Below are 144,179 nucleotides of genomic sequence, written 5' to 3' on the forward strand. Positions count from 1 at the left end.
TGGCCGATGGCCGGTGGCCGAATTCAATGGCGAGTGGCCGAATTCAAAAGCGGACTTGTCTTCTCAAGGGCGGCCACACATGGGCGGATTGGAGGGTCCGATTTGGACTTATTCGCACAAGGGCAGCTACACATGGCTGTCTCTCATAAGAGAGGGCAACCCTTTTGGCCTATAAAAGGAGGTCATTTCTACACACATTTCATAGTGTGAAGTTGATGCAACAAAGTGAGTGTGAGGTGGTGAGAGTGAAGCAAGGCGGGAGCTCCATTAAGGGTATAATCCCTTTGTAAACTACTTCTTGTTTTGAAGTACTAAAGCCATTGAGTGGCTGCTTTCCCGTGGACGTAGCCCACATTGGGTGAACCACGTATATCGTGTATACTCTCTCTCTCTCTCTACTCTATAATCTCGTGCATATAAATCTGTCTCTCTCCATTAAGTAATCTACTCAATTATCTATTTAGCTACGTCTTATTTCCTAACAACTAGTATCAGAGCAAGGTTTGCTCGTAGCTAAATTATCTCAAAGAAAGGATTCCTTGAATTGAGTGGGAGTTATGGCGGAGGAAGGGAAGCTCAAGATTGAGAAGTTCAACGGCAAAAAATACCAACATTGGAAGATGCAGATTGAAGACTATCTTTACCAGAAGGACCTCTATTTGTCACTAGGCGGTCTTGCGAAGAAGCCTGCAACAATGGCAGATGAAGCATGGATTGTCCTTGATCGAAAGGCACTGGGAACAATCCGGTTAAGCTTGGCGTCAACGGTGGCCTTCAATGTTTCGGAGATGAAGACCACGGAGGACTTGATGAAGTCACTTGACGACTTCTACGAGAAACCATCGGCATCCAATAAGGTATTTCTTATGAAGCGCTTGTTCAATCTAAAGATGGCAGAGAATGGTTCAGTTGCAGAACACCTAAATGACTTTAACACAAACATAAGTCAACTTCGATCAGTGAAAATCAATTTCGATGACGAAGTGCGAGCTCTCCTTATACTATCATCTCTACCGGATAGTTGGGACGGCCTTGTGATGGCTGTAAGTAATTCTATCTCTGGCACAAATACTCTTAAGTTTGATGATGTTGTGGGTGTTCTCCTAAGCGAGGAAATGGAAGGAGAAGCACAGGAGAATCATCAAGTGCTACACTATCAGTGGAAACAAGAGGAAGGCTTAAGGAGAGGTTCAAAAACCAAAAGGGTCGTGATCGCTCAAGGCGGAGCAAGTCACGCACAAAGTCAGTTCTTGAATGTTGGAACTGCGGCAAGAAGGGCCACGCCAAGAAGGATTGCTGTTCCAAGAAGAAGAAGGAGACAGAGTCTCAAGACAACAAGCCAACATCGGAGGCCAATGTGGCATGTAAAGTAGAGCAAGATGCTCTAATTCTCTCATTAGACAATGTGTCTAATTCCTGGATAGTAGATTCCGGGGCTTCATTCCATGCGACACCACACAAGCAACGTTTCCAAGACTACACCAAAGGTAATTTTGGGTATGTATACTTAGGAGATGATGAAGCTTGTGAGATTGTCGGCAAAGGTACAGTTTCTGTCAAAACTGCTAACGAAAATGAATGGAAGCTTAAAGATGTTAGGCATGTTCCTTCTCTTCGCAAAAATTTGATCTCTACAGGACAATTGGACGATGAAGGTCACAACATTGCATTCAGAAACAAACGGTGGAAGATCTCAAAGGGATCTTTGGTGGTTGCCAAGGGTGAAAAAGTCGGTACACTTTACTTGTGTACTGTTAGCACGCAACCTTCAGCTTGTGCAGCAACTACAAAAGTTGACAGTGCGGTGTGGCACTACCGACTTGGGCATATGAGTGCCAAAGGAATGCAAATCCTTCAAACAAAGAAGCTTCTACCAGGTTTGAAAGAAGTGGACTTAGAGTTCTGTGAAGATTGTGTTTATGGTAAACAAAAGAGGGTAAAATTTCAAAAATCAGGAAATGAAAGAAAAAAAAAAACTTGAGTTGGTTCATTCTGATGTTTGGGGTCCTGCAAGTACACCATCACTTGGTGGCTCATTGTACTATGTAACATTCATAGACGATGCGACTAGAAAAACATGGGTTTATTTCATGAAGAATAAATCCGATGTATTTTCCATATTTCAAAGGTGGAAAGCCTTTGTGGAGAATGAAACAGGTACCAAGGTTAAATGCCTCAGATCCGACAATGCAGGCGAATATTGCAGCCAAGCTTTTGAAAGATTTTGTGCTAGCAATGGCATTCGGAGGAAAAGGACAACCCCAAGGACACCTCAACAAAATGAGATTTCGGAAAGGATGAATAGGACAATCATGGAACGGGCACGAAGCATGCGGCTACATGCAGGCCTACCGCTTGAGCTTTGGACGGAAGCTGTAAGTACGTCTGTGTACTTAATCAATCGGTCACCCTCAACGGCATTGGATGGGGGAGTTCAAGAAGAGGCATGGACAGGTAAACCGGTGAATTATGCATTTCTCAAAGTGTTTGGGTGTGAGGCTTTCATGCACATAGATAGAAGCCTAAGATCAAAGTTAGATGCAAAGTCCAAAAAGTGTTTCTTCATTGGCTATGGAGAAGGAGACTTTGGGTATCGCCTATGGAATCCTGGAGATGGTAAAATCTTAAGGAGTAGGGATGTAATTTTTAACGAACAAAATATGTACAAAGATTACTTGGAAAGAAAACAAACAAAAGAAACAGGTGATGAGTACATGGAGCTTGAGGACGGTGAAGACTCAACGACTGCAAACGGTGACAATGTGCAACAACGTCAACCAAATGAGGAGCCTCAACCTATTCCCTGAAGATCTACAAGAGCAAGTAGACCTCCAGAAAGGTTTGTTCCTTCCTTCAACTATCTCTTGATCTCAGATTCTGGAGAGCCGGAATCATATGAAGAAGCTATGCAACATGAATCCAAAGAAGAATGGACGAAGAGCATGCAAGTGGAGATGGACTCACTACATCGCAACCAAACATGGGAGTTGGTTGAGTTGCCTAAAGGTAAGCGGGCACTTCAAAACAAATGGGTGTACAAGCTAAAGGAAGAAGAAGGTGGGAAGAAAAGGTACAAGTCTAGGCTTGTGGTAAAAGGTTTTTCTCAAAAGAAAGGTATCGACTTCAATGAAATATTTTCTCCCGTTGTAAAAATGAACTCAATTAGGCTTGTCTTAAGCCTTGTGGCTGCTCATGATCTAAATCTCGAGCAAATGGATGTAAATACGGCATTCCCTCACGGTGACTTAGAGGAGGAAATCTACATGCTTCAACCAAAGGGGTATGAAGTAAAAGGTAAGGAGAAAATGGTTTGCAGATTAAAGAAGAGCTTGTATGGTTTAAAGCAAGCATCAAGACAATGGTACTTGAAGTTTGATCGATGGATGTTGGATCATGGATTCACAAGATGCAACTCGGATCACTGCGTCTACACGAAGAATTTGGGAGATGGGAAATTCATCATCCTAATGTTGTATGTTGATGACATGTTGATTGCAAGTGCTAACATGCAGGACATCAAAGACCTAAAAGAGGAGCTGTCCAAATCTTTTTCAATGAAAGATTTAGGTGCTGCAAAGAGGATACTTGGTATGAAAATATCAAGGGACAGGACGAAGAAGACAATAAAGCTATCTCAAGAAGATTACATCAAGAAGGTACTAGAAAGGTTTGCAATGCAAAATGCAAAACCAGTTTCTACACCTTTGGCTGGTCATTTTAAACTAACGAAGGATATGTGTCCAAAGACACAAGAGGAGATAGCCTATATGTCTAAAGTTCCATATGCTGTAGCGGTAGGTTCTCTAATGTATGCTATGGTCTGGACAAGGCCAGACATTGCACATGTAGTGGGAATTGTGAGTAGGTTCATGGACAACCCAGGTAAAGAGCATTGGCAAGCTGTGAAGTGGATACTTAGGTATCTAAAAGGGACAACAACAAATGCTTTGTATTTTGGAGGAACTGATATTTTTCTAGAAGGGTATGCTGATGCAGATATGGCAGGTGACAAAGATACTCGAAGGAGCACTACTGGCTATGTGTTCACGGTTGGAGGCACAACAGTAAGTTGGGCTTCAAAGCTGCAGAAAGTGGTTTCACTTTCTACCACGAAAGCAGAGTATGTAGCAATGACGGAGGCAAGCAAAGAAATTCTGTGGCTTCACAGATTCTTAGAAGAGCTTGGATTCAAACAAAACAATTGTGTCTTGTACAGTGATAGCCAAAGCGCTATCCATCTTGCGAAGAACTCAGCCTTTCATTCAAGGACAAAGCACATTGAGGTGAGATATCACTTCATACGCACTCTTTTGGAAGAGGGACAACTAAAGCTAGGAAAGGTGCATATAAGTGAAAATCCTGCAGACATGTTTACAAAGGTGGTCAAACAAGGAGAAGTTGAGCTTTTGCTCATCTTCAATCGGCATTCAAGGATAAGAAGCCAGAATGGAAAGCAGTCACAGGTTTGGTTTGGAGATCAGTCTCCAAGTGGGAAATTGTTAAGTATGGAGCCTGATTTACCCTTGTAATTTTCTGCGATAAAAGCGCACATTTGTAAAGCCCCCATTATGAAGAGAAGCCATCGTGCGTAAAGGAAAATCACTCACCGGAAACCAAAATTTTCACGGACAAGAATCAGGAGCAACTTTAGAGGCTAGCCCCCGAGACTTTTTTCGCCGGAATATTCTTTTTCGCCGGAATATTATGGCCGACCGGCGGCCGGAAAGTGGTCGGAAAACAACTGGTCGGTTGGCCGGTGGTCAATGGTCGATGGCCGGTGGTCGGAAGTTAATGGCCAGTGGCCGGTGGTCGGAAGTCAATGGCCGGTGGCCGGTGGCCGAATTCAAAAGCGGACTTGTCTTCTCAAGGGCGGCCACACATGGGCGGATTGGAGGGTCCGATTTGGACTTATTCGCACAAGGGCGGCTACACATGACTGTCCCTCATAAGAGAGGACAGCCCTTTTGGCCTATAAAAGGAGGCCATTTCTACACTCATTTCATAGTGTGAAGTTGATGCAACAAGGTGAGTGTGAGGTGGTGAGAGTGAAGCAAGGTGGGAGCTCCATTAAGGGTATAATCCATTTGTAAACTACTTCTTGTTTTGAAGTACTAAAGCCATTGAGTGGCTGCTTTCCCGTGGACGTAGCCCACATTGGGTGAACCACGTATATCGTGTATACTCTCTCTCTCTCTCTACTCTATAATCTCGTGTATATAAATCTATCTCTCTCCATTAAGTAATCTACTCAATTATCTATTTAGCTACGTCTTATTTTCTAACAGTCACAAAAAAACTTGAAACCATATGTGAATCACACCATAAATTTCCTAAAACCCATAAATGCACTTATTCACCTACTAAATAAAAAGGATAAAGAGGAAACCCCATAAAGCATTCAAATTGAGGGTCCCCCTACTAGTGATTTGAAAAGATATCCCTAAACTATACGCAACACAACCAAACAAATGTGTTAGAAGTAGGTTAGTAAGTATTTTTCTAGCAAAAGAACTTGAAGCCATAAGTGATGACACATGTGTATATTATGAGAGGAAACACCAAAGAAACTCCTTTTGTTTAAACCAAAGGATAATCATAAACAACTACAAATTTTCATCACTCATATGCACTTATTCACCTCCTAAAACTATAGGATGAAAAGGAGACCCTATTAAGTAGCCAAACTAAGGATCCAACACAAAGCACTCCTACTCCTACTAGCAATGGAGAAATATTATTTGAAATGAAGCATTTTGGGAGGTTTCTTCAATATAAGGTTTTTAACTGGTGAGATGGCAAGAAATCTCTTAATTATATCTCACACAAGCATTCACAATGACAAGTTTTTTGACATTACCTCATTGTCGTATTTTGTCACAAAAAAAACACCTTGAAGCCATAAGTAAATCACATAAGTATGTTATAAAAAGTAACAACAAAGCGCCTCCCCCCCTTTTTTACCAATGATAAACATAAAGTACTACAAAGTTATTGAACTAAAAAAAAGATGTAATATGCACTATAAAATTGTCAAAATCGTGAGCCGAATTAGTTTTTGGAACCTTTACATAAAACCACAAAGTGATCATCCACCCTCCTCACACTCATCATCTATAAAATCACATTTCCTTCATTTTTTTCTTGGGGCAACCTCAAAATCATTATTGCATGACTCATTTTCCGCCATTGCCCGATCCTCCAATTCTGCATTAGAAGGAAGCATGCTATAAGTGTGTGCCCAAAAAAGAGCAAGTTATTGAAATCTTGGTGATGGCCACAATAGTTCTTTGGAAAGAGTGATAACAAATAATAAAAAATAGACATCATAACCATTTGAAATGAGAAAAAAGACATCATTGTCAATCAAAAAATAGGAGAGCACAAAAAGGGTACATTAAAGAGCTATCACATGCAAGTCATCCTTCATAAAGATATTATTGCAAGCTACTAACACCCAATGAAACAAACTTACAATGATTTCTAAGTGGCTTGACTACAAACTCCACTATACCTCCTCTTTGCTACGTCAGGTTTGACCCATTTTGCCTCTTCTCTCTAGATAGTATGGCAGGCTCCATCGCATCTTTAATGATGGTTGACGCATTGTCAAAGACTATAGACTAAAATCATTTGCTGCAATAGTGGGGCCGTGCCAGACCCATCTCAATTCCCAATCCACCTGGAGCACAACAAGTGCAAAGTACACACTCCATGAAGCCAATGATCTTTTGAACGGTACCATGAACCAAACAAGAAGAGTGTGGGTGTTGGGTCTTCTTATTCTCTGGCTTATAATGAGCCTATAAATCTTCTTCATTTCTCAATGAGTGAGCTTTGATTAGACCTTTGCTATTATCGACAAAGAAAGATGGAGAGTAGCCTATTCTATGAGAAAATTAGAGTATGCTACAACGCACCTACAATAGAAATTGTGGTGATGAGAGTCACAATGGAGAGCCCATGTTGTGGCTGGGAGAGGAAAATATGCAGCTCTAAGTCATGGCTGAAAATGTGAGGGAAGCAAGTTCGGATGTGACCAAAAGCTAAGCACTCTACTAGTATGTGGTACTCAAACTCTCGAACTTGCATTGAGCATAATGTGGACAATTGATTTGACTCTTCTCCATTGCACCAACACCCTGTCTTGCAGTGAAGGGAGTGGAAGCTAAGCCAAATGGCTTCAATAGTGCGTATTGCTGACAAGGGGATAGGCTCAAGCATATATGGGTGAGTACGGTTTCCTCTTTTAGCAAAGAACATGGTTTTGTAGTTGGGGGCGATATGGGTGGTGTAATGTATGAAGCGTAACCTATCAAATTTCTCCCAAGCCGTAATACATTGGCATTGTAGAAAAGCTTCATTGTCTTGGGTGTCTATTGATGCATCATGTAGCAAGTGTAATGCATCCCATCTCCCAAACCACTTATTTATGGCATACATCCATCCCGTGCTAAAGATCTTGCTTTTATGCATCATTTGAACTTTTTTGCTTGCTTCCCATGCAATTGTAGAAAGTTGATGTGATGGGTTTTGACGCATCTTTATCAAGTACTCCACAACCCTTTCCATGTCCATAACCTCAATTGGAAGAGATTTGGACTCAAGAAGTAGGAGCCTATATGGTGTTTGTGTCTTAACTTGTAGAAAGTTTGTAAGAAAACGCTTTTGAACATTCTCAAACTCTTTCCAAGTAGACTTTAAGATGATGCCGCCCCACACTTCAACTCCATAACACTAATTTGGTACCACAACCGGACATTTCAATGTCCTTTTTGAATCATTCCGTAGAAAATACCGAGGCAAAATCATAATGAATTTCTACCAACTTACATAGTGTGTGACTTGCCCCATGGGTATACTACACAAGAAAAGTACTACAAAGCTGTTTTGAGAATCATTATTTGACCCAAATAAAGGTTCTTTAATACCATCTCTACAAAAGTGTGTGTGGATTCTAGTACGTGGTGCATAAATTATATTAAAAAATAATATGCTGGCTGTGAATTACATGAATATGTGATGTTTGTAAGTATATAGAGTGGCACATAAAGTATTGTGACAAACAAAATTCATTTGTCCTAGGAAAAAAATCATTCAATATGAGTGGGTAGGAGAAAAATAGGCAAAAAACAAGGGACATTGATGTGTCCATTTAAATTGTAAGAACTTTTGTTCCAATTGATTGATACATAGACCAACGAGAGTTGGTGACAATGGACATCCTTGTTTAACCCCAATAATGCTTGCAGTTTTTTTTAAATTCCTCTTCACATGCACAACTGACACATCACCTTCTCATAGATTCAAGAAACCGCAAGCATAAACTCACTTGGTACTTAGAGTGCTTCATCCTTCTCCACAAATTGTTACGTGGAATTATATCAAAGTCTTTCTTGAAGTTCACAAAGTAACAATACAATCGCTTACCTTTCAACCGACTTTTCTCCATGGGAACACGAAGAGTGACAAGATGATCAATGGTGCTATGGCTTTTATGAAACCTGCTCGTCCTTTTGCACGCTTGACATTCTCTTCAGTCCAATTAATCAATTTTATCTCCATTATGCACCAAAACAATTTTTCCATAAGAGACTCGATCATTATAGTCGAGTAGATGTTTATATTCTTTACATCCCCTCCCCTTTGTGCAAAGGCTTGACCCAATTAGTGCTCTAATCACAAGGCATATCATGTTGAAGTGCAAGGTTGAACATATCACACATCCACTTATGTGTAAAATCTTTCAACCATTTAATCATTTCTAGCTTGATACCTTGAAGGTCTCTTGGACTTTTTGAGCCCACCGCACACATCCTCAATCATGAAAAAATAGGGCATACATGTGAGTGAACCATAAAATGGTAACTTTTCAGATTTTGTTGCTCATACAGTTTCCTACAATGTGTGTACATATCCATAAGATTCAAGTTACTAAAACTCTCAACCTGCTTGCCCTTCAAGTTTCTCCAAAATCTACATGCACATGCCTTTTCTTGGACTTGAAAAAAATGTTGCTTGACTTCCTATGTTCTTCTCTTCTTTTGAATGAATGCCTTGTATGTATGCAAATGACGTTGATAATTGTGTTTGTCTATAGTTGTATCTAGCTTTATCAAGGACTTTTGAGCATCTTGAGATCTACCTTTGTTGATACCATGGACATGCTTTATGGCGAAGCATTCTTCGACACAAGAACAAATAACTTTCTTGAATGTTTCCCATCTAGTTTTCAACGGTGTGTCATATTGAAGGTTTGTCATCCATAACTTTTACTCAACCATTTCAATATACATTGGTGCCCGTTTGAAATCCATACAAAGAGATAAACTTCTCTTCCGTTTGACTGAGGTTATCATGCGTAGTTGTTTCTCCACATGTATGGTCAATAAATAAGGTTCGATGGTCTGATTCTAGGGTCAATTGGCCAATCATAAAAGTCTTTGTGTGATACATGATGGCTTTGAAGAGTAGCATATAGTTAATCACACTATCCCCACTGTGTTTTTTACATGTAAATCCATTGTCCCACTCCACAAAGATACACCATTGGCAATCAGCATACTCGTGCTATTGCACATGTGTAAAAGTAACTTTCCATAGTGATCCAACTCTTTCTCATCAATTGAAGTACAATCATACAATCTCCTCCAACTCCCTTGGAATGTATGGCATATCAAATTGTTATCATGTTGCAATGTTTTTGTGTGAGCATTCACATGTCCAAAGACAATAACATCACCTTTGTCTTTACAATAAGAAATCTCCTTCTCTAAATAAAAAATGAATGATCTCTATCCATACAAGCATAAAACGGGGAATCATGATCAGGAATATAGCAACCGACTACAAAAATGGGTACTCCCTTTGGTGTCATAATTTTTAGCCATACATAATATTTATGCTTGTCATCTTTCACAATCGATACAAAATCTTTCAATCCTTATTAATCATACATGCTAACTCTCCTTTCCCTCTTCATTCCTTGAGATTCTTTGACCAGTGCAATTTTAACCACCGAGATCAAGGGTGTACTTTCCATCATGCTCATCACGAGAGTAGGCTGGTATCCAAGAAAAAGTTGAGCTACATCAATAATGTACATTGTAATCCTCCAACCCGTTAATTATTTGTATATCATGCTCCCAAGTTTCAACAAGAAGTACAAGATCGGATTTGCTTGTTAGTTCATCCTTGCCAGCTCCCACATTCCATGGGTATCCATTGCAATTCCAAAAGCATACTTTCAATTGTAAGTTGGCGTCATAGATTGCGCATTCCTATTTGCTCGAGGGACTTAGTTCCTCCTTTGGCACATCTTCTTCATGAGAGATCTCCTTGTTTTTCTTATTCCTCTCCTCATATGCCTTGCGACGCATATTTTGTTGCTTGATAGTGTAATCTTCACATACAAAAAAATTTGTATCCCTCAAATAGATTGAATTATTATCAAAGATAATATTTCATTTGGTATCATCTGGCATGGTGCATACAATTGGCCATCTCCCAAACAAGGAGCTCCTTGCTTACCCACTCTATGTGCTCCATAAACCGTAACTCCTGACATGCCAAAGTAAATTTTGAGGAAATCTTTGATAACAACGGCAAGACAAGAAGGTGTCTTTAACTTCTCTTTGAGAATTCCATGAATAATAATATTCTTGGAACGTCACTTCCATTCCTTTAACGCCTCTACATCCACATTCTCAACACTCTTAGTTTGGGCTATAATTTGCATGAGAGAGGAATTAGGAACGACATTGTTACCACATACATCATCTCAAAGACTTGCTTGTGCATATATTTTTCATGTCATATACATCCCGACTCATGGTGTCAAATTTCTTCTCTTTCAATTCATGGTCATACTAGCTTTGCTCATGTGCTCCTTCAAAGCATTCAACTCCATAAGAGAGTGTTTACATTCCTTGACTTCATCTTCAAGTTGCATTAAATGTGTTAATTGCATCTCAAGTGTGCTCTTTAGATTCTCATTCTCAATAATAAGAACACTTAGAGTGCCATTCTCCACTGCAAGTGCCCATAAGTCTTTGCCTTGCTTGCTTACGATCTCTTGCAACGATACCAAGCCTTTCCATAATCATGATTTTTTATGTCGTTGGTTGAGTGGTTGTGTTGTTATCTCTACACTTAGGAGATTTTGGATCATTTTCTACAATGGTTGTGCACCTTGTTGAAGAATAAGAACCCTTGCGAGTGCCGGATGACATTCTGTGTAAAATAAGAGATGAGAGTCAACTTTCCCAAACTTGTTTATTTCAGAAATGCTACTGCAAAAAAGCTTTTCATAACTCTTTTTTTTTTGTTTTTACGTGAGTGCGTAGAGGGCAACATTCTCTTCCATTGAGGCTATAGATCACCCAAATTGGAGTTCGAATAAAGAAGTTATGATCAAGAAAGTGAATTGCTATCTACTAGGTAAAAAACAACTGCACTAGAGAGAGAGAGAGAGAGAGAGAGAGAGAGAGAGAGAGAGAGGGGGGGGGGGGGGGGGGGGGGGGCAAACACAAGCCAAACACTCTATCTCTAAAAATCGCACATGGACAGAAAATGAGATTCTCGAAGAGAAACTAAGATAGGAGGAGAGGAGATTCTCCTCTTGTACTTGCAAGGAACTAAAGCAATCATTACCTATAATATACATATTAGATATATAATCCCATTCTAGAGTTTTGGGTAGGGACGACAATGCATACCAAGCTCGAGGTGGTACCCTTTGGAGGGCTCTCGTTGTACATCAGCTCGAGGTAATAGGTGTGCAACTTGCACCGCCATCCTCATCAAAGTGGATGCCATTAACAACATGGCAATGCCCTTTGGCCCCTTCCTCCCTCCCTCCCATATGAAGTTGATAGGAGAGCGAGCATGAAGAATCATGGAAGAAAGTGGGGCGGGGTTTAAGTACCCCCCTTCGTTCTGTAGTTTCAAAATACAGGCCGCGACTCATGAGGTGGAAGTATGTGCCCACAACCCATAGTTCCATGATGGCTATAGCAGCTCAAGGGTGGAGTTAGTGCACTGCTGCCGACTGCAATCTGCAATGGCTCATGTAGTTCAAGGGCGCGGCCACAACCCAAGACGGTTCCCGTAGTTGAAGAATGTAGCTCCCATTGGTCACCATCCATCCTACATGGCAACTCGAGGGGCTGTCTAGAGACTGTAAGCTTGGGCTCCATGGTGGTTGCAAGCATTTGCAGCCACGCGCAGTATAAGTGCTGCCTTTTTAATATATATATATATATATATATATATATATAGATGTTGGGGTTGGGGTTGTTTGGATGTTTTTCCCAATGTTGTTATTGTGTATCTTTGAGCGTTTTTCCCATAATTCTTGTATTCTCCCTGTGATCGAATTTCATGTAATGCAAACGGTAAAAGCCCCACTTTTGCTCAAGGAGGTAGAGGGAGAGATATATATTAATATGACAAAGGTTTAAGGGAGATCATTGGTCCGTTTTACTCAAAAAATTTACATGGCCTAATGGGGGCAAGTACATCCAATTAATTGGCCACTATCCTTTTTTTAGAATACATAAGTAGTCCTTAGTAAAGGGTTAGATTTTAGGTGCATCTTTGGACCATTGGATAAAGCTTGCGGATTAGTGCCACATAGCAAGCTAACGATAATATTTTTTTATATTATAATTTCTTTTAGGCCCTTGTGAGAGGGTGTTGACATTTTTGTACCTCTCTCTTCAAGAGGGGCATTGAGTATTTTGTCAAACGTGATTCTTTATGCTTTTGGGATATATTGTAATCTAAATAGTTCATTGCTACACTTTAAAAAAGAAACATAATATTTTATTGTGATACCACATGTTTTAAAATACTAGTGTCACTTTCTATTTCTCTCTCTCTCACAAAGAAACCTCTTATTATGAAATTCTTCTCAATAGCTTTATGTAGGCCATAATGAATTTTCACCTTGTTTTTTTTGTGTATGCAAAACTCCCAATTGTGAGTGGATTATATTAACACAACCAAAAAGATACAAATTTTGACCATGCTCGTGATGAACCATGACAACTACAATGGTACATAACTACATCAGTTGATAGGGGAGCCATCCCATGAAAGGAGTGAGTCCCTCTTCACCCAAGCAAGTTAGTCATAGCGGTGCTGAAGGCACTGTTCCACTCCTCAGATTTTGTTTGTTTCTCAATGGTGATGATCGCCCCCTTGCTTTCTTGGATGATCTCTAAGAATTTAGCTGTTATGATGGTGTTTTCAAAGATGCGGTGGTAGTTCCTTGCCTTCCATACATGTTTGAACTAGCAAAATCTCACTACTTGCGATAAGTAGCACTTGACTCTTATATACTTTCCCTCCCAAGAAAGATCGTTCTTGTATTCCAGGTTTTTTGAACCCATTTGCAAATTTTTCGTGCAAGGCCACAAATCGTTGGGCACTCCTTGAAAAGATGAGGGAGGTCTTCACTAGTGATCTGCATTGTGTACAACGATCTGGACCTACTCCCCTAGTGAGAACCATTAGCCCAGTCGACAAGGCTCCCATAACACCTTCCATACGAAGATCTTCATCCTATGCGGCCAATGCAGGTGCCATATGCTCTTCAAAACTATTTCCCATCTTGACTCTGGCCATTGCTTGCCCCATAATTTGTTGAGTGGAGAGAACCAGTCCTTTGAATACAGAGGTAAAAAGTACACTCCCTCGGTTTGTGTTTTAATAAAGTGGGTGTTCTTTGGCCACTACCACACTTTTTCCACTCGAATCTGGAATCATAGTTTGGCAAACACCACATGTTCAGTTGTTCAAAGGGCTCTGCTGATTAGCAAGCTTTGAGCCCATTGAGGTTAAACTGGCTGGCTAGTTGGTCCGTTCCTTTCTAGCTATCACTGTTGAAGTCCTAAAGTTGGCCAAGATGTTTGATACCTTTGTTATTAATTTGTCTAGCAACTTTTATCTAGAAAGGGGTAATAGAGATGCTTCCAACCTTAGATGGCCAAGGGGACCCGTGAGTCATGGAGTTGTGGAAATACCTTGTTTGCTCTTGCCACTCTAACGACTCCGTTGCCTTGTTACATTTTCGAATGAGCTCGCCTGTCGAGCCCCCAAGTTTAGGGACGGTCCAATGAGGGGCAACAAGCTTGTCGTGCACTTCCAGTCCTTTCAACAGGCCACCTTTCAAGCATAATTTAGAGTTGTCCAACATAGCCTTGACCATAATAGCACATGCCATAATAGCCCATGCCTGGTCTTGCTTAGTTGTTGTAACCACAAACTTAGCACATTGGGACTCCGCATGGATGCTAGGGTTAAGAATCCCTAGACCACCTTGCTCCACTGGTCTCGCAACTGTCTCCCATCCAGCTCATTGCCAGTGCATAGAGTCTTTAGTGTTGTTTTTCCATAGGAATTTGTTCACAAGTTTCAAGAACTCTTTCCACTTGCATTTGGCGAGCTTAAGAAACGGACCGTTGAAAGCTATATACGAGAGCATAAAGGAGTTGATGACCTTAACTCTACTCGGGAAGAGGAGAAGCACATACTCCCACCTTTGCATCTTGGTCCTTACTTTCTCCATAACCCAAACGAATTTTTACTCGTGGGTTACATCCACCCCTAGAGGGTCTCTAAAATGTCGGAAGATCTTCCCTTTTGACACAATCTGCCCTATCCACATAGACGGATCAAATGCGTAGTTTTGAGAGAGAGAGAGAGAGAGAGAGAGAGAGAGAGAGAGAGAGAGAGAGAGAGAGAGAGATCAGTCTTGACTTTTCAATGTTACACTTGGATCCTGAAGCTAAGGCGTATGTTTGCACAATTTCTAGAGCCTTCTTGATGACTTGAGGACACGCTTTGAGGAAAAGGAAGGAGTCATCCACAAAAAGCTTAGTGAGCAGATGGTCATTGTTAGGTAGAGTTAGTCCTTGAATCTCCCCTTTAGCAGCACTGTCTTCGAGTAATGTTACTAGAGGGTGGGATCCAATGACAAATAACAGAGGGGCAAGAGGGCAGTCGTGCTTCATGGATCTTTTAACCTCGAAGGCACCCATAATCCTTTCATTGAAAAGGAGCTTCAAATGGCTACTAGCACACAGGGTGCAGACGAGTTGGCACATGCGAGGCCCAAAGCCAAGTGCCTTCATGTCGTCCTCAATGAATAACCATGTGATCCATAGGCTTTATCTAGATCTAACTACAGCATGATACACTCTTGCTCAGTGAAAGCAACATATTCAATACAGACCATTGCTTCCAAAATGTTACGATGGACCTTCTCTTGATAAAACCATGCTGGTGAGGTGTGAAGACTTTGTCTAGGAGGCGGGAAAGCCTGACACCGATGGAATATGTTTATTAAGAATTTGACTTAATTGTTTTGTCTACACAAGGGATAAAATCAAAATTTCGAATTCAAAGATGGTTTGAAGTCTCTCTCTCTCTCTCTCTCTCTCTAAGAACGTTTTCTGCGCCTAACGAGCTGAGATTACGAGTTTGTTGTGCGTGGGCGAGGCGTTTTCTCAACATGAAGCTTTGCGGAATGGTAGCTCCGGCAGCCCCTTGAAGCAGGGACCATGGATCCCGAGCAGACATTCTTGAGAGTGCATGCCCGATTATCGGGCATGCTAGCGCAGCTTCTGAGCCCTAGACTACGAGGCTTCCTTGAACACCTCTGCCTGGTTGTCGCCATTCTTCTTCTCGCCCTGTTGGCGGTGATGCATGTCAACTTTGTCTCTCAGGTAAACGCATACTCTCTCTCTCTCTCTCTCTCTCTCTCTCTCTCTCTCTCTCTCATCACGTGTGCTTGCAGCGCGCGCACACACACACACACACACACACACACACACACACACACACACACACACAAAAGCAAACCCGCCATCATTAGCATCTCTTCAGTCGAGAGCAAAACGAACCTTTTCTGAGTAATCTTTCACTATTTTATGATTGCTGCTTTGCTGCTTTTTGGGTTACTCCGAACCCTGAATCCTTTGGGATAGTGATCTTTGTTTTACCAAGGGAGATGGTTGATGCTGTCAAAGAAGCTAATGACCAAGCATTTACTTGAACTTCAAAATACTGCTCATGGCATGTGTATGCTAAATTTTTGTTTGTTCCCTGCTTATTTATGTCATTATAGCAATTGGGAATGACTCTTCTCATAATTTTTCCTGCCCTTTTCCGTTAACATTTTGCATGTCAAATATTTGCTTTTGTAACCGACCCATTCTTTGATGCGTATAAACAACTTGACTTTGGAGATTCTTGGGTTGCAAAATTTCCTCTGAGCGCCGTGCGGACATGCTACTAAATCCTAGTGCCTTCCTCAAGTAAGATTACATGATCTTATTATTTGAGTCTATAAGTACGAATTGCATGTCCAGACAGGTTCATTAGATTAATTATGCATAACCCTCTTGTCATAGATGATTAGAAAAGGTGAAATAGGCTGTCATTAACCTTTTGTGGGCATCCAGTAGTGTCAGTATGTAGACTAGGATAAGTAGCAAATGTGTCACGGTCTTGTGCAGATTGGATGCATTTGTTGTGAGATGTGCACCAAGGTGTACCCTCAAAATCAGCTTATTTGGTAGGTACGTATTATGATGACTTGGTGATGTGATAGTACATAATAATAGCCCTTATAACGTAAAAGAAGACCCTTGGACAGCCTCATACCTACGTATGGAAAAGGAAATAATAAGAAGAAAGGACCAATCTTAGCTGTGTTAGGTGCTCTAAGCAAGCAGCCGATCCTCACTAACCGTCGCCCAATTTCCCTCAGCGGTATCTGTGTTTTTGCAGTCATAAAAGAGATCTCTTTTCCGTTGCAGCAGGCACCATCTTTAGCAGCCATTCTCTTCTTCTTGTTGGCAATTTCAGCAGCAAAGAAGCTCTTTCCTTGCAGCCCATTTGCAGCAGCTTTGGCCATCAAGAACCAGCCCAATACTGACCACAATAGGTGCCACGAAGAGTTTCACCTCGTCTCTGGTGGTGGCTCTGGTATCTTCCAGGAGCATATTAGGGAGTGAGCACTGTTTTGAGGCTGTGCCTGCTAGGCTGGCTAGAGTTAGGACCCTTATTCAAAGGCCATCAGGGGGTCAGACCTTGTTTCTGCAATTTCTTCCCGTATGACACCTTTATTGCTGATATGGCATATCAATGATGACGTGGCACAATTATGCCATGTGGCATATTCTTGCCATGCCATGTGCCGCTCTATACGAGGTTGTGGGTGAGACAGCCATAGAGAGGCCCATATAGGGACCCCTACCCCTCCCTTTGTTCTATGACCGCCGTTTTGGGCTCACCCTCTCATCGTCTTTTTAACTCCAAGGTGCGAAGGTCGGCATCTTACTTGAAAAGAAACGCACAAACATGGTGGTCTACTCTATTTTTGCGCAGATAAGCACCTAAGAAGTGGGTAAAATTCAAGAGAATTTTCACTTCTGCCTAGAAAATGGAAGAATATGAAGAAGATGTCATTATGGCTTGGCATCATCTACGGATGACTAAGAAAGACACATTGGATGACTATTGCGAGAGGTTTTGGGATATCTATTTGCCAGTGTCCTCGTTTTGGAAGGTCACTTTGAAGAACCAGATTGAGCGGTTTTGTTGTGGTTTGCCAAAAGAGATTAGACGGTATTGTTCGCAACAGAAGTTTGACTCCATTTAGAGACTTATGGGACATGCCAAGCAAGGTTTTGGTATGCATGCCTGCTCATAAACCTATCCTACCGATAAGCGAGTGTCCACCTCAACGGGGAAAGAGTCTTTCAATGAAGAGAAAGAACCAAGGGAACCGGATGAAAGTTTATTAGAAGATTCTAAAGACGTGGGAATAAGCTAACAGTGTATCCGAGGGTTCCAACGAAGCAGGAAATCAGCTGATGGTTCATCAGAGAATTTCGACGGTTCAGATTGAGGTGCCAGTGGAAGGAGAGGCCAGCGGGGCTACCGACAGGTGCGAGGGCACAAGAAATGAACAAAAAGGTAAGCTAGGTCCATCGGATAATTTGGTCACTTTTTGGCTCTCGATGCAAAGATCGGGGAGGAGAACAATCGCAAATTTACTTCAGTTTGAGCTTACCTTCAAGCTTTTGGATTATTAGCAGTGTCTATGCCAAAAGTTATCGATAAATCAACAGGTTGAATCTGGTGCAATGCGGGCTGCACATGAGGGGAGCCACTCCACTTTTTACAGATTGCCTAGATTGCTAGATTGAATAAAGTCACTAATTTCTCTTTGAGATTTTAGGGATACTGACAGTATTTTGCGGAATGACTTTATGAAAATATGTACATTGAATTGGAAATTTCCTTGATCGAAGTGAAGACATGTGCTCTTTCATGTGTGTATTGTTAGAGACATGTAGAGAAAGATGAAATGTCTGCATCATTGTGTCTGATGAATGATTTGAACTTAGACTATCTAGACATCTGCTTAGAGATCAATGAGATATAAATGTGACGTGTCACAAAGTGATGACGTGGCATGACCTAAAGGATACACTTTGGACAAAGAGGGGTCAAACCCCTTCTGAAAGGTGAAGAAGAAGTTGTACCAACTTGCAGAATCAAGCCGAGAAGCCAAAAACTGACGACGATGACGAGGAGATATTGATGGGTTCTGAGAGTCCTTATGTTGAGCTATGCAGGAGCTAAGCCAAAACACAAGGGGTACTAGGTGTTGGGGTACTGTGTCGGTGTCGACGATGACGACGCTATGGCTAAGTGCTGGAAACTGCTAGCGATGTCAATGTGTAGGGTCTGCAACCATGTTGAGGCTAGGTGTTGAAATCGGTGGCGATCATGGCCTGAAAATGCTGGCCGTTCTCTCTGAAAACGTTGATGATCAAGGGCTGAAAATGCTGATCGCAAACATTGGTTCATGATGAGAAATGGCTGGGAACTGCTGGGGCATGCGGGTATTGCCTCGTGCTATTGCAATCCTTTGGTCTTTTGGTGATTCTAGTGCTTAAATGGCTCCTCAAGGCTCATATAGGTGCTGAAACCTGGGCCGAGCAAGCTCCAAATCAGCCCCCATGACCAGGAATATGAAGAGTCATTTAATAAATTAAATGCAAGCTAGAGGTGGTTCCCATGCAGTAAAATGCCTACATGCTAAAATGCAGTATTGTGCAAGAGAGAGTATGCAAGTATGACCAGCCTGGACATGCACGTCTTGCTAGAGGCTCACAAAGTGCAAGGCTAGGTCCTAAGCTAAGACTCATGCTAGATTGTAGCAGAAGCATGTCCACGTAGCGCAAGTGAAGTGCGCACGTGACATTTGGGAAGGCCCATGGCCTATAAATAAATTGCCAGAGCCTCTAAATAAATTGCCAGAGTCTCAGTTTTAGGCAGATTGGCTTGTGAGCATTGTCGAGACGAGAACCCTTGGACATTGTACTTTGTGAACGATTAATAATAAAGAAATACCTAAAGGGGCGCCAGTCTTTGGGACCAATCTCTCTTGGCAGGGAACCTCTCCGTGTCGGGACATGTCGTCTCTCTCTCAGTGTTGTTCAGTTCTTTTAGTTCTCTCGCGTGTGTTGATGTAGATTCTTAACTTGGAGTGTCCAAGTCTGTGACCATGGTATCAGAGCGCAATCAATTTTACTTCTACGAAGGATCCGATCCCTATATTCACAACACTCATGGATTTTAGTCGACAAATCTTGCCAGGAGGGAACTGTGACGCCCGATGAACCTTGTGCGCGGGAGAACAATGAAGACTCTAATGGACATCGTCCATCTTGAGAAGATTTAAAGTAATACGGGCTATCTCCTCCTACTGAGTACGAAAGGATGGAGATGCAATGGATATCTCCTCCTGAGTACGGAGGGATGGAGATGCAGCAATAGCAACAGGTTGACGCTTGTGCCTAGCAGATGCTTCGGTACTCCAAAGATCCCGAGTATGTGAAATTTTTGGCCAAGTACTCGCTTGACGAGATGCATTCCAGATGGTATTTCGTCATCAGATCACGTCTGAAGTCGGCAATGAAGAAGTCAACTACACTAGGTCTTCTGTCTAAAAGGTGTATTTTGAGGATGAGTTTGAAGAAGCAGTAGAACAACGAGTTAGCAGACTCATGAAGACCAAGAAGTGGCCCGGAAAGCAGAGTCGTGCAGCCGACCATCCAGGCTACTTGGGTCGGAAATCTACTTTTGAAAACGCCAAGAAGGTTACGAAACGCGTTAGATTTGAGGATGATTCTAGTTTGTCCTCATCTTCTTCTGACAACTCTGACAGCTCTTCGACCTCTGAGTCTAGTGACGAGGGAAGAAAGAGATGGAAGAGGAGAAAGATTCAGAGGTGTAGCAGAGGCAAGAAGAAGGCAAAGGAGAGTCGATCCCATAGAAGATTCAATAAGCGCTTTGACGGTTTAGACGAGGATTCCTCTTCCGTGGATAGTTCAGAGTCTGATGAGCCGATGTTTACAAAGAGGAAGCAATTTTATAGAGCCAACCAAACTTATTTTCTTGAAGATAGAAAGAAGAAACCCAAGGATTTTAAAGAGGGTGGGCAAGCAATAAAGTTTGATACTTTTTCTAGCTTCAAGGATACCCAGAGAGCCTTGATATTGCATACTCCGGAGGCACTATTCTGAGCACTGCAAAGTTCACAAGGCGGCGTCTACCTCAAAGGGAACGCCCAAACTTGGTGGTCTACCCTCCTTCTACAGAGGGAAGCACCCACAAAGTGGCTTCAATTTAAAAGAGTGTTTACTTCCTCATGGCTCACTTAGAAATACGAACAGGATGTGATCACTGTTTGGAATCATTTGAGGATGACCAAGGATGATACCTTGGATACTTTGTCAGAGATTTTGGGACACTTTCTTATTGGCCTCTTCTTTCAAGAAAATTATGTTCAAGCAACAGATAGAGTGATTTTGCTGTGGTATACCCAAAGAGATATGAGATTATTGTCTGCGGTAGAAGTTCGAGTCTATGCGACAATTGATGGGACATGCAAAGCAAGGGTTTGCGATGCATGGGGGACACTCTTACGTATCCCACAGATAGATTAGTGACATCTTGGACCGAACAAGATATGAACAACGCTACAAAAGGAAGGGAAAAAAACAAAAGAAGAGACCCGTAGGTCCTCGATTGTCTGCAGAGCAACCAACGAATACTTTAAGGAGGGTAAATGTGATGGTTGTGGAGAGCATGGGCACGTTTTAGCCAGATGCCCTACCAAGGTACCAAAAGAACAGCCAGAGGACAAGCTTGAGAGTTCGAGAGTAGCAGAGGAGCGAGCAAAGAAGGGAAAGACAAAAGCTGGACTGGTAGCAGATTTTGTGGGGTCCGAACCTGAGCAAATGGATGGAAGTATGGAGCTCTGCAAAGCGTGTGGCAAAGTACAAGATCAAGAAGCCCTTATCTTCTTCGACGGAGGAGCCAAGGCCAACTTCATTTCGATTGAATTGTCCGCTCGACTTGGAATTATGCCAGAGGAAATGGGGCAATCGGCTAAGGCAGTTCTAGTGGCACCTGGACGAGATTTTGCCATTACACCTGTCATACGCAAACTTTGGTTGCCTTGTCAAGGGTATTTGGGGCAGGTGGACTTCTATATCATTACTTGGAAGGGTGTGACGTCTTGTTAGGAATCCCTTGGTTCCACAAGAACAATGTGGTGGTCACAAGAGCAACTCTGAAGAATGAAAAGGGTAGAGAAATAGTACTTGATGTAGAACTAAAGGGAGAGTCTGTCCCACTTGTATTGGCTTCGGCCATTTCTAGATTAATGAAATCAAGTCTGTTGGTTTACTCAATCTTCTTAAATGAAATAGATGACAAGAAAATGTCAAATTTGTCCGACCTTGAGAAGGAACGACTCAAGCTGACTGCTTCTTAGAAGGCTTACTAGGGGAGTTACCTCGTCAACGTCCTAAAGATCACAAGAGTGATTTGATTTTAGGCAGTACGCCACGGAACCGGCCACCTTACAGAGTAAGTAGAGCCCAAAATGGAGAGATTATGAACCAAGTTGTTGGAAAAAGAACCTAGTACTTCACCGTTTTGTTTGCCGGTGCTTTTAGTTCTAAAGATTGAGACCATCAAAGATTTGCCAGAATTGAAGAATGTGTATGAGGTTTGCAGTTTTCTAAGCTTGTGTTCTTACTATCGGCGTTTCATTCAAAAGTTTGCGGAGATTGCATACATTGACACAAAAAGGGGTTACTTTCACTTGGGGACCATTTGACATTGCAACCTTTAAGACTCTCAAGGAGAAGTTGACGATTGGCTCAGTATTGGTTTTGCCAGACTTGCAAAATCCATTTAAGGTATACTGTGACGCATGTGGCCGCAGTCTGGGAGCGGTCTTGATGCAGGAGGGGCATGTTGCAGCCTAACAAGCACTGAGAAACAAGGTTTTGATAGAGTGCCACTGTCCACCTTTTCGGGCCATCGTTGCATAGAGACCACCTTGAAAGGTGTGGAACGGTTTTTCTATTGGCCGAGGCTCAAAAAGGATGTGGATGAGTTTGTTTGTAGTTGTTTGATATGCCACAAGGTCAAGTTTGACAGGCATAAGGCCCCTTGTCTTTTGCAAGCTTTACCTATACCTAGTTGACCTTGGGAAAGTATAGCAATGGATTTTATTTTTGATCTTTCCACGACTCAGATTGGGCACGATGGCATATGGACAGTCATTGACAAATTTAGCAAGCAGGCTCACTGTATTCCAGTCAAGAAAATGATTAAGCGAGATCATTTGGCTAAACCATTTATCTTGCAGATATTTCGACTTCATGGCATGCCTCAATCTATAGTTTTAGATAGAGATTCCCGTTTTACTAGTTTGTTTTGGAGGGAGAATATTGGTACTTGGTTACAGTTCTCGTCCTCTTTCCACCCGCAAACAGACGGGCAATCGGAGATTGTGAATTTAGTAGTTCTGGACTTGTTGAAGTCTTACATCTTTGATCAGAAAGCTCATTGGGAGAAGTTTTTGCCCTTGGTGGAGTTTGCCTACAACAACACAATACATATGTTTACGGGGAAGGCCCATTTGAGATCATTGAGGGTGCTAAGAAGGTTCCTCCTATTCTAAGCACAAAGGCTAAGATTTCTGAAGCAGACCAGTATGTTTAGGATCTGGAGACTGCTTTTGCAAAGTGCACGAGGCGCTCTTGAAAAGTCTGAAGCAAGGCATAAGAAGGCAGAGGACATCGTCGAGGTGACTTGCAATTGAAGAAAGATGATTGGGTGCTTCTACGGTTTGACAAGGCACGCCTATGGAAACGAAAGGGTAAGGAGCGACCTTTTCCAAAGTTGAGTATGAGATACTATGGCCCTTTCCAAATTCGGGAAAAGATAAATGATGTATCCTTTAGATTGAAGCTACCTAAAACCTTTCAAAGGTGAGGTGCCAGTGGACAGGGAGCCTTAGGAGCAACATGAAGTGGAAACGACCGAGGAGATTCTTGTTCCAAAACAAATACTGGCTCACAAGCAAAGGAAAGTGAAAGGTAACGTGATACGCCGGTATCTAGTTAAGTTTAAGAAATATCCGACATTGGATGCGAAATGGATGGAGAACATAGCAAATACTCCTTAGACTTTGGAACTTTACCTTGAGGCTTTTGGTTTAGCTTCGACTATTCCAAGAGTTATCGATGATCAACGAGTTGAATTTGGTACAGTGCTGACTGCACAAGAGGGGAGTTACTCTGCTCCTTTGTCACAAACTACCTAGATGGATTAAAGTCATTGATTTCTTTACAGATTTTAGCGGTACTGATGGGTTGACGGTATTCTGCTATATGACTTTAAGAAACGAAATACTTTGTAGTGGGAATTCCTTAAAAAGTTAAATGATCTTGATATATGTGCTCTCTTATATGTGTGATATTTGAGTGCATGATTAAAAGACGAAATGACTGCAGCATTTCGGTCTTGATTCACCTGGGGCTTGATGTGGATATGATAGAAAAGGTTTAGTCAATCCCGACATCCCCTAAAGATCGGGGAGATCTGGATCTGATTGGTAAAGACATTACGATGACCATGATTCTCATCAAAAATCTTGACAGGGATAGTGATGTGAGTGTCATGTGAATGTTTAGTGACTGTCGTCTTCGTGCAAGTATTGGATATGTGTTGTCTAGTGCGTTGGTCAGTGTCCATTGAACTAGTTGTTGGCTTATGTTGGTTTTGCAGGCGTAATCGAGGGCGATTACATTTCTTTCAAGAGGGGGGTATGTCACAAAGTGATGACGTGGCATGACCTAGAGGATAGACTCTGGACAGAAAGAGGTTAAAGCCCCGTTGAAAGATGGAGAAGAAGTTGCGAAACCAATCTGAGCGGCCAAATGTGAAAGGACACCCCATTTCATAAGTTGTACCAACTTATGGGGTACTATCTTGATGGGCCCCAGAAGGGACAAAGACTAAAAAAATTGGCGCAAAGGACTGATGACGTGGCACTTGGACGGATCTCATGTGGTTGTTGCACGGATTTTCGCGAATCGCATTGCTGACGTGGCACTTGTACGGAATTACCGCGATTTGCGGTGGCCAACTTTTGGGACCCAGATGCTTTTAGACTAGAAGCTTTTCATGTACATTGCTTTGGGGAAGGCCCATGGCCTATAAATAAATTGCTAGGGCCTTAGTCTTAGGCAGATTGGCTTGGGAGCACTGGTGAGACGAGGATCCTCGGAATTGTGCTTTGTGAAGCATTAATAATAAAGAAATACCGAAAGGGATGCTAGTCTTTGGGGCCAGTCTCTCTAGGCGCGAAACTATGCCGTGCTATGTTGTCTCTCTCAATTCTAATAAGTTCTTTCAGTTGGCTCTCGTGTGTTGTGGTTGTAGAAGACGTGTAAGGTGCAACGCAAGTGAATGTTGAACTTTGCTCAAGATGAGCGCTCCGAACTATGCTCAAGGGTTCGTTTTACTTATGGAAGGGAGAGCCTTCCGTTCCTTTAGTAAGAGAGTGCAAATGATCACAAACAAAGTGGATAAACACTGTGAATGAAGGTGCTGAGAGTGAGAGAGAGAGAAGAATACGACACCAGAATGTTGTCAAACCCTCCTCCAAGTGCCCCACTCTCTATGGTGAGAGAGGTCTATGCTATTGATTGCACAAATTTGGTACAATGGTCTAAATGCAATGGACTTGCCGACGATGTCGACGATGATGAGGATGACGACGACGATGACAAGACGGGCTGAAATCTGAAAACGCCAAGGGCTGAAATCTGCAAATCTTCTATTTGCTGAATTCTGACTCTATGTCGGTGATGCCGGCGATGGCGACGACGCGAGACGATGTGCTGAAAATGTAGATGCTGAAATCTGCGAATAGCGGACTGAATCTGCAAACATTGGCTAATCTGACCGTGCGGTGAGAATCTGTTGCGGGAAGGTGAGATCTGCGAGGTTCGGGACTTGTTCTGCGGTGTCTAAATGCTAAAAACTGAAAACGTTACTGCAATGGAGGTTCTTATCGCCGGGAATATGCAAAACGCTAGCATGAACTGCAACTTGCAAAAATGCTAGGCTTGATCTGCTGCTTGCAAAAACGCCAGGGCTGATCTGCTGTCTGCAAAACACCAGGGCTGATCTGCATCTGCTGAAAACGCTAGGCTCAATCTGATGCCAAAATGCTGGTCTTGTTGAGAAGGTGACTGTGAGCGGGTGGACTCCTGTTGCCTCTTCTGCCAGAAAGTGTTAGCGCTAGCTTTTCTTATATATTGTCTTAGCCAAATTGCCCTACCCAGTTTCCCAACAAAGTCACTTATTAATAATAAGTGAAAAATGGCTAAAATAGGGAAAATAGGTTCTGTGCACTGTAAAATGCTCCTGATGGCTAGTAGCTACTGATTGTAATGCTGATGATCATGCTCTGTGCAACCAGAGGATATGCAACTACTCTAAGTGCCTGGACATGCATGGCATGCACACAGGCTCACAAAGGTGCCATAACACTTCCTAAGCTGACCTGAACCCTAGACATGAAGTAGCTTGTCCACCTGCACATAGGGTTAGATGTGCACGTGACATCCCCTCCTTTTTAAAGTGAGGTATTGGTACCGAACTGTATGGCGTCGAGGAAGATCGCCAACAATGTCTGGAATTTTGGAAGGACTCTTTGCCGGCCCACTCTGATGCGTGGGTCGTGCGATACTTGAACCTCATAAAGGTCTGCAACGCTTGCTTCTTTGGGAAGTGACACAAAGTAATCTGTGACTGCTTCAAAGTACCAATTTCGTCTATGGACATTGGTCCACCTTCTTTAAGAATCTCCGAGAACAAAAACATAAACATACCCATTCCATGTAGAGTGATTGGAAAAATACGATGCTTCAAAAATGTATGTGCATGCAATGTAGATGAACAAAGTGACGGAGTGCCAAACCATTCACCAAACACACGCAAACAATGGGGTCAAATCTTGACTTTCTGATCTAAATCTATCAACTGTGGCAAATCACAATGGAAATGCGATGCTTGATGGAATTTTCTTGTGCTCTTTCTGAGACTCTATTATGCAAACTTTTGTTCTTTTCGATAGAAATCCGCATACATCCGTGCTTATCCATGAGTGAATCATGTGCATCATACAATACGCCATGCCTATGAAAAGGGAACACGTAAAGACGATGACAAAAATACAAGAAACCATCACGAATGAAACACTCGATGTCACGTGACACATCCCAACCCTATGTGTCCGTGGGACAAGCTACACCACAGCAGGGTTCAGTCAGTCCAGTCAGTTTAGATTTAGCAGTGATCTGACACTTTTGTGAGTCTATTCGTAGACCGTGCATGCCCAATCACTTAGCATAGATGCAGATCCTCCCGTCGCACACATCATGATCATCAGTATTCCCTTCAGAATCCAACAGATTCAGTCAAGGGAATTTTCCAGTGCATTTAGTCTATTTTTCCTATTTTTGGTTATTTTCACTTATTATTTTTAAGTGACTTTCCAACAAAAGTAGGTAGGGCAATTTTGCTAAGTTAATATATAAGCAAACCCAAGTTAGCACTTTCTGGCAGAAGAGGCAGCAGGAGCTTTCCTCTCAACAGGCAACTTCTCAGCAGTACCCCTCCCTCAGCATTTAGCCTCGCCATCATCACCCCACTCCTGGCGTTTTCCTTCCACAATAGAGCCTCGCCATCAAGCACTCTTGCTTGGCGTTTTTCCCACGACAAACACAACCAGCCTTGGCGTTTTTACTAACGCTAGACAGCCAGCAGATTTCAGCGTTTTGTAGCGTTTTTCTCCGCATGGTTACTTCAGCCATTGGCGTTTTTGGACCTCCAACAAGCTAGCGTTTTTGGCAAGGGACAGATTCAGCCAGCGTCTTTGATTCTCAGCCTTTACCGCATCAGACCACAACGTTTCAGCCTATGACACAGAAGCAGATCAGCCCCAAGTTGGTTGCAGATGTTCCCCCATTTTCAGCCTAAAACGCAGCCTGACAAATACAAGACTTAAACGTTTTTACCATCAGCATGACCCCTGCCAGATCCATCATTTTCAGCCCATAAGGACAGCAGTAAACAGTCATTTTCAGCCACCAAAACAGCCATGAAATTCAGCGATTAGAAGGTCCCAGATTTCAGCCATCCAGTTGTCGTCGTCATCACCTTTGTCGTCATCGGCATAGTCCCATTGCATCAGTCCATTGCATACGCATTGTACACCTTTGTGCAATCAAAGTAGACCACTCTCGCCGACGAGAGTGGGGCCTTCGGAGGAGGGTTTTTCAACCTCTCGGGTGTCGTATCTCTTCTCTCTCCTTCTCTCAATCTCATTCACTTGCACGCACAATATCCACTCACTTTGTTCGTGATCATAGCACTCTCCATAAAGACGGAAGGCTCTCTCCTTCCCTAAGAACTAAAAGGAACCTTGAGCAATAAAGATCACTAATCTTGAGAAAATACAACATTCATTCCGCTGCACCTTACACTCGAACAATGCCTGCTGACTAATCATGCGAGCACATAATACTTCCTGAGAGGGTTCTTTGGACCTTGATGCGAGAGCCAAGATCGGTTCTGCATGATTGATTGAATCTTCAATGAGGTTAGCTTCACTAGAAAAAGCATCAACTAAACTATCATCCTCGTGAACAATCACATCTTTATCATGCAAATCATCATGCTTGTGAATAATCACATCTTGATCATGCAAATCATCATGCTTGTGAATAATCACATCTATATCATGCAAATCATGTGTGTCGTGCTTTAGAGAAGACAAGACTGAGAGAGTCTTCTTCTCGTGATTGTTTTCAAGCTTCACCTGCACGTTAGAAATGAGAGATGAAGAGTGAATAACTTCCTTCCCACGAATGACAATGGGAGAGTCACTTTTGGCATTGAAAGTGAAAGTATTGGCTGCCCAATCAATGAGAGGGTTATGCTCACGAAACCATCGAATGCTTAAAAGCATATCACATCTTGAAAGAGGAGATACTACAAATTTCCTGCGGAAGGACACTTATTGAATCGTGAATAATACATCAAGGCACTCTCGTGTAATGAGAGAGTCAATACCGGGAGCGAAGCCCGACATTTCGAAAGGAGATGTCTTGCTAACCTCCAAGCAGGCTCTTTCGACAAGAGTCACTAATCACATCATGCATACTGCCTGGATCAAACAATATGACAAAACGCTGACCCTTCACATGACCATAACACTTAATGAGAGACTCATCAATGGGAGGATCATGAGAAACTTGGGACACACTAGTGTGCTCATTTATGGCATTGACAGAGGATGTGGGTTCTGTGGGTTCTTTAGATTCGTTAGATTTAATCTTAGGACATGTTTTCTTTATATGACCCTTGATGTGACAATGATAATATCGACCTTCCTTAGAATACATGACTTGTTCTTCTCATGTGATGTATCCTCCTAAAATTCCTTGTGCAGCTTTTTCTTATGGAGTGAGCTTAGGTTTAGCAATTGTGTTAGCTTTACCGTTAGATTCATTGTGTGAGTTCTTTTTTGAGAGACTAGATGAAGATTGGTTAGAAGAGTTACCATTCTTACCAGTCTTACCGTTCTGAGGGTTCTGAGAAGTCTGAGAGGTACTTTGAGAAGGCTTGTTCTCCTTAGGCTTTTCCTTTTGTGCTTCATCTCTTGTGCGAGAGCAATCGCTACCGCCTTGTTGAGATTGATTGGATCGAGTACCTTGACATCATACTTGATATACTCGTCCAATCCATAAAGGAATGCCTCCTTGCGCTCATCATCCGATTTGCGTAATTGGGTGCCGAGTTGCAAAACATGATTAGAGAAAGAGATAACTAGCAAACCATTTTGCTTGAGACTACGCCAATCGTCTTTCAACCGTGCTAGGTACTGTGGTGGCATAAACTGCGGCTTGAGCTTGTCTTGGAAGTCGGCCCAATTGAAGGAAAGAGGCACGCCTTCGTCGGTTTTCTCTAGGTGCGCGGCGAACTGTGTGCCATGCGTGGTACCAATTGATGGCATCTCTGGCAAGGTACATGGCTGCCGTCAAAGCCTTGCTATTCCCCGTCTTCTTAGTTGTCGCAAATTAAGCATTAAATTGATGCAACCAAGAATGAATAACACTAGCATCCATCTTACTGTCATACTTACTGAACGTGATCTTCTCTGTGACGGGGTTGCTGGAGTTCGAGTCTCTGCTACTTGATGAACTACCAACATCTTTGACCGGCTCGGATTTTGAGGTGAGTACCTGTAGGACCAACTCTTGCATGCGTTGGTCTCTCTGGGCCTCATGCTCTAACTCCAGGCCGCTCGTCTGTCTTCGGCCGTCAAGCGCTTACGCTCCAAGGCTAACCGTCCTTCTTTGCGCTCGCGATCCAATTCTGCCTTTGGTTCTTCGATCGCCAAGCGCACTTGCATGCGCTCACGCTCTAAGGCTGCCGTTCTTTCTTCGCGCTCGCGATCCAAGGTGGCTCGTTGCGCTTCTTGTCGTATCATCATGTCCATCATCGTCTTGACCAAAGCCTCCATAGGATTTGGTGCAATCCTTGGTGTAGATGGGGAAGGGGGAGGGTCTGAAAAACCTCCTGGTAGGGAAAATTCTTCTCCGCCACCTCCATGCTCATCACCTCCACACGAAGTATCCATTCTGCTTCGGGTGATTAACATACACTGAAGTCTTGAGTTCTTAAGTTTACGAGGAACTTGGGTTCTTGTGGTTCTTGGGTTCTTCTTTAGCTTGCAATCTGTGTTAGAGAAGGATCTTCTCTTACCCGAGCTCTACTCTTCCCTGCGGCTCACACCAAGGTTGCTTTTTTTCACCTCACGTCGATTGGCCGGCCGCTAAGTGCACGGTCCACTCTCAATGAGTGAAAAGAGGAACAAGGGGAGGCTGGACAAGCCCTTCTTCCCTAGGTCTCTTGTCACTCTTCAAAAACACGATTAGGAATCGACACGCCCAAGTGGACTTGGGTTACGTACGACCGCAACAAGCAAAAAAAATTTCTTGTGGTTCTTTCCTTCAGTGATACAGAACACTGCCAAAGCTTTGATACCAATGTAAGGTGCAGCGGAAGTGAATGTTGAACTTTGCTCAAGATGTGTGCTCTGAATTGTGCTCAAGGGTTCATTTTACTTATGGAAGGGAGAGCCTTCTGTTCCTTTAGTAAGAGAGTGCAAATGATCACAAACAAAGTGGATAAACACTGTGAATGAAGGTGCTGAGAGAGAGAGAGAGAGAGAGAGAGAGAGAGAGAGAGAGAGAGAGAGAGAGAGAGAGAGAGAGAGAGAGAGAGAGAGAGAGAGAGAGAAATGTTATATTAACGTCTTCAAAAGGCCAGAGTGACCTATGAGACCAAACTGATACAAAAGTGGTGAATCTATTACAATGTCTGAAAAGTGTGAAAGTGTGAAAATAAATGCGAAAAACTAAATGCAAAGTATTAGATAAACTTCTTAGGAGCATTCTGGGTGTCTGGCTAGAATGCTTCTAATCCTTTGTTGTAGTCTCCTCCAGTGAAGTGTGCTTCTGCATCCTGGTCGTGGTCGTCTCGATTTCCTAAGCTCAATCGCCCTGTCAATGAGGGTGCCTTTGGTCTGAATGTGGGTACTCCTTTGTGCTCGCTGCTGGCCTCTTGCTTCTCCTTCCATTCCTGCTTCTCTCGATCCGAAGAAATCTGTGATCTGCCTCTGAGGCTGTAGTGCTCTTTGTCTTCTTATCAGATTATCCCTGTGCTGATGTAGTTCCAGTAGGTACAGGCCTAAGCACCTTTGATCCTGGTATTGCATGACTCTATCTAGAGGTCCAAAGCCTTCTTTAAATAGGCAATGGAAACGCCCGCGTATCTCATAGTAAACGGTGCAATGACATATGTAGTGTAATTCCGTCTCTGGCTCCATTCCGCATAACTTGCAAATTCTGCTCTCATGTGGGATTCCCCTAAATCTGCCAAATTCAATTTCCAGCTGGTGTGAGGATGTACGAATCTGACCAATAGCACATCTCAAACCATGAGACAGGTGGGTATCCATAGCTCGGGCGAATCACAAAACCATCTTCAGATATCTGTAGGAAGTTTTCTTTGTAGTCGGCCATCTTCGTGCCCAATTCTTGTGTAGGGTCTACCCATGTCCTCTTAGTGTCCAACTGTATAAGATCCTGGCGGATGATTTTATTAATCTCCGTTCGTGTGATTGCCAGTGATGGAGCCTCAAGAGAGTATTGGAAGGGGGGTAATCTTTCCATACTGAACCCGTGTCTCTGAAACCACGAGGACAGTTGCGCATACCAGCATGATGTATCTCCCTTCGTTGCTAATTGTCGAGAGGATTCGAGGGCCAATCTAGTATATCGGCAATTATTTGTATCCCATAAACCGTGTATAAAGGACATTGATCTGGTAAGAGCTTCAATTTCTATCGGAGGGGCAGCTAGTTCCGCTTGGGTAATCGCGTGTGGTACAGAGGCCTTGGCTCTAATCATTCGGGAAATCAGAGAGAGAGAGAGAGAGAGAGAGAGAGAGAGAGAGAGAGAGAGAGAGAGAGAGAGAGAGAGAGAGAGAGAGAGAGAGAGAGAGAGAGAGAGAGAGAGAGAGAGAGAGAGAGAAACCGGCCCGTAGGGCGGTAGGCGTTGGCTTTCACCCGAAATTCTTTACTTTATACACACACACACAGAGCACTTTGCAAAGAGGACCTGCGACGGGAGTTAACACTTGAATACACACACGGCTCGAAAGCTAGAATGCTCCGAGCAGACGTCGACAACCTGTAGGCCCCAAAATTGGCGCCCCTTATGGTATTTCTTTATTCTTTAGGAGGGTAAATTACAAAGTAAGGTCCTGGGAATCCTTCACGTGTATCCACCTAGATACCATTTGATTTGGCCAAATTTCGGCAGCATAATAGCCCCAAAACTTGCGCGAAACCAATTCCCCTGCTGGAACTCGCTTGCACTGTCGTATACCCTCTGATTCCTGTCCAAAACAGTAAATTCAGCACGCTGTATTTCAAGGTTGTTTCCGTACGTACGTACGGTATGGTTCCGTACCGTACGGTACGTCCGTACGGTATCCGTACGCACCGTACGATTCTGTACGTACCGAAAAAAAAAAACCCTCTGAAAAGATAAACCTCTAGAAAAAAAAAATCGCCAACAGTGCCTATTCCCCGTGGTCGGATTAGGTGGGCGAGGCCTTTAATAAGTCCACCTATCCTATACTGGTTATTATCACAACAGAGAATCAGAGAGTAGAACAGAGTCTCTGCACAGAGACCAAGGAAGGATTTGCCGCCACCGATAAGGTTCTTTCTCCCTCCCTCCCTCCCTCTCTTTGTGTTTGGAGTCTGCAAGGAGGCACTCTAGAGTCCTGACCTCGCGAAAGATTGTAAGTTTTGTATTCAACTTGGAAGTGTGCGTTAATTGTGTTGCAGAGTTATCTAGCGGTTACTTAACTTGTGGGGTGATTTTAACTGTTTTTTGAAACTTGTGGCTATGTTTAAGTATTGTGCAGTGTTTTTAAACTAGATAGGTTGTATATAAAATTGAAATTCTTTTTATTTTTAGCTTTTAAAAAATATACTACGAATTTTACGTACCTTATGGCCCAATCCATACGGTACAACGTACAGTACGTACCGAACACGTACCGAATACTACGTACCTTACAACCTTGCTGTATTTACTGGTTTTTGCCCTGTTTTCAACCCCAAACAGTCCCCTAATTGTCCTTTGCCAATGGGGCACGATTCCCAATGATCCTGGCGTCCGTATGGCTGAAAAACAGTAAATATACAGCGCATACACAGCGCTGATTTTGCACCTGTATGGTGAGGTTATGACCCTCACCAATGTCTGCTTTGGAGCAGCAGCTAGCTACCCCTGTTCCTGCTCAAGGAGGCTATTGCCTCAGCACAAAAGCATGAACCCACACAACTGTACATCAGTCAAATGAGTAGCCCTCTTGTGGGGCATCACATAACTGCACGTAGGGGAGAGAGAGAGAGCAGTGTGTAGTGTGTAGGGCATCACTCCTAGCACCACACTGTACATGAGAGGGAAAGGAAGCACTCCATAGCTCTTAACCTGTGACAGGTTGCAAATGAGGCCTCTCCCAACTTAAAAATCAGTGTCCATTTTTCTGCAAGAGGAAAGTTCACGAAAATGTGACACTTGGCGCATTTTCAAGCCTTTTCCCGTTTCGGGTTTGCCGCTTAAAAATATCATGACCGGTTGCCCAGTTGACTTCGCGGCAGAGTTATAAAATGTTCCCCTAGTCATACTGGAGGTAATGACGCGAACACATTTCACGGCCCAAAATAGCAGTTCCCTAAATTTTAGGAGATGCTTCCGTTGGGTTCCCACTGGTCTTCTGACCATCTATCCTCATTGGAGCGGCATCCAAAATTGCAATGTGGCCCAACTGTCGGATACTTTTTGTTGGTAGTCCCACCTTGACTTTACGCCTTAATTGAGTTCACTTCCTAGTATCCACCAACTTGCTAAGTGCGACGGGGGGACCTATATGATCTTGCTCTGAGCCTAGACATCCTCTTACCATACGAATTCCAGTGCCGACCACTTCCCATCTGAGGGTGAATCTACCGTTCACATTGGCCATACAATGTCCGACCGTTTGCTACTTCAAAAAGAGGGTCTTAAACAAATAAAATAAACCCCATCGGAAAGAAACCAACAACCAAGGTTAGCAGTTGCCACATCTCTGTGACATGGTTAATAACTGCCACGTCCTCGTGACATACCCCCCCTCTTGAAATCGCAAACGTCCTCGATTGCATACCATAAATACACGCCACTGATGATCTTGTGCTATCAACACTCTTTTATCATCGCATGTATCCGCAAGAAAGGTCGTGACATACATAGATACAAATGACTTAATGAGGCCTTCATACTTTTGCCATTTCTATCTATGGCATTGAATTCATATGTACATTTGATGTACTAGCTCTATCATTACCCCTCCTTTGCACACGTTGGGTTGGGGCATAAGTAGGTTGTAACCCAAAGGCTTCAAGGTAAAGCTGCAATACATTTGGTGACTCTGACAGTTCATGCTCTTCCATCCACTTTGCATCCATAGGCGGATAGTTCTTGAACTTCACCAAATAACGTCTTGCAACTTGTCCTTTAACTTTTCTGTCCTTATGTGCCAAAACTTGCTCAGGTACCAGGATCTCATCAAGTTCCTCAACTTCTGGTTGATCCTCAACTGGCATATCTTCTGGCACATCACCCACGAAGGGTCTTAGAAGACTCACGTGAAACGCATTATGAATCTTCCACGCATCAGGCAATTTCAGCCTATAAGCCACATCGCTGATCTTGTCAAGCACTTGAAAAGGCCCATAGTAACGCATGCTGAGCTTAGGAAATAGCCGTTCCTTGCCCTTCATCTTCTTTAACCTTGCCTTTTCGAACCTTAGCAGAACCCAATCACCAGGTGATAACAACAATTCACGACGGTGACGATCAGTAGCCTTTTTCTGCTTTGCCTGAGTCTTCTCTAAGGTAACTTTAATTTTCTTATACATCTCATCCATGTTCTCAACATATCGATCTGCCTCAAAGATCTTGTCCTTCGTATGCAAAATGGGAGGAACCTTTTTGCCGCCTTCAACAATTTCAAAAGGTGCTTTGCCAGTAGACGAATGCACCGTATTATTGTACGCATACTCAAGCATAGGCAAATACTGTTTCCACTTGCCCTTATTATCTGACACATAGCATTTCAGTAGATCTAAGACAGTAGAATTGGCCTCTTTTGACTGTCCATCAGTTTGTGGATGAAACGAAGACGAGAATTTGAGCGTCGTATCCATGTTCTCAAACAATCCTCTCCAGAACAAACTGGTCATGCGAGGATCATGATCACTGATAATCGATTGTGGCATACCATGGTACTTAAACACATTGTACATGAACAAGCGTGCCATCTAATCAGATTTTATCTTCTTCCTGACAGGGATAAAATGGGCCTACTTGCTGAACCTGCAGATAATGGTCCATATACCATCATTCCCTATTGGCGTTCTTGGAAGATCAAAGATAAAGTCCATAGCAATGCTTTCCCATGGCTTATCCGGAATCGGCAGTGGTTGTAACAACCTTGGTGCCTTTTGCCTGTCAAACTTGACCTTTTGGCAAACTATGCATGCTCGCACAAAGGCATTTACATCTCTCCTCAAGGTAGGCCAATAGAAGAATGTCTCTACCGCTTTAACTGTCGCATCAATGCCACGATGCCTTGCATACAGTGGGACATGACTCTCTTCCATGACCTTATGTCGCAATGGCCTAGTGACACAAAGTCTGCCATGCATCATCATAAAACCATCTCTGAGGAGGTAGTGCTCATGATGTTGCCCCTCTTGTAACTGTTCAAAGATCCTTGCAAAATCTTCATCAGCAGTATACTATTCCTTCATGTCATCTAACTCATGATGATAAGGAATTGACACAGTTGAAATTTGTGGCTTTCTTGATAACGCATCAGCCACAACATTCTTCTTGCCTTCCACATGCATAATCTGGAAGTGGAACATGGAAAGAATGTTTGCCCATCGCATATGCTTTTCGGATAACTTTGACTATGTCAAGAAGTATCGCAAGGTCTGATGATCTGTTTGGACAACAAAATCAGCACCTAAGAGGTAGTGCTTCCATCTAGAAAGCGCATGAATAACGGCCAAGAGCTCTTTCTCATAGACTTGCATAGTCCTCTCTGGCCCTTGCAAAATTCGGCTTTCATAGGCTACTACCCGTCCATCTTGCATTAGCACTGCTCCGATGCTACTGCCACACGCGTCACACTGGACCACAAATGACTTCCTGAGAACTGGCAAAACAATAACTCGATCTGAAGTCAACTTTTCCTTTAAGAGACTAAAAGCTGAAATCTCTTTTTGGGTCCATCTGAAAGTGACCTCTTTCTTTTGCAATGCGTGAAGAGGCGATGCTATCTCTGCAAAATTTCTGATAAACCTTCTATAGTAGGAACACAATCCCAAGAAGCTTCTGACATCGTGCACAGTCTTCAAGTCTGGCCATGTCTTGATAGCTTTGACCTTTGCGGGATCCATTCTAACACCCTCCTTTGAGACTATTTGGCCCAGAAAGTGGATCTCTTTGAGGAAGAATTCACTTTTCTTAGGATTGACAAGTAACCTGTGACTGCGCAGCTCTTCGAACACAATGGTCAAGTGACGCCTATGCTCCTCTTCATTCTTCGAATACACAATCATGTCATCGAAGAATGTTCCAACAAACTGTTGATGCGAGCGGAAAATCCGGTCCATCATTCTGTTGAACGTGGCAGGAGCATTTGTTAGCCCAAACGGCATCACTAGAAACTCATAAAGACCAAATGTCGTTCTAAACGCAGTCTTGTGCACATCCTCTGGGCTTATACGAATCTGATGGTACCCACTCTTAAGGTCTATCCTGTTGAAAATTGCAGCACCCTCTAAACGATCGAGAATATCATCTATGCGAGGAATAGGAAACCTATTCTTGATGGTATTCTTATTCAACGCACGGTAATCAATACACATGCGCCATGAGCCATCCTTCTTCTGCACTAGGAGCACTGGGGAGCAAGAGGGTGAAGAACTAGGCTGAATCAGCCCCTTCTCTAATAACTCCTCAACCTGGCCCATAATCTTTCTGCTGCGCCGCACTAACCCTGTAGGGAGGTCTATTTGGTGGGCTACACCTTGGCACCAAATCTATCCGATGGTCCTCAGGTCTCTCTGGCGGCAATTGTGACGGTAATGAATCAGAAAAACAGTCACTAAACTTTTGCAAAAATGCTGACCTTTCTTTATCTAACACAGATAAATTTGACTGATCACTATCTGAGACATCACGTGCAAAAATCAAGTACACAGAAAGATGATTCTTTATTACAGAAGTGATAGCAGAAGCAGATACAATAGGGACTGACTCTCCTTTAAGCTTTACATCCAAGATGTGAGTTTTGCCCCTATGCTGTACAGTGATCTTTTTGTTGTAGGCATCCAAGACTCCATGCACTCGGAACATCCACGGGATCCCCAACAAGGGGTCACAACCTTCCAGCGGCATGATGTAAAACTCTTCAGTGTCCACATACGACTGAATATGCAGACGCAGTTTTCCAATGATGGGAGTAACACACTCTGAATGGCCAGGACATGCCAACCCTGCCTCTGCTGTGTACCCCATCTCTTCAGCTCTGATGCCCAGCTTCATAGCTAACTCTGGTGAGATAAAGTTGGCTTTGGCACCTGGATCAAAGAAAATGAGTGCCGTCTGATCCCTAACTTTACCCCATGCCCTGCATAACTCACTGGCATCTGTGTTGGGTCTGTCACCCACCATGTTTGGCACTAAGCCTGCCGTGGGTTTTGGCTTCTTGCCTTTTTGATCTTCTTTATCCTCTGAGTCAGCTGGCCTTTTCCTTTGTGGACAATTGATAGAAATATGACCAGGCTGCTCGCATATAAAGCATTTGTTCTCAGCCATTAGGACCTTCTTTTCCTCGAGCGACTTGCGCACAAAAGGCTTCCTTTTCTGTTTCTTTGCCTGCGCTCCAGAAGTCCCAGCTGAATCCTTATCTTTGGTGGCCTGTTCTGACCCCTGTGACGCATCAGGAGCCGTTTTCACAAAGGGCTTCTTCGCTGAATTTTTCTTTTGTTGCCCTCCTTTATCACTGCTCGGAAATCCACTGTCCTCTCCTTTCAACAGGGCAAGACCAGTGTTTGCAACTTCCATAAGCTGAGTAACGGTAGCCACTCTGTTCTTTGTACAGTAATCGCGAAGCCCTTTAGGCAGCCCACAACAATACTTCTTTATCTGCTCTGTCAATGGCACAAATCTGTAGGAGGTTACTGAGAGTAATGCTTTACAAAACCTCCTATTGTACTCCAGCAAGCTCTTGCACGAAGCTGCCGTAAGCTGGTGCCAATCTGTCAGGACATCGGCTTGAAATTCATTTGATAGCCAAGCAGATGCAAACATTTGCTTGAAGTAAACCCAAGTGGCGGGTGCGTGTCCTTGCATTAACAATGTCGTCCACCATGCAAGTGCATTGTCCTTTAAGAAAGTGGCAGCTTTCCTAACCTTCGAGGCCTCTGTAAAATTCCCTCCCGCATAAGCTGTATCAAACTGCTGGAGGAAAGTGAGTGCCTTTGTCTTATCCTCGAAACCACTGAAGGTACTGAACTTTACCGCTGCACCACCTTCTTTGTAAGCCTTCGGCTTCTCTAGTGCCCCCAAGTTGTCATACGGGATGGTCTGCAACATGGGCACTGTAGTGGGCATGATCGGCACGCCTTGGCCATTCACATTTTGCGTCAGAGGTGCGATATCTGGCTGCTGTCCAGAAAAACCAGCCATGCCAAAATGACCTTGTGGCACCCCAAACTGACCCTGCTTGCAGTGGAAACCTTGCTGCATGCCGATAGTACCATACATGGGGTTTGGCATGATGCCTTGCATACCCCCGAACACTGTTCCTGGCATGTACAGCTGACTTCCAGACGCATAACCAGCCATACTTTGGAACACTGATCCACCCCCGAAATACCTAGGATGTACCGTGGGTGGTGGAAAAACTGAGTGCATAGCTTGGTATCCAGCTCCCTGTCCATTCAAGACAGCATGCTGGCTCTGAAAGTGGCAGGCTGAACTGGCATAACCTGTGGAATAGGCGTTCTAGCCACCTGTTCAAGCACGGGAGGAACCTGCTTTGGAGCCCCCGACTCCGCAACATGCGAGTGTTCCCTTTCCTCGTGCGCCTCATGAAGTACCTGGGCTTGAGCTTCAACAAGCTCGGTACGCGGCGTAGGTTGCCTATTTTGCTGTTGCACTGGTGGCGCTTGCAAGAATTCCATAAACCTCGGATTCTGCACCAGCTGCGAAAAGACATTCACCGTGGCAACTAACTGAGTCTTAAACGCATCATCCTCAAGTTGCCCTGTCATAAAGCCTTGTACTACTGGAGGGACATTCACGTTGACAGGAGGTACAGACTGACGTGGCCGTGAGCTCTCGCCAATCTCAAAAACCATAGGAATCTCTTGCCTGTCCTTTGGAGAGGAACCCTCTTCCATAATTCCCTTCCCCTTGTCGGCCATAGTGTAATCCCCGCATTCTTGCACTGTGTGTCTTTACCCTAAACAATCCATGCTCACTGTTTGAGGAAAAAGTGATTGATGTCCCGGTAACGGAACCATGAAACCGGCCCGTAGGGCGGTAGGCGTTGGCTTTCACCCGAAATTCTTTACTTTAGACACACACACACAGAGCACTTTGCAAAGAGGACCTGCGACGGGAGTTAACACTTGAATACACACACGGCTCGGAAGCTAGAATGCTCCAAGCAGACGCCGACAACCTGTAGGCCCCAAAATTGGCGCCCCTTTCGGTATTTCTTTATTCTTTAGGAGGGTAAATTACAAGGTAAGGTCCTGGGAATCCTTCACGTGTATCCACCTAGATACCATTTGATTTGGCCAAATTTCGGCAGCATAACAGCCCCAAAACTTGTGCGAAACCAATTCCCCTGCTGGAACTCGCTTGCACTGTCGTATACCCTCTGATTCCTGTCCAAAAACAGTAAATTCAGCACGCTGTATTTACTGGTTTTTGCCCTGTTTTCAGCCCCAAACAGTCCCCTAACTGTCCTTTGCCAGTGGGGCACGATTCCCAATGATCCTGGTGTCCGTATGGATGAAAAACAGTAAATATACAGCGCATACACAGCGCTGATTGTGCACCTGTATGGTGAGGTTATGACCCTCACCAGTGCTTGCTTTGGAGCAGCAGCTAGCTACCCCTGTTCCTGCTCAAGGAGGCTGTTGCCTCAGCACAAAAGCATGAACCCACACAACTGTACATCAGTCAAATGAGTAGCCCTCTTGTGGGGCATCACATGACTGCACGTAGGGGAGAGAGAGAGAGCAGTGTGTAGTGTGCAGGGCATCACTCCTAGCACCACACTGTACATGAGAGGGAAAGGAAGCACTCCATAGCTCTTAACCTGTGACAGGTTGCAAATGAGGCCTCTCCCAGCTTAAAAATCAGCGCCCATTTTTCTGCAAGAGGAAAGTTCACGAAAATGTGACACTTGGCGCATTTTCAAGCCTTTTTCCGTTCCGGGTTTGCCGCTTAAAAATATCATGACCGGTTGCCCAGTTGACTTCGCGGCAGAGTTATAAAATGTTCCCCTAGTCATACCGGAGGTAATGACGCGAACACATTTCACGGCCCAAAATAGCAGTTCCCTAAATTTTAGGAGATGCTTCCGTTGGGTTCCCACTGGTCTTCTGACCATCTATCCTCATTGGAGCGGCATCCAAAATTGCAATGTGGCCCAACTGTCGGATACTTTTTGTTGGTAGTCCCACCTTGACTTTACGCCTTAATTGAGTTCACTTCCTAGTATCCACCAACTTGCTAAGTGCGATGGGGGGACCTATATGATCTTGCTCTGAGCCTAGACATCCTCTTACCATACGAATTCCAGTGCCGACCACTTCCCATCTACGGGTGAATCTACCGTTCACATTGGCCATACAATGTCCGACCGTTTGCTACTTCAAAAAGAGGGTCTTAAACAAATAAAATAAACCCCATTGGAAAGAAACCAACAACCAAGGTTAGCAGTTGCCACATCTCTGTGACATGGTTAATAACTGCCACGTCCTCGTGACAGAGAGAGAGAGAGAGAGAGAGAGAGAGAGAGAGAGAGAGAGAGAGAGAGAGAGAGAGAAATACGACACCAGAATGTTGTCAAACCCTCCTCCAAGGACCCCACTCCCTATGGCGAGAGAGGTCTATGCTATTGATTGCACAAATCTGGTTCAATGGTCTAAATGCAATGGACTTGCCGACGATGTCGAGGACGACGACAACGAGACGGGCTGAAATCTGAAAACGCTAAGGGCTGAAATCTGCAAATCTTCTATCTGCTGAATTCTAACTCTATGTCGATGACGACGGCTATCACGACGACGCGAGACGATGCACTGAAAACATTTTTGCCCCAAGTGTACTAGATGTCGCCAGGACCCAGTGCGCGAGTTCCCTCGCGAAGAAGTGCCTACGTAGCGTTTTTCCATCGCGACAAGCTGCTGTTTTTCTCTGTTTTCAGCCCGTAAACGTCGTAGACGGGGCTGATTTACAAGAAGGAACCCAAGAACACACCTCTCTTGTGTGTAGGATTGGAAGAGAGGATTTTCTAGGTAGAGATCTCTTTGAGGGAATTGCTTTTCGAGATTCGAGTTGCGTTTCGAGTGTCGAGACTTTGAAGTTAACGATTTTCATGTTATGATCTCTAAGTATTTGTTTGCAGGTGTACTTCCTCTTAGTGAGGGAGTAAGAATAGAGGAAGGCATGAGCCTCTGTAGGAGAAAGCGCTTTGAGGAACTAGAGCCAGATCAGCCCAAGGGTTTCGTACCCGAGTTTGGGAAGTAGATCCACGGATCGGAGAGAGGTGGTCTGTCAAGTTGTGATCCGGAAGTTGAAATTCCCAAGGGAAGGACTTCGTGTCCAGGAAAGCATAGTTATTTTGTAGGAAGAGGACTCTGGAAATAGAGTCAGAAAAGAGTTGCAAGGATGCCATGCCCTAAGTCTGGAAGGTGAGATCCAGAGGCGAGAACCTCGATTCTCGAGGACTTGGAATAAGGAACTGAATACACTATCGAGGACTTGGAATAGGGTTTTGCCCTAGGAATAGGAAGCCGAGGCTTCCAGGAGCCATCAAGTCTTATTCTAGAAGAAACGTGGTAATACGTTCGGTTCAAGTGCTTGTATAGACTTCTCCTTAGTAATAAAGATACTATTACAGGGAAGGGACTAACCCATCTTTTGGTCCCCAATACTCTGTTGATCTTCTCACTTCTCTCTCTCTCTCTATTTCTCTCTATATCCTCTGGCTTCAGTAATAAGTGATAAATCCTATTTATTCGAATGTATTTTATATTGCTATGCGCTCCTGTTTGTGACACAACCGGTCAAAGATATCTGCAAAATTTGGATCTGTGGCATATTGATCAACCACATCCTCGAAGTTTTGATGGTGAATCATTGACATAGCCGATATTTGTAGTTTGCGAGACGACACATCTACCACCAAGTTCTTCTTTCCCTTAACATGGACGATCTTAAAATGAAACTGCGACAAAATATTTCCCCGTCTGATCTGTTTGTCCGAGAGCTGGTTGTAGGACAAGAAGTATCTCAAACTTTCGTGATCGGTGAACATTGTAAAATCAGTTCCGAGCAAAAAATGGTGCCAGTGAGTAAGAGCATGGATGATTGCCAATAGCTCTTTTTCATAAATCTGTGCAACCGACTCTGGTCATGAGAACATTCTACTCTCATAAGCTACAACATGACTCTCATAAGCTACGACATGGCCCAAACTATGACAACATGTATCATAATAAACCTCAAATGGCTTCTGCGAATCTGGTACATTGGGACCAATCGTCAACTTTTCTTTTAGAGTCTTGAATGCTGCAATCTTTGTGTGAGCGCGCTTGCGCGGAAGTGTGAGAGAGGAGAGGAGAGAGAGAGATAGGAGACACAAAAACATTGGTGCGGCGATCAGCCCCCCATGACTACCAGAACAAGAAGACGCGTACAATGCCAAATGATAATATATTGTGTACCCCCCTTGGCCCCATATATATGAGTGCCCAAGTTGGGTGCCCAACTCAAGTGTCACGTGACACATCCAATCCTATGTGTCCGTGGACAAGCTACAACACGACCAGGGTTCAGTCAATCCAGTCAGTCTAGATTTAGAAGTGTTCTGGCACTTTTGTGAGTCCGTTTGCAGACCGTGCATGACCAGGCACTTAGTGTAGATGTATATCCTCTGGTTGCACACAACATGATCATAAGCAAGGTGGAAAGGTACGTAGTGTACGGTACGGTTTAGGTACGTACGGAACGTACTTCTGTACTGAACCAACCTTTAGGTACGTGATAGGTACGTACCATTTGTAAAAAAAGACAATTACACTAAATTTAAGTTCACAGACCTTTCAAAATTCAGCCTCATTAACAATGCAATGCTTAAAATGAACATATTGATCATAAAACTTAATGACTCAAGACTCAATACTCAATGAGAAAACCAATGACCATAAATCATAAAACCAAATAACAACTACAAACATCATGTCCATGGCATCAGCTAGAAGTCGGCATATACCATACAAACTGAATCAAGATCCAAAACAAAGTACTGTGAAATACTACAATGCCATAATAACAATAAAAGTCTGCTGCTGCAGCCTGTCCTCCAAAGCATGCAGTCACCAGTGTGCACTAAGACGTGCGGCCTCAAAAGTCTGTGTCAGATGCGGAAGATGAATCGTCGGTAGAGAGCAAGCCCCCATCATCAAGGACATTGCCCTCCTCATCAAACTCAGGGTCAGGCTCAGCATATGTCATCTCTGGTACAAGCACCTCTGCACCACAAGCCTCCTCAGGCATATCAACAATCTCTGCATGGATGAGCCGGACAGCTTCATTCGCTCGCCTGCGAATGGAGCGAATAGGAAGCTTCCCCTTGCGAATACTCTCTCGTCTCACAGTGTCTGGATCTCCTCCCACCATGCGTAGAGGAAGGCTAAGAGCTCGTGAACGTGATCTAGTCACACGACGATCCACGCTCTCGAGCTCTCTATGCAACTCTCTGAGAATCTGCTCCTGCTCGTCTCTAATCTGTCGGTCCACCTCCTCTGGTCTAGGATCATCTACCATTTTCAGCTCTATCGCATCAACCTGTTGAAGAGTAAAATAAAGTTAAACTGACTTATTTATGGCATATGCTTGCAGGTTGAGTTTACAGTGGCCAACATCAAGATAATTACCTGTTTGGGTTGCCCCAAAGAATGGTAACTCCGCACGAGCCTCATGTTGGCTCTGCAATACACCAACTTCTCCAACTGAGAAGTGCTAAGGCGATTTCGAATCTTCGTGTGTATGAGAGAGTAAGCACTCCAATTGCGCTCACATGCTCCAGCCGAGCAATCCTGCTCAGTGCTCAAGCAAGAGCGCAATCATCAGCAAGAGAGTGACAAGTGTCAAGTAATATAAAGATGAAGTTAGAAGTTTAAAATGATATATGCAATGTAATCATGGATGGCAGTTTCCTAACCTGAGAAAGGATACGAAGAGCAATGCGTGAGAGGTTGGGAAGACCAACTCTCCCATACGAGTGCCACCACGTCAAAGGATACTTTGTGGCTTCCTTCCTCAAAGAAACCGCTCTCGTGGAAGAAGCGCCAATGCCATTCATGTAGTTGGTGAATTCCTTGTCTATCCCAAGCTGATCATCCTCTGAAAACATGAGCCCAACATACTCTGATTGTTTTGTGCTAAGCAAGGTATCACTCCATAGCTCTGGCGACCTGTAGAGAGGATGAAGCATGGCAGCCATTGCATGTATGGGACGGCTCATGAAAGTCCAGCGGCTCTCAACACATCCCAATAAATCTGATCGGCTGAAATATCAAAACAACTTGTCAATACAAGTTATAACTTAGACTTGATGATTAAAACAGGCAACCATTAGAACATGAGGAACCCTTACCGACCAATAGTCAACAGATCGCATTTGGAAACGTGGTCTTTCATCGGCATGAACAGATGATAGACTAGTCCCAAGGTCGATCCCTCCATATCCGTCAATCGAAGGAGGACGTAGACTGGCTTGAGTGCCACTGAAAGAGCGTGCACTTCCTGCCAAAAGCTCTCATCAAGGATCCGCCTCTGCAAGTATTTTGTAGATTCATCCTGCGATCTTGACATGCCTCGCCATTTTGGATCCACCACTGTCTGTAGTAGTGGATCTCTAAGTTTGTAGAGCCTCTGTAAAACCAAGTAAATGTAGGCAAACCTGGTTTTTGAAGGTCGAACCATATCCAAAGTGCTATGGTTGCGAAAGATAGCAAGAGCTTGATGTTTCTTGCGAAAGAATGTGTGACCTTGACTACATTTGCAACTATGGGCCGCACCCATGAAAGTTTGCCAATATCCTCCATGAGCAAATCCAAACAATGTGTAGCACATGGAGTCCACACTATGCCAGGAAACTGTTGCTCCACCATAAATCCCATTGCCTTGCAATTAGCTGCATTATCTGTCACCACCTGCACAACATTGTCCTTGCCAACCTCGTCTATGGCTGTTTTGATGTGACAAAAAATAAACTCAGCCGTGATCTTTTCCCCTGCTTTTCTTGCATCCACAGCACGCAAGAAATAGGTGCCCAAAGCAGAAGACACAAGGATATTGATTATGTGTCGTCTGCGTATGTCTGCCCAACCATCTGAGATAATGGTGCATCCAAACTCCTTCCATCCAGCTTTCACAGGCGTAAGTGCCTTGTCAATTAAGGCCTTCTGTTCATCTAACATAGTGGTGCGCATCTTTGTGTAATCAAGACCTGTCCATGTCTCAGTAGGCCTCACTTGTGCAATGGCTTTTACCATTCTTTTCCACTGATCTGTGCGCAAAACATTGAAAGATATGTTGCACTCAATAAGAGTGTGACATATCTCCATCTCTGCCACCCTCTGATGCTCTTTCACCCAAGCCTGAGAAGAGATGCGACTAGGCAAAGTGGTCTGCGTTGGTGTTTCAGATGTACCTTTTTCACGTGGCAAGGGTGTCACAAACTGTTATACTCCGCCGATACAGGGTGAAGATATTGCGTGAAGGTCCCGAACTGAGTGTGAAAACAACTCCTTGTCGTGAAAGAAGTGCTAATAGACCTGCAAGTGTCCTGCCTAGTATGATCCGTGGTGTGTAGTCAAACCGTCTCGAGAAAATGGGGAAGCCCTGGAACTGTCATGAGAATGACCGGAAGCCTGTCAATGCATGAACCTATAACCCAGTGTGGCCAGGTGGCTAAGCTGTGTAAAACTCTAGGAAGGCCAAATGTAGCAATCTGCGCCGTAAACGTCCTTCGAAACAAGGAAAGCCAGACTAAACAGTCTGCACTGTAGAAGCTACCATAAGCTGCAGCAGTCACCGATAGACCGCACTGACCACCACCGGATGGTGTCCTGTCAGTAGGTAGGGTAATCCAAGATGAGGGGAAAGCCAGACTGAATGGTTTGCGTTGTGAAGGGCTTGTGAGAAGAGGTGTGGTCAGACCAAGCTGTGTGCACCGTGATCATATTGTAGAAGTAGGGAAGCCAAGCTAAGTAGTCTGCACTGTGAAGAACCTCTGAGAAGAGGAAAGGCCAGACCAAGATGTCTTTGCCGTCTTGCATGTATCTCCTGCCTTCGATCCTCCGGTGTCAACCAAAACAAATTCCGCGGCAACAACGCCACCAAACCGCAACTCTGTGTGGCTCTCTCTCAATGTGAATGAGCTGGGAGTGGCCTACTGCCCAGGTCGGGGGATAAGTGTGCTGTAAGGTTGCCGAGGGTGAGTGGAAGCAACTTTGAAGGTAGCAATCCAAATGATCAAGAGTGTAGAACAGCGACTGCACTGCCATCCAAGCCAAGCTGTGCATCTTGCGGGTAAACAGAGTCCAAAGCACTAAAGTCCCACTCCAGTCTGTAGATCCAAGCAATGAACCTGTCCAAGAAGAGATCCAAGATCCTCTCCCTAAGTCCATGTAAATGCTCCTGTGTAAGCAAGTGATCTGACGTGTCGAGGTCAACTGGTAAGTGTATATATAACCGGCCTGTACAACGTAGAGGGCGGTACTATTTCAATTACCTGTTAACTTTACACAGAGCACTGAGAAGGGAAGAGAACACGGTTGCGTCCAACGACTAGAATGTCACTGCGCACACGAGACCGACACCCTGTAGGCCCCAAAGACTAGCGCCCCTTTCGGTATTTCTTTATTCAAATTAAGGTAGATGATCCGACCACTTCGCACAAGCTTTCACAAAGCTGTCCAAACCTGGCGAGGGCTGAAAAACGCAGGTTTTCGACTTGATTTTGGCAGCATAACGGCGCAAAAACCCTTGTAGGTCAAAAACACCTGTCTAGGACGGATTCCCTCGCTATCTGGAAGCTTTCTGTGGTGAGCTGTCACAGAAATTCAGCAGGCTGTAATTCCCTGTTTTTCATTGCCGGGTGCCCAAAAGCCTGTACACGCATCCCAAGGCTCTCACGAGGCTCCCGTTCCCTTGCAGTTTAGGTGCGAAACCCTAAACCTGCAGAAAAACACAGCAGGCTGTAATTCGCTGTTTCGAATCGTTTTTAGCGGAGCGAACACGCCTACGCGTGTCCCAAGGGCTCCCGCACGCAATGGGACAGTTCCCCTGTGAATTGGACGAGTTTTCACGCGAGAAAACTCTTCGAACTCGCAATCTTTCGCGATGGAACTGTGCGTACCTGTGGGGGATTAGCAATTAGCTAATCCGGTTCCTGTTCAGAAGGCTCTTGCCTTGGCAAACGTGCATAAACCCCCAGAACTGTACATGTTCATCTGAGTAGCCCAACTAGTGGGGCATTACCATATCTGCCAAAGGGGAGAGAGAGATGCACGAGAGCAAATCATCGCGCTACATGAGACAGAGGAGAAGGCAAGCTTTCCATTAAAGCTGTAGACCTGCACCCACTACTCACACACACTGTAGGTCACTTATGAGTCAAATCAGCCGCCTCTCTCAAATTGGGCGCCCCCTCTTGCTGATGGAAGTGGAAAACTGCACTAGGAGCCGCCATGTGTCCAGTTTGCCCCTTTTGAGTTAATTCTCTAGTTCCCAATGACTTATAAAGTTGTAAGTGACTTTCCGAGTGGCCCAGATTTCATTTGGCACACACAGGCTTCCATACTCATCAGAATTCAGTGCTAACTGGCCCGATGAGTCCCAGACCGACCGACCCAGACTCCCGTTGTGAGAAACCTATTCGGCTGTAACCGTTTCACACTGGCCATGCAATGTCCACTTGCACCTTTTCAAGGGTTCCGGGGAAAACAAGTAAAAATATCTAGTACTTATTTACGGAAGGCAACAGGAAAAATACACTTCCTGGTGACACACGCCACCCTTGAAATACTGCAAGCGACCTCGCTTGCATGCCAATAATACATGCAATATCTCCTGATATCACATATATTCTATGATGGGAATCCAAGATATACATGCTTCCGGAAATGTAGCGTTGGACGATTAAACAATCCCACCAACCTGGCTACGACACATATATCAAGCATAGAAGTCTTCTAGTGTACTCTCAAGCACAAACTTCTCTAGCTAAATTCTGTATGGAAAGAGTAGATACAATTGCTTAACTACTCTCTTGAGCATCATGAACCATGCTCTTGCCTTGCTCCAGAAAAGGCTAGATCAAGTCACTGTGGGTTCCATCTGAAAGGCTTCAAGATACAATTGCAATAGCTGAGGTGAATCAAGCAATTCAGACTCTTCCATCCATTTGGCATCCAACGATGGATAGTTCTTGAACTTCACCAAATAGCGTCTTGTAACCTTTCCTCTAACCTTTCTTTCTTTATGTGCCAATATCTGTTCAGGAAGAAGGATTTCATCCAATTCTTCCACTTCGGGTTGTTCCTCATCAAGCATATTCTCTGGCACATTACCAACAAAGGGTCTTAGAAGGCTGACATGAAAAGCATGATGTATTTTCCAGCCTTTTGGTAGCTTTAACCTGTAAGCTACATCGCTGATCTTTTTTGAAATCTGAAAAGGACCATAATATCGCATACTGAGCTTAGGAAACAAGCGTTCGTTGCCTTTCCTTTTCCTTAACCTGGCCTTTTCAAAGCGCAAAAGCACCCAATCACCAAGTGAAAATACAAGTTCAGGACGGTGACGATCAACAGCTTTCTTTTGCTTAGCCTGAGTCTTCTCAAGAGCAATCTTTATCTTCCTGTATGTTTCATCCATATCTTGCACATGCTTGTCTGCCTCAAAAATCTTGTCCTTAGTCTGCAAAATGGGTGGGACTTTCTTCCCTCCTTCCACTATCTCAAATGGTGCCTCATCTGTTGAGGTATGCACAATGTTATTGTAAGCATATTCAACCAATGGAAGATGGTGTTCCCAAGTTGCCTTGTGCTCTGACACATAACATTTGAGCAGGTCCAGAACAGTAGAATTTGCCTCTTCTGACTGTCCATCAGTTTGCGGATGAAACGAAGAAGAGAACTTTAGCGTAGTGCCCATGTTCTCAAACAATGCCTTCCAGAAAAGACTCGTCATACGTGGATCCCTATCACTGAGAATTGACTGAGGCATCCCGTGATATTTAAAGATATTGCTTATGAATATCTTGACCATGTGTTCTGGCTTTATCTTCTTCCTCACAGGAATGAAATGGGCTTGCTTACTGAACCTACAAATGATAGTCCAAATCCCATCATTGCCTGTTTGCGTCCTTGGAAGATCAAAGATAAAGTCCATTGCTATGCTTTCCCATGGCCTATATGGGATCGGCAATGGCTGCAACAATCCCGGTTGCTTTTGTCTGTCAAATTTGACTTTTTGGCATACTAAGCATGATCTTACAAATGTGTCAACATCTTGACGCAAAGCTGGCCAATAGAAGAATGCCGCAACCCCTTTCACTGTCGCATCAATTCCACGATGCCCAGCATAAGGTGGAGCATGACTTTCCATCAAAATCTTTGGCTGTAACTGTTTAGTAACGCATAACTTTCCATGCATCATGAGAAAGTCATTCTTAAGCATATAGTGCTCATGATGTTGCCCATCAACAAGCTGGTCATAGATCCTTGCAAATCTGAATCTTCAGCATATTGTGTCTTCATTTCGTCTAGTTCACAATGGTATGGAATTGACATTGCTGAAATTTGGGGCTTTCGTGACAACGCATCAGTCACCACGTTCTTTTTCCCTTGCACATGCACAATCTGAAAATGGAACATTGACAAGATGTTTGCCCATCGCATGTGCTTCTCAGACAACTTCGTCTGTGTAAGAAAATATCGCAAGGTTTGATGATCTGTTTGGACAACAAAATCAGCCCCCAGCAGATAGTGTTTCCAACTAGTGAGAGCATGAATTACTGCCAGCAATTCTTTCTCATAGACTTGTAAGTTCCTTTCAGTCTTCAAAAGAATTGTGCTCTCATATGCTCTCATATTCTGACTTGTCATCCTTATCCTGTGACTTCTTCTGTGGGCATTCATTTGCAAAATGTCCTTCCTGTTCACAAATGTAGCATTTCTTGGCCTCCCTAAGAGCTTTCCTTTCTTCAAAGGTTTTGCCAGAAAGATGCCTTTTTTGTCCTTGTCCTCGTCCCGAAGAAGACTTAGACTGCTTCTTGGACGTATCACCTTCTTCATTAGAGGGCTTCTTTGTGGGAGGCTCAGAAGGCTTTGCTGCAACATTGCCCTTGGCTGAAAACTGTTTGCCCTGGGACCCTTTCTTGTGGCTATTAAATCCATCGGAATCTCCTTTCGACAGATTGCTGGCCACTCTTGCATTCTCTATCAACTAAAACATATTCATGATAGTAGTCTTTGTGCAGTAGTCCCTGATTTTCTTGGGCAATCCGCAACAGTACTTCTCAATCTGTTCTGACAATGGCACAAACCTGTAAGAGGTGACTGGCAATAGCGCGGCCCAAAACTTTTTATTGTACTCTTCCAAGTTCGCACACTGTTTAGCATTCAACTCGTGCCATTCTGTCATCACATCCACTTCAAAAGTGTTCGTCAACCATGCAGGCGCAAAAAGCTGTTTGAATTGGACCCACGTTGTTGGGACTTGACCCTGGTTCAACAATGCGGTCCACCATTGGAGCGCATTCCCTTTCAAGAAAGTGGCAGCCTTGCGTATCTTTGAAGATTCCGTGAAGTTTCCTCCAGCATAAGCTGCATCGAACTGCTGTATGAAGGTCAAAGCCTTCAATTGATCCTCAGTTTCTCTGAAAGTTTCAAACTTCACTCCCTGCCCACCTTCCTTGTAATCCTTAAGCTGACTCAAAGGAGCCACATTATCATAAACAGGTGCCTGTAACAGTGGTGCTCCATGAGTGTTCATTCCAGCACTCGCATCAACTGTTTTACCTGTCATATTTGCATTTTGTACGTATAGCTGCGAAAAACCAGCCATACCAAATTGTGTTCCAGGCACTCGAAACTGGCCGTAGGCACCCTGGAAACCTTGTTGGACACCCATGTTCGCGTACATAGGGTTACCCATGCCTGTTTGCATTGTGCCGAACACATTCCCTGGCATATAACCTGTGGAAGGTCCAGCCATAGCTTGAAACACAAAACCACCTCCAAAATAACCAGGATAAGTATTAGGTAATGGAAGGGTCTGACGCATAGCGTGTTCATTACTCCCTTGACCATTCACAAACGGTTCCTGTCCAGCTAAAGCAAGCTGCTTTGGATCATTGGACACTGCTAGTTGCTCAACCACATGGGCTTTCCCTCGAGCATCATGAGTCCTCTGTACATTGGAAATCTCCTTTTCCTGCAACGGCTCAGTCGTGCCCTGTGTAGGAGGCTGAAAACCTTGTGTCGGAGCCTGTAAGAACTCCTGCATCCTTGGGTTGTTAGCCAACTGCTGAAACATGTCGATGCAGCAACGCAATTGAGTTCTAAACAACCTGTCCTCTTCTTGAAGAGTTGAAGGAACTTTCTCCGTGCTATGTGAGGAAGATCCCTCTTCAGGTACTTGGTCTCTCTTCTCTGCCATATCGACAAGCTCTGTGTTGCTTTCACCCACAACAATCCACGCTGCACTTTTTGAAGAAAAAGTGACTATCCCGTCGATGGAACCATATAACCGGCCTGTACAACGTAGAGGGCGGTACTATTTCAATTACCTGTTAACTTTACACAGAGCACTGAGAAGGGAAGAGAACACGGTTGCGTCCAGCGACTAGAATGTCACTGCGCACACGAGACCAACACCTTGTAGGCCCCAAAGACTGGCGCCCCTTTCGATATTTCTTTATTCAAATTAAGGTAGACGATCCGACCACTTCGCACAAGCTTTCACAAAGCTGTCCAAACCTGGCGAGGGCTGAAAACGCAGGTTTTCGACCTGATTTTGGCAGCATAATGGCGCAAAAACCCATGTAGGTCAAAAACACCCAAGGCTGAAAAACCCTATTCTACTTGCTCACATGCCATTAATAGTACCAACCATTTATAGCTAGCTTGAGGACCTCCCTTCTTGAGCAAGAAAAGAGAAACCTTGTGCTCTGATACCAATGTAACATTTAATGGCCTAGTAACTTGTGTGTAGCGGAAAATAGCATGAACATAGTGAGCATTTCATTAGATAGCTAGGACGGATTCCCTCGCTATCTGGAAGCTTTCTGGTGAGCTGTCACAGAAATTCAGCGGGCTGTAATTCCCTGTTTTCCACTGCCGGGTGCCCAAAAGCCTGTACCCAACTAGTGGGGCATTACCATGTGTGCCAAAGGGGAGAGAGAGATGCACGAGAGCAAATCATCGCGGTACATGAGATAGAGGAGAAGGCAAGCTTTCCATTAAAGCTGTAGACCTGCACCCACTACTCACACACACACACTGTAGGTCACTTATGAGTCAAATCAGCCTCCTCTCAAATTGGGCGCCCCCTCTTGCTGATGGAAGTGGAAAACTGCACCAGGAGCCGCCATGTGTCCAGTTTGTTCCTTTTGAGTTAATTCTCTAGTTCCCATTGACTTATAAAGTTGTAAGTGACTTTTCGAGTGGCCCAGATTTCATTTGGCGCACACAGGCTTCCATACTCATCAGAATTCAGTGCTAACTGGCCCGACCAGTCCCAGACTGACCGACCCATACTCCCGCTGTGAGAAACCTATTCGGCTGTAGCCGTTTCACACTGGCCATGCAATGTCCACTTGCACCTTTTCAAGGGTTCCGGGGAAAACAAGTAAAAATAAAAATAAATAAAAATATATAGTACTTATTTACAAAATGCAACAGGAAAAATACACCTCCTGGTGACAGTATATCCACCCAAGATGGTGATGTCTTCTTTGGGAATATCGGAATCCCATATGCCATGAGCATGGCCATATCTTGTGTGAACTCCTTTGATGAGTACATAGGTGTGTCCATAGCAAACCACAAGTCACCACCCCCTCTAGAATGATGGCTGGAATGAATGGATCTCCCAAGGATTGTACGCCCGTAGATGATCCGGCCGATGTCGTAGATATTGTGTACTGCAGCAATCACAGCAAGACCGCATGGACCACCATCGGATGGTGTCCTGGTAGGAGGTAACTTCATCCTCTATAAAAAACACAAGCCAAGTGTCTGTTTCCACCCAAAACACAACTGCGAGGTGATGAAAATGCTGCTGTCCAACGAGTTTCAACGTGCTCGTACGCTCTCGGCATGGTCCGGAGCAGTGCAGAGGGTGTAGGGAGGGTGGGGAATTAATGTCACAACCCGAGTTGGGCTGAAACAGAGAAAACAGCAGGTGTAGAATGGCTGAAATCTGTAGGAAATGGAGAGGATACGGGCCTGCAAGGCACCAGATGCCAAGCCGTGTTGAAAGTCAACATCGGGGGTAGGGAGCCCAGCGCTCACCCTTTGTGCAGCAAACGCTGCCTTGCTGTCCAAAAATGCAGCAGATCCCAAAAACGCAGACGGAGCAGAGGGGTTTTTCGGCGACGAAAAGTCCTAAAAAGGGTAGCGCTGGCAGCCAGAAGCAAAAATGCAAGGTGTGGAGACAAAAAGCGCAGGTGGAGAAGGTTCTCCGCGATGAAAAACTCTCCAAGTTCCATCGCTTGCCTGGCTTTTACAAAACGCTAGCAGATTTGCAGAAACCTGGCTGATTTGATCTTCGGGAGTAGAACCTCATGCTGATTGTGAAGCGCTAGTCCCATGGAGAGCTTGAAGCTGCTGATACCATGTGATGCCTGAGCTCTGATACCATGTGAGTGTGCGTGTGCGGAAGCGTGAGAGAGGAGAGGGGAGAGAGAGACGGGAGATGCAAAAACACCGGTGTGTGGAAGAGGGGGCAATCAGCCGCGCATGACTACTAGAACAAGAAGACCCGTACAATGCCAGATGATAATGAAATGTGTACCCCCCCCCCGCCCCCCCCCCCCCCCCCCCCCCCCCCCCCCCCCCCCCCCCCTTGGCCCCATATATATGAGTGCCCAAGGTGGGCGCCCAACTCAAGTGCATGGCCGGCCGGCCCCAAACTCGGGCGGCCGGACAAGGTACAACATATGCTATGGGTTGCCCGGAGACACTAGCCGTACAAGGAAGTTCCCTAGATCTGTGTGAAGCAGCAGAGTGGTGTAAATCTAACTCTGATGGTCCCCAAGGAAAAGGAAACCCTTTCTGTGTCAAAATGAGTAACAAAGAAGCAATCTTTGCAAGAATGAACTGCTGGTAATACGAACATAAGCCCAAAAAGCTACGAACTTTATGTACATTCTTCATATTTGGCCAATCTCTTATGGTTTCAACCTTGGCCGGGTCCATCTTTACATCCTCGGTAGAGACAAAGTGTGTCTTGGGCAAGAAAAACTTGCTGTTTTTCTCATTAACCACCAATTCATGTTGCCATCATGCCTGTAAAACGTGTAACAGATGGTGTTTGCACTTTGCCTCATTGTTGGAGAATACGATGATGTCGTCGAAAAAGGTGCCCACAAATGACTTGTACTCTCTAAAAATCGTGTCCATCATCCTATTGAGCGTTGCAGGAGCATTCATGAGACCAAAAGGCATCACCAAATACTCATACAATCCAAACGACGATACATCTCGAGGAGCAATCCTAATTTGATGATAGCCACTTTTCAGGTCGATTCTGCTAAAGCATGTTAACCTTGTAATCCGTCCATTATATTTTCCTCATTCTGGGCACTGCTAACTCGGTACGGTAGCCGGTTCGGTGGTGTGTTGCTCGAATCAAATCAATTGTGTGGTCTTCAAGTCGTTGAGGAGGCAACTCTCCTAGTAAGCCTTCAGAGAAACAATTGGCTTGAGCTTGGAGAAAATCTTGTGGTTTCTTCTCGAGGGCGAACAAATTTGACATTTTGTCGTCATTTAACTCATGCAAGTAGATCGAGTAAACAAATAAATTGTATTTCATTAGTTTTGAAATGCCGAAGTTGATACAAGTGGAATGGATTTGCCCTTTAATTCTACGTCAAGTACTATATCTCTACCCTTTTCATTCTTCAATGTCGCTTTCCTAGCCCTGTAGTTGACCACAACGCCGTTCTATGGTACGAGGGGATTCGCAAAAGGAAGTCACACCCTTCCAAAGGCATGATGTAGAAGTCCTCGTGCTCTACATATCCCCGACAATGTAACCGAAGTTTGCCTATGATAGGTGTTATAGAAACATCCCTTCCTGGTGCCGCTAGAACTGCCTCGGCCGGTGGTCCCATCTCTTCAGCGTAATCCCAAGTCGAGCCGCCAATTCAATCGAGATGAAGTTTGCCTTGGCTCCTCCGTCAAAGAAGATAAGGGCTTCAGTCTTTGGGGCCAATATCTCTTGGCACAGAATTACGCCCGGGTGTGTCGACTCTCTCTCGTAATTTGTGAATTGTTTTAAGAAATCTCTGTTGTGTCGGGACAGAATTTAGACTTGGGGTGTTTAAGTTTGTTATAGTCATATTCAATTTCGGGAATTCAGTTTCATAAATTCATACAACAGAATACTGTCAGCCCATCAGTAACCCAAAGGGGACATCAGTGACCTTATTCAATCGAGGTAATCTGTTGACAAAGGAGCGGAGTGACTCCCCTCTTGTGCAAACCCGCTGCACCAGATTCAACCTTGTTGAGTTCGGGGTTCTATCGGAGTAAACTATGCTAAACTAAATGCTTCAAGGTAATGCTCCAAAATCTGAGGAGTATCTGCTAGGTCCTCCTCCTCCATCCACTTCGCATCTAATGCCGGATAGTTCTTGAATTTAACCAAGAACCGTCGGATCACTTTACCTTTCATCTTTCTTTTCTTGTGTGCCAAAATATGTTGAGGAACGAGTATCTCCTAGCTCTCTTCCAGTTTGGGTTGCTCATCAGGCTCCCCATCAACTGGCACCTCACCTTTAAAAGGTTTCAAGAGACTCACGTGGAATACATTGTGAATCTTCCAAGTATCGGGCAGCTTGAGTCGAAAGGAGGCATCATTTATCTTTTCTTTAATCTGGAAAGGGCTGTAATACTTGATGCTAAGCTTTGGAAAAAGCTGCTCCTTTCCCTTTCATTTCCTTAGGCGTGCCTTCTCAAAATGTAAGAGCACCTAATCATCTTCCTTTAATTTCAAATCTTGTCGATGTCGATTTGCTGCCTTCTTATGTCGTTCTTGAGATTTATCTAAAGCCTCCCAGACCTTGGCAAAAGCAGTGCCCAAGTCTCTCGTGTACTGGTCGGCTTAAAAAATATTGTCTTTAGTGCTGAGAAAGTGTGGAACCTTCGGAGCACCTTCAATTATCTCAAATGGTGCCTTCCCGTCGAAGAGTGAACCGTGTTGTTGTAGGCAAATTCCACCAAAGGCAATTTTTTTTCCCATCGAGTCTTCTGATAAGAGATGTAAGACTTCAATAAATCCAGAACAACTCATTTTGCAATCTCAGATTGCCCATTTATCTGCGGGTGGAATGATGACGAGAACTGCAACCGCGTGCCAATGTTCTCCCAAATAGCCCTCCAAAACAAACTCGTGAATCGAGGATCTCTGTCGGAGACTATTGTCTTAGGCAATCTCTGTGCAGTGAACAATGTTGCTAAATGGTCCAGCTTGACTGTTTTCTTCACTGGAATGAAGTGAGCTTGCTTGCTAAATCTGTCAATGATAGTCCAAATGCCATCGTGCCCACTCTGTGTCTTCGGGAGATCAAAGATGAAATCCAATACAATACTTTCCCAGGGGTGGGTACTCTCTCATTTGACTTGTTTGAGTGCAGGAACTGAAAGACGAAATGACTGCAGCATTTCGATCTCATAAATCTCTATAGACATGATCGCAATGAGGATTAGTTAATCCGGCATCAGTGAGGTGAGATGGATCTAGATGCAATTACTAAATACGTTGCTGGCAGTCATGGTCTGAGATTTAGAATGAATTTTTCTGTGATTTGTGTGATGTCTTGTGATGTTCTATGATGTGACTGTCGTCTTTGTACAAGTGCTAGATGTGTCGTGTCTAGTGCGTCGGTACTTAGAGTCAGTGCCTATTGAGATAGTTTATGGCCTCTTTCTGTTTTGCAGGAGTAATCGAGGGCAATTACAATTCTTTCAAGAGGGGGGTATGTCACAAAATGATGACGTGGCAACACCCTGGCAGACAAGCCCTACTGACGTGGAGGGGTATGGACAGTGACGTGGCAGACAATACAGATTTCCGGATTTTGTGCTGACAGTGCTGACGTGGCAGAGTGTACGGGCTTCCGCGTTTTACGTTGGCTGTTGACGTGGCCTGGTTGTATGGATGTCCGCAATTAGCGTTGACTGCTTTTTGCTGGCAGATTTTAGCCAATTGCCCAAGTGATCGGGCACAATAGTTTCCTCTTGGTGGGATTTGTCTACTGAATCCATGTGTGCTGCAAGTAAAGGGATCAGACCTCCATAAAAGAAGAATCGCTTGAGCTTTGATACCACTGTGATAGACTTGGACACTCCAGCCAACGATCCAATGCAAACACGTGAGAGAAACTGAAACAATTGAACTAAACTGAGAGAGAGATAACACGGCACGACGGTGTTCCGCGCCCAGATGCAGTGGCCCCAAAGACTCGCATCCTCTACGGTATATCTTTATTATTATGCTTCAGCAAGTACTATGTTTGAGGGTCTCTCTCTCTCTCTCTCCCTCTCTCTCTCTCTCTCTCTCTCTCTCTCTCTCTCTCTCTCTGTGCAATCTCCCAAGAAAATCTGCCAGAAGAGGAGGCCCTGGCAATCTTATAAAGGCCCCTGGCCAATTCAAAAGCAATTACACAAAAAGAATTAAGCCCAAAAAGCTCCAGTATCCAAAAGCATGCGTCCTTTGGGCTGCCTCATGAAATGTGGGTGTCTGTAGAGTGCCACGTCAATGAACGATTTGCGGGCCAGCCCGTACGGTTTTGCCATGTCAGCATGCTCTACGCTAATGAGGTCCCTTTGCTTTAGTATTATTTTATAAGTTTTAGGCCCTTTGGCCGGGGTCCATAAGTTGGAACAACTTTATTAAGTGAAGTTTTTTAAACTTCAATTCACTTGGCCACTTGGCTAAGTTCAGTAAGTCGGGTAAAGCTTCTTTTGCTTCTTCTTGAGAGGTTTAGGCCCCCTTTTGTCCGGGCTCTGTCCTATAGGCCATGCCACGTCATCACTTTGTGACAGGGTGGGTAGGGCATAGTTACCAGGAACGGGAACGCGGAACAAAATTCCATTCCCTGTTACGGGTACTCACGTTTGAAACACGGAACGGGGATTCGGAACGGGAACTTGGAATGGGAACGGGGGCCTGAAAACGGCCATTCCCTGTTACTATGGGGTAGGGGTTCCTCATCGCTGCCCAACTCACACCCAATACCCCACTAAAAGGATAGAAAACCAGGCGCCCTGGTAAAAGTGCCATTAACATAAACTATGCAAGCTAGGACTTGGCACATAAATGCACTTGGCACATTTATGCCATCTCATCACAAGTGACATATGGCTAAAAAACTGCAAGAAATAGAGACTTTGAACCCGTAAATGCCCAGGAACCAAGATCATGGCTCAACAAGCCGCTAAAGGTAATTCCTCCTCACATCTGGCCAGGCACAGCCACAAAACAGCCCACACTCCCTAATCTGCTCTTGGTAGATACCGGAGGCACCACCAGACAGGAGGTGAAACTTTTAACATAAGGATAACCAAATTCAAGTTTTGCTCACCATGGTGGTGTTTTGTGATAGATCTTACCCACAGAAGTCAGATAATTTAATGTTTACTCAGAAGAGCACTATCTCAAGCTGTGTATGCGGGCCGTATCTCGTTCTGAAATCCTTTCATTGTTATCCCCCCCCACTTCCCATGCCCCTCGGTGGGCCTTTTTTGGGGCAGCATGAGGTGGAAAAGGGCTATTTAGCAATGACTTCTAAGAGTGTTGTGTATATAAGTAATGATGATATTTTCTTGTCAGTTCTTTGTCAAACATTTTGTATTGTAAGATCTTGGAGCAATTTTTTATTAGCGTTCTTGTTCTTCTCCAAGTTGGTTGTATGACTGTCGATCTCTGTTTTCTTCAGGCTGGTTGTGCAAGTGAGTTGTCTCACGATCATGTGGCTGAAGCTGAGCTTCTGCAAATAAAGGTGATGTTGCAAGTGAACACATTCCAGTATTGATTTGACACGTAATATGAATCCCTCAATTCATGCTTACAGATGGTTGGACAAGGATTATGGTCTCAAAAATCATTCCGGCAATCTCTGGATGACATTTATGCCAGTGGACAATCTGCATCTTTAGCCTCCTCCAGTGGAGTGGTCCCTACAGGAAAAGCTTGGTTCTATTGGCTGTTATCAAGCCCTTGGAACAGCAAAGGAAGGGAGAGCGTTGAAGATGGTGCATCAAATGACAGAGCAGTAGCTGAAAGCTCTTTGTACAGTGCCGTTGAGAGGCAGGCAGCTCTTTTGCAGCTGTGGGATAGCTGGACATTATATGGAGCAACATGGCTAGCAAGAGTAGGGGAGTTTGCCAGGAGGTTTGCAAGGTTTTGGGTAAGCAACAGGACCATGTAAGTAAGCAGCCAATTTCCTGGGGCATGTTTGAGTGACGCCTTTTGTTAAACAGAGAAATGCTGGGAGGGACTGGCTGTTCTCAAATGCAAAAGATGGAACTCATGCATTTTCGCAAAAGGACCATGAGTCAGGTAGTTTATGGAAATGGTCCTGACTATGGTGTTGGTGCATTTTCTCTGTTTGTAAACAAGGACAACATTATGTTTGCATCAGGTCTGGAAAGGGCCTTGTGTCTGTCAGCCATTCATCACCTTTTTTTCAAAAGTTTAGGTTTGATATAGTTTGTATGTTTTTTAACGGTTAACCTTGGTAACTTGAGAGGCCAGTAGTTTGTCCTTGGCTGGCCACCCACTATGCATCACATTTATGGTTTGTCATGGCAAATTTTTGGTCTGTATAAACCCTTCTTTGGTTGCTTTATCTGGATCAGATTGTCTCTAGGTAGCACTCAGGCTCTTGTGGCATATGGATTACTTGATGTCCAGAGTTATCTTGTAGCATTTTGCAGCCCGTTTCTGGGCCTTGTCATGCACTCGGCAGGTGACAGTCTTTAATTGAGCATCATTGTTTTTGGCAGCCTCAAAAGGGTTTAGGCTTTTTCAGACAAGTGCCTACCAGTTGCTGCACGAGACACAGAGGCCTGAAGTGTATGGATTAGGCTCTAGCTCTCAAGGCCAGATGCAGAATGAGCCTCTCAATATTCGAGAACTATGAGACAGAGGCTGGATCATCTGTGCAGTCACAATATTCATCCCTATCAGAGACAATCTTTTAGTATTCCAGCCTAGGAGAAAGACCTTATGGGTGGTGAGATCTTTCACTAACCCCATACCACCCCCTTTTGTATACATGACTTTGCTGATATCTATGATCATCATGTTTCAGAGGGCATAGACCACATGGACCCTTCTGCACCTTTGGGGCATTCACAAACACAGCTCTCCTCCCTACTGGAATCTGCTGCCATCAGCAGCTTCCCTTTTCACATGCTTACTGGCACAAGGCTGCTGCTGGGAGCGTTCCCCAGAACTCGTGTTATGAGAGTGAGTGTTGGGATCTCGATAGACACCTTTGGACAGAGGTGATGAGGGGAGTTTAGAAAGAAAGAAAGATAGGAAAAGAAGAGAAGTTTTAAACTCTTACGAACAATCCCAAGAGGGAAATAAAATGAAACTAAAAGAATTATTCAATTACTTCTGCAAGAATGGCTCAAAAAACCTATGAGACTGTCACAAGATGATGGCATGGTAGTAGCCCTTCACACTGGCACGATCAGCGCAAAGGGAACAGCAACATGACTCCCAGATTGAGTTCAGCCACCCGAGATTTCCGTCGTGCATCACATCATGATATGCGGATTGGATGGATGAATGATGATGTGGCAATGTACGGATGCTGGCGTTAGTAATTGATGTGGAGCTTCCCACGTTGGATACTTTTTTGGAGGCAAACACTCTCTGAAGAGCAACTCCACCTCTTCTGTGTTGTCTCCAAGTGATCAAGTGTGAATTGTTTCCGTCTGTTTCCAGGGTGCTGAACGCAGTTACAGTGGTATTGGAGTTCAGCAGGTTGCTTTTCTACCAAGAAAACCCGTCCTCCTAAAGATTTGCAACTGGGATAATTATGGATTCTGAAGAATATGCAAAGTTTCTTGTCAATGAATTACAGGGTTTTCTTATGAAGCAACTTTACCGCACTTGCAGAATCTTCAACAGTTATGTGAATTCTCAACCCATTCCACCACAAATTCCACTTGGTAGTTCCAGGGTTCTCCACAATCATGTGAATTCTCAAGTCATTCAACCTGTTTCCCCACCAAACCCACTTGGTAATTCTAGGGATTCTACGCAAAATTTGGGGGAGTTCTCTATTCTACTTGGGGGTGTTTCCCACCATACAGTAGCAGGACCTCCTCTTGTACCACTGTTACTGTTGGATTTGCCCCCACATCTTCAAATCAATGCGGATGTTGGCAAATTCAAGATTATTTATCAATGGATGGAAGAAATTAAACTTATAGAGTCACCTCATGTGTTGCAACTTGATTAGAGAACCTTCGGTGACTTTTGTCAAATTAGGATCTATGGAGCAAGGATCTAGAGCACTGCTAGATTCTCAAGGGTGTAATAGGCTTGGACACCCAAGTGAATAATCAATAGCAACACATGAATGGAAATTGCAATGAACTGAATTGAGAGAGAGAGAGAGAGAGAGAGAGAGAGAGAGAGAGAGAGAGAGAGAGAGAGAGAGAGAGAGAGAGAGAGAGAGAGAGAGAGAGAGAGAGAGAGAGAGAGAGAGAGAGAGAGAGAGAGAGAGAGAGAGAGAGAGAGAGAGAGAGAGAGAGATGAAATGAAATGTTATATTAACGTCTTCAAAAGGCCATAGTGACCTATGAGACCCGAAAGTTACAAAGTGGTGGATCTGATACAAAGTCAGAGTAACAAAATAACCTAACAATAGTACAAAACAAAGATATATACTATGGGGTCTAAGTTGGTCGATGTGAGCCAAGCAAAAAAACTAAGCAAAGAATGGGCGGCTTGTTGGGATAGCTGAATCACAAGAGATCTAGCATCGGTCGTTGGCGAATCTCATCAATTTCCTCCATGGTTAGTAGTCTGACCGGGCGTCGTGCATGCCTGGCTAGTGTGCTTTGAATTTTGTGTCGTATCCTCCGTCGATGTTGTGTAGTCTTCGCAGTCGCGGGCGCCTGGATTTCCCCAGTTCAATCGCTCGGTCAATCAGTGTGCCTCTGGTGTGAGACGAGGGGGAGCTCTGCTGTGGGAGTGGCTCTTGCGACTGTCCCGTGTCTGCTCTGAAGAAGTCTGTGATGTGTCTTTGAGACTGGCTAGCCTCGCCATTCATCAGGCTATCTCTGTGTCTGCGCAACTCGAGCAAGAACAAACCGAGACATCTCTGATCTTCGTATCCCATGACTCTTGAGAGTGGTCCAAAACCCTCTGAACAGGCAATGGAAGCGGCCTCGTATCTCGTAGCAGACGGGGCAGCGGCATGTATAGTGTAGCTCTGTCTCAGGTTCCATGTTACACAAGGGGCATGTCCTGTTATCTGCTGGTACTCCGCTGTATGTCCCAGTCTCAATCCGCAACTGGTGAGAAGATGTGCGTAACTGGCCAATAGCACATCGTATCCCATGAGACAAGTGGGTATCCATGTATCTGGGTCTCGTCACAAAAACCATCTTCCGTAAGGTGGAGAAGGTGGTCTCTGTAGAAATCCATCTTCGGGCCCAATTCCTGTGCTGGTTGTATCCATGTCCTCCTGGTGTCTAGCTGGGTTAGGTCTTGGCGGATGAGTTTGGTGATCTTTGACTGTGTAAGAGTGAGCGATGGTGCATCCAATGAGTAATGGAATGGTGGCAGCCTGTCAATGCTGAACCCATGTGCCTGAAACCATGATGTCATCTCCTCGTACCAGCATGTTGCATCTCCTTGTATGGCTAACTGTCGAGAGGATTCAAGTGCTATGCGAGCATATCTGTCTCTAGGAAGTTTCCATGTGCGGTTTATGAACGAGACTGATCTGGTGAGCGCCTCCACCACTAGTGGGGGGGCCGCTAGCTCTGCTCGGATAATGGCCCGTGGTACTGATGCCTTGGCTCTAATGAGCCGCAAGATCATAGAGACGAGAGGTTTATCCATGTTCCCCCATCCGTCTGTGCGACCCGGCCTCCCGTGGTGATCCATTGAAGGTCCCCATATCTCGGTTCCATAGAGCGAAGCCACCAAGGTGTCAAAGAGCCAGAGCTTCGTCCGGGGCTCCTGAAACTGAACCTGCGAACACATCCTCTCCAATCTACCCAATGCTGCGTGGGCTCTAGTAAGTCTGGTCTTAGCTGCTCTTCTGAGTGAGAATGCAGGTCCGCTAAAAACCACTCCAAGGTAAGTGTAAGCGTCTGTGTACTCCACAGTCTCCTGGCTGTATGTGAATGTAGGTGCTGACTTCCTGATCCACTGTGGGGTGGTATTAAACACCATAACCTTGGTTTTACCCAGGTTGACAGACAAACCACTTTCGTGGGCAAACGTATGCAAAGCATCCAATTGACGTTGCATTCCCTCTGAGGATTCGGAGATCAACACTATGTCATCAGCATATAACAAAAGTGGAATCCATGTCCTTGCCAATTGAGCACCTTTATCCCCATCGCTGTCAATGTAGTCAGAAACCTCATCCACATACATACCGAAAAGAGTAGGAGAGAGCAGGCAGCCCTGCTTCACCCCAATCGTGGAGTGAACGGGTGTGGAAAGTCCCTCCGGGGTGCGTACATGCCCTACTACTGATATGTACAATGCCATGGTCCCCCAAATGAGTTTTGTGGGTACTCCCATTTCCTGTAATCTGCGCATCAGTCTAACTTTGGGTACTGTGTCGAAAGCTTTGCGGAAGTCCACAAAGCTACAATAGATCCGTCTCCCATGAGATCTGCCGTCCTCGATGATGGCCCTGAGTGTCAGGATATGGTCAAGAGTAGAGAAGCCTCTCCTGAATCCTGCCTGCCCTGTTGCACGTATTCCTTCCCTCTCTGCCCATCTACTCAGCTGTTGCTCAAGAATGGATGCATACAATCGTGCCAGTGTGTGCCCAATCATAATAGTGCGATAATTCCCAGGCTCCATGGGGTCTCCTGATTTGAAGATAGGTACGATCGTAGATAGGCTCCAAGTGTCCGGTAGGCCCTCACACATGGCACGGTTAAACATAACTGCTAGAAGCTCTGCTAGTAGGTCTTTGGCATGCATGAAATGCTCAGCGACTAGGCCATCATGATCATATGCTCTCCCAGTCTTCATCCTGTCAATAGCTTTCTTCACCATCTCAGCGGTGAAAAAGACACGCTGGTGCGGCGGAAGTCAATCTGTGACTGTCTGTGAGTGACGTCCCCCAACAACACCTCCCTCTGAAGTCTGGCTCTAGTCTGGCGGCACTCCTCATCGTACCAGCTGTTCTGAGGCATGCTCCCTGATCGGCGGCTCTGCTTAGGTTGGGTGTGTGGGTATGCTTCTGTTGCTGCCTCATGTAATGTCTGTGTCAGTATAGTAGTTAGCTCCTCCAGAGGTCGCCCCGGGTTCTCAGTGCATAGGCATCTGTAGATTCCATCCATGTATACAGAATCCGTCTCCCGTGTGAATGTGTAGCGAGTGGGGGCTGCTACTCGTGGCCTGTGTGGTACACTGAACTGGAAGGAGATGGTCATCGACACTAGAGCATGATCCACCGCCACCCCGACCGGTCTGGGCCCAACTGTGAGATCTTGGATACTAGAGATGAGATTCGGCTGTGCCATGACATAGTCCACTGTGCTGGCTCCATGTCTGTGTGGGAAGCATGTAAAACCTCCCGCAGCAGAAAATCTTTGTAGGCCGTTCAAGATGGCCAATCCATGTGCAATGCCCATGTCTATCAGGTGTCGCCCATACATACATCGTGTGATAGTCTGGAAAGGCCTGTCTCTGCAACATCTAGCTCTCTTAGCATCTCCTCTGAAGTATCATAAAACACTGCCTGATGATGGGTAGTCCTAGCATTGAAGTCCCCTAGGATGATAATGTCACCATCCCTAGAGAACTCCCATATGTCACCATCCAAAATAGAGAAAGGGGACTGTCCTCTGGGTGATGCATAAACTGATGTACTCGGGGGAAAGTAGCAAATAGCTAGATAGAGGTATTTGCCTGTCTCTGCTTTCAATCTCACCCACATGTACCTAGCCTGCTCGTCCGTGTGGGCTATATGTATCAGTGGCTGCAGGTCCTCTCTAAATAACACTGCCACTCCCCCCGAGCCCCGTCCTCTGTGCTCTAAGCGTGTCTCCTGTCTGTAGGCTGTCTCCCACCTGCATCCAGTGATGTGAGGCATGGATTGCCCAGGGGCATGGTGTGTCTCAGAGTAAAAGATGATGTCTCTTCCAGTAAAGCTATCCTCAAAAGCTCCCACATCATGACACATAGATCCATTGCAGTTCTAGGCAGCTACTTTGAGTGTGGTCCCGTAAGTCTCGCACCGTCATGTGGAGCGTCGCTCTAGTATTACCACTTTTCCGTCTCGGTGAAAAGCGATCTTGCCTTTTCCCCTTGCCGCTCTAATCTCCGGCATTACTTCCTGCATATGAGCGATTTGCGAGAGGGTGAGATCATCCCCGAGAAAGATGCCAGTCTCTTTAAGAGTTGGTCTTGTCTTCAAGGACTTCTTCGCTTCCATGGAGGGAAAACGGAGGATGAGTGCTCTTTCTTTTGAGGTTTCTCCTTTGCTTCCATTTTTCTTTATGTTGCCCACTCTCCATGCCCTTGTGTGTGTCGGCTCATGAATCCCCATCAAGGCTGTGAGTTCTTTTACTTCTTCGTCCACATTGCCTTTGTCTTTAAGACCGCAAATTCTCACATGTAAAGCCCCTTCTCCTCTGCTCCTCCTCTAGTGTCTGATTAATGATGTTGTTGGGTGTGGACGTGGGCGCTATCTCCTTGCCTTTTCCTTTCTAGCCCACCTTGATCCATTTCTCGGCTTCGTCCGCCTTCGGTTGAGTTTTGGTAAGAACATCCACCCAAGAAGTCGTCATTTCTTTGTGCTACTCTTCTCCCTCTTTGATGGCCCGTACTTGCTCCTTGATCGTGTCGATTTCTTCGATTACTGAGGGTTGCAGTTCGCCCTCTTCCAATGTGTTTCTTGATCGTGCTTCGGCGAGATCTTTCTTGAGTGACGCGATCTCTTCCTCTTGGGTCGTCACTCGGTCTTCCAGCGTGCTTATCTTGCTCTCTTGGATCAGCACGCGCCCTTTGAGCATGTTTATTGTGCCCTAGAGATTGCGGTTCATCTTGGTAATGATCTCCATCATTTCCTCTTTGCATTTTTGAATGGCATCCTCTAGGGGGTCGGCTTTATTGTTCATCTTCCTCATGCTTGATCGCCGTCCGCAAGGGAGTCACTAGATGTACGTGTGCACCCACACTAGCGGCGGGCGCGGTGAGTGGGGGAGCGTGAGGCGGTATGGCCAGGGAGGGGCGGTGATAGTTACAGACAGGAGAGAGGGAGAGAGAGCCCGGGGGGGGGGGGGGGGGGGGGGGGGGGGGGAGGGGGGGGGGTATGGGAGAATGGGAGAGGGGGGGCGGGGGGTACAATATGGCTTTTTTAAAAATTATTATAAATAAATTAAAATGAAAAGAAATGAGATGAAATGTTATAGTAACGTCTTCAAAAGGCCATACTGACCTATGAGACCGGAAAGTTGCAAGGCGGTGGATGGTTTTAAAAAAAAAATTTAAAAAATTTAAAAAAATTAAAATAAAATAATTTTTTTTAAAGACTTTCTACGCGTAGTAGAGGGGGGGGGGGGGGGGGGGGGGGGGCTATGAGACTTTCCACGCATAAAAAAAGGGGGGACATGCTACACGTAGGGCTACGCTAAGACATGCTACGCGTAGGGGAAGCGGGGAGCGGGCAACAGATTCATCGCGCGAGCGGGGGGGGGAGGGGACTGCAGGCGGGGCAGCGGGAGCAGAGGCAGCACGAGGTGCAAGGTAGGGGGCTCAATGCGAGAGAGAGAGAGAGAGAGAGAGAGAGAGAGAGAGAGACGTGCTTGCTGCCCTGCCGCGACTTGCTTCTGCCCTTCTTGCGCGCGAAAGAGAATCTGCCCTGTTGCGCGCTTATGCCCTGCTGTCATGCGCGCCCCTGCAACTGCCTGTCTCCGTTGCCTGCGTCAACCCTAAAATTCGGTTGCAGCCGGCGCGTACCTGCTGCAGCCTGCGCGCACCCTAACTGAACTGTGCGAAAACTGAATACTGCGAAACCCTAACTGCGCGAAACCCTAACAGCCAGAAACCCTAATTGCGCGAAACCCTAACAATCCGAAACCCTAATTACCCGAAACCCTAACTACCCGAAACCCTAACTGTGCTCAGCGCGCATCTATCTACTGCATGCGAGAGAGAGAGAGAGAGAGAGAGAGAGAGAGAGAGAGAGAGAGAGAGAGAGAGAGAGAGAGAGAGAGAGAGAGAGAGTCCAAGCTTCACTTCGGGTCTTGCTTTTACCGTTTGGCAGTCTCGCCCATTCTTCACGGCGGCTTTGCCGGTCTCGAGTGCTACACACGGCGCTCCATCACCACTTGCTTGTCGTGTGGATTGCATTGGCGACCTATTGACACGCATTGACTCCAAATTACAACACTAGGAATTTGGCACGGGAGGGTAGGTAAGAAAAGTGATGGCACGGGAGAGTCTTCAAAGGGGAGAGCTCTCATATTACGCTTCCCCTCGTTGGAAGAGAAGAAGGAATTCTTGAGGAAGAGGCCTACTCTCAAAAAGACAGGTATTTTCCTCGGTGATGACCTGACTCTCTCACAGCTCGCACATATGAGAGAGGTAATGCGAGAGATTACAATGGCAAGGGACAAGGGAAAGATGGCCTTCTACGGAGATGGATGGGTGGTGATTTCAGAGCGGCGCACTGCATGACGGTGCGAGACCTATGGGACCACACTGAAGAGGGCTACCTGGGATTGTAATGGGTCTATGAGGTTGGACTGGGGTGCATTTGAGGACAGTTTCAAAGACAAGGATATTGTATTCTTCTCAGAGACTCATCAGGCCCCTGGACAGGTGATGCCACATGTGGTGGGATACAGATGGGAGACAACTCACAAAACAAATGCCAGATTTGAGCATGGGAGTAGAGGTTCAGGAGGAGCAGCAGTGCTATTCAGAGAGGAACTACAACCATTACTGCATATTATATGGAGAGATGATCATGCTAGATATATGTGGGTGAGACTGAGAGCTGACACAGATCGATTCCTATATATTGCCATATGTTACTTTCCTCCCAGTACATCAGTGTATGCTGCATCCAAAGGGCAGTCGTCTTTCTCTATACTAGATGATGACATATGGGAGTTTTCTAGGGAGGGTGATATCATTCTCCTAGGTGACTGCAATGCCCGAACGGGCAACTCGTAGACAATCTTCTACGACACTTCAAATGAGATGCTTAGAGAGCTGGATGTGGGTGAGTTGGGACTTGACAGATGCTCAGATGACAGAGAGCAGACGGAGATGGGAGATATCTCATGGAAATGACGACTACACATGGATTAGCCATACTTAATGGCTTACAGCGATTTCCTGGAGCAGCCGGTTTCACATGCTTTCCACACAGACATGGGGCCAGTACAGTGGATTATATTATGACACAACCGAGCTTTGTCCCCTGCATTCAGGATTTCACAGTGGGAGCCGAGAGAGAGAGAGAGAGAGAGAGAGAGAGAGAGAGAGAGAGAGAGAGAGAGAGAGAGAGAGAGAGAGAGAGAGAGAGAGAGGACCTGCATCTGCCCTTCCTGCGCGCGAAACAGCCTCTACCCTCTGCTGCGCGATTTTGCCTTGCTACCATGCGCAACCCTGCAACTGCCTGCCTGCGCGAACCTGCCTACCTGCGCGAACCCTAATTGTCGCCTGCAGCCTGCGTGTACCTGTTGCTGCCTGCGCGAAACCCTAATAGCCCGAAAACTGAACCGTGCGAAACCCTAACTGCGCGTAACCCTAACAGCCCAAAACCCTAACTGCCCGAAACCCTAACGGTGCGGAACCCTAACTGTGCTCTGCGCGCATCTATCTACGGCCTCCAAAAGAGAGAGAGAGAGAGAGAGAGAGAGAGAGAGAGAGAGAGAGAGAGAGAGAGAGAGAGTCCAAGCTTCACTTCGGGTCTTGCTTTTACCGTTTGCCAGTCTCGCCCACTCTTCATGGCGGTTGTGCGGGTCTCGAGTGCTACACACGGCGCTCCATCACCACTTGCCTGTCGCGTGGATTGCACTGGCGACCTGTTGACACGCATTGACTCCAAAGTACAACACTTGGCTCAGCATGCCTTGGTTGGCCGGATGATTGGACAGTCTCCACCTCGATCTTCTATACGTGATTGGTGTCAGACTGCATTGGGCACTACTCAGGGACGGATCTCGGAGCTTACATTCCTTGGCAGGGGCATATTCATGGTACGTCTTTCAGATCCCGCCACTGCCTCAGCTCTCCTGGCTCGCTCTCTGATACTCTCTGATCGCAGGATGATATACTTGACGATGTGGTATCCCGAGTTTTCCACTGAGGAGTTTGACAGTCGACACCTTATTCCCAGATTCCCTGTGATGCTCTCCTTCCCGGATATGCCTCTCCATTTTATTGATGAGCATCTCCTTCAGATGATTGCTGCTCATTTTGGCACGGTAGTTCCAGGATCCTGCATCTTCTCATATGGCCCACCTCGCATTTAGGTCTTGGTGTTTGGGGATACTTCATTACCAGATACAGTTACTGTGGCTTTGCGCGATCGAGACTACTCCTTCGAATGGTAGTCACTGGCCGCCCAGGATAGTGCTTACGCTGTCACGAGATGGGACACTTGGCGCGAGATTGCCCCACCCTGCCACGCCATGGACGGCAACAACAGCCGGCTCGTGGCAGTCATGCTCAGCCACGTGGTCAGCGTCAACGGCCGGTTCCTCCTTCTTCTAGTACAGGAGCATAAGATTGCCACTCTCTTTGGCAATATCATGCCCTCGGGCGCCCGCACTTTTTGGGAGCCTGCTCTGGGCCTTCATGGACAGAGTTGCGGTGTATGCATCTCAGTGGGGCCACGTTACTTGGCCTCAGTTCAGCAGCTGGCACCCTTGTCGCTGGCAGAGCAGTTTATGTTTCTATTCGGGATCGGGAATCTATCATTGGTTTTATGTCAGTCTATGCACCTACTACCCCTCGGGAGAGGGCTACTTTTTGGTCCTCCTTGGCTGCTGTTCTACCTGCTGTAGACTCTTGGGTTGTTGGAGGAGACTTCAACAACGTTGAGAGCGACTCTAATTGGCGAGCCATCACACCTCCAGTTCTATCATCCATTTCTCCCGATGAGCAGCCAACTTGGGATCGATTTCTTCTAGCTATTCAAGGTGTTGACGCCTGGCACATACCCTCTTTTGGTCACCACCCTGCTACACTTCATTACTCTTGGGGGTTTCAGAGACAGCAGGGGAAATTATTAGAGCGACTTGATCGTTTTTACATTGGCCCTTGGGCGCTCTAGGCGCATTTACTACTATATGGAGAGGGACCAGCCTATCAGATCAATTACCCATCTCATTGTTTATCTCCTTCACTAGATCCTCTGCATAGAGACGAGGCTGCCGCATCCCTGACAGTGTTCTCACCACTCAAGTATTGCAGCAGCAGATTCGTGACTTATGGTCCACGGATACTTCTTATTGTGGACCCCCTGGAGATTTTCTTGCTCATGGCATTACTCGGTCTAGTATTTACTATCGTGACCAGACTGCTATTATTCATCGTCAGTTGAGAGTAGGCGAGTCTGGTCTTCACATCCCTCTTGGTTCCACTCAGCGCTTGCTTGAGGAGTGGCCTCAAGATGCTTATCTCGTTGCTAGACAGACAGAGCTCACAGAAGAGATTCGTCGCGTACTGGAGGCTAGGTCTGAGTTCACTCATCATGCTTCAGTATCTCATTGGATAGCTAAAGCTGATCGAATGAATAAAGACTTCTTCTCTGCGCATAAAGAGCGCCCTCCAGGCACCACCCTTCGGACTTTGTGCGATGCTCAGGGGACACTACATATGCATCCTAATGTTATTCTTGATATGTCTGCAGATTATTTTGAGACATTGTTCACTGTTGATGTATGCACTACTGAGGTTCTACTTGCCCGGGAGAAGATCTGGCATCACACTCGACACCGTTGTACAGACACTATGGCAGAGATCTTGTTGGCACCCTTCACACTTGCAGAGCTCCATGCTGCTATAGAGAGTCTTGATCCATCCTCCTGTCCAGGAGAGGATGGCCTCACTAGAGCTTTCTTTTTGACATATTGGGATGTATTGCATATACCACTGCTTCGCGGTTGTCAGGACATCTATGCATCAGGATATATGCATCCGGATCTTTGTTCATGCCTCATATCTCTTATTCCGAAGGGGGGTGACACCACTCAGCTCCGACAGTGGAGACCTATTACCCTACTACCTTCGGTCTATAAGATATTAGAGTTACTGATCAGCCATCGCTTGCGGCCGTTCTTACCAGATATTATTCATACTTCTCAGACATGCTTTGTCATGGATCGATGCATCTTGGATAATATCTTCACTTTTTATGAGGCAGTAGAGTGGGCCAGATCATCTTCTGAACCTCTCGTTTTTTTCATCCTTGACTTCGAGAAAGCATACGATCGTGTTGAGTCGGACTTTCTCGAAGGATCTTTAGCCAGGATGGGTTTCCCTTCGAGATGGATCTCAGGCATTTCCGCTCTCTTTAGAACTGCCAACAGTGCTATTACTATTGGTGGCCGTGTCAGTCGCAGTTTTGAGCTTTCTCGATCTGTCCGTCAGGGATGTCCTTTAGCAGCATATCTGTATCTGTTTGTGGGAGAGACTATATCCGACTTTCTCCGTGCTCAGAGTCATGCATTTCGTGGCTTGGCCATGCCAGTACTGTCACAAAGTGATGACGTGGCTGACAGCAGAAACCCTAATTTGTGCCAGAAACCCTAAAATTCTTGCAAACCCTAATTTTTGCCAAAAACCCTAAATTCCGGAAATCGCGGAGGCGGATATATTTTTTTTTTTTTGTGGAAAATGATGAGCGACGCGAATTTTGCTTTTGCTTTTTTTTTTTATAAAAAAAAGAGAAAAGACTCTTTAAGAGAGAGAGAGAACTGATGCTTTTGATTTTGATGCTTTTGATTTTAAAAGCTTTTGGGGCTCTGCTTTTGGGCATCCCTTGTAACCTTTAAATTAGTGGTGAGGGCTTCACTTCTCAGAGCATCTAGACGCAGAGTCTGAGAGTGAAACCCTAACCGCTCTCTTGTACTTTGATGATTGATTAATATAAAAAGAAATACCGAAAGGGGCGCGAGTCTTTGGGGCCAATATCTCTAGGCACGGAACTCCGCCGGGCCAGTGCAAATCTATTGTGATCTGTGAATTGTTTTGAAGTGGTTATTTGGTGCTGTCGCGGTTGATTCTTGACTTGGAGTGTCCAAGTTTGTTACAGTGGTATCAGAGCACGTCCGATTTCTCTTCTACGGGAAATCCGATCCCCGATATTTTTTTTCCGCGGCACCTATGGCTTCAGGCAATGATTAGTCGACTCCCTCTGCATCTGGAGATGCGGGCTGGGATCACAATGAAGATTCAGACAGAGAGTATGGCCCGCCTCGGCCTACTCAGGCGGAGCAAAGAGAGATGGAGCGTCGTCAATTGATTGGTGATGCAACAAAGATGATGCTCAATTTTGCCAAGGATCCAAAGATGGCAAAATATATGAACCAGACCTCTTTGAAAGAGGTACAGAGGGAGTGGCAGAGAACCACAACACCACTCCCGAAACCCGCTCTCAAGAAACCTTCTGCCTCCAAGAAATATACGGAGAAGGAACTGGAGAACGTGGTTGATGCACGGATTGCTCAACTTTTCGACGTGCAAAAGAAAGGCAAAAAGCACGGCAAAAAGCAGAACAAAGGTACTGACTTCCCAGGATATTTGGGTCGTCAGTCGACATTCGACAAAGCAAAGAAACTGAAGAAGCGCGTCAAGTTTGAAGGCCTACCCAGTTCTTCTTTTTCTTCTGACAGTTCTTCTAGCTCTTCAAACTCGAGCGAAGAAGACAGGAAAAGCAAAAAGCGAAGCAAGAAACAACGCTTCGGAAAGGGCAAGAAAAAGGCAAGGAAATCTAGGTCTCGCCCAGTGAGTGACACTTCTACAGAGGACTCGTCTACAGACAGTTCAGACTCTGACAACGGAAACTTTTATGCAAACAAGAGGAATTTCTACAAAGCCAACCAGTATGACTTTCTCGAAGATAAAAGCAAGAAAGTCCGAGAGTTTAAGGAAGGTGGGCACTCGATCAAGTTTGATACTTTTCAGGATACTCAGATGCTTCGAAGGCTTTGTCTTTTATTCAGCAGTTTGACATCGCTTTCGCGGGAGGACGCTATTCAGAGCACTCCAAGATTCAGAGAGCTACCTCTTACCTTAAGGGGAATCCTCGTACTTGGTGGTCCACGCTTCTTTTAACAAGAGTGCGCCAGTTAAATGGCTGAAATTTAAGAAGCTTTTTATTTCTTCTTGGTTGACGTAAGAATATGAACGAGATGTACGAGCTGCTTGGAACCATCTTCCGATGACCAAGAAAGATACAATCAATGCTTATTATGAAAGATTCTGGAGCTCTTTTCTACCCGCCTCTTCATTCAAGAAGATCTCGTTCAGAGAACAGATTGAGCGGTTTACCTTGGGTCTACCTATAGAGATTCGAGATCACTGCTTGGAATAGAAGTCAGCTTCTATTCAGGAGTTGATGAGTCATGCAAAGCGGGGCTTTGCCATTCACTCTGGCAGTCTGACCTACCCCACAGATGAGGTCATGACACAACGAGCCGAACAGACTTCTGGGAATGAAAGTAGAATGAAAAAGAGCAATCCAGAGAAAAAAAAAAAAGGATGCACGACCCAAGCTTACTCCTGAGAAGAGAGCTCGCTTCATCAGAGAGGGGAAGTGCTTTGGATGCAAGGAACATGGACATATTTCCGCAAAGTGCCCTGATAAGGCACAAAAAGAACAGAATGATAAAGACGACGACAGGTCTGAGAGTTCGAGAGCAGCTGAGGAATGTGGCAGAAAAGGCATATAGAAAAGTAGAACTGGTACCACATGGCGTGGGACTTGCACCGAATCAAATGAATGAAAGTACAAACTTTGCCGCTTTTTTTTTTTGGGGCAAAGTGAAGGATCAGGAAGCTCTTTTAAAGGAGCCAAGGCCAACTTCTTTTTGGCGGCTCGATTTGGAACTACGCCCGACAGACTGACGCCACAGGCGGAGGTAGTTCGACTGGCACCCGGATGGGATGTTGCTATTACACCGAGCATTGGCAAACTTTGTTTGCAATGACAGGGGTGTTCAGGGCACGCGAGTGACGTTCTACTCGGGATCCCTTGGTACCACAAGAACTATGCCGTGGTTGACTACTTGGCCGAGAAAGCGACTTTGATAAATGAAGGGCTTAGAGATTGTACTTGATGAACTTCAGTTTTCTTACTCATTCTTTTGGGAGAACTGAACGATGGATAAAAGTTGAAAATGTTTTGACCTGAAGAAAAGAACGCCAAGATTTTTTTTCTCCACGCTCATGCCGATTGCTTTTGAGAGGGCCTGAGGATCATACCATTGATCTAAAATCTGGAAGCAGGCCACCGAATCGGCCACCTTATCGTGTGAGCCGAGTACAGAATGAAAAGATTATGAACTCAGTGAAAGACCTTCTGGAAAAGGGTTTTGTCCAGCCTAGTACTTCACCGTATTGCTCTCCAGTGTTGTTGGTTTTGAAGAAAGACGGATCTTGGAGAATGTGCATCGATTATAGCACTCTCAACGAAATCACCATCAAGAACAGATTTCTGATTCCTAGGATCGATGATATACTCGACAGGTTACAGGGATCCTCGTGCTTTAGCAGGATTGACTTGAAGAGTGGATATCATCAGATCAGGATAGCGCTAGGAGATGTCTACAAGACAGCTTTTCGGACGACTTTTGGGTTATTTGAGTTTCTGGTGATGCCTTTTGGCTTAACCAATGCTCCTACGACATTTAACCGGATGATGGACATGATTTTTCGAGAGTACAGGCTATTTGTTGGCACTTTCTTTGACGACATCATTGTTTTCTTCAAGAATGAGGCAGAACACAGAGATCATCTGCTTCAAGTCTTTCAGGCATTACGAGATCACACGTTAGTGATTAATGCAAAGAAAAGTGAATTTTTCCTACCAGAGATACACTTTTTGGGACATAGTTGTGTCAACAGCAGGAGTGCAAATGGACCCGGCCAAGATAGAGACTATCCGTGATTGGCCCGATTTGAGGAATGTCCATGAAGTTAGAAGCTTCTTGGGACTGTGTTCGTACTACAGGCGGTTCATACGAAAGTTTGCAGAGGTTGCTTCCCCTTTGCCTACCTTGACACAAAAAGGAGTACCTTTTAAGTGGGGACCCACAGAGGTGACTGCCTTTCGGACATTGAAAGAGAAATTGACTACGGGACCTATTTTGACTTTGCCAGACTTGCAGAAGTCATTTGAAGTATATTGTGATGCTTGTGGTCGTAGTCTGGGTGCGGTCTTGATGCAAGAAGGCCATGTCATAGCTTACGAGAGTCGTTTGTTCTCTAGGCCGGAGATGACTATGTCCGACTTTCTTCGTGCACAGAGTCATGCATTTCGTGGCTTGACCATGCCAGTACTGTCACAAAGTGATGACGTGGCGGACAACAGAAACCCTAATTTCTGCCAGAAACCCTAAAATTCCTGCAAACCCTAATTTTTGCAAGAAACCCTAAATTCCGGAAATCATGACCTTACATGCCTCAAAAAGTGGAGTTAAAAACACTGCACTGCTTGCAAACGGCCTAAACCTTTGAATAGGCCGGAACCCAGTATGATTGCATAGTCGAAGAATCCCAATTAGCAAAAGAGAATGAGGCTCCACTGCAAAGAGATATGCTTAGTTTGGATCCAGCACATCTTTATCGTCCCTAACCATAGTGAGAGGAAAATGACATGGTCCATACTTGCAGATGAACCTTGCACTCGTCTCGAAAAGAGGGATGATCGTAAGCTCGAGTAACTCCGCAAATAAGGTGAAGCTCCATCATGATGACAGAAGGAAAAGCATTTACAGCAACACAGCAAATAAGGTGAAGCTCCATCGTGATGGCAGAAAGAAAAGCATTATCAGCAACAGGATGGCAACTAGGTGAATGCGTGAAAGCCACAAGGAAACAGCCAAAAGCTCTGTTGTGATCGGATTACAAGAAGCTGCTCTCCCCTTTGTGTCGCTAGCCATCACCTGTGAATCAAGGAAACAAAGCCCAAGGCCCGCTTGATTGTTAAATTACAGGAGGTCTCCTGCTCCTCACCCGAAGGGGTGAGGTGGCCCTAGGTAGGGGCGAGGGGGTGAGAAAAGGGAGCGAGGGGTAAGGGGAGTAGGGCGAGGGGGACTAGGACGAGGGGTGGTGAGGGGGGCGAGGGGGAGGGACTAGGGCGAGGGGTGGTGAGTGGGCGAGGGCGAGTGGGTAGGGACAAGGGGCGAGGGGGAGGGACTAGGGTGAGGGGGTAGGGCGAGGGGTGAGGGCAAGTGGGTAGGGGGCGAGGGGGAGGGACTAGGGCAAGGGGGTAGGACTAGGGGTGGTGAGGGGGCGATGGTGAGTGGGTAGGGGGCGAGGGGGTGAGGGGGAGGGACTTGGGCGAGGGGGTAGGGCGAGGGGTGGTGAGGGGGCGAGGGTGTAGGGCGAAGGGTGGTGAGGGCGAGTGGGTAGGGGGCGAGGGACTAGGGCAAGAGAGGGGGTGGTTAGGGCAAGGGAAAAGGGAGGGGTTGGGTAGGGGCGAGGGCAAGAGAGGGGTGGGTAGGGGCGAGTTGGGAGAGAGGGAGGACAAGTTGGGAGAGGGGTGGGGAGAGTTGGGAGTTGGGAAAGGGCGAAGAGGTAGCAAACTATCAGGAGAAGGGAATTCATCAAGCAGAACCTGCTCTGTGAAGGGGGTTTTCTACACACAGAGGAGAGCTTTGTCATGGTTGGGGAAGCAGACACCAATGGGGCTGATATTCGAGGGGGTGTGAACTCCTGTAGAGGAGATTTCTTCCCGCTTCTATGCTTCTTCATAGGCTCGCCGAATTCAAAGGCTTCCACCAAGGGCGCATCAAGAGTAGCTTTTGTGACCTTCAACCTTTGAGCTGGCTCAAATGGCTCATTAGGTTTAGTTACTGTGGAAACATTGGAAGAGGTTGTACCTTCAGGCAAAGAGTGAATAGAGACTCCATAACAGGGCAGAGATTTGGTAGCATCCAACCAATCCAACAGATCCTCGTCTGACCCGTCAGGTGGAGTAGGTTGTTCTTGTTGAGGGTTGGTTTCCATTGACAAAGAAACTTGCTGCACCACGGGATCCATACCTCCTTCTAAGAGAATGGGTTGCATTGGGGAGCCAAAAGTATGTATCCACATGGCATCGTTTCCCCAATCATGAAGTGCTTTAGTGTGTCGTAGCCATGGTCTTCCAATGAGCAAGGGAAATCCGCCCTCAACCTGGGGAAGACGAACCACAACGAAATCCAAGTTAAAAGTAAAATCTTGTACCTGCAGAGGCACATTGTCCACTATGCCCACTGGGTAGACTGTCCGCTGGTCGGCCAATGTAACTGTGAAGGGAGTAGGGTGATGCCCGATCCACCATCCACTATCACTCCTGAGAATTGCCGACCCAAAACGGACACTGTCAGGCAAGGGCTTCTATAACCAGTGAGTGGAGCAGCAGGATTGGATATCATATAGGACTCGGATGGTCGCACTGGGAGGTGCCCGCTTCTAGGCCCGGCTCCAGGGTAAAGTGACTGAATAAGAGCAAGGGTGTCACTTCGAAAACTCGCATCTAGTCGCAGCATGTCATAGAGGGACACTTGTTGGAAGGTGTTCTTCAAGATTGTCTCTGCTGTAAGCTTCTCTTTTTTTACATGTTTTTCCTTTGGTACCTTGATCTTCTGTAGATCGGAAACTGCTTCCAAGAAATCTTCATCAATATTGGAGAGCAAAGATTTGGATTCTTTCATGGCACTAGGGGATGGCTTGTTAACAGTTGCAGGCAGGGTATCCACTGGTGTGAGAATGTGTGGGGGAGTTGAACTTGATGGAATGCTAAGACCGAGAGTAGCTCGCTGGGCCCGGGTGAGGACGCCGATGGCTCCTCTGCCAACTGCAGTGGCTTATTTTGTGGGGTAACCACATGGGTAGAAGGGGGCGGCTGAGAAACGGTGCTCACTGCTATCAAATTGAGCTTGTGAAAGGCAAACTCATTCTGGCTTTGACTTAAGTTCAAAGCCGTGGATGCACGAAGTTTAGGGCAATCCTTACTATAGTGATCCTTTGTTTCAGGGCAATGACGGCAAGGAGGGGACCCTTCTGGCAGGGAGCATTTGCTTTGGTAATGCCCATATTCCCCGCATCTGTAGCACAAAATGGGCCGATTCAAAGGGCGAGTCGACGAACGAGGTGGTCCTTGCTCCTGGTGCATGGAGTTGGAGGTGGAAGCATAGAAGCTTTGAGGTGATGAGGGAGCATGGGTATGATAAAAGCTCTGAGAGGGAAAAGTGCTTTGCATATCTTGCATAGGAGGGGCTTCCAATAAAGGTGGCATGTGGTGTGGATGGCCACAAGGAGAAACCATAGTGAATGCCGGTGCTGCCCCTTGTTGAAGAGTATGACCAAGACTTTGTTGTATTTGTCGCAATCCCTTGAGGTAGTAGCAATCCTTGTCCTCATGACCAGACTTTTCACAGAAGTGGCAGTAAACCCGAAGGGGACAGTCCTGTGGAGGGTGCCCTGGAGAGTGGCATGAGTTGCACCATACCATAGCCTTAGTCTCCTGCTGAGACCTAAGCTCTTCTAGATCTCTCTTTATTTGATCCAAAGCGCCGTGATGTGGGGGCTTCTCCTGTCTGAGGAAGACTGATTTCTCCTCTTGAAGAGATCTCTCTAACTCTAGGGCTTCAAGTTCTCTGCGCAAAGAAGTGAATGGATCGGCAAGACTACTTTCCGAAAACAAAGGGAGTCTCTTTGTGAGGGGAGCTGCTAAACAGCTTCCTAGCCCCCTCTATCCTAGTAGCAGCTACGATGAACTCCTTCAGGGTGGCGTCGGGTCGGAGACTCTCTCGGCGTTTTTGCTGAGAAGTTTTGGGGAGCGCCTTCTCCAGCCACTTCTTAACCATGAATTCACCGGGTTGCTGGGGGAGCTTGACCACCAGAGACTTAGTTTTAGTCATAAGCTCTGCAAAAGTCTCCTCTAGCTGGAGCACCATGTTGGCCAACTCATCCAACACCTTCTCCTGGTAGTCACCTGGCCTAAAAGCTGCACAGAACTGTTGTCTTAAGGCTGCCCAAGTTGCAAAATGGTTCTCTGCAAACTGGTTGTACCATTTCTCTGCTAAGCCATCCAAGGTGGATGGAAAGAGTACCAAATAAGCATCTTCTCTGTTAAGACCACGACCCCTACAGAGAGATACAAACCTCCTTGCATGGTCGCTAGCATATTCTGAAGAGAGTCCTTTGAAGGTAGGGAACTTGATGTTTACCTTGGCCAAAACACTAGCCAATGCCTCCATGGCCCCTTGCTGAGCCTGTTGTTGCTCAATAGTCTGATGTTAACAGAATAGGAGAGAGCTTTACTGGAGAAGGTGATCTGCTGGAAGATGAGGAACCGGATGAAGGAATGGGGGAGGTCCTGTGTAGAGGTATGGGTGATGAGTTTGATGGACTTCTAATGGGCACCAAAGGTCGTCTTTTGTTGTAGTACTTCAGAGGGCTCAGTAGTGCGCTTTGACGCTCAACTGACCGCTTTGTATGTGTCATGCACTGACCACCAACCCAACCAAACTTTGGGCAAGAAGACCCTTATCTATGGGCTGAACGAACACGGGTCTAGACCAGAACCAGTGAGGACTAGACCACCTAGCTGACTGGACCAAGACGAGGAGGACTAGACCAAGGCGAGGAGGACTAGACCAGGGCGAGGACAAGCTGGACCAGGACTAGGGACGAGCTGGACAAGACGAGGAGGACTGGACCAGGGCAAGGATGACTGGACCAGGACTAGCTACACAATGCAAGCAAAGTAGGTGAAACTATCTCCATAGAGAGTGAGACTTCCTTTGAGGTCCCACCGTGATCGCCAAAATGAGAGCACCTGTAGCACGGATAATGTGTCGTGCTCTCTACAGTGGGTGGTCCTCAGTGCAATGTGCGTGGCAATCTCACTCAAACAGACTGAAATCAAAGGAACAATAGACAACAGCTGAGCTCACAGAGACAGAGACACAACAATAGCAGACCATAACAAATGACTCGACTATCTCCAAGAACTGATATAGACTCTGGTGTGGTAGTGCACACAGCTCCAGCCCAGGGCTCACACGTACAATGGGGGTGTCGAGGCTCAGATGTGCAGGGATGGTGAAAACGTGCTTTATGTCTCTACTCCCGCTAGACTGCCTAAAAATAATATATGATGAAGATGATGATCCTGACGCAACAACTACTACTCACATGTACCACCATAAAGAGCCCCCCACGGCTCATAAATTTCAGCCATGTGGTGACCTGGCCACGATGTCCACTAGACCAATCCGTATCTCTGCTGCCATGTGTCACTGCCCAGCCCAGAGAGTCCGTCTAGTGTGAACCAGCCTAGACCAGCTGTACTAACTGTGTGTCCTATGAAAGTGACACTGTAGCCTGCTACAATTACAATACCACATCCATTGAGTAAATTTTTTTCCATTATATGTGCACTTGGACCAAAAGGGTGGTGCCACCAATCTTGGACTCTGACTTTCAATTACATTCATATATAAGATTGAGGAGACTAGATCCTGTAACTCTCCACCCAACCATGCCATATATAGGCCCTGACTTGCTAATAATAGGGCCTCCTTGACTGTATGGATCCGTCCTGGCCCTTGGTCCGCCCGGTCTTACCCTAGGCCTGACAATACTCCCCCCTTGGAGAAGTGTTTCCATTCTCAAAGACAAAAGTGGTTGTATTTTCATAAGAACACTAATATTTTCTAGAGTGGCATCCTTCATGGATCCAACTATGCGTTTGACCAAAACACGGTTCAATAGGAGGTTCAATGAAACCAAGAATAACATCGTGATTTTTCACATTGTTGTCCCTTTGCAACCATCTTGTGTAACCGGCTCATATCCATCATAGCATGTAGACTCCATTTAGAACTCGCTTGTGTATGCTAAATGCCATGACCTCTATTGGTGGTTGTTAGATCTATATCATGAATGTGCATGCTGCTCCAATCATCTTTCGCTAAAACACTAGGGCCCATAGCACCTAGTGTGCATGCATTCAACAACGACAAATTCGAACCTGCATATCCACGATCATACTTTCCAATACTTATGGCAAATGTAATGCTCATAGCACACATGAAAGAGAGTATAAATAGTTATTTGAAGAAACTAAATACTTTTTACTGCAATCATTTGCAAGCCTTGTTGAAACAATTGAACGAGAATAGAATGTGAAACATAAATCACTTCTAGGTACAAACAATGAAGCATTTGTATTAACAACACATAGCCTTGCTATATACATAAACAACCATCCGTTAATGTTGTTAGCATTACTTGTAACCTTAACAAGTCGTACTAAGTATCCAAAAAAATTTGGCCACTGAAATTGTTCCTGATACCACATGCTCAAAATGGTCTATAACCGGATTTGACCAGCACTGAGGGACTTTGTCACGACACATAATTGAAATATCAAGCGCCAGTGTCGGTCCCAAAGACTCATATTCTCCACATTTGGAATATGTCTCAACTAAGGATGGCTGAAAAAGTAACTGCAAACACACTACGAAGGGAGTGAGAGGGACCCTCTTTAACCTTGCTCCACATTGGCCAAACCAAACTCCTTGAGTTCCTAGACCATGTTGTATCCCATGTGACAACATGTGCCAAAGAAAACCTACATATAGTTCTATAAATGCATAATGTATGAATGGAATTGGAAACTATGGCCTCCTACATGACCTTGTCATGTCTCTAAAGAGAAAAATGAATGAAATCATTCAAGCATATTCGCCCGGCTTGAAAAAGTCAAGCAAAGAATATAATGGAATAAAATCAAATCATATGCATACCTAGAGGTTGCCTCTGCAATCCAAACCCCTTGGTTAGCTTTTGCAATGTCAAACCACTTGGTTATACTTTGCATGAAAATTGCACATTGTAGCAGCCAATGGTGACCAGCACGGTCCACCGTATCCAAGAGTGATCGAAATCAACTTTGGAAGTTGAACATGTCCACCACCCCTTGGCAGATTATGGACTTATTTCTTTGAAAGTGCAAGTGTGAAGGTTCCAAGAATTGACTATCAACATGTAGTAAGTGATTTAGTAATCATGAGTTGGGTCTTACCCCAAAACTGTGCTCGTATAGACACTCTTAGTGCTAAAGACAAAATAGGAGATCCGCTCAAGTTGGAATCGTATCCACAATTGGATCTTTTCTAAACCTGAAAATCCATAATCTTGGGTTTTTGTGAACAATCATGTTGTTTGAAATGTTTGCTTCATGTATACACCTTGGTAGAGATAAGGCTTTACAAGCTTAAGACTTTCAAAAACTCAACTTGATCTTCACACTTAAAGTATGTTGTGTGAAAACAACACCCAAAAAATTAGTAATGGCAAGATTCTTGCTTGTTTACTAGAATTGATGCGTACTCAACTAGATAGAATTGTTCAATCTTGAAAGCAATCGTTGATGGATTACAAACAAATGGCTCTTAGCCATTCCAAAATAGATGGCTCTTAGCCCTTCAAAAGGAGATGGCTCTTAGCCCTTCCTGTTACCATATCGATATAGAAATATTTTAGTAAAATCATCCTTTATTTCACTTTTCCCACAGAGAATTATAGATAGATAGATAGATAGAGAGAGAGAGAGAGAGAGAGAGAGAGAGAGAGAGAGAGAGAGAGAGAGAGAGAGAGAGAGAGAACGTTGGGCTGAGAAAAATCCCTTATTCTACTATGTTTTATGCTCCCTGCATATGCCTCCGTGCATATGATGCATGTCTAACTTATCCTATAAGCGTATAACAATGTGCTTGTACAACGCTCTCATAGAGGGACGTAACATAAGTCACATCTTGACCCATTTACCTTGTATGGAATCGTGACTATACCAGAGTAGCTTTAGTATGGCACTTTGCCTTTGAATAAACGTAAATAAATAATATTGGAAGGCATCCATAACTTACATCGTCCTGTTATCTTGAGCGTGGAAAATCCTGATTGACCCCTTGATGCACCTTGCCCTTGAAGGTGGTGGAAAAATGTCATTCATCGTTCATATCAACGGTTGATTCCACTGTCTCTTGCATGCTAGCTCCACACCCTCTGTGCGAGCTTCCATGTCCTTTTGTTGTCAAACAACGCTTTTGCTGTCAACCCCACCATGGGGAGTGGGAAAAAACCCTTTGAACTTTGAAGGAGTATGAGCGGAAGTGCGACGCGAGAGAGAGTGCGAGAAGAAGAGCACGACGATATGGTGAACTCGCTCTACTGTAATGTGTAGAGCATAATGAGTTCTTATTAGGTTTTTACAAAAGAATATGTGTACATACCTGGCGGCCCGCCCACTTACTTGGGCGACCACATTGGGCTTTATACCCCAACAACCTCCCACTTAAAGTCCAATGTGGTACTTAAAGTGTGAGAGAAGCTACTATACAAGCTAATATACAAGAGATGTAGAGAAGTGATGTACTACCCTACACCTAATTGCTTGTGAAAATGCGCAAAGCTCTCTGAGGGAAGTCCTTTTGTAAGTAGATCAGCAGGATTTCTGTGGTGTGAACTTTGACAAGCTGAAGTTGCTTATCCTCGAGCATTTCCCTGATGAAAGGATACTTCACATCCACATGCTTTGTCTTTGAGTGATAAACTGTATTGCGAGCCAATTGTATAGCACTTTGACTATCACAATATAACACAGGCATTTCTTCTTTGATTCCCAAATCTGTTACTAGTCGATTAAGCCAAATTGATTCTTTGCATGCCTCTGATGCTGCAACATATTCAGCCTCTGTAGTAGACTGAGTAACACAATCTTGTAGTCTAGAACGCCATGATACTGCTCCACCAGCCAATGTAAAGACATACCCTGACGTAGACCTTCGGTTGTCTAAGTCACCTACATAATCTGAGTCTGTAAAACCCTTTACACTTAGCTCCTGACTCCCATAGCATATACGCATACTCTTTGTAGCTTTCAGGTATCTCAATATTCCTTTCACTGCCTCCCAATGTTTCTTGCCTGGGTTTGACATGTATCGACTTACTACTCCCACTGCAAATGCAATGTCTGGGCGAGTAGCAATCATTGCATACATCAAACTACCCACTGCAGACGCATATGGAATCTTATCCATTTCAGCCTGTTCTTCCTCAGACACAGGACAATCTTGTTTGCTAAGTTTCCATATGGTGGCAATGGAACACTCAATGCCTTTCCCTTCTCCATATTGAAACGTTGCAAAACCTTGTCAATATACTCTGTTTGAGATAACCAAATCAACTTCTTTGATCTGTCTCTCTCAATGCGCATACCAAGTATATGACTTGCCTCACCCATGTCTTTCATGTCAAACGATTTTGCCATCTTTGACTTCAAAGCTGAAATTTCTTCCAAGTGCTTGCCAGCAATCAACATGTCATCCACATACAAAATAAGGATCAGCCAACTGCCATCCTTAGCCTTCTTTGTATATAGACAGTGATCGAAGTCACTACGTTTGTAGCCTTGAGAAAGCATAAACTTGTGGAATTTATGGTACCATGCCCTCGGTGATTGTTTTAAGCCATAAAGACTCTTTAACAACTGGCATACCCAATCTTCCTTGCCTTTCTCAACAAACCCTTCTGGCTGCTGCATGTAAATTTCCACATCTAAATCACCATGCAAGAACGCTGTCTTGACATCCATTTAGTGCAACACCAAATCTAATATGGCAACCAATGCAAGAAAGCATCTCAATGTAGTCATCTTGACCACCGGAGAGAAGACTTCATCAAAGTCAATGCCTTGTTCTTGCTTAAAGCCCTTGGCAACAAGCCTTGCTTTGTACTTTGGCTGACTATCATGAGCGGTGATCTTATACCTGTAAACCCATTTACAAGGTAGAGCCTTTTTGCCATGTGGTAATTTAACTAGCTTCCATGTCTTGTTTTTATGTAGAGCTGTCATCTCTGACTGCATGGCCAATTGCCAATTCCCGGAGTCCTTCATTTGCACTGCTTCCTTGTAACATGAAGGCTCATTGCAATCAGTCAACATGACATAGTTCATAGATGGAACAAACCTATCACGAGGTCGCGTGACACGTCCAGATCTACGCACAATAGGTGGCTCAGGCTCAGCCACAACCTGTGGTTCCACTCTATCCTGTCCTTGCTCCTCTTGAGCCCTGACATTTTGTCTTGCACGTGCAGGTCCATCTTCTTGGAAGACAACTCTTTTAATCTCCTCAACCCTCTCTGGTTTAGAATGATATTTGGATTCATTAAAGTGAACATCATTGCTGCGGACAACCTTTCTGGATTCGGGATCCCAAAGTCTGTACCCCATCTCACCAGAATTACCATAGCCTAGAAAGATGCACTTTCTACTCTTTGGCTCAAGTTTGTTCCTAAATTCCTTTGGAACGTGAGTATATTCCTCACAGCCAAAGACGCTGAGATGCTTGTATGAGGGCATTTTGCCTGACCATACCATCGGTGGCACTGAATCCTTCTGCAAAACCTTGCTAGGAGATCTATTTACAAGATGAATAGCTGTTGATACAGCTTCAGCCCAAAACCCATTTGGCAGCTGTGCATTAGACAACATACTATTGGCCTTCTCTTGTATGGTCCTATTCATCCTCTCAGCAACACCATTTTGAGGAGGATTGTAAGGAGCAGTAAGTTCACGTTTTATACCTTTTGACTCACAAAAGTCCTGAAAGGCCTTTGAAACATACTCTCCACCATTGTCAGTGCGTAAGCATTTAAGCTTCTTGCCACTCTGATTCTCCACAAGTGTCACAAACGTTTTGAAAACACTAAACGCTTCATCCTTGTGCTTGAGAAAGTAAACCCATCCTTTCCTCGAGTAATCATCTATAAATGTCATAAAGTAAGAAGCTCCCCCTAGAGATAGGTTAGGCATAGGTCCACACAAATCACTATGAACAAGTGCCAACTGTGTATCTCTTCTACTGCTTCTATGCTTATGTAGCTGCTGTGTTTGCTTACCATACAAACAATGTTCACAGAATTCAAAATCATTAAATGAAAAGCCAGGTAAATAACCAGAACGAGACAAGATTTCCATTCCCTTCTTGGACATATGTCCTAACCGGCTATGCCACAAAGAAACGTTCGGTTGCTCGGTTACATTGATTACATTTTTAGAGACATTTGATACATAAATCATGTAAAGTCCTCCAGACTTTACTCCATGTGCTACTGTCATAGAACCCTTGGATATCTTCCACATGTTCTGTCCAAAAGTGGTGACGTAGCCAGGATCATCAAGTAAACCTGTGCTGATCAAGCTCTTTGTAATTGCGGGAACATGTCTCACATTCTTCAGCGTGAAAGAAGAGCCATTCTGAAACTTCAATTGAACATCTCCAACACCTAAGATCTCACATGTCTACCCATTGCCTAGCCGAACATGATCTTTAGTGGTCACATAAGAGGTAAACCACTCCTTGTTTGGAGACACATGAAGTGATGCCCCTGAGTCTATAATCCAGTCACTCAGTGCATTTCCATCAGATGCTGTAAGAAGAGCTGAGTCCATTGTATTCTTCAAGAAGTAGATGTCTCCTGGCACTAGACTGTCATCCTTTGCAACAGTGTTTGTCACATTTATTTCTTGAATCTTCACTGAGGACTTGTTCTTCTCACCATGGTCTTCAGCTTTCTCTTTGCCTTTTTCTGCTTTCCATTCTCTGCAGTCTCTTTTCATGTGACCCTTCTTGCCACAATGGTAGCATTCTATGTCACTCTTGCCTTTAGCACTGCGGGACTTGCTACGAGATTGATTCCTCTTTCCACCTTTGTACTTTTCTTTGGTCCTTCCCCTGACAACTAAGTCTGTTCCTTTGCCTTTGTCCATTGTCTTTCTATTGGTTTCTTCAGTAAGCAGACTTCCTTCTACACCTGCTATGTTCAAACCATCTGGAGGTGCAGAATTACTCAAAGCTGTGCGAAAAGTGTCCCAACTTTCCGGCAATGTGATCAACAGGAACATAGCTCTAACAGGTTCATCAAACTTGACACCTTGAGCTGACAACTGACTATAGATTGTGTTGAATTCATTCAGATGATTGGACATAGGTGTCCCTTCTTTCATCTTCAAGTCAACAAGCTTCTTAAGCCAGTATACCTGTGAAGCTGCACTCTGCTTCTCATAAAGATCACTCAGCTTTAACCATGCTTGATAAGCCGACATCTCGTCTGCTACATTGAAGTAAACGCTTTCTGCCAAAGTCAGCATAATGGTAGAAAGTGCCAATTCATCCATTTCGCTCCATTCATCTTCGTCCATATCTTCTGGTTTTATCCCCTCGAGCTTTATAGGTTTTATCTGCTTCTTTTGTACCAACACGTGCCAAATCTGCTTCTTCCACAATGGGAAATTGGTTCCATCCAGCTTCTTGATATTGTAAAGAGCAGTGTCCTGTGATCCAGCCATAGCTACGCTTCACAGTGGTTTACTTTCCTGGGAAAAATTCGGCAGAGTTTGCCTTGTAAACTGACCTCTGAACGAATATCAACCTGTCAAATGAACCAAAAAAGCTTCAGATTCTGCGTAAATCTTGGCAGAGTCTCCTTTGTAAAATGGCTTTGGTGTACTCAAAAACAGACCAAAAAACAGCTTAAAAACAGTCTCTCTGACACTGTAAGCTGCGGGTAAACCTGTCCTGCACCTGTACTGTCTCTCATTGTCCTGTCACTGTCCTGTAAGCATAGACTGTGACAATGCCTCAACGGCAGTAAAGCAAAGATGCAATCCCAACTGTCTAACTCACAGTCAATACATCCTAGCTGCCTATCTAAGGGTGCTCGAGGGATCGCTCCAAGACCTGTATCACCGAAAGGATCTCAACATTCGAGAATCCCTCAGCTCAATAAAACCTCACTCGACCCTCAACAAAGGCTGCAGTAAATCTAACAGTACATAGACTTCCCACAAAGTCATACATCCACAAATTTCCCACTGTATGCTGTAACCGATGCGGCGGTTGTTTGCTGCGTGACTCACAGCCAGCAAACCCTCAACAGACATACATCATCTCTGACAATACATCCCATGTGGAAGTACCTGCAATGTCAGGATGAAATTTGGAATATCAAGTAGCAAACACAAGCTACCTGATGAACCAGTGGATGTCGCCTACAGTCTGTGTGTAGATGCGCCCGTGTCGTATGTGACACGCCTCCAAGAACTGTGAGCCGTCCTTTGATGTGTAGACAGCCACAAATCAACACTCTGGGAGTGTCGATATCCTCAGCACCTGCAGTCGTAGGCCGAAAACCCCAAATTTGCAGAGTCGGATCTGCAACTGTCGAGACCACGTAGTCGAAAATGGCCTGCGCAGACCTTTGTCGAAGCCGAACGGTGGCCGAGATGACCTCAGAATGAAATTCTGAGAACACCAAGCCCTTCGGGCTTGCCCACAGGATTTGGGGCTGTGTCTTCGCCTGTCGAATCTCACTCCAATCTGAGCAGGTGACTCTGGCTACCTGCAAGTGCTGCCCCGAGCCTGGATCTGAGCTCTGATACCAGTTGAAGGAGTACGAGCGGAAGTGCGACGCGAGAGAGTGCGCGAGAAGAAGACCACGACGATATGGTCAACTCGCTTTACTGTAATGTGTAGAGCATAGTGAGTTCTTATTAGGTTTTTACAAAAGAATATGTGTACATACCTGGCGGCCCGCCCACTTACCTGGGCGACCACATTGGGCTTTATACCCCAACAAATGTTTCCTTACAGCAGCAGTTTGCACCCGAACTACAGTCTATTCGCAAGAAGCTATGCCATTGGTGTTCACGTCATTTGTCGTTGGTTGGCCGTGCATTGGTCGCCAACCAGGTCATTCTGGCTACAATATGGTATACGGCCTCTTGTTGGATGCTACATTCTGGTGTGATAGCTCAGGTCCGCCGACTAGTGCGGAACTTTTTATGGAGTGGCACAGTTGGGACTACTGATACTCGTGCTCGAGTCGCTACTGATACTCGTGCTCGAGTTCCTAGGTTAGAGGGAGGCCTTGGCATTATTGATCCAAAGTTACAGAGCCGCGCCCTTCTTACCAGGCTTATTGTTCGGGGTGTTTTTTCCGGCCAAGAACCTTGGAAGATGCTTCTTCAGGCCGCTCTTTGCACAGTGACTCCACGCCTCGGCACTAGAGATAGTCATACTTGGCATACAGGGTATCGTTTTCTCTTTACGGATGCCCCCTTGTCCACCACCACCCTCTCACCCTTCATCCGATCGCTCCTTCACATTTGGTTTTCCATGTGACGGGCTATCATACGCTCACCTCCCTCATGTCGTGAGGAGATTGAGCGCCAACCTCTCATTTGAAATGTTGCAGTTCTTGATTCTTCGGTTAATCCACCTCGTCATCTTGGAGAGAGGACTCACATTGATTGGGCTGCTTGGGACACTGGCCCTGCTGCCTCTATGCGGTTGTTTCATGAGACACGTATGCTGGATGCAGATTTTGTGGCAGAACATTATGACATTGGTTGCGGGGTGACAGACAGACTACTTGAGATTGATTCCGCCGTTCCTTCACAATGGGATGCAGTCATGCGAGGCACGGTTCAGATGCCTCCCCATTGTGGCTAGGAAGGCTTCTTTGCTCAGAGCACTCTCTTATTAGCTCGTTTAGACACCATGCTCTTCACTCCTCATCCCCTGGTCTAGACCTCCTCGACCCTGGTCTAGTCCTCCTCGTCCCTGGTCCAGCCTTGTCTAGTCACGCCTGGTCTAGTAGAGTCTAGACCTCTTCAGCCAGTTCAAGGTTTTCTTGCCCAAGGGTTGGCTAGATTGGTGGTCACTGCATGACACATACAAGGCGGTCAGTCGAGCGTCAAAGCGCACTACTGAGCCCTCTGAAGTACCATAACAGAAGACGACCTTTGGTACCTAGTAGAAGTCCATCAACCTCATCACCTATACCTTCACATACATCACCCATTCCTTCATCCCGTTCCACATCTTCCAGATCACCTTCTCCAGTAAAGCTCTCTCCTATTCTGCTACAGCATGCTACTAAGCAACAGGCTCAGGTTGAGCAAGGGGCCATGGAGCCGTTGGCTAGCGTTTTGGCTAAGGTAAACATCAAGTTCCCTACATTCAAAGGACTCTCTTCAGAAGATGCTGACGACCATGCAAGGAGGTTTGTATCTCTCTGTAGGGGTCGTGGTCTTAACAGGGAAAATGCTTATTTGGTACTCTTTCCATCCACCTTGGATGGCCTACCAGACAAATGGTATAGCCAGTTTGCAGAGAACCATTTTGCAACCTGGGCAGCCTTAAGGCAACAATTTTGTGCAGCTTTCAGGCCCGGTGACTACTAGGAGAAGGTGTTGGATGAGTTAGCCAACATGGTGCTCCAGCCAGAGGAGACTTTTGCAGAGCTTATGACTAAGACCAAGTCTCTGGTTGCCAAGCTTCCTCAGCAACCCGGTGAATTCATGGTGAAGAAGTGGGTGGAGAAGGCGCTTCCCAAAACTTCTCAACAAAAACTCCGAGAGAGTCTCCGACCCGACGCCACTTTGGAGGAGTTCATCGCAGCTGCTACTAGGATAGAGGGGGCTAGGAAGCTGTTCAACAACTTCCCTCACATAGAGACCCCCTCTGTGTTTTTCGGAAAGTCCTGCTGATCCATTGACTTCTTTACGTAGAGAACTTGAAGCCCTAAAACTACAACGCGCTCTTCAAGAGGAGAAAAATATCTCTCTTCGCCAGGAGAAACCCCCACATCTTGAGGCTTTGGATCAAATCAAGAGAGAGCTAGAAGAGCTTCGGTCTCAACAAGAGACTAAGGCTATGGTATGGTGTAGCTCGTGTTGCTCTCCAAGACATCCTCCACAGGACTGTCCCCTTCGGGCTTATTGCCACTTCTGCGAGAAGTCTGGGCATGAAGACAAGGATTGCTACTATATCAAGGGATTACGGCAGATACAACAAAGTCTAGGTCCTCTCCAACAAGAGCTTACACTTGCATCAAACCTGGTGTCACCATATAGCCATCAGAACCCTATGCCACCTCTGCTGACAACACCTCCTATGCAAGGTATACACAACAACTTTACATCCCCCAACTTTTATCATGCTAGTACTCCTTCAGTTCCCCAAAGCTTCTAGATGTCAGCATCCGGTCTAATGCAGCAAGGGCCGAGACCACCTCGCCCCTCAAATAGGCCAATTTTGTGCTACAGGTGCGGGGAGTATGGACACTATCAGAGAAAATGTCCCTTACCAGAAGGGTCCCCTCCTTGCCGACATTGCCTTTAAGCTAAGGATCACTATAGTAAGGATTGCCCAAAACAACGAGCGTCCACATCTGCAAGAACAAGCTAGAACCAGCAGGAGTTTACATTTTCAAAGCTTAACCTCATCACAGTAAGCTCCATTCCACAGGCACCGCTTTCCACTCTTGTAGTTGCCTCTCAAGAAGGGTTGCAGCAATTGGAAGAGCCGGCTGGGGTGCTCACACGGGCACAAAGAGCTGCTCTTGGCCTCAGCCTCCCTGGCGGTCCAATGTTTCCATCTCCTGTCACACAAATGAGTCAAACTCCACTAGTAGCTGACAAACCAGCAGGTAGTGTCAAGAGCCAACCTACCTCGCTTCTATCAAATATTGATGGTGCTTTCATGGAAGCAGTAGAGGACTTGCAGAAGCTTAAGATACCAGAGCAAGCTCTAATCAAAGGAAACAAGCCCACAACAGAGCCTATCTTGAAAAACACTTTTCAGCAAGTGTCACTGTACGACATGCTTCGACTTGATGCAAATTTTAGAAGTGACACCCTTTCCATCATCTAGTCTCTGTACCCTCGTGCAGGGCCTACTGGCGGACACCTACCTGTGCAGCCCTTGGAGTCCTACATGATTTTATATCCAATTGCTCCCCTCACCGACTATAAAAGTCCTCGTCTCACTGTGTCTATTCTTGGGCATAAATTCTTAGGCGTCATAGTGGATGGTGGATTTGGGATCAATCTGATGCCAGAATTTACTATGTTGGCCTTGGGACTGCAGCCTACCCGCCTTGCTCCATTCACTGTTACATTGGCAGACCAGAGGACAGTCTACCGTGTGGGCATAGTAGAGAAGGTGCCTCTAATGATACAAGACTTCACATTTAGCTTGGATTTTGTGGTGGTCAGTCTTCCTCAGGTGGAGGGAGGATTTACTTTGCTGATTGGTAGACCATGGTTGAGGCATACTAAGGCACTTCATGATTGGGGCAACGACGCCATGTGGATACATACTCCTGGATCCCTCGTGCAACCAATTCGGCTGGAAGGAGGTATGGATCTAGTGGTTCATCACAGCTCATTGTCAGTACAGTCCAACCCTGACCCTGAGCAGCCCATCCCACCTGACGGGTCTGACGAAGACTTGCTGCAGTGGTTGGAAGCTACCGCCTCGATGCCATGCTATGTGGTCTCTATTCAAAACTCACATGTGCCGGTAACACTCTCTCTTCCAACTCCTCAGGCGGACACAGATGTCACAAGTCCTACACTAGACAGTAGTCCTATAGCAAACAGTGGACCAGTCCAAGAAGTAAGTGGGTCAGTCCCAAATTCTCATGATTCAGATGATCCTCCTATGAAAGCCCTCGGCCTCGGAGAACCTATCACACATCACCGAAGGGGGAAAAAATCTCCTCTGCATGAACTCGCCAATGATTCCCCCCTTCCTCTAACGTCTCCCAGGTCGGATGCCCTGCCCACTCTAAAGCACCCTATTATGTCTGTGTCTGAAGATTTACTCTTCGATGAGCTTCCACCAGGATGGTTACAAGAAGAGTATGCGGAGTTTCCAATCGATCAAACGCCAGCACATGATGTCTCGAAGCTCCAAGAGGCAGCTCATTTTTCAACTTCTGAAGTACCCTCCACAATTACACCTCCTGACCCTGTCAAAAAAGTCAACCTGGGCGACCTTGACAACCCTCAGCACTGCCTCTTAGCAGCTTGGTTATGGGAGCATCTCGCATTACTTGACCAGGTAGTTTCTTTTATTCACTCTTTTAAGGATGTTTTTGCTTAGTCCTACAAGGATTTGGAAGGGATCCCACCAGAATTGGGTCTCCACACAATCCCTTTGGTTGAAGGAGCTAAGCCTATCAGAGGCCGAGCTTATAAGCTCAACCCAAAGTATACAGAGGCTGTCAAGTTAGAGCTCGAAAAAATGCAAGAGGCAGGGATCATTGAACATGTGGAGCACTCTGAGTGGTTATCACCCATGGTGATAGCGCCTAAGAAGCAGTCCAATAAAATTCGGGTGTGTGTAGATTACCGCGCGCTGAATAAGGTGACTATTCCAGATGGTTTTCCCACACCTTTCACTGAGCGTGTGCTCGAAGATGTAGCAGGGCATGTTTTGTATAGTTTCATGGATGGGTTTGGTGGATACAATCAGTTGGGCATCCATCCAGGTGATCAGCTGAAAACGGCTTTTGTGACTCCTTGGGAGCTACACTAGAATGCTTTTTGGGTTGAAAAACGCTCCACCTTCTTTCAATCGAGCGGTATATCTAATCTTTTGTCCTCTGCTTACGGATCATCTTCACATCTTCATGGACGATTTTTCGACCTTCTCAGGTGCTTAATGTTCAACCCCAGTGGAAAATCTAGAGGAACACCTCGCTCAGCTCTTTGCTGTCTTCCTCAGGTGCAGAGAGGCACGGCTAAAACTCAATCCTAACAAATGTCACTTTTTGGTCACTGAAGGCACACTTCTAGGCCATGTGGTGTCTGCCAAAGGTTTAGCACCAGACCCAGAGAAGACCGTGGCAATCTTGAAGTTACCACCTCCTATCAATCTGAAAGGTGTTCAGAGCTTTGTAGGCGACACAGGATATCATCGTAGGTTCATATGAATGTATGCATAGGTGGCTCAACCATTGACCCGACTCACTAGTGCTACAGTACCCTTTAAATGGTCAAAACCTGAGGCTGAAGCATTTGAATACCTCAAAAAGCGCCTCACAGAAGCACCTATTTTAGTGGCTCCAGATTGGTCGCTCTCTTTTCATGTGCATACTGATGCCAGTCAACTGGCTGTGGGGGCTGTGCTGACTCATCCTAGTAAAGAGTACAACGTGGATCGCCCTGTTCACTATGCAAGTCTCCTGCTCACAGCAGAGCGCAACTACAGCACCACAGAAAGGGAAGGTTTGGCTATGGTGTATTCTTTACAAAAGTTTCGTCATTACTTGTTAGGGGTCCACTTCACTATCATCACAGATCATCATGCGCTACGCTATCTTCTGAATAAATCCCAAGTTGCAGGAGGAGTGTGGAGATGGCTACTCATATTCTAGGAGTTCGACTTCGGAGTAGTTCTTAGTCTAGGTAAGCGGCACGTCATGGCCGACCATCTCTCTCGCATACACACAGGTGAGCCCAATACTGGGGTTGATGATGATTTTCTTGATAATCATCTTTTTAAGGTGGACACAACCCAAGAATGGTATGGAGATGTGTTACATCTGCTCTCTACTGGCCTATATCCTGAGAATGCTTCTCCCTTGCAAAAAAGAAGACTCTTGCTGAAGTCTAGACCGTTCTCTTTGATTGGCGGACAGCTCTACAAATTTGGGCCAGATGGTGTGCTGCGCAGATGCGTCTCCCCTCATGAAGTAGACCACATTCTGGAGGATGCACACAGTGGTCCTACAGGTGGCCACTACCCTGGTCACATCACGGCGCAAAAAATCTTACAGACAGGCTTATGGTGGCCCTATATATTTAGAGATGCTATTGCTCATGTCAAGATTTGTGATGTTTGCCAGCGATGTGCGCCCAAGCCTAGCAAGCAATCAAATCGCCCTCTGCAAGTATCTATGGCGTGGTTGCCCTTTGAGAGATGGGGCTTGGACTTTGTTGGTCCAATTACTCCATCTGCTCAACCAGGCAATCGTAAGTATCTCTTGGTAGCAACATATTATGCAACAAAATGGGCCAAAGTAGTGGCTACCATCGATTGTACAGTCGCCACTGTCGCAAAATTTTTGTATGAAAATATTTTTTGCAGGTTTGGGTGTCCTCTGGAAGTCACGAGTGATCGAGGTAGTCATTTTGTCAACGACTTGATCTCCACTCTCCTCACGAATTACAAGATTTTTCATCGCAAATCTTGCTCTTACAATCCTCGAGCAAATGGGCAGGCTGAAAGTACTAACAAAGTGTTAATCACGCTTCTCAAGAAAGCTTGTCATCTGCATCCAACATCTTTGGCTGAGGCTATCCTCAGCACAGTTTGGGCTTATCGCACCTCCTTCAAGGCAACCACTAACTATACTCCATTCCAACTAGCTTTTGGCTTAGAAGCAATTGCACCATATGAGTTCAACTCAGGTTCAGCAAGAGTGGGAAGTGTTCGTGTCACTGCTGGGATTGCTTTAGCAAACTTCTCTCGTCTCTCAATGTTAGAAGAAAGCAGGAGGTTAGCTTCACATGCTCTCCAAGCCGAGCAGATTCGTCGCAAAGCGTGGCATGATCGCCATCTCCGAAGGCCGAAAATAACGCAGGGCTCCCTGGTGCTACTCTATCAAGCTAAGTATCTAAAGAAAGCTAAGAAGCTGGTTCCAGCCTGGCAAGGGCCATTCAGGGTACATGAAATTTTGCCACAAGGAGCAATCCAGTTAGTAACTTTGGACGGTGTTCCATTGCCTTTGGTAAATGGCTCCAGAATCAAGTGCTATTACTCCTCTGAGTAAACGGTCTGCAACTATTCCGCCATCAAGTGCTATTACTCCTCTGAGTAAACGGTCTGCAACTATTCCGCCATCTGTAGGTTCTATATCCCATCTCTCTCCTCCCCACTATCTTTCCATCAGAACGGGTGTTCTGTTACTGTCTCAGTTTTTGCTCTGCTCCCCACTATCTTTCCAACAGAATGGGTGTTCTGTTACTGTCTCAGTTTCTGCTATGTCTGTAGAAGTTTCCGCGTTTCCTCTAAGGTATCTTTTCTCCACTAAGTCTTGGTAATTGGGTATTGTCTTGAACTTCTTCAGTCCAAACACTCCTTCTCTAATTGTTTCTATCCTCAGTGTTATTTGCCATTAAGTACTAAGGTCTTTCCAGTTAAGCTTCTAGTCGGGAGTCTCCAAGTACTAAGGTCTTTCCAGTTAAGGTGCTAGTCGGGAGTCTCCAAGGGTCGTGGTTTTGTTCAATTTGAACAAGTGGAATCTGCTCAGATGGCGATGGAGAAAGTGAACGATATGTAATCAAGGACTTGATCAGGCTCAAAATTCACTAATGTCTATGTGAAGAATATGGCAGAGTTTATGTCAGAAAACCTTTGGTCCCATTAGCAGTGCAGCTCTTATTCTAGCTCCAGGAATGGGCCATTAGAGCTTCTTTACTTTTGTGCTCCAAAACTTGCTACGAGTAAAAATTGCTTGCGAGCCTTAATCTCCTAATAGCCTTCTTTTCTCTAAGCTTCAACAACCAACAGATTTAATCCTCCTAATGTGCAAGCATAAACTTTTCTTCCTTCTCTTCCCGGTGTATCTGCCCACTGCGATTCTCTACCCTCTCTCTACCTCGCCCTTATCCAATCCCACCGTTACCCTCTCACCCCCTCGCCTCTACTCTGTCCCTCTACCCAACCTCTCGCCCCTACCCTTTACCCAACCCCTCGCCCCTACTCTCCCTCTCACCTCTCGGCCCTACCCTAACCACCCCCTCGCCCCTACCCTCTAGCCTCTCCCTCGCCCCTACCCTCTACCCACCCCCTCGCCCATACCCTATACCCTCACCCCTACTCTGCCCACCCCCTCGCCCATACTCTCTCCCTCGCCCCTACCCTCTACCCACCCCCTCGCCCCTACCCTTCCCCTTACACCCCCTTGCCCCTACCCTACCCCAACCCCCTCGCCTTACTTCCCTCGCCCCTACCCTCCCCTTTAACCCTCGCCCCTACCCTACCCCAACCCCCTCGCCTCGCCCCTACCCACCCTCTCCCCTCGCCCCTACCCACTCTCTCTGACCCTCGCCCCTACCCACCGCCTCACACCCCCTCGCCCCTACCCTCCCTCTCTGGCCCTCGTCCCTACCCATCAACCCCTACTTGCCCCTATCTAACATAACCCTCGCCCCTACTCGACGTACTCTACCAAGTTTAATTTTAACTTCGTCCTCCTCCTGCATCTGCCGCCTGACTCTTCTTCCTTGTGTAATCAAGCTTTTTCCAAGTGCAGCTTTTCAAGTCAGCGCTACACCTCAAGCTTTTCCAAGTCAGCGCTACAGCTGGGGATTTGGGAGTAGAGTTCATCTTCACACTGGCCAGAGAGCGTTACAACTCACACTGCACGATGGCTGGTACAAGCAAACAAGCTAGGAGGAAGAAGGCTTTGTCTCGACAGAGGCCAACTGAAGCATCCCCTAGTTCTGCAGAGGAAGAGGATGTGGATACCTCCAGCCATGGCCTCACCGATGTGTCCTCCACTGATCACAGTGATGAGAATTACAAAGCGTCCGACTCAGAGTCTTCTAGCAAAGAGAAAGAGGAAGATGATGAACAAGAAGATGCTGTGAGAAACCAAAAGAAGAGGAAAGCCATCATGCAGGTACTGAGTCATCAAATTCCTCGGCCTCCTCCTTCCAAAACCCAAACCAAGTTCACTTTGAACTTCCATCTGCAGCAGCCTCATCCGTCTCTTCGAGAAGTCTTATCAAAAGACCAGCTACATACGCTAGGTCTGTCAGCATTAGCAGACACCGATCTGCCTTCTGATATTCCCATGGATATGGTGCATGAAGTTCTCAAGTTTTTTCCCAAAGTCAGAGGACACCCACTGACTGCTACACGCATTGGTCACGCTTTGGGGATGACAACCTTTCCTGCAGTAAAACCGGCTACGAGAACCTATTCACAACTTTCGAAAGATGCGACAATTGAGGCATGCAAAGAGCTACTTAGTACGAGTCATGCTGACTATGCAAGGAATAAAAAGCTCTGGGCCATTTTCAAGTACTACTTTTTGGTCAGAGCTACTAAAGTCAGCAAGGGCAAGGGCAAGGGTAGATGTGACGTGTCTATTATATTCTCGCACTGAGAAGGCCTATACTGCCTTATCCACACCATCCCGTGTGGCTTTCATCAAATTCTATTTACCTCTTTACAGTCGCGGGCAAAAAGATTTAGAGCTCAGGTGCAATCTAGCTTTCAATGCTTTGCAGCTCCCATGTTGGCCTGGGTCATTAATATACCTGTAAATCCTATGGATGTGGATGCGGATATGCGGCGTAAAAGCTCTAAGGCAAAAGGGAAAGATATTGAACAGACAATGGATCTCCCTGGGAAGCCAAAGAAAAAGAGGGCAAAGGTAGTGAAGGACATGGTAGAATCTTTAGTATGCCTGCCAGTTTCGGAAAGCTAGCAGCTTCGAGTGAAGCAACCTGTTCGACGTTCCTCGCATACTGCCGCTATTGATTCGATGGTAAGTTCAGGTGGTGCATATCACACTATGCATGTCACAGCTGTGGCTTCTACAATGTGTGTTCCTATCTCTACTGCTGCTATTTTTACCCCTACCACAATGACTAGCTCCCACGTCCCAGTGGAAGTTGCTTCTTCTCCTATGCCTAGTCCTGCTGCAACCACTCCCACCATCTCTACTGCGACAGAGAGGCATGCTCCTTGTCCACCACGAGCAGTGCCACTTGCCACACCAGTCCCACCAGTTGTACCACTTGCCAGCTCTCTTCACCCTGACACTGTTTACAGGACCTTCCACAGGGTCGGACTCTACATCATTTTTTCGGCTATTTGAGGATATATTGCAGGAGTCTAGGCAAGCCATTGCCACCATTGAGCTTGAAGCAGAGCGTTTAGCAACCACACACCAGCGTCACGCAGCTATGGAGGGATCTCTGCGAGTTGCTGAGAGCGCCATCGCCGATAGGGACGCCACTATTTTCGCACTCCAACAGGCCCTCAAGTTAAAGTCTCAAGTGATTAGTGACCTTCAAAATCAAGTACAAGGATTTAGAGAATTGCTCTTACATGAAAATAGGGCAACCCAGCCTACGATGATGGGTATGGGGTATGGGTGGACTGGAGCAGGTACACTAGTGCAGCATGCAGCAACGGGTCCTTCTCAGCAATTTATGGGACTTTACTCCCAGACTCCAGTTCCCGTTTAGTACTACAATCAACAACAACAGTATCCTCCTTAGGGGTTTCAGTCGTCACCATTGCCCCAGATGCAAAATGTGACTTGTTGTGACGGAGTTGCTGGAGCACATCGCCATGGCCATGTTACTCGACGTCCGTAGTACACTCTAGGACAAGTGCTACCATTTGCCCAGCAGCAGGTGGCTCGTCCCTTTCTTGGGGGCACACTTACTGACTGGAGAGCTCACATACAGCATGGCCCCACAATCGATTTGATGGCTCCACCTCCAGAGGCTGATACTTCGGATGCAGCAGTGGCCACCACTCTATCTCTTGGATGACAGATTCAGGAGCTCACCATTGTACATATGAGTAGCTAGTAGTTTTCTTTCACAGTTTCAGTCTTCCTCTCACCGAGACGGTGAGCGGTCTTGTGGCAGGCAACCTGTAGAGCAGGGCTGCAGTGTCTCTTCACAAGACAGGCAGACATTTGGACAGTTAGTTACAATTGGTCTGGTTCACACTGGACGGACCCTCTGGGCGGGGGGTGACACGTGGCAGGGTACCGACGGTGGTCTAGTGGACATCGTGGCCAGGTCACCACCACCACTCAGTTTGGAGATAGACTTAGCTGACTGGACATTTATGAGCCGTTGGTGGCTCTTTATGTTTGTACATATGAGTAGTCGTTTTGGGCCAGTTGCATTATCTTGTATGTAGTCGTCTAGAGTGAGTCTATACACAGCACGTCTTCACCATCCCGACACATCTGAGCCTCGACACCCCCATTGTACCTGTGAGTCCTGGGCTGGAGCTGAGTGTGCTGCCGCGCCAGAGTCTGTATCAGTCTTTGAGATAGTCGAGTCATATGTTCTGGTCTGTTGTGGTGTCTTTGTGAGCTCTGTTGATGTCTATTGTTTCCTTTCTGTTCAGTCTGTTTGAGTGAGATTGTAAGGCACATTGCACTGAGGACCACCCACTATAGAGAGCACGACACATTATCCGCGCTACATAGATATGGGCACTGCAAATGGACTGGCCATCTTGAATGGCCTACATAGGTTTCCTGCTTCGGGAGGTTTCACATGCTTCCCACACAGACATGGAGCCAGCACAGTGGACTATGTCATGGCACAACCAAGCCTCATCTCTAGTATTCAGGACCTCACGGTTGGACCCAAACCTGTTGGTGTGGCAGTGGATCATGCTCTTATATCGCTGACCATTTCTTTCCAGTTTAGTGTAGCACACAGGGTACGGGCAGCACGCGGGAGGCGGACTCTGTATACATAGATGGGATCTACAGACGCCTGTGCACAGAGGAACCAGGGCGACCTCTGGAGGAGCTTACTACTATACTGACACAGACACCACATGATGCAGCAGCAGAGGAATACCCACATACCCAGCCTGAGCAGAGACGCCGTTCAGGGAGCATGCCCCATAACAGTTGGTATGATGAGGAATGTCGGGACACTAGAACTAGACTTCAGAGGGAGGTGCTTTTGGGGAACATCACTCATAGGCAGTCACAAATTGACTTCCGACGCCAAGTGCGGCGGAAGAAGAGGGCATTCCTAGCTCGCCTAGAGCAGGATCTATACCAGTTATTCTTGAGTCAGGACTCACGTGAGGCGTGGAGGCTCTTTCATGAACACTCCTCCCCCCCTGCCATCACTTCTACAGAGGCCCGGGGCCAGTATGCATCATCTTTGTACACAGTTCGTGAGCAGCCCCCCATCCCGACCCCCCCGATCCATGCCCGCACACATGTATTTTTTTCACCGCTGAGATGGTGAGGAAGGCCATTGACAAGATGAAGACTGGGAGAGCATATGATCATGATGGCTTAGTGGCTGAGCATTTCATGCATGCCAAAGATTTACTAGCAGAGCTTCTAGCAGTTATGTTTAACCGTGCCATGTGTGAGGGCTTGCCTGATACGTGGAGCCTATCTACTATTGTACCTATCTTCAAGTCGGGAGACCCTATGGAGCCTGGGAACTATCGCACCATCATGATTGGACACACGCTGGCACGGTTGTACGCATCTATTCTTGAGCAGAAGCTGAGTAGATGGGCAGAGAGGGAGGGGATGCGTGCAGCCGGGCAGGCAGGTTTCAGGAGTGGTTTTTCTACTCTTGACCATATCTTGACACTCAGAGCCATCATTGAGGAGGGTAGATCGCATGGGAGACGGATCTATTGCAGCTTTGTGGATTTCCGTAAAGCATTTGACATTGTCCAGAGCGAGATTGATGCGCAGATTACAGCAGATGGGAGTACCCACAGAGCTCATTTGGGGGGTCATGGCATTATACAAGTCAGTAGTGGGGCATGTACGCACTCCAGAGGGTCTATCCACACCGGTTTACTCCACTGTTGGGGTGAAGCAGGGCTGCCCGCTCTCTCCTACACTATTTGGTATGTATGTAGATGAGGTTTCTGACTACGTTGAGAGAGATGGTGATAGAGGTGCACAGCTGGCGGGGACATGGATTCCACTACTGTTATATGTTGATGATATTGTTTTGATCTCTGACTCTCCGGAGGGGATGCAACGTCACATGGATGCTTTGCATAGGTTTGCCCAAGAAAGTGGTTTGTCCGTCAACCTTGGCAAAACCAAGGTCATGGTATTTAATACCACCCCACAGTGGATCAGGAGGTCAGCGCCCGCTTTCACATACGGACAAGAGAAGGTGGAGTATACAGATGCTTACACTTACCTTGGAGTGATTTTCAGTGGGCCAGCATTTTCACTGAGGAGGGCAACAGAGACTCGATTGACCAGAGCCCATGCAGCATTGGGTAAATTGGAAAGGATGTGTTCACAGGTCCAGTTTCAAGAGCCTCGGACGAAGCTCTGGCTCTCTGACACTTTGGTGGCTTCTGTATTGCTCTATGGAGCTGAGATTTGTGGACCTTCACTGGACCATCACGGGAGGACAAGCCGAAGTGATGGATGGAGGGACATGGAGAAGCCTCTAGTCTCTATGATCTCGCGGCTCATTAGGGCCAAGACTTCAGTACCACGTGCTATTATACGAGCAGAGCTAGCTGCCTCGCCAGTGGTGGTTGAGGTGCTCACAAGATCGGTCTCCTTCATACACCGCATGTGGGAACTCCCCAGAGACAGATATGCACGCCTTGCACTTGAGTCCTCTCGACAGTTAGCCGTGCAGGGAGATACAACATGCTGGTATGGGGAGATGGCGTCATGGTTTCAGGCGCATGGGTTCAGCATAGACAGATTGCTCCTTTCCAGTACGCACTGGATGCGCCCTCTCTGACTCTTACACAGTCCGAGATCACCAGGCTCATTTGCCAAGACTTGAAAGTTGACCCAGCTAGACACCAAGAGGACATGGATACAGCGAGTACAAGAGCTAGGCACGAAAATGGCTTTCTACAGAGAGCATCTCCTCCAGCTTACGGAGGATGGTTTTGTGACGAGGCCCAGATACATGGACACTCACCTGTCTCATGGGGTGCGATGTCCTATTGGCTAGATAGGCACATCTTGACACCAGCTGCGGATCGAGACTGGGAGATACAGCGGAGTACGAGCAGAGGCCAGGACATGCCCCCTGTGTGACATCGAGCCTGAGACACAGTTGCACTACACATGCCACTGCCCTGTCTACTACGAGATACGAGGCCGCTTCCATTGCTTGTTCAGAGAGGGCTTTGGACCATTCTCTAGAGTCATGCGGTACGAGGATCAGAGATGCCTGGGTTTGTTTTTGCTGGAGTTGCGCAGACACAGAGAGAGCCTGATGAGAGGAAAGATTAGCCAGTCTCAGAGACAGATCACAGACTTCTTTAGAGCTGCCACTGGACACCCGGAGGAGTTACTACCACAGCAGAGCTCGTCGCTTTACACCAGAGGCATATTGATCGAACGAGCGACTGAGCTGGGGAGATCCAGATGCCCACGACTGCGGAGGACTACACAACATCGACAGAGGCTGCATCAGAGGATCCAGGTCACTTTGGCTCGACATGCACAACGCTCGGTCAGACTACTGACCATGGAGGAGATTGATGAGTTCCGCCAGCGACCGATGCTGGATCTCCTATGATCTACCTATCCCAGCTAGTTGTTTTAGCTGCTTAGTCCACACCCAGCAGTCTAGGATTCCATAATATTTTATTTTGTCATTTTGTCATCTTGTTACTCTGACTTTGTATCAGATCCACCACATTGTAACTTTCTGGTCTCATAGGTCACTTTGGCCTTTTGAAGACGTTAATATAACATTTCATTTCATTTCATTTCTCTCTCTCTCTCTCTCTCTCTCTCTCTCTCTCTCTCTCTCTCTCTCTCTCTCTCTCTCTCTCTCTCTCTGTCAGCAGGTTCTATTTATATTCAGCCTATTAATTGTTCGTGTGCGCTCCCGTTTGTGACACCTTGGAGTTCAAATGAGTTGTATTCATAAATTTCTGAGTGTGTATTGTGCAAAACAGTTCTACTTCTTTGCTTCATATCATCATTATTTCAATACCAGAAGTGTTGCTGTTTGCTCTTTATTCTGTGTGAAATTTCTGTCAAAGGTTAAAACCTATGGATACAAGTACCCTGCTTACATATTTTTGTGTGGGTTCATAGTCCTTGTTATTAGCTTGTTAATCAGAATGACATTACTTTTTTGTGTGGCTCTGTTGTTTGGCCAATCTTAATTGCATAAATGAATGAGATTAGTTGGAACACTTGAAAAGTAGTTGGGGTGTCTATGGTTTGTGCTAGCTAAAGTATATGATAACTTTTCACAGTTTCTTGTTACTGGATTGCTTATTTCAAGGAGTACAAATCTGACTTTGTATAATGTATGTGTAGTTCTAAAGCCATTGTTATGATGTTTGGCAGTGGAATGGTCAGAGGAAGGAAGTGATGGGTTTGAGCCGGTGTATTTGTATAGTGTTGAAAGGGTAAGGTATTGCTTAAAATCTTTAAAGTGGGTTTATGCGTTTAATTTTTGTCAGATGGTGCATGTGGAAAACTTGATGTGCTAATCTTGGCCTTTTTTCCTTCCTAGCCTTTCCTTCAAACATGAACTTTTTCGTCCTCCATCAATGTGCACTTAGTCGTCTTTAAATTCTTGCGGTATTTTATTTCCATATCTGCATTTTGCTGTTTGTAGTCTGTCAGGAGGCTATCTATGTTCTGTTTCTGTTCCTTCCTTGAGGATTCTATTTAAGGTTTGGAGAGGATTGCATTGTTGTCATGGACAAACTTCGTAATGGACTCTTTAAGAGACGCATTTCATCTCGCCTTTTTTCAAAAGTCTCGACTCCTTGATGATGGTTTCTGATATGGTAGTAGACCATGGACTGTTTGTTTTAAAGTTTCTGTCTATGACTTAGTGATTTGTCAACAGGCAGGTATCGAGTTTTGTAGAAATTATTTGCTTTAACTACTTAAAGTAATCGTTAGTGCTCTTTTTTGAGTTGAAAGAGCTTTATTTGGCTTAGACTATGATATAATCTTTGGCCCTGGAGTTAAGCAGCCCAAAAGTTCTGTGGATGGTAATGGGTTGATCTACAGTTGTAATCTTTGGCCCTGCTTTTCTGGTAATCAGACCTAAAGTTCTGTTTTTGGGGAATGGGTTCTTCATTCTTGCGATGGTCATTTAGGTGCTTAATTGCTCACTGCATGGTATGTCATCTTTGATACATAAAATCGTCTCTTTGCAGGGTTATTTACTACTACCAGATGATGCTAAAGCTCATCACAATGTACGAACCTTGAATATGAGCATGTCCGCTCGTAACTCTTGTTTTGGCAACAGGTAGTAGTTGGAACGTGCAATTTTTGGAAACACTTTTGCAGCAGTAGGTTATCAATAGACTTCTGATTCTGTGTAGGTGGCAACAATTGTTAATCAATAGCCTTGTTGGCTATGATACTATCCTTATGAATAGCTTGCTGGAAGCACGGGGAGAAGGTAATTTAATTTTTGCGAGTCAAGTTCTCAAACACAAGGCTTAATTCAATTCTTTTGTTTCTAGGTTACTTGTACAATTTCCAAACAAAGGAGCTTTATGGTCTGAATCATCCTCGTGAGGCCAAAGGAGCTTCAACCAGCTTCCAAGGTCTTTACGTCTTGTTTCTTTCTTCGTTTGTGCATACACCAGAGATGGCACCGCTGCTATGGTATTGCATGCTCATTTAAAATGCCCTCTGCAGCTTGTGATGATTTAGGGTTGACAATTCTCTTTAATATGCAGGGTATGTCATATCAAAATGTGGTGTTCTTATCATGTCGCTGTTTGTCTTCTTCACCACAACAATGTCAGTCTCTTTCACGTTGCGGGAAACACAGGCCCGCATGCTGAAATTTACAGGTAGATAGTTTCGTACTTCAATGTCACATTCTACTAAAACTAGTTTGGTACCTACTACCTAAGTAGGACACTTTAGAATCCTTTTGACTAGATTTTAAAACTGCTGTGAATGTGTATCTTAAGAGAAGTTTCCAAAGTTTTCTCAAGTTTATTTCCACAAACCTTGTAGTACATCAATGACAGCATTCCTTCAATTCGGTGCCATATCATTTCGACTTTCATGATATTGCTGTAGACCTGCTAAGAAAACAGTGAAAACTGCCCATGAGTTCCTGTAAAAGTATGAAAAAAGTGTTGAAAGAAAAAAGGGAAAGAGAAAAATTCCTAGAATTGTAATTAGTCATAACCATAGCTGATTTCAAGCTCGTTCGAAAAACTATCAAATGATTGTAAACAAAAGAACAAATGGTCGAACATTTCAATAGAACTCAAGGTATGAAGTAGTACATTTACATGTTGGCAATACCTAAGACACCTAATTATTAAAGTCAACATCTTCTCTCAGTGTTTTCTTATTTCTCAATCTGCGCTCATGTAAAAGTACATGTTTATGATAATACCTTAATGGAAACTAATCATACCACCAAAGCTGCATTCACATAAAATATCTAGGTGAAGATCCTCTTCAATTAGAGAGAGGCACTATTTTGGAACAGGCCAAGGATGCTTATTGTATCTATTGCTATGTACATCTCTTTGCCAGAGATAGATTTGTCATGTTTTTCTGTTAGGCTTGTACTCGGTTTTATGAATGATGAGGCTTAAACACGAGTCCTGTTTGTTAACACATTAAAGTTTTGAGATTTTCATACGAATTCATATCTTTGCAAGGTTTCTATTAAGAAAACAATGTTGAGCTTTGGTGAGAATTTTAACTCAAATTCCATAACGACTTTAAAAATCCAAGGGTTTTTTAATTTGCAAAAGATGACATTAACTTTACTAGATAAATGGAGAAAGGTGTTTAGCTAACAAGACATGGGACATCTACTCTCCAAGGACACTTTTTGTGCCAAATCATCAAATCATCGAGTCATTGTTGGTTTATATAGATTTAGATTTGATTCTGAAGTTGTTTTGTTGGATTTTCAGTTCAACTTCAGTACCATGCTCGCCATCGGCTACCAACTTTTCGACTTATTTTTGTACATGTCATTGAATCTCTAGTTTTTGTTCCTGTAAGTTTTGTACTTCTCATTTACCAGTTTGGTCTTATTTGATTCCTAGATTAGATAATCTGAACAATGGCATGCTTGCAGATAATGATTGGGATTCTCTTTTTCTTGTTCGAGTTTTATGAAGATCAGCTCTTGGCTTTCATGGTCCTAACTTTGGTTTGGCTATGCGAGTTATTCACAATGATCAGGTTTTTTCTTTTGACTCTTGGTAACAGTCATACTATTGTGTAAGGTTGATTCTGGATGTTTAGTGTAGTTGGTGTTTTTAAAAATGGAGAACTGTGTAAGGTTGATTCTGGATGTTTAGTGTAGTTGGTGTTTTAAAAATGGAGAACCTCACAATAGAGGAGAGCAATGTGTCATGCGACAAGGTTTGTCAGTTCTTGTTAGCAAAATTGTAAAGCAAAATGTGACCATAATCTGAACGTTATCAATCTTTATATTAGAGATAAAAAGTAAATTGAATATCCAGAATTTAATCCTCCTTTTATCCTGGGTCATTCTCCGGTATCATTTTGGTTGTTGAAGTCCCGTTCTCAGATTAGAGTTGCCAACAACGAGTTCTTGAAACGTTTTGTAGGTACTAATCCTCTCTTTTTAGGCATTTTTTGAGGGCCTGCCTTGTGGCCATTAAACCCTAGCTCCCAAATCTTTCCCATCTGGCCTACAGCTGTTGTCTGGAAGACCCAAAAAACCAAATCTGGACAGGTGGCCCAGTGTGAAAGAGGCCAGGGATGCACCAGGAAACAGCCATTTATATCTTCAAAAGTTACTAGCTACAGGCAGAGCATGGTTTTTCTTACTAATTTTGTTACAAACTTGATGCTCCTCGTTACACTGTTTTTGTTTGGATGCAGTGTACGGACCCCTGTTTCAATGCAGTTCTTTCCGCGATACTTCTTTCTTTATTTCATGGTGTTCCATATCTACTTTTTCTCCTATGAATATGGTATGCCTGAAGAAACCCTGTCAAAGCTACTTGTTTGTTTATGGATGTTGTTTCACATTTACATAAGTTCCAGGTTTCTCCTACCTTGCCTTTTCTACGACGGCTGCATTCATGCAACACCTTGTTCTGTACTTCTGGAATCATTTTGAGGCAAGCATCGTTGATTTGTGTAAAGGCGTTCAAATTCATGGTTGTTTGGTTTGTTGCTATAACTCTTTGTTTCACATAAAACAGGTACCGGCTTTGCAGAGGTTCTTGAGGACAAGAGTGTTGTTCCAACAACCTGGCTTTCAAATAACTTCATCAGCCATCATCACGTCTACCTTACATGTCGCAAGGCTAGCACCAACTGGCCCTACGCGAGGAGCTGAGGAACCGAGTGATGTGAGGGCAGCAAATTTCAATGGGTTTGATGAGAATGCCAGGAACTTGGCATATCAAAGACAATTCAACAGGCTTGGTATTGATGAACCACAAGTGAATATCAGCTCTACGGGCATCCCACAGGGACAAGTGCCCAATGAATTTCCACAGGGGCATGTGTTCTCGCAAGGGCAAGCTAGCGGAAATGCCTTTTCACAGGTTTGGCCACCTGGAACGGTTGACAGCAGGGTGTGGTTAGAACATTGGAATGGAGTTGGCAGGAATCATGCACCAAGTAGCGAGGCTGCGGAGGATGTTTATAGTCATAACACTAATGGAAACTCGGCAAACGGAATTGCTACTGCTGATGACAATGGGCCTCCTCCTAGCTCAGCTGATAATGTTGGGCGTCCGTTGGATACGGAACATGCGGACAGGGAGCAGCAGAGCTTTGAACTCCCTGCTAGAAATACAGCCTTCACCACTGCATGGAACTCTTTTGGTTCTATTTTGCTTTGGATTCTTGGGGGTCCCTCAGAACACCTCTCATCTTACCTGACAAGTTTCCGGGATTTGACTGGGGACAATAATGCCACCGTCACACAAGGGAGGATTACTCCTCAAAGGCCCTCTGAAGGGGAAGGGGAGTTGCATGGACTTCGGCACCGGGCCAGGAATGTAGCTGAAGGCGATGGGCCTATATCTTAACATGTTTAATGTATCATGGCCATTCTTTTATAATATGTCAATCAATGTGTATATATATGGCTTGCGGTCGCAGTCTTTTATAGTGGTCTTGAATCCTACCATTGAGTTGTAGCTCCTGTCTTGCCGCCTGCGGATATTCGAGCGATTGTTATTTTGCCCACGCTTTGACCACAAACCAGTGTAGGCCAGTCGGAAAGGCGTCGCTTGCATGTCCCTAGATGATCATGGATGGGCCAGGGGGAGGAGCTGCTCACTCCTTCTATAGGCAGACATCGCAGCCTGCCAATAGCTTTTCACCATTTCATCTGAAGACTTGTCCGGGCTGACTTGTGTGACACGGGCTTTAGTGTAGAAATTTGATGCTCAGCATTTTACAAACCCTGGCTCACTCCTATAGGCAGACATTGCAGGCCGCCAATAGCTTTTCACCATCTCATCTGCACACTTGTCCGGGCCGACTTGTGTGATGCGGGCTTTAGTGTAGAAATTCGATACTCAGCATTTGTACAAACCCTGGTGGACTATCTTTTTTATTGAGTGCTTTTTGAACCATTATGTTTTATGAGGGCACTTCCATTTTTGTAGCCCAAAATAGAAATGTGTTTAGTCTCATATCTCATTTCAAAAACAATTATTGAAATCAAACCATATACTATTGCTTGCTCAATGTATGTTGATGATACAAGTGGGCATGGCATAATACTAAATGAGTAGAAATGCTAATTTTTAATTTTGTAATGGCTGCTTTGCTACGCTATTGATAGGTTATCAAGGGTACAATGTTTGTATTCGTTTTAATATGGGTACAAAACAGACAATGGAAATGAGTAAAATGCCAAAAAAGCTGCTAGTTCTTTGTTCTAATGGGGTAACCCCAATATCACCACTATAAAGTTGATGAAAAGATTAGAAAAAAAGATAGACATGGTGTACAGGCCTCTTGTAGCATTGACGAAGAGTGGTCAAGCGAACCACTCTCGTACTTCAGCTTCTAAAATACTTGAGAATTTCATTTCAAAATAGAAAGTTCAGAACATTATATTTCAAAACAACTGGCACAAATGGGTCACTTTTGAGCGCTTAGTGTTTCTTGTTCCTTCAAATATGCAAGGTCTCGATACCTTAGATAACACCTTTAGCCTTCTATTTGTAAGCATTAATTGTTGATGCATTTTTAGAGCTATGGTCGAGGTTTGTCAGTATGACACGATGATAAGAGGTACATGTCTTTGAAAATAATTAGGACTTAATTGTTATGGGGCTATGTCATTCATATGGGAAGAAGTTTTTTTTGTTATCAATGTTGTTGATTGTTAGAGTGTGAGACTCGAGGTGTAACTACCATATGACGTCTTTCATTGTAAGAAGTTACTATGTGATCATCATGGTGCAAAATGGGCCATGTACCACGTTTCTGCATCTACCTTGGCTATCCTTGAATCTCTATTACAATAATGTGCTACTTTTCATATCCTTATAACAAATTAACTTTCGATGTTGCGCTAGATAATTGTAGAAGACGAATAGTGTGTAACCTTCGACTTTTGCGAATGGATGTTGGAAAAATGAGGTTCAAAGTATCACAAAAACAAGTAGAAATAAAAACCACAGCCAAGAATGTATCCACCTTGCGTGTCCCCTTAAGATAGCCAAAATGTCAGAACTCTTCTAATCAAGTGATCACCATAATAATAAAGATTTGAGTCCAAGAGTTTGCTAGAGGTGGAGCCATGCTATTGAATCAAAATGTAATTTAGGCAATTGCTTAACTAGATCATTACAAGAGGTAATAAAATCAAAAGCCTTGGAAATCGATTTCCAAGTGCCAAATGGTTACTTCTTGCTATATGCTGTGACCATAGAACAACAAATAAGCGAAAACCCTACTAGAACAACAGATCTAGCTCAAGAAAGATAGGTACAAGTGCAAGTGCATTGTTCTCATGCCTTTTAATTATCAACATGAAAATCTAAAGTGAAACTTTTAATATAATAGCTGACAATTAGTTGTGTACACGATTGTTTTTTCTTCACAATTGGTATGATAAGTCTTATACATGGTATTTGCTTCAAATGTACCTTGAAAAAGTTAATGAGACTCTACAATATAACTATGAAGATGAAGAAGACCCGACATTGTGTCTATGAATGATCATGTGGCATGTTTTAAGACAAAACATACTAACATCATGTTTGTGAGAAATTCTACGCTAAAGGAAGTGAAATGCATTCTGATCTCTAGGTGTGCATTAGGAAATAATGATTTGATTACTATAATTTTGATCGAGAAATAGGTATCTTTTATGTTTGTGAAACTTTCTAGATATTGATCCACTTATCGCTTTGATGATACCTAATATTTGATATTATTGAGAATGAATATAGTGAAAAGTTCCAAGAAAGAGACGTAAGCCGACTAGAGATAGAGAGAAATCACAAAGAGCAATTGGTGTAGGAAGAATATCAATCAACTAGCTAAACCTCTTTGGGCTATGAAAGTCTAGCTTGCCGAAATAAAAGGATAGGTATGTGTGTGTGTGTGTGTGTGTGGGTAGGGCAAGGGTGCCCTTTGAGTGTTATGTTGTACGCTATTGCTACACACCCTCTTTTGTTGTATCTAGATTTCCTAATTGTATCTGGATATTAACATGGGTTGGAACTGTCGTCTTGTGATCATTTGTGGTGCAAGCTTATGCGGATGACTCCATGTTTTGGCTTAGAAATAGACTTAAAGATGTTCAATGTATCATGGAAGCACTGCATCTTTATGGGTTGGTTGCAGGTCTGTAAGCGAATTTCTGAAAATCTAAATTGTTAAGTTGCATCAAATGGATTGGCACTCGATATTATGGCTAGGTGAGATAGTGAACCGTGATCAAATTGTGAGACATCTTGGATATTCATTGGCTTGGTTGGTTCACAATGGAAAATTATTGGACTGGGTTGAGAGCAAATTGGTCTAAATTGTACTATTAAAAATTATCCATTTGGCCGCTACATGTAAGACTCAGAATAGTACAGTCCATTTTGGTGGCATACATGCAATTTTTCCTACCTATGTTACATTGGCCACCTCGTCGTTTTTGAACTTTGATGTCTAGTATACTAGACCACTTCTGGTCTACTTCCTCTCAAAAAAAGGGTATGGGTTTGCTTGCAATGGATAAGTTATGTACTCCAAAGAATTGTGGTGGTCTGAATATTTTGCATTTGTGTTCTCATGTTACAACAAGAAAGACCACTTTGTTATTGGTGTTGGTTGAGCAACAGCAACCTTGGACAAATGTTTATGTTTCTGTGCTCTTATGTAGTTTCTAGACTAACTGTTGGCCATTGGTAGCCGTCGTATTGGGATGTGGTTTTTGGTAAGTTTGAAGCCACAATATCTGGATGTCCCTTTGCTTCCAGTCTTCTAGCGGATTGGAAATTGATCACACAAGAATGATTGTGGCATGGTAGAGATAATGCATGTGGAAACTCACTTCGATTAGAAAGTTTACATTGGAGTCGAGCTTTTGATCAAACTCTTCTTCAACACTCTTCTAGACAAGCTTATTTTCTCTCCAGAAAGGTATTGACAGGATAATTGATGTGACAGATGCTGATGGATATGTGTTCTCATTTAGACAGGCTGCTCCTATCTTTGGGCTTGGGATGCACTATAGGCACATGTGGGACACCATTAAAATTTTGGTTGTCTCAATCTCTTATTAGACAATTGGTTATGGGAAATCGAATTTGTGATTGGTGCTACGCTGGTTCTTCCTTCTCTTTGATTTCTACACAGAAAGTGTACTGTCATTTGCAGTCATCCTCCTGGATTCACGAAGACTGTAATAAGGTATGGAATATGAACAAGAGTGTTTCATGGTGGCGGAGTAAAGTCATGAAAGTGTGGCATGTGGAGTTGCGTATGAAGGAGCGACTGTTTATGTGGAGATGCATCGTTGGGGTTCTCGCAATTGGCAAATTCTTGCGATCTAGTAGATTGGCCTCTTCGCGTTGTGTTCGATGTGGTGCCGTTGTTGAGAACATTCCACATTTATTGTGGTCTTGTCCTCGTACGCTACAGTTTGTGGACTGCATCTTTGCAGCTCTTCGCATGCGTTTCCCTGGCATGCATTTTGGTAGACCTTTCTGGATCTTTGGAGTACTTCAACCATTGCTTCGGCCGTATGCATACTTTTTTGGCCGGGTCAGATTCAAAGTGATCTGGACGGTGTCGAGAGCACGTAATTCCCTCACGTTTCAACAGATTCAAGTGGAGTATGTTTCCTTCTTCAAGACATCTCTCCGATAGTCTCTCTAAGTTGCCTATGACTTGGACGAGCGTCCCGCTAGCCATTTCAAGCTCTACTTTGACTGTTTCTGATTTCCTCTTTGTAGTATTTTATATGGGTTTTCCTTGTCTTGAGGTTTCCCATTGGTAATTCAATCTGACATTACAAAAAAAAAAAGTGTGTGTGTGTGTGTGTGTGTGTGTGTGTGTGTGTGTGAGAGAGAGAGAGAGAGAGAGAGAGAGAGAGAGAGAGAGAGAGAGAGAGAGAGACCTCTAGGTGTTCAAGGTGGATGGCAACAAAGATCAAACAAAAATTTTGATGGATTTGGAGATAGCGGCAAACTTGGTCATTGTGCAAATGAGTATTATTGCAAGACAAAAATGATGTCAAAGAAGAAATCAAGAAGAAAAAAATGCAATTGTTATCATGAGCCAATTATAAGAAGCATGGAAGAAAACATGGAAAACATTATGTATGTTTATCAAATAGGGGCATACACAACATAATGGGTGCAATTGAAATGGATTTCACAAACATTCCAATGAGATCCATCATGATATAGAAGGAAATTGATCGTCAGGAATTTGTGTACATTGGACCAATTATTGCATGTATTGGTTACAACCTATGGTCACATCACTCAATACAAAGTTTCATACTATCCATTTAGCCAATCTGAACAAGTTTTCTAAGAGGTTATGCATCTTGGATCTACTACATGTTGCCATTCAAATTAGGGTAATATATCACAAATCCACCACTTGGCCATTTGAAGAAAACTGTGGAAATATGGGTGCATCCCATGTTTGCATGGCAACTCCTCTTGAGCCTCAAGGAACATCTTCTTGAGCATCTTTCCTTGCCATTGATTCCACAGAATCTCTAAAAACTACATCACCAATCATTAGGAGATCAATAGAAATTGAAATCTTACCGTTTTTGCACATGAATACGAATGCCAAAATGAATTTGACTACATTCCTGAAATAGAAAGTTTGAGAACATATATGAGGGCGGTGGTCCTCTCAACGAACCAACAAGATGGGAACCTACAACTAGATATGCTAGTCTTCACTCCACACATGTGCAATATGTGGTGTAACAGTAGGGTTCCACATAGCGGCTATGACACTCGTGCGGGTCATGCAATTGAAATTTGGACTTTGTGGGTATAGGGACATGGATGACGGGTTGGCCATCCAAGGTGGATGGACGAGGGGAACTGAGCAGGGGCTATGTGGATTGAGACGATACCCTGATGGGCCCAACAGAGGAGGGGTCTAAGGAACCCGAGGCTGTAGCGTTGCTCACCGCAAGATCTCTCGCAAGATTTTTCGATCAATCAAAGAAAGTTATCCTCGATGCCTCCCAAAAATCTTAGGGGTGGATGTGGTACCAACAAAAACGGGAAGAGAATGAAGAAACCCTTATCTTCAACCACTTTTTCAGGTACTCTTGCTTGCCGATGACAACTCCTCTGCCACAACTAGGATTTGATACTATGTCAAAATATAAAGAATAAGAGACCTTGAATTCTTGCAAGCATGCGCACAGACACAACCAAGAGAGCACACCATGGAGATGGAGGATGAAAGGTGCTACTTGTCCTTCACTACTCAAAAATGATAAGATGGTTTTCAAAACATAAGTAAAGAATACAACAAAATAAAAGACTAACATAGGTGAGGAATACAACATGAGATTGTGTACGATGGTCAATATGGAGCCACTAGTGAGTAAACTGGTGAGGTAACAGCCATCACCCTTGTTAGGTAGAGCATGTTAGTGAAGTCTAGCTATGGTACTATTGGCGATGATCATGATGTCCCACTATCATGCTAGTGGGATGGCGATGGTACTATGGTACTATGGCGATGATCATAATGTCCCACTATCATGAAGTCTAGCTATGGTACTATGGTGATGATCATGATGTCCCACTATCATGAAGTCTAGCTATGGTACTATGGTGATGATCATGATGTCCCACTATTATGCTAGTGAAAGATGTGGCAAACGTTATCCAGGCGTACCATGCATTTGAGCTTGATGTCTCAACAAAAACGAGGCAAACAAGCAACCTCATGAAATTTATGCAAACACAATAATCTAGAAAAATTTGGATGAAGACAACATACATTTCAAGGTTTTGTATCTAAAACAGTTTTAGAATTAGAAACTTCATGTGGTAAATCTTCCACTTGTATGTTCGAAGCATTGAGCTTATACAACCCACAAAACAAAGTGATAGATGCTACGATTACATCATGAAAACTTGGATAACAAATAGTACATTTGTCATCCATAGACTTGAGTACGGGTCCAAGTTCAAAAGTCTTGATACAGAGAAATAATTCTTCTTGATCCCAAGTACACGTAATGCATTAGCAAGTGTCAAAGAGCTACCATATGTACTAGTAAGACTAATCTTACCAACTCCCTTAACTCGCATTGTTAGTAGCATATGTGATAGTACTTATCACATTAGGGACATGCTCCAGAGAACTTAGAGGCTATGTTCTTGGTTGCACCACTGTCAAAGTACCAAATATCATCTATAGCCTCTAAAATAGATTGCATCATTCATAGATGGCTCATATCGACAATGTGCACTAAAGGCCCATTCTACATTGTGCAAAAATATACCATACATGCATTTTCAGAAGCATATGAGCTATCTATATCCTCCTCTTTTATTTTGTAGGAGCATCTTTAGTCTTATTACTTGAAGAAATGATGATTTGCCTTACTAGAATTTGCATTTCAGCTTCTTCTTGCCTTTATCACCACACTTCTCATACTTATTGTTGTTTGAAGAAGAAACAATGTGTTTTTGTTGTAGACCGCAATTAAAAGGTTTGGCTGGATTTTGTGCTCTAGTATTGATACATAATACTTGTCCAATGTCCTCCACAAATTATTTAGGACATTAGATATCTTTTCAACTAGTCTTTAGGAGATTACATATCTTTTCACTTAGTAAGCATACAATAATATGCAGAGATTGACATAATATTGTGAGGTTATTGGTCAATGTCTTTTACAAGTGTCTATGGATCGTGATTGGGATGGAAGGATGATATTTTGTTGTACACTATCAACAACAAACATGATTTCGTAGGATCATATGTACACCACATATTATATTATAAAGTAGAAGAAAGATAGAGTCCTCTAAGTAGATGAATAGATTGGGGTAGTAAGATCATCATTCTTTTCACTATACATTGACACAAACAAACATAATTGTGTAGAGTCAAAACTTATTTATCAAACATCCTTCTCTCCACACTAGGGAGTGAAGAGACACGATGTTTTGTCCTCCTCGAGAGATTGGTCAAGGTCATGGTGATGAGATCTCTAGTTTAGAGGATTAGTCGTGCATTGGTTCCCAAGAGCTTCTCCCTTTGACACATTTTATTCTAATAATGGTTCTCCTTATCTTGGTAGGTTAGTATCTTTAGCTTGCTAGTCGAAAGAACATAGACCAAGAAGAAATTGGTCACATCATAGGGAAACATCATAGATTTTTTAACCATGGTCATGACCAATTTCTTGACAAGGAGAGAACGATCCACTCCCTAATGTGGTGGGAATGATCTTCAATAAATCAAGTATGATTCTTCCCAATAATGTTTGTTTGTGTCAGAGTGTGTCGGAAAGAATGATGATGTTTCTATTTCAATCTACTTGTATATTAGAAGCTTTTGGGCCAGTGTTCATGTATTGATCCTAGAGCACATAATTGTCAATACTTATAAAGGAGCCTACCACAAAAACACTCGCAAGTTTTAAAGAGTTCAACCCAATAAGATCCACGAGTACATGCGAAAGCAACCATTCAATGATCTCATAGTAGCATGCCAGTCTCTACAAACAATTACACAATGAACAATTGAAAAGAAATTTAATCTTCTAAATACTAGCTAGAAAGATACATGTATGCTTTGTCGTAACGCTCTAAAGTAATGCCAATTGGATGAAAATTTTCATCTCATCATTATTTTACAATAGGTGGCATTATGTGGGTGGCCAATTGACCCTCTGGATGAAAATTTGGATGATTATGCTAAATTTGGCCATTATTGATATTTCACTACTTGCAACATTAATTAAAAGAAAAGCCAAATCTGTTGGTTATAACATTTTTCATAGGAAATCTATGCAAACATTGTTTCCACCTCTCTTTAAATTAGTACACCTAGAGAGCCCTTCACATACACTAGTTTTTCATTAGCAAGAAACCTTAGACTATACCTCTTTGAATTAGTGGACACTTGATGGTTTCAACCTCACATAAAATTGGAGGAGTCAAGAAAACATTCAAATACCTTTGGAAAAAAAAAACAACGCAAGGATCAAACCTTGGGAAATATCCTTCTTTAAACCTTCACACTTGATGGTTTTCTATTTGTGCGAGTTTAATAGGTGGAAAAGGCTCTTGATAGCCTATTTTTTTCTCCAATTTGAAACAAGGAGTGGAAAGGGCTCTAGGTACTCTATTTGCCCTCTCTCAAAACAGTGGGTGAAAATAAGACTTGCGAGATTTTTTTTAAAAAAAGCACTAAGATTGAGGTGAATATTTTTGCCAAAATATTCGGACAATGGTAAAAGAAAGGTAGGTGAGGATAGAAGTCATGAGAGGGTAGAGGCTCTGGCCAAATGCAAGAATTTACAAAAGGGAAATTTGAGGGGTTCCTACATTCACATAGGTTTGCACAAGTCCCTAAGAAATGAATGGTTTGGGCCAATTGCCATAACGGTTGGGAACACGATTTGTCCATTTGGCTCGTATGTAAGTGGTAATATATGAAAGCCCAGGGTCTCCTAAGTGATATTTTTCTCTACTTAAGTTTTTTCCCTCATTTTTGCAAATATTGATAAGACAAGGAGAGAATGATATAGCATGTTTAGGTGGGGAGTGAGGCTGTGACAGAGTGAAAGAGGAAATTATTTGATATTTGATCCTTCTTTTCTAGACATGGCTGGTGGTAGAAACTTGGGAGGCATGGACATCAAGGAGATTGAAAAGACAGATGATGATAGATTGATGGGTCTACTCTACCAAGTGAACCAATTGTGAAATTTCACCTATATTTTCAAATTTCCTTTTAAATTGGAGAACTTTCTTGCAAGGTTAGGACATCTCAGATCCTGAAATAATGTACATTGACCTCACAAGGTGGATTCCTTTGTACACTTTGTTGGCATGTGCAAAGCAGGAAATATAAGCAAGTGCAATGGGTCCAAAAAGTGAGCACCACTTGTCAATGGCATGGTTATAAGGGTTTCCATTTTGTGGCTGAAGGCATTGGATTGCTTGTTTTTGTAAGCATTCTTCCAATAGAAGGGAGATAATCCAAACCCTTGCACATTCCAGAAGTTGAGAGAGATATGGAGGTTGAAGAGATAGTTGAGAAATTTAATGTGGAGATGGAGAAAAAGAAAGCAAAGAGATTTTGATGTGAGAGAGTTTAAAGCAGAGAATATCACAAAAATAGAGGAGCCCATTGTTATCCCAAGAGATGATCCTTTGATGTCTTTTCTACCTAAAATATCAATGTATTTTTTTTGTATTGCTAACCTTCATACAAAACGTGTTTGACATAAGAGAAGACTACTGCCTTGTAATTCTTCTAGATTTGTAGACTACACAAATAGTAGAGAAGGTGCCAACAAAGCTAGAGAACAAAGACCAATATTTTCCATTGATATTTTAAAAGAGTAGCAAGTTTGAAGATTATGAAAACCCAAAGGTAAGTTAAACCTTTGGAAGCATATTCATGCTAATGAAAATTCATGCCATATTGCTAATTTTACTTTGTTCCTCCATTGTAACAAAATGACAATTTTTATTTTGAAATTTCTTTGGGAAGAGGATAGGGGTCAAGTGGGGCCCAAGTCTTGGACATTTTCTTGGAAAGCTAAAGGAGACTAGTGCCATCTACCACAAGAAGCTCTCTTCATCACCTAATCTCCCCATGCTTGCAAGTATGGCTCTATCAAGGTGGCTTACTCACATCCACTAGACCAAGGTTTGAGAAAATAATACTTGTTGAAAAGCAAAAGGGGACCATTAGATTATTTGGACTACATCCAGGATATATGGGATCCAAAAGTGTTTATTGTGGTATGCTATTTACTTGCCTGTGGCGTTGATGTAGGCAAAAAACTACAAGGTTATGGGAAGGGAGAGTTTTTGAAGTCAGGGGAAGGATTGAAATAAATGACTCTACGATTGAAAGGCAAGATGTGTGCTCAAGCATGAAAAATTGAACCTTGTAATATTCCTTACTTGCTGCCTTATCTATATAATTGCAAGTCATTATAAAACCTTTTACTTATAGATGAATTATTGTATGTATCTTGCCTTTTTTGCTTATTCCTTTGTATAGATGCAATAACACCACGAAAGTTATTAGCATTTTGTGCCCTTCTCCGATGTCTAGCGTGCTTGAAAAGCTTGGCTCTTGCTTGGTATAGGGACTTCTCTCTCTCTCTCTCTCTCTCTCTCTCTCTCTCTCTCTCTCTCTCTTCCCCTTGCTCCTCTATTCCTCTCAATACTCAAGCTCCAAGAGCTTGGATTCCATATAGATTCCAAGATTTTGGAGCTTCATTATTGAGGGGAAATGCACTACCTAGCATGAGTAGCACCACAATTAGAGTCCAAAGTAGTACCACGTAGCGGAAGATGAGGTAGCACCATGATCTAAGTTTTTGGGCTACAATTTTTGGTCGTATTTTTACTCACAGTGTTTTATTACCGCCTCCACATGGTTTTCATTTAACAAGCTCTTCGGTGGAGAACGAGTTTGTCAGGCATCTTTAGAGTGGGCGATGGTTATTAATATACATTTAATAATATTCTCTTGATAAAGGGTTTTTTCTTCCGTTTCTCCATGGGAACTGTTTCCTAGACAACCATTTCCTAGGCCTTTTAAGATGCCTATAAAAGGCCCAAATATGGATCATTTGGTAAGGTGGATGGATCGTTTTGGTGAGGTGCACAAACCATTTTGTCCAACAAGATTTGTGTAATTGGGTCCATTTTGACCTTATACATTAAATGAAAGGATGTTCCACAATAACATGATCTATTTATGACCCAAGGTGACTTAAATTTTCAAGCTATAAAGTCAAGAGTATTATGTTTTTTCATGGCTTATGATTAATAATCACTAAAATATTCTTTGTTATAGCATGAAGAGCTTGACGGTTAGGACAATATATAAGACCAAGGAAGAAGACCCCAAATGACAATTATTGATTTGTAATGGTGAAGAGTGGATATCCAATTGCAACCTTTTTTGATTGTATGGCCGATGAGACAATGGCAATTGGAATAATGTTTGAGGACTCTACAATGGAGGACCAAACAATTTAATGGAGGGTCGTGATACGATTGTTCTTGTTTCATTGGGAGCAAGTCTACAAAGAACAAGTGAAAGAATCATGATGGCTTTCTAAAATAATTAAAATGTGATAAAATCATTAGGTTGAGTTTAAGTAGAATCAGTGTTCAAAAAAGGATTGCCTTAGCTTAGCCTTGAGCCGGCGGTTAAAAATGGAGACTACCTGGTTGCAAACCATGGTAAAGGGAAGAAAAATTGGTGAAATATGTGAGAAAATAATTCAAAAATCTTGCAAATTTGAAATTTATGCTAGTATTTTTGGTTCGCTTCTTTGTGGAAAGGAAACTCAGTCGACGGCCGCTTAATAAAAGAGACTTTGTTATTGACTAGAATTACGTTATAAAATGTAAGAAACGTCAAGCAATGTGAGGCTGTGAAATGAAATGTGAAATTAAAAAAAACTCATTAATATATATGTGTGTGTATCCATAGAATTTACTAGAATTATGCAAGTGAAGTTTCACTTTAACACTTTAACATTCTAAAACAATAGAATGCAGAAAAAGTCAAGACATGAAAGTGAAATAAACATTTAAAGTAAGTTGCCATCATGTACCGAAAACAATGAAAGTCTTCGTGACCCAACACAACATTAAGATTTCTTTTAGAAAGCAACAAAAACAAGAAGGCTTATTTGTAGTGAAAAACAAATGGAGCATATGTCTTGGAAGCTTGTGAAATGATCATGCTTGCATCGGGAGCAAAGTATCCAAAGAAAAAACTAGAAGACTTATTCCTAGGTGAAAAACGTATGTCTTTATGCAAAAATTGGAGAACAATCAAACCATGGTAGAAGCACAAAAAAAAGGCTTCGATAATAAAGAGGTGGTGGGATGTGGCTTTTCCAATAGAAAAGCGGATGCCTTTGAATAAGTGGTTCTCTTGGTGGGAAGATAGAATATCACATTACTAGAGCATTAGAATAGATTCTATTTTGTCACAAGTGATATGAAACTTCAATTATGGTGATCTAGGAGGCATGAGTCAATGGTGTTGTGCAGCTATCCCTAATACCGTGTATCTAAGAGTGTGCATCCAAGTTGTTTGGTTGGAGGTGGAGGTTTTCACTCTTTACAATGCCTGTGTTATAGGTGTCTTCAACTCCCATCTTCAATATGCGCACAATTGGGCTATTTAATTGGGCAATACATTGGACTAGGGCCAAATGTTGGCATGCTCTCTTGAATAAAGTGCAGTGTGGTTTTACTCTAGCCCCAACTATTGTGATATTTGTCTTACATGGCAGAGGTAATTGTCAAAATATCTTTCAAGAGCCAATTTTGTATGGAGATAACGAGTCAATGTAGAGAAAGAAGAGATCAAACCGTGCAACAGTTCTTATTGACCAGGATATATGTGAAGTCATGACGTTGACATTAATGAGTTTGGCCACCAAAGATTAGCTTCTAAAACATGATTAATGTGAATGGAAATGGACCAACCATGTTGGAGCCAGATTGTGAGTATGAAGTATGAAGTATTGTAACATAGGTTGTGAAGATGGTGGTTGTGCCAGGAATTTAACACCTCAAATCATGAAAGAAGATATACATAGGTCAATGAGGGAAATTGAATGTATGTGGATTCATTGTCAAAAAATAATATTGTAGTCAAGGGAGAAAAATGTATGATGTTAGCCCTAGGGTAAGACTGGGCCGGCCAAGTGCCAAGACGGAGCCATGCAATCAAGGGGGCCCTAGTGTTAGCAAGGCAGGGCCTATATAGGGCATGGTGGGGTGGAGAGTTTCATGCTCTAGGCTCCTCAAACTTATATTGGTATCAGAGCTCAGGGGAGGGGAGAGCTATGGAGGAGGGGGGAAAGCCCTCGCATGCTTTTTGCATGGTGACTGCATGACACCTCTCTCTCTCTCTCTCTCTCTCTCTCTCTCTCTCTCTCTCTCTCTCTCTCTCTTAGTGGCCGCCTTGGACAAGACATCCTGCAAGGCATGGAATTAAGCAGTGAGACGTGGGCATGGGCCCTTGGATATATAGGAGGGCTGAGGAGGACTGGCTGAACGCGGCGTGGGAGAGGGGTGTAATACACACAAAGGGAGCAAGTTGACCCGCACCAGAATCGAGTGCAAAGACCATCAAGAGGATTGCGATGTTGTGTGGGTCCTTTCTCCACACTGTGGCATGACGAATTGAGCTGCATCCTGCGAGGTTTCTTTCTCTCTTAACCTTTTGTGTCGCCTCCGAGTTGCCAGAAGTTCTTGGTGAGCTTCATTTCATACTTTGGCCACCCTAAAGAAATTAAGGGTGCATGCCCACCCACCAGACAGTCGTAGAATAATAACCGACCAACTAAGAGGGAGGAGGTTCCTCGGGACCACCAGCAAGGGCTGCAGCATATAGGGCATGCAAAGTTTGTTGGGGTATAAAGCCCAATGTGCTCGTCCAGGTAAGTGGGCGGGCCGCCAGGTATGTACACACATTCTTTTGTAAAAACCTAATAAGAACTCACTATGCTCTACACATTACACTAGAGCAAGTTCACCATATCGTCGTGCTCTTCTTCTCGCACTCTCTCTCGCGTCGCACTTCCGCTCGTACTCCTTCAACTAGTATCAGAGCTCAGATCGAGGCTCAGGGCAGCACTGCAGGAGGCTAGAGTCACCAGCTCAGATTGGAGTGAAATTCGACAGGCGAAGACACGGCCCCAAATCCTGTGGGTGAGCCCGAAGGACTCGTTGTTCTCAGAATTTCATTATGAGGTCATCTCGGCCACCGTTCGACTTGGACAAAGGTCTGCGCAGGCCATTTTCGACTACGTGGTCTCGGCGGGTGCAGATCCGACTCTGCAAATTTGGGGTTTTCGGCCTACGACTGCAGGTGCTGAGGATATCGACACTCCCAGAGTGTTGATTTGTGGCTGTCTACACATCGAAGGACGGCTCACAGTTCTTGGAGGCGTGTCACATACGACACGGGCGCATCTACACACAGACTGTAGGCGACATCCACTTGTTCATCAGGTAGCTTGTGTTTGCTGCTTGATATTCCAGATTTCATCCTGACATTGCAGGTACTTTCACATGGGATGTATTGTCAGAGATGATGTATGTCTGTTGAGGGTTTGCTGGCTGTGAGTCACGCAGCAAACAACCGCCGCAGCGGTTACAGCATACAGTGGGAAATTTGTGGATGTATGACTTTGTGGGAAGTCTATGTACTATCAGATTTAATGCAGCCTTTGTTGAGGGTCGAGTGAGGTTTTATTGAGCTGGGAGATTCTCGAATGTTGAGATCCTTTCGGTGATACAGGTCTTGGAGCGATCCCTCGAGCACCCTTAGATAGGCAGCTAGGATGTATTGACTGTGAGTTAGACAGTTGGGATTGCATCTTTGCTTTACTGCCGTTGACGCATTGTCGCAGTCTATGCTTACAGGACAGTGACAGGACAGTCGTGACAATACAGGTGCAGGACAGGTTTACCCGCAGCTTATAGTGTCAGAGAGACAGTGTTTTTTGAGTTGTTTTTTGGTCTGTTTTTGAGTACACCAGAGCCATTTTACAAAGGAGACTCTGCCAAAATTTATAAAGAATCTGAAGCTTTCTTGGTTCATTTGACAGGTTGATATTGGTTCAGAGGTCAGTTTACAGGGGAAACTCTGCCGAATTTTTCCCAGGAAAGTAAATCACTGTGAAGCGTAGCTATGGCTGGATCACAGGACACTGCTCTTTACAATATCAAGAAGCTGGATGGAACCAATTTCCCATTGTGGAAGAAGCAGATTTGGCACGTGTTGGTACAAAAGAAGCAGATAAAACCTATAAGGTCAAAGGGATAAAACCAGAAGATATGGACGAAGATGAATGGAGCGAAATGGATGAATTGGCACTTTCTACCATTATGCTGACTTTGGCAGAAAGCGTTTAGTTCAATGTAGCAGACGAGATGTCGGCTTATCAAGCATGGTTAAAGCTGAGTGATCTTTATGAGAAGCAGAGTGCAGCTTCACAGGTATACTGGCTTAAGAAGCTTGTTGACTTGAAGATGAAAGAAGGGACACCTATGTCCAATCATCTGAATGAATTCAACACAATCTATAGTCAGTTGTCAGCTCAAGGTGTCAAGTTTGATGAACCTGTTAGAGCTATGTTCCTGTTGATCACATTGCCGGAAAGTTGGGACACTTTTCGCACAGCTTTGAGTAATTCTGCACCTCCATATGGTTTGAACATAGCAGGTGTAGAAGGAAGTCTGCTTACTGAAGAAACCAATAGAAAGACAATGGACAAAGGCAAAGGAATAGCCTTAGTTGTCAGGGGAAGGACCAAAGAAAAGTACAAAGGTGGAAAGAGGAATCAGTCTCGTAGCAAGTCCCGCAGTGCTAAAGGCAAGAGTGACATAGAATGCTACCATTGTGGCAAGAAGGGTCACATGAAAAGAGACTGCAGAGAATGGAAAGCAGAAAAAGGCAAAGAGAAAGCTGAAGACCATGGTGAGAAGAACAAGTCCTCAGTGAAGATTCAAGAAATAAATGTGACAAACACTGTTGCAAAGGATGACAGTCTAGTGCCAGGAGACATCTACTTCTTGAAGAATACAATGGACTCAGCTCTTCTTACATCATCTGATGGAAATGCACTGAGTGACTGGATTATAGACTCAGGGGCATCACTTCATGTGTCTCCAAACAAGGAGTGGTTTACCTCTTATGTGACCACTAAAGATCATGTTCGGCTAGGCAATGGGCAGACATGTGAGATCTTAGGTGTTGGAGATGTTCAATTGAAGTTTCAGAATGGCTCTTCTTTCACGCTGAAGAATGTGAGACATGTTCCCGCAATTACAAAGAGCTTGATCAGCACAGGTTTACTTGATGATGCTGGCTACGTCACCACTTTTGGACAGAACATGTGGAAGATATCCAAGGGTTCTATGACAGTAGCACATGGAGTAAAGTCTAGAGGACTTTACATGATTTATGTATCAAATGTCTCTAAAAATGTAATCAATGTAACCGAGCAGCCGAACGTTTCTTTGTGGCATAGCCGGTTAGGACATATGTCCAAGAAGGGAATGGAAATCTTGTCTCGTTCTGGTTATTTGCCTGGCTTTTCATTCAATGATTTTGAATTCTGTGAACATTGTTTGTATGGTAAGCAAACACAGCAGCCGCATAAGCATAGAAGCAGTAGAAGAGATACAGAGTTGGCACTTGTTTATAGTGATTTGTGTGGACCTATGCCTAACCTATCTCTAGGGGGAGCTTCTTACTTTATGACATTTATAGATGATTACTAGAGGAAAGTATGGGTTTACTTTCTCAAGCACAAGGATGAAGCGTTTAGTGTTTTCAAAACGTTTGTGACACTTGTGGAGAATCAGAGTGGCAAGAAGCTTAAATGCTTACGCACTGACAATGGTGGAGAGTATGTTTCAAAGGCCTTTCAGGACTTTTGTGAGTCAAAAGGTATAAAACGTGAACTTACTGCTCCTTACAATCCTCCTCAAAATGGTGTTGCCGAGAGGATGAATAGGACCATACAAGAGAAGGTCAGAAGTATGTTGTCTAATGCACAGCTGCCAAATGGGTTTTGGGCTGAAGCTGTATCAACAGCAGTTCATCTTGTAAATAGATCTCCTAGCAAGGTTTTGCAGAAGGATTCAGTGCCACAGATGGTATGGTCAGGCAAAATTCCCTCATACAAGCATCTCAGAGTCTTTGGCTGTGAGGCATATACTCACGTTCCAAAGGAATTTAGGAACAAACTTGAGCCAAAGAGTAGAAAGTGCATCTTTCTAGGCTATGGTAATTCTGGTGAGATGGGGTACAGACTTTGGGATCCCGAATCCAGAAAGGTTGTCCGCAGCAATGATGTTCACTTTAATGAATCTAAATATCATTCGAAACCAGAGAGGGTTGAGGAGATTAGAAGAGTTGTCTTCCAAGAAGATGAACCTGCACGTGCAAGACAAAATGTCAGGGCTCAAGAGGAGCAAGGACAGGATAGAGTGGAACCACAGGTTGTGGCTGAGCTTGAGCCACCTATTGTGCGTAGATTTGGACGTGTCACGCGACCTCCTGATAGGTTTGTTCCATCTATGAACTATGTCATGTTGACTGATTGCAATGAGCCTTCATGTTACAAGGAAGCAGTGCAAATGAAGGACTCCGGGAATTGGCAATTGGCCATGGAGTTAGAGAAGACAGATCTGCATAAAAACAAGACATGGAAGCTAGTTAAATTACCACAGGCCAAAAAGGCTCTACCTTGTAAATGGGTTTACAGGTATAAGATCACCGCTCATGATAGTCAGCCAAAGTACAAAGCAAGGCTTGTTGCCAAGGGCTTTCAGCAAGAACAAGGCATTGACTTTGATGAAGTCTTCTCTACGGTGGTCAAGATGACTACATTGAGATTCTTTCTTGCATTGGTTGCCATATTAGATTTGGTGTTGCACCAAATGGATGTCAAGACATCGTTCTTGCATGGTGATTTAGATGTGGAAATTTACATGCAGCAGCCAGAAGGGTTTGTTGAGAAAGGCAGGGAAGATTGGGTATGCCAGTTGTTAAAGAGTCTTTATGGCTTAAAACAATCACCGAGGGCATGGTACCATAAATTCCACAAGTTTATGCTTTCTCAAGGCTACAAACGTAGTGAGTTCGATCACTGTCTATATACAAAGAAGGCTAAGGATGGTAGTTGGCTGATCCTTATTTTGTATGTGGATGACATGTTGATTGCTGGCAAGCACTTGGAAGAAATTTCAGCTTTGAAGTCAAAGATGGAAAAATCGTTTGACATGAAAGACATGGGTGAGGCAAGTCATATACTTGGTATGCGCATTGAGAGAGACAGATCAAAGAAGTTGATTTGGTTATCTCAAACAGAGTATATTGACAAGGTTTGGCAACGTTTCAATATGGAGAAGGGAAAGGCATTGAGTGTTCCATTGCCACCATATGTGAAACTTAGCAAACAAGATTGTCCTGTGTCTGAGGAAGAATAGGCTGAAATGGATAAGATTCCATATGCGTCTGCAGTGGGTAGTTTGATGTATGCAATGATTGCTACTCGCCCAGACATTGCATTTGCAGTGGGAGTAGTAAGTCGATACATGCCAAACCCAAGCAAGAAACATTGGGAGGCAGTGAAAGGAATATTGAGATACCTGAAAGCTACAAAGAGTATGCGTATATGCTATGGGAGTCAGGAGCTAAGTGTAAAGGGTTTTACAGACTCAGATTATGCAGGTGACTTAGACAACCGAAGGTCTACGTCAGGGTATGTCTTTACATTGGCTGGTGGAGCAGTATCATGGCGTTCTAGACTACAAGATTGTGGTACTCAGTCTACTACAGAGGCTGAATATGTTGCAGCATCAGAGGCATGCAAAGAATCAATTTGGCTTAATCGACTAGTAACAGATTTGGGAATCAAAGAAGAAATGCCTGTGTTATATTGTGATAGTCAAAGTGCTATACAATTGGCTCGCAATCCAGTTTATCACCTAAAGACAAAGCATGTGGATGTGAAGTATCATTTCATCAGGGAAATGCTCGAGGATAAGCAACTTCAGCTTGTCAAAGTTCACACCACAGAAAATCCTGCTGATCTACTTACAAAAGAACTTCCCTCAGAGAGCTTTGCGCATTTTCGCAAACAGTTAGGTGTAGGGTAGTACATCACATCTCTTGTATATTAGCTTGTATAGTAGCTTCTCTCACACTTAAAGTACCACATTGGACTTTAAGTGGGAGGTTGTTGGGGTATAAAGCCCAATGTGGTCGCCCAGGTAAGTGGGCGGGCCGATAGGTATGTACACATATTCTTTTGTAAAAACCTAATAAGAACTCATTATGCTCTACACATTACAGTAGAGCGAGTTCACCATATCGTCGTGCTCTTCTTCTCGCACTCTCTCTCGCGTCGCACTTCCGCTCGTACTCCTTCAAAGTTCAAAGGGTTTTTTCCCACTCCCCATGGTGGGGTTGACATCAAAAGCGTTGTTTGACAACAAAAGGACATGGAAGCTCGCACAGAGGGTGTGGAGCTAGTTTGCAAGAGACAGTGGAATCAACCGTTGATACGAATGATGAATGACATTTTTCCACGACCTTCAACGGCAAGGTGCATCAAGGGGTCAATCAGGATTTTCCACGCTCAAGATAACAGGACGATGTAAGTTATGGATGCCTTCCAATATTATTTATTTACGTTTATTCAAAGGCAAAGTGCCATACTAAAGCTACTCTGGTATAGTCACGATTCCATACAAGGTAAATGGGTCAAGATGTGACTTATGTTACGTCCCTCTATGAGAGCGTTGTACAAGCACATTGTTATACGCTTATAGGATAAGTTATGAGACATGCATCGTATGCATGGAGGCATATGTAGGGAGCATAAAACATAGTAGAATAAGGGATTTTTCTTAGCCCAGCATTCTCTCTCTCTCTTTCTCTATAATTCTCTGTGGGAAAAGTGAAATAAAGGATGATTTTACTAAAATATTTCTATATCGATATGGTAAGAGGAAGGGCTAAGAGCCATATCCTTTTGAAGGGCTAAGAGCCATCTATTTTGGAATGGCTAAGAGCCATTTGTTTGTAATCCATCAACGATTGCTTTCAAGATTGAACAATTCTATCTAGTTGAGTACGCATCAATTCTAGTAAACAAGCAAGAATCTTTCCATTACTAATTTTTTGGGTGTTGTTTTCACACAACATACTTTAAGAGTGAAGATCAAGTTGAGTTTTTGAAAGTCTTAAGCTTGTAAAGCCTTATCTATACCAAGGTGTATACATGAAGCAAACATTTCAAACAACATGATTGTTCATAAAAACCCAAGATTATGGATTTTCAGGTTTAGAAAAGATCCAATTGTGGATAGGATTCCAACTTGAGCGGATCTCCTATTTTGTCTTTAGCAGGTGCTGAGGATATCGACACTCCCAGAGTGTTGATTTGTGGCTGTCTACACATCGAAGGACGGCTCACAGTTCTTGGAGGCGTGTCACATACGACACGGGCGCATCTACACACAGACTGTAGGCGACCTCCACTAGTTCATCAGGTAGCTTGTGTTTGCTACTTGATATTCCAGATTTCATCCTGACATTGCAGGTACTTCCACATGGGATGTATTGTCAGAGATGATGTATGTCTGTTGAGGGTTTGCTGGATGTGAGTCACGCAGCAAACAACCGCCGCAGCAGTTACAGCATACAGTGGGAAATTTGTGGATGTATGACTTTGTGGGAAGTCTATGTACTGTCAGATTTACTGCAGCCTTTGTTGAGGGTCGAGTGAGGTTTTATTGAGCTGAGGGATTCTCGAATGTTGAGATCCTTTCGGTGATACAGGTCTTGGAGCGATCCCTCGAGCACCCTTAGATAGGCAGCTAGGATGTATTGACTGTGAGTTAGACAGTTGGGATTGCATCTTTGCTTTACTGCCGTTGAGGCATTGTCAGAGTCTATGCTTACAGGACAGTGACAGGACAGTGAGAGACAGTACAGGTGCAGGACAGTTTTACCCGCAGCTTACAGTGTTAGAGAGACAGTGTTTTTGAGCTGTTTTTTGGTCTGTTTTTGAGTACACCAGAGCCATTTTACAAAGGAGACTCTGCCAAAATTTATGCAGAATCTGAAGCTTTTTTGGTTCATTTGACAGGTTGATATTGGTTCAGAGGTCAGTTTACAGGGGAAACTCTGCCGAATTTTTCCCAGGAAAGTAAACCATTGTGAAGCGTAGCTATGGCTTGATCACAGGACACTGCTCTTTACAATATCAAGAAGCTGGATGGAACCAATTTCCCATTGTGGAAGAAGCAGATTTGGCACGTGTTGGTACAAAAGAAGCAGATAAAACCTATAAAGCTCAAGGGGATAAAACCAGAAGATATGGACGAAGATGAATGGAGCGAAATGGATGAATTGGCACTTTCTACCATTATGCTGACTTTGGCAGAAAGCGTTTAGTTCAATGTAGCAGACGATATGTCGGCTTATCAAGCATGGTTAAAGCTGAGTGATCTTTATGAGAAGCAGAGTGCAGCTTCACAGGTATACTGGCTTAAGAAGCTTGTTGACTTGAAGATGAAAGAAGGGACACCTATGTTCAATCATCTGAATGAATTCAACACAATCTATAGTCAGTTGTCAGCTCAAGGTGTCAAGTTTGATGAACCTGTTAGAGCTATGTTCCTGTTGATCACATTGCCGGAAAGTTGGGACACTTTTCGCACAGCTTTGAGTAATTCTGCACCTCCAGATGGTTTGAACATAGCAGGTGTAGAAGGAAGTCTGCTTACTGAAGAAACCAATAGAAAGACAATGGACAAAGGCAAAGGAACAACCTTAGTTGTCAGGGGAAGGACCAAAGAAAAGTACAAAGGTGGAAAGAGGAATCAGTCTCGTAACAAGTCCCGCAGTGCTAAAGGCAAGAGTGACATAGAATGCTACCATTGTGGCAAGAAGGGTCACATGAAAAGAGACTGCAGAGAATGGAAAGCAGAAAAAGGCAAAGAGAAAGCTGAAGACCATGGTGAGAAGAACAAGTCCTCAGTGAAGATTCAAGAAATAAATGTGACAAACACTGTTGCAAAGGATGACAGTCTAGTGCCAGGAGACATCTACTTCTTGAAGAATACAATGGACTCAGCTCTTCTTACATCATCTGATGGAAATGCACTGAGTGACTGGATTATAGACTCAGGGGCATCACTTCATGTGTCTCCAAACAAGGAGTGGTTTACCTCTTATGTGACCACTAAAGATCATGTTCGGCTAGGCAATGGGCAGACATGTGAGATCTTAGGTGTTGGAGATGTTCAATTGAAGTTTCAGAATGGCTCTTCTTTCACGCTGAAGAATGTGAGACATGTTCCCGCAATTACAAAGAGCTTGATCAGCACAGGTTTACTTGATGATGCTGGCTACGTCACCACTTTTGGACAGAACATGTGGAAGATATCCAAGGGTTCTATGACAGTAGCACATGGAGTAAAGTCTAGAGGACTTTACATGATTTATGTATCAAATGTCTCTAAAAATGTAATCAATGTAACCGAGCAGCCGAACGTTTCTTTGTGGCATAGCCGGTTAGGACATATGTCCAAGAAGGGAATGGAAATCTTGTCTCGTTCTGGTTATTTGCCTGGCTTTTCATTTAATGATTTTGAATTCTGTGAACATTGTTTGTATGGTAAGCAAACACAGCAGCCGCATAAGCATAGAAGCAGTAGAAGAGATACAGAGTTGGCACTTGTTTATAGTGATTTGTGTGGACCTATGCCTAACCTATCTCTAGGGGGAGCTTCTTACTTTATGACATTTATAGATGATTACTAGAGGAAAGTATGGGTTTACTTTCTCAAGCACAAGGATGAAGCGTTTAGTGTTTTCAAAACGTTTGTGACACTTGTGGAGAATCAGAGTGGCAAGAAGCTTAAATGCTTACGCACTGACAATGGTGGAGAGTATGTTTCAAAGGCCTTTCAGGACTTTTGTGAGTCAAAAGGTATAAAACGTGAACTTACTGCTCCTTACAATCCTCCTCAAAATGGTGTTGCTGAGAGGATGAATAGGACCATAGAAGAGAAGGTCAGAAGTATGTTGTCTAATGCACAGCTGCCAAATGGGTTTTGGGTTGAAGCTGTATCAACAGCTGTTCATCTTGTAAATAGATCTCCTAGCAAGGTTTTGCAGAAGGATTCAGTGCCACAGATGGTATGGTCAGGCAAAATGCCCTCGTACAAGCATCTCAGAGTCTTTGGCTGTGAGGAATATACTCACGTTCCAAAGGAATTTAGGAACAAACTTGAGCCAAAGAGTAGAAAGTGCATCTTTCTAGGCTATGGTAATTCTGGTGAGATGGGGTACAGACTTTGGGATCCCGAATCCAGAAAGGTTGTCCGCAGCAATGATGTTCACTTTAATGAATCCAAATATCATTCTAAACCAGAGAGGGTTGAGGAGATTAGAAGAGTTGTCTTCCAAGAAGATGGACCTGCACATGCAAGACAATATGTCAGGGCTCAAGAGGAGCAAGGACATGATAGAGTGGAACCACAGGTTGTGGCTGAGCCTGAGCCACCTATTGTGCGTAGATTTGGATGTGTCATGCGACCTCCTGATAGGTTTGTTCCATCTATGAGCTATGTCATGTTGACTGATTGCAATGAGCCTTCATGTTACAAGGAAGCAGTGCAAATGAAGGACTCCGGGAATTGGCAATTGGCCATGCAGTCAGAGATGACAGCTTTGCATAAAAACAAGACATGGAAGCTAGTTAAATTACCACATGGCAAAAAGGCTCTACCTTGTAAATGGGTTTACAGGTATAAGATCACCGCTCATGATAGTCAGCCAAAGTACAAAGCAAGGCTTGTTGCCAAGGGATTTAAGCAAGAACAAGGCATTGACTTTGATGAAGTCTTCTCTCCGGTGGTCAAGATGACTACATTGAGATGCTTTCTTGCATTGGTTGCCATATTAGATTTGGTGTTGCACCAAATGGATGTCAAGACAACGTTCTTGGATGGTGATTTAGATGTGGAAATTTACATGCAGCAGCTAGAAGGGTTTGTTAAGAAAGGCAAGGAAGATTAGGTATGCCAGTTGTTAAAGAGTCTTTATGGCTTAAAACAATCACCGAGGGCATGGTACCATAAATTCCACAAGTTTATGCTTTCTCAAGGCTACAAACGTAGTGAGTTCGATCACTGTCTATATACAAAGAAGGCTAAGGATGGTAGTTGGCTGATCCTTATTTTGTATGTGGATGACATGTTGATTGCTGGCAAGCACTTGGAAGAAATTTCAGCTTTGAAGTCAAAGATGGCAAAATCGTTTGACATGAAAGACATGGGTGAGGCAAGTCATATACTTGGTATGCGCATTGAGAGAGACAGATCAAAGAAGTTGATTTGGTTATCTCAAACAGAGTATATTGACAAGGTTTTGCAACGTTTCAATATGGAGAAGGGAAAGGCATTGAGTGTTCCATTGCCACCATATGTGAAACTTAGCAAACAAGATTGTCCTGTGTCTGAGGAAGAACAGGCTGAAATGGATAAGATTCCATATGCGTCTGCAGTGGGTAGTTTGATGTATGCAATGATTGCTACTCGCCCAGACATTGCATTTGCAGTGGGAGTAGTAAGTCGATACATGTCAAACCCAGGCAAGAAACATTGGGAGGCAGTGAAAGGAATATTGAGATACCTGAAAGCTACAAAGAGTATGCGTATATGCTATGGGAGTCAGGAGCTAAGTGTAAAGGGTTTTACAGACTCAGATTATGCAGGTGACTTAGACAACCAAAGGTCTACGTCAGGGTATGTCTTTACATTGGCTGGTGGAGCAGTATCATGGCGTTCTAGACTACAAGATTGTGGTACTCAGTCTACTACAGAGGCTGAATATGTTGCAGCATCAGAGGCATGCAAAGAATCAATTTGGCTTAATCGACTAGTAACAGATTTGGGAATCAAAGAAGAAATGCCTGTGTTATATTGTGATAGTCAAAGTGCTATACAATTGGCTCGCAATCCAGTTTATCACTCAAAGACAAAGCATGTGGATGTGAAGTATCATTTCATCAGGGAAATGCTCGAGGATAAGCAACTTCAGCTTGTCAAAGTTCACACCACAGAAATCCTGCTGATCTACTTACAAAAGGACTTCCCTCAGAGAGCTTTGCGCATTTTCGCAAGCAATTAGGTGTAGGGTAGTACATCACTTCTCTACATCTCTTGTATATTAGCTTGTATAGTAGCTTCTCTCACACTTAAAGTACCACATTGGACTTTAAGTGGGAGGTTGTTGGGGTATAAAGCCCAATGTGGTCGCCCAGGTAAGTGGGTGGGCCGACATGTATGTACACATATTCTTTTGTAAAAACCTAATAAGAACTCATTATGCTCTACACATTACAGTAGAGCAAGTTCACCATATCGTCGTGCTCTTCTTCTCGCACTCTCTCTCGCGTCGCACTTCCGCTCGTACTCCTTCAAAGTTCAAAGGGTTTTTTCCCACTCCCCATGGTGGGGTTGACATCAAAAGCGTTGTTTGACAACAAAAGGACATGGAAGCTCGCACAGAGGGTGTGGAGCTAGTTTGCAAGAGACAGTGGAATCAACCGTTGATACGAACGATGAATGACATTTTTCCACGACCTTCAACGGCAAGGTGCATCAAGGGGTCAATCAGGATTTTCCACGCTCAAGATAACAGGACGATGTAAGTTATGGATGCCTTCCAATATTATTTATTTACGTTTATTCAAAGGCAAAGTGCCATACTAAAGCTACTCTGGTATAGTCACGATTCCATACAAGGTAAATGGGTCAAGATGTGACTTATGTTACGTCCCTCTATGAGAGCGTTGTACAAGCACATTGTTATACGCTTATAGGATAAGTTATGAGACATGCATCGTATGCACGGAGGCATATGTAGGGAGCATAAAACATAGTAGAATAAGGGATTTTTCTTAGCCCAGCATTCTCTCTCTCTCTCTCTCTCTCTATAATTCTCTATGGGAAAAGTGAAATAAAGGATGATTTTACTAAAATATTTCTATATCGATATGGTAAGAGGAAGGGCTAAGAGCCATCTCCTTTTGAAGGGCTAAGAGCCATCTATTTTGGAATGGCTAAGAGCCATTTGTTTGTAATCCATCAACGATTGCTTTCAAGATTGAACAATTCTATCTAGTTGAGTACACATCAATTCTAGTAAACAAGCAAGAATCTTGCCATTACTAATTTTTTGGGTGTTGTTTTCACGCAACATACTTTAAGCGTGAAGATCAAGTTGAGTTTTTGAAAGTCTTAAGCTTGTAAAGCCTTATCTCTACCAAGGTGTATACATGAAGCAAACATTTCAGACAACATGATTGTTCACAAAAACCCAAGATTATGGATTTTCAGGTTTAGAAAAGATCCAATTGTGGATACGATTCCAACTTGAGCGGATCTCCTATTTTGTCTTTAGCACTAAGAGTGTCTATACGAGCACAATTTTGGGGTAAGACCCAACTCATGATTACTAAATCACTTACTACATGTTGATAGTCAATTCTTGGAACCTTCACACTTGCACTTTCAAAGAAATAAGTCCATAATCTGCCAAGGGGTGGTGGACATGTTCAACTTCCAAAGTTGATTTCGATCACTCTTAGATACGGTGGACCTTGCTGGTCACCATTGGCTGCTACAATGTGCAATTTTCATGCAAAGTATAACCAAGTGGTTTGACATTGCAAAAGCTAACCAAGGGGTTTGGATTGCAGAGGCAACCTCTAGGTATGCATATGATTTGATTTTATTCCATTATATTCTTTGCTTGACTTTTTCAAGCCAGGTGAATATGCTTGAATGATTTCATCCATTTTTCTCTTTAGAGACATGACAAGGTCATGTAGGAGGCCATAGTTTCCAATTCCATTCCTACATTATGCATTTATAGAACTATATGTAGCTTTTCTTTGGCACATGTTGTCACATGGGATACAACATGGTCTAGGAACTCAAGGAGTTTGGTTTAGCCAATGTGGAGCAAGGTTAAAGAGGGTCCCTCTCACTCCCTTCGTAGTGTGTTTGCAGTTACTTTTTCAGCCATCATTAGTTGAGACATATTCCAAATGTGGAGAATATGAGTCTTTGGGACCGACACTGGCGCTTGCTATTTCAATTATGTGTCGTGACAAAGTCCCTCAGTGTTGGTCAAATCCGGTTATAGACCATTTTGAGCATGTGGTATCAGGAACAATTTCAGTGGCCAAATTTTTTTGGATACTTAGTACGACTTGTTAAGGTTACAAGTAATGCTAACAACATTAACGGATGGTTGTTTATGTATATAGCAAGGCTATGTGTTGTTAATACAAATGCTTCATTGTTTGTACCTAGAAGTGATTTATGTTTCACATTCTATTCTAGTTCAATTGTTTCAACAAGGCTTGCAAATGATTGCAGTAAAAAGTATTTAGTTTCTTCAGATAACTATTTATACTCTCTTTCATGTGTGCTATGAGCATTACATTTGCCATAAGTATTGGAAAGTATGATCGTGGATATGCAGGTTCGAATTTGTCGTTGTTGAATGCATGCACACTAGGTGCTATGGGCCCTAGTGTTTTAGCAAAAGATGATTGGAGCAGCATGCACATTCATGATATAGATCTAACAACCACCAATAGAGGTCATGGAATTTAGCATACACAAGCGAGTTCTAAATGGAGTCTACATGCTATGATGGATATGAGCCGGTTACACAAGATGGTTGCAAAGGGACAACAATGTGAAAAATCACGATGTTATTCTTGGTTTCATTGAACCTCCTGTTGAACCGTGTTTTGGTCAAACGCATAGTTGGATCCATGAAGGATGCCACTCTAGAAAATATTAGTGTTCTTATGAAAATACAACCACTTTTGTCTTTGAGAATGGAAACACTTCTCCAAGGGGGGAGTATTGTCAGGCCTAGGGTAAGACCGGGCAGGCCAAGGGCCAGGACGGATCCATACAGTCAAGGAGGCCCTATTATTAGCAAGTCAGGGCCTATATATGGCATGGTTGGGTGGAGAGTTACAGGATCTAGTCTCCTCAATCTTATATATGAATGTAATTGAAAGTCAGAGTCCAAGATTGGTGGCACCACCCTTTTGGTCCAAGTGCACATATAATGGAAAAAAATTTACTCAATGGGTGTGGTATTGTAATTGTAGCAGGCTACAGTGTCACTTTCACAGGACACACAGTTAGTACAGTTGGTCTAGGGTGGTTCACACTGGACGGACTCTCTGGGCTGGGCAGTGACACATGGAAGCAGAGATACGGATTGGTCTAGTGGACATCGTGGCCAGGTCACCACATGGCTGACATTTATGAGCCGTGGGGACCTCTTTATGGTGGTACATGTGAGTAGTAGTTGTTGCGCCAGGATCATCATCTTCATCATATATTATTTTTAGGCAGTCTAGCGGGAGTAGAGACATAGAGCACGTTTTCACCATCCCTGCACATCTGAGCCTCGACACCCCCATTGTACGTGTGAGCCCTGGGCTGGAGCTGTGTGCACTACGACGCCAGAGTCTATATCAGTTCTTGGAGATAGTCGAGTCATTTGTTATGGTCTGCTATTGTTGTGTCTCTGTCTCTGTGAGCTCAGCTGTTGTCTATTGTTCCTTTGATTTCAGTCTGTTTGAGTGAGATTGCCATGCACATTGCACTGAGGACCACCCACTGTAGAGAGCACGACACATTATCTGTGCTATAGGTGCTCTCATTTTGGCGATCACGGTGGGACCTCAAAGGAAGTCTCACTCTCTGTGGAGATAGTTTCACCTACTTTGCTTGCATTGTGTAGCTAGTCCTGGTCCAGTCCTCCTCGTCTTGTCCAGCTCGTCCCTAGTCCTGGTCCAGCTTGTCCTCGCCCTGGTCTAGTCCTCCTCGCCTTGGTCTAGTCCTCCTCGTCTTGGTCCAGACAGCTAGGTGGTCTAGTCCTCACTGGTTCTGGTCTAGACCCGTGTTCGTTCAGCCCATAGATAAGGGTCTTCTTGCCCAAAGTTTGGTTGGGTTGGTGGTCAGTGCATGACACATACAAGGCGGTCAGTTGAGCGTCAAAGCGCACTACTGAGCCCTCTGAAGTACTACAACAAAAGACGACCTTTGGTGCCCGTTAGAAGTCCATCAAACTCATCACCCATACCTCTACACAGGACCTCCCCCATTCCTTCATCCGGTTCCTCATCTTCCTGCAGATCACCTTCTCCAGTAAAGCTCTCTCCTATTCTGTTAACATCAGGCTATTGAGCAACAACAGGCTCAGCAAGGGGCCATGGAGGCATTGGCTAGTGTTTTGGCCAAGGTAAACATCAAGTTCCCTACCTTCAAAGGACTCTCTTCAGAATATGCTAGCGACCATGCAAGGAGGTTTGTATCTCTTTGTAGGGGTCGTGGTCTTAACAGAGAAGATGCTTATTTGGTACTCTTTCCATCCACCTTGGATGGCTTAGTAGAGAAATGGTACAACCAGTTTGCAGAGAACCATTTTGCAACTTGGGCAGCCTTAAGACAACAGTTCTGTGCAGATTTTAGGCCAGGTGACTACCAGGAGAAGGTGTTGGATGAGTTGGCCAACATGGTGCTCCAGCTAGAGGAGACTTTTGCAGAGCTTATGACTAAAACTAAGTCTCTGGTGGTCAAGCTCCCCCAGCAACCCGGTGAATTCATGGTTAAGAAGTGGCTGGAGAAGGCGCTCCCCAAAACTTCTCAGCAAAAACTCCGAGAGAGTCTCCGACCCGACGCCACCCTGGAGGAGTTCATCGTAGCTGCTACTAGGATAGAGGGGGCTAGGAAGCTGTTCAGCAACTCCCCTCACATAGAGACTCCCTCTGTGTTTTCGGAAAGTAGTCTTGCCGATCCATTGACTTCTTTGCGCAGAGAACTTGAAGCCCTAAAGTTAGAGGGATCTCTTCAAGAGGAGAAATCAGTCTTCCTCAGACAGGAGAAGCCCCCACATCACGACGCTTTGGATCAAATAAAGAGAGATCTAGAAGAGCTTAGGTCTCAGCAGGAGACTAAGGCTATGGTATGGTGCAACTCATGCCACTCTCCAGGGCACCCTCCACAGGACTGTCCCCTTCGGGTTTACTGCCACTTCTGTGAAAAGTCTGGTCATGAGGACAAGGATTGCTACTACCTCAAGGGATTGCGACAAATACAACAAAGTCTTGGTCATACTCTTCAACAAGGGGCAGCACCGGCATTCACTATGGTTTCTCCTTGTGGCCATCCACACCACATGCCACCTTTATTGGAAGCCCCTCCTATGCAAGATATGCAGAGCACTTTTCCCTCTCAGAGCTTTTATCATACTCATGCTCCCTCATCACCTCAAAGCTTCTATGCTTCCACCTCCAACTCCATGCACCAGGAGCAAGGACCACCTCGTTCGTCGACTCGCCCTTTGAATCGGCCCATTTTGTGCTACAGATGCGGGGAATATGGGCATTACCAAAGCAAATGCTCCCTACCAGAAGGGTCCCCTCCTTGCCGCCATTGCCCTGAAACAAAGGATCACTATAGTAAGGATTGCCCTAAACTTCGTCAATTTACGGCTTTGAACTTAAGTCAAAGCCAGAATGAGTTTGCCTTTCACAAGCTCAATTTGATAGCAGTGAGCACCGTTTCTCAGCCGCCCCCTTCTACCCATGTGGTTACCCCTCAAAATAAGCCACTGCAGTTGGCAGAGGAGCCATTGGCGTCCTCACCCGGGCCCAGAGAGCTGCTCTGGGTCTTAGCATTCCATCAAGTTCAACTGCCCCACACATTCTCACCAGTGGATACCCTGCCTGCAGCTGTTAACAAGCCATCCCCTAGTGCCATGAAAGAATCCAAATCTTTGCTCTCCAATATTGATGAAGATTTCTTGGAAGCAGTTTCCGATCTACAGAAGATCAAGGTACCAGAGGAAAAACATGTAAAAAAAGAGAAGCTTACAGCAGAGACAATCTTGAAGAACACCTTCCAACAAGTGTCCCTCTATGACATGCTGCGACTAGATGCGAGTTTTCGAAGTGACACCCTTGCTCTTATTCAGTCACTTTACCCTGGAGCCGGGCCTAGAAGCGGGCACCTCCCAGTGCGACCATCCGAGTCCTATATGATATCCAATCCTGCTGCTCCACTCACTGGTTATAGAAGCCCTTGCCTGATAGTGTCTGTTTTGGGTCGGCAATTCTCAGGAGTGATAGTGGATGGTGGATCGGGCATCACCCTGCTCCCTTCACAGTTACATTGGCCGACCAGCGGACAGTCTACCCAGTGGGCATAGTGGACAATGTGCCTCTGCAGGTACAAGATTTTACTTTTAACTTGGATTTCCTTGTGGTTGGTCTTCCCCAGGTTGAGGGCGGATTTCCCTTGCTCATTGGGAGACCATCGCTACGACACACTAAAGCACTTCATGATTGGGGAAACGATGCCATGTGGATACATACTTTTGGCTCTCCAATGCAACCCATTCTCTTAGAAGGAGGTATGGATCCCGTGGTGCAGCAAGTTTCTTTGTCAATGGAAACCAACCCTGAACAAGAACAACCTACTCCACCTGACGGGTCAGACGAGGATCTGTTGGATTGGTTGGATGCTACCAAATCTCTGCCCTGTTATGGAGTCTCTATTCACTCTTTGCCTCAAGGTACAACCTCTTCCAATGTTTCCACAGTAACTAAACCTAATGAGCCATTTGAGCCAGCTCAAAGGTTGAAGGTCACAAAAGCTACTCTTGATGCGCCCTTGGTGGAAGCCTTTGAATTCAGCGAGCCTATGAAGAAGCATAGAAGCGGGAAGAAATCTCCTCTACAGGAGTTCACACCCCCTCGAATATCAGCCCCATTGGTGTCTGCTTCCCCAACCATGACAAAGCTCTCCTTTGTGTGTAGAAAACCCCCTTCACAGAGCAGGTTCTGCTTGATGAATTCCCTTCTCCTGATAGTTTGCTACCTCTTCGCCCTTTCCCAACTCCCAACTCTCCCCACCCCTCTCCCAACTTGTCCTCCCTCTCTCCCAACTCGCCCCTACCCACCCCTCTCTTGCCCTCGCCCCTACCCAACCCCTCCCTTTGCCCTTGCCCTAACCACCCCCTCTCTTGCCCTAGTCCCTCGCCCCCTACCCACTCGCCCTCACCACCCTTCGCGCTACCCCCTCGCCCCCTCACCACCCCTCGCCCTACCCCCTCGTCCTAGTCCCTCCCCCTCACCCCCTCTCCCCCTACCCACTCGCCATCGCCCCCTCACCACCCCTAGTCCTACCCCCTTGCCCTAGTCCCTCCCCCTCGCCCCCTACCCACTTGCCCTCACCCCTCACCACCCCTCGCCCTACCCCCTCACGCTAGTCCCTCCCCCTCACCCCCTCGCCCCTTGTCCCTACCCACTCGCCCTCGCCCCCTCCCCACCCCTCGCCCTAGTCCCTCCCCCTCGCCCCTAGTCCCTAGTCCCTCCCCCTCGCCCCCCTCACCACCCCTCGTCCTAGTCCCCCTCGCCCTACTCCCCTTACCCCTCGCTCCCTTTTCTCACCCCCTCGCCCCTACCTAGGGCCACCTCACCCGAAGAGGAGCAGGAGACCTCCTGTAATTTAACAATCAAGCGGGCCTTGGGCTTTGTTTCCTTGATTCACAGGTGATGGCTAGCGACACAAAGGGGAGAGCAGCTTCTTGTAATCCGATCACAGCAGAGCTTTTGGCTGTTTCCTTGTGGCTTTCAAGCATTCACCTAGTTGCCATCCTGTTGCTGATAATGCTTTTCTTTCTGCCATCAGGATGGAGCTTCACCTTATTTGCTGTGTTGCTGTAAATGCTTTTCCTTCTGTCATCATGATGGAGCTTCACCTTATTTGCGGAGTTACTCGAGCTTACGATCATCCCTCTTTTCGAGACGAGTGCAAGGTTCATCTGCAAGTATGGACCATGTCATTTTCCTCTCACTATGGTTAGGGACGATAAAGATGTGTTGGATCCAAACTAAGCATATCTCTTTGCAGTGGAGCCTCATTCTGTTTTGCTAATTGGGATTCTTCGACTATGCAATCATACTGGGTTCTAGCCTATTCAAAGGTTTAAGGCGTTTGCAAGCAGTGCAGTGTTTTTAACTCCACGTTTTGAGGCATGTAAGGTCATGGTTGGGCCTAGCACCTACTTCACGAAAGATATACGGATGCAATACCTCGTGGTTTTTTTCACAGTGTTTTCAGTATTCCTCTCACCGGGACGGTGAGTCTTGTGGCGGGCAACTTGTAGCAGGCTATAGTGTCACTTTCACAGGACACACCGTTAGTAAAATTGGTCTAGGCTGGTTCACACTGGACGGACTCTCTGGGCTGGGTAGTGACACGTGGCAGTAGAGATACGAACTGGTCTAGTGGACATCGTGGCCATGTCACCACATGGCTGACATTTATGAGCCGTGGGGGGCTCTTTATGGTGGTACATGTGAGTAGTAGCTGTTGGGTCAGGATCATCATCTTGTTCATATATTATTTTTAGGCATTCTAGTGGGAGTAGAGACACAGAGCACGTCTTCACCATCCCTGCACATCTGAGCCTCGACACCCCCATTGTACGTGTGAGCCTTGGACTGGAGCTGTGTTCGTTGCCACACCAGAGTCTGTATCAGTTCTTAGAGATAGTCGAGTCATTTGTTATGGTCTGCTCTGCTGTTCTGTCTCTGTCTCTCTAAGGAGCTCAGCTATTGTCTATTGTTCCTTTGATTTCAGTCTGTTTGAGTGAGATTGCCACGCACATTGCACTGAGGACCACCCATTGTAGAGAGCACAACACATTATCCACGCTACAATAATCATGACGAGGAGGAACATACTTGGAAGGTTAGCATGTAAGTCAATCTCAAGACACAAACAACCGCAACATGGCTTGTGAAGGATGTCACAATGATCTCAAAGGAGAAATATGCAAACCTCACAAAGGCTGGCTTTTGACTATGAATCAACAAAAATTCATTGGAGAAAATTATAACATCAAGAGAGGGTGAATGTGAGACATGTCTTTCATCAACTAAGAGGAGTAAAAGTGGAGGTTTGGAATCTCAAAAAAGTCTTGGTTGCAACCGATAATTTGAGTGCAATAGCAATAAAGGAGAAAGAAGTGATGGCATGAAGCCATGTCATAATTCTTCTTCCTAAAAAAGAGGCCTATGATGTTCATATACAAAAAGAGCATGCATGCACATGTCCAAATTTTCAAAAGAGA

General features: G+C 44.5%; 2 protein-coding genes across 2 annotated transcripts; one reads left to right on the plus strand and one right to left on the minus strand.

The window, feature by feature from the left end:
• Positions 1 to 15,417: 15,417 nt before the first annotated feature.
• On the plus strand, positions 15,418 to 109,822 carry LOC147421253 (S3 self-incompatibility locus-linked pollen protein). Its single transcript, XM_086505209.1, has 14 exons — positions 15,418 to 15,728; positions 59,644 to 59,706; positions 59,779 to 60,114; positions 60,188 to 60,266; positions 105,075 to 105,136; positions 105,902 to 105,996; positions 106,073 to 106,152; positions 106,217 to 106,300; positions 106,436 to 106,552; positions 107,645 to 107,730; positions 107,812 to 107,918; positions 108,588 to 108,679; positions 108,753 to 108,829; positions 108,914 to 109,822. Exons 1-14 carry the CDS (start codon positions 15,564 to 15,566, stop codon positions 109,748 to 109,750), a joined length of 2,280 nt encoding a protein of 759 aa, XP_086361335.1. The 5' UTR covers positions 15,418 to 15,563; the 3' UTR covers positions 109,751 to 109,822.
• Positions 43,806 to 44,928, minus strand: LOC147421254 (uncharacterized). Its single transcript, XM_086505210.1, has 3 exons — positions 44,626 to 44,928; positions 44,339 to 44,500; positions 43,806 to 44,249 (listed from the first exon to the last, which is right to left on the minus strand). The coding sequence occupies exons 1-3, from the start codon at positions 44,926 to 44,928 to the stop codon at positions 43,806 to 43,808; spliced, it is 909 nt and encodes a 302-aa protein (XP_086361336.1).
• Positions 109,823 to 144,179: the final 34,357 nt, after the last annotated feature.

This window comes from Adiantum capillus-veneris, chromosome 28 (genome assembly GCF_014529385.1).
Source record: "Adiantum capillus-veneris isolate H3 chromosome 28, ASM1452938v2, whole genome shotgun sequence".
NCBI classification, from domain to species: Eukaryota; Viridiplantae; Streptophyta; class Polypodiopsida; order Polypodiales; family Pteridaceae; genus Adiantum; species Adiantum capillus-veneris.

Coding starts and splice junctions, on each gene's coding strand:
- LOC147421253 (XM_086505209.1), top strand. CDS start 15,564: ATGGATCCCGAGCAGACATTCTTGAGAGTGCATGCCCGATTATCGGGC. Junction 59,707..59,778: donor CTGAGCTTCTGCAAATAAAG/GTGATGTTGCAA, acceptor TCATGCTTACAG/ATGGTTGGACAAGGATTATG. Junction 106,301..106,435: donor AGCTTCAACCAGCTTCCAAG/GTCTTTACGTCT, acceptor TTTAATATGCAG/GGTATGTCATATCAAAATGT.
- LOC147421254 (XM_086505210.1), bottom strand. CDS start 44,928: ATGAGCCGTCCCATACATGCAATGGCTGCCATGCTTCATCCTCTCTAC. Junction 44,501..44,625: donor CTCTTCGTATCCTTTCTCAG/GTTAGGAAACTG, acceptor AGCACTGAGCAG/GATTGCTCGGCTGGAGCATG. Junction 44,250..44,338: donor CTTTGGGGCAACCCAAACAG/GTAATTATCTTG, acceptor ACTCTTCAACAG/GTTGATGCGATAGAGCTGAA.